We start from the raw sequence: 122,739 nt of genomic DNA, 5'->3' as shown, positions 1-122,739 counted from the left end.
ACCCGCACCTCAACCATCCCAAAACTTTCTTCTATGGAACATAATTTTTTTCCTCCATAAAATGGAGGCCAATGGTAACCAAAACTGTTTGGTCTTCAAAATGATGATACAATTATAGAAATGTGTTAAACCAAGGGTGACTCTTTATATATAACCTTATTTTCAGGGTTTTTTTTAGTCTAGTAACCCTTCTATACCTGTCTTTTTACAGCAGTCATCTTTATATTTTTTATATGTTTGATCTTATCATTCTTCTATATAACAAATACATTTGCAGACTAGATATAAGAATCGTGACATTACTAGGCTTATGAAACAATAAAATGTATTTATAAATTTAGATTTATAAATGTATTTTTTTTGTTGTTGTTGTTGTTATTGTTAGTATTATTGCTATTTTTAATATCAATAGCATGTCTGCTACCATCAGCACATGCTAATACTGTAAGTTCCTCTGTCAACACAATAAATGAATACCCAGAATTAGATGACAATATCCAGACACAACTTCTTCTGCAATTTGTAAATAGCTCATTAATGGGACACAGCTCAAAGGCTTGTGTGTAACTGGTCAGGAGGTCCTGAACTGTCACCATTCAAGCTCACTAAACATACTGGAGGGTCTACATTGTTTCCCATCATTGCTTTAACTTTCCTGTCATGGCATGCAGAAATAACCATCAAGTTTCCACTTGGACATTAACAGGACTATGGTGGATAGAAGAGTTTTTGTCAATGATCATAGTTAATAAACACAAGAATATACAAACCCGATTCCAAAAAAGTTGGGACACTGTACAAATTGTGAATAAAAACAGAATGCAATGATGTGGAAGTTTCAAATTTCAATATTTTATTCAGAATACAACATAGATGACATATCAAATGTTTAAACTGAGAAAATGTATTATTTTAAGGGAAAAATAAGTTTATTTTAAATTTCATGGCATCAACACATCTCAAAAAAGTTGGGACAAGGCCATGTTTACCACTGTGTGGCATCCCCTCTTCTTTTTATAACAGTCTGCAAAACTCTGGGGACCCAATTTTCCAAAAAGAACTTCAAATTTTGATTCGTCTGACCACAGAACAGTTTTCCACTTTGCCACAGTCCATTTTAAATAAGCCTTGGCCCAGAGAAAACGCCTGCGCTTCTGGATCATGTTTAGATATGGCTTCTTTTTTGACCTATAGAGTTTTAGCCGGCAACGGCGAATGGCACGGTGGATTGTGTTCACTGACAATGTTTTCTGGAAGTATTCCTGAGCCCATGTTGTGATTTCCATTACAGTAGCATTCCTGTATGTGATGCAGTGTCGTCTAAGGGCCCGAAGATCACGGGCATCCAGTATGGTTTTCCGGCCTTGACCCTTACGCACAGAGATTGTTCCAGATTCTGTGAATCTTTGGATGATACTATGCACTGTAGATGATGATAACTTCAAACTCTTTGCAATTTTTCTCTGAGAAACTCCTTTCTGATATTGCTCCACTATTTTTCGCCGCAGCATTGGGGGAATTGGTGATCCTCTTACCATCTTCACTTCTGAGAGACACTGCCACCCTGAGAGGGTCTTTTTATACCCAATCATGTTGCCAATTGACCTAATAAGTTGCAAATTTGTCCTCCAGCTGTTCCTTATATGTACATTTAACTTTTCCGGCCTCTTATTGCTACCTGTCCCAACTTTTTTGGAATGTGTAGCTCTCATGAAATCCAAAATGAGCCAATATTTGGCATGACATTTCAAAATGTCTCACTTTCAACATTTGATATGTTATCTATATTCTATTGTGATTAAAATATAAGTTTATGAGATTTGTAAATTATTGCATTCCTTTTTTATTCATAATTTGTACAGTGTCCCAACTTTTTTGGAATCGGGTTTGTATATATAAAATAAAAAAAACACCGGAATTTTCTTCAAAATATCATTTGATGCAGTATGTGGTATATTTCTTCAAAATATCATTTTATTTACAACAACTGTACGTTTGTACATGGCAAAATACATTGTTTTACAATGGCAACTGACAATTACCAACTTCACATCTTAAATATATAGAGAATAAAGCTAAACACTTCCTAAGCCCCCCACCCCAAACCCCAAAAAAAGAAGCAAATACTGTACATCTGCACAGTCTCAAGCCGCAGAGCAGATGAGCCTGTGTGGTCGTTAGTTTCCAGTCAGCTTCCCATGGACGTGGATCTGTTTGACACATGTAAACTATGGGCCTTTGAGCTGCTGGTCTTCAATGGGAAGTTAAATTTATGAATCGCTCCCACACCCAATGTCTAAACAGCAAGCCCTGGACTGATCATTGCTAAATATATCTTGTTAAGGAGTTATGGAGTGTCTGGGTGCAAGGGACAAGAGGATCAACAAATTATTTAGAGATATATACAAATCCTAACAAGACGTCAGTGCTTGAAAAGCTGTTGATTAAAGCGCATACAACATCACTGAGTATTTTAACACATGCTACATGAGAAAATGATAAATTATTACAATTAATAATTTGATTTTAAATTAAATTATATACTTGTATACCCATATTCTTTGCACAACATTATATAGTATCATGTACTCTGAATAGTGTATGTAGTCATATGTACAGCATTACTATACAAAATCACCTAAATAATAATAAAAACAAATAAATTAATCAATAAATAAGCTTTATAATTATTCAAAGCAGCAGAACACAATTTGCACTTCAACAACAGTAAAGTTAATATCAAAGTCAGTAATGCAAAGGATGCATCAGGCATGGGAATAATCCTGGAAGATATTATCAGGTTGAAAAGTCTTGTGAAGGATATCTGTGGGTGGCATGACCTTGCAAGACCGTTTACATTTATCCTCATGCCCTAACGGTGATAAGGGTCCAAAAGGAGAAGAAGAATGACGGAAGACTACAGGAGGAGAGCGATGGGGAGTAAATGATGTGTCTTCGCTTTAGGGTAGACTGGGGTCAAAAAGTAGATATGATATACAACTGCCAACTGGCTTCTCATTCCCAGGAATCAGCTTGGAATTTTCTTTGGTCCTCACACACATGTTTTTCAGTTCTGACACCTTCTTATCACAGCCGTGCTTCGGGGTGGGAGCGCAGCTCGCACGGCATGTGGAGCAGGAGGGGTGAGAGCCCCCAGTATCCCCCTTGTTGATGCCGTCTGTCGCCAATGGAACGAGGCGGACAGACTAACATTTACAACATGCATCCTTTGTCAACTGTCCCATTCTCACACCTCAGCAGTGACATGCTGATTTGTGAATGAATTCCATGGTGAAATGCAGACAAGGTTTCAGTAGGAAGAAATGTTACTGAAGAAAAGATAAAGTCAGGATTAAGTGGCCCAAAGAAACATAACACTTCAAAACAGATTAATCGACAAGTTCATATTGTCCTTTTCTGGGTGTCTCGCTTTAATGATCATCTGTTTGTTGCTTGTTGTTTGTTTTGCACTGAAATAATGGGTCTCATTCATTAATAATTGCATGGATTATTTTGTATTTATATCCACACGATAACTTCTCACAAAACGCTTTTGCATGACGTACATATGCACATGAATTTCTTCTTGTTCTCCATCTAGTTTTAATGCTTATTTGCATAAAACATGGCCAAACCATCAACTGCTTTCTGCAAAACCTTTCCATTACAGCCTTTCTTCACACTCAGCAGCAAACATATGACTAAGTTTGCATCCTCAAAACCAGTTCAAATACAATAGACACCTTTTATACAGACCCAGATTACAAACCTCTCATTAGCCAGCTGCACATAAGTACAGATGTGCTGTTTTTCTATAGAAAACCTTGAAACTCAAGCTATAATGTACTTGTCTTACTTTTTACTCTATATGATGAAATCTATTCATATATTTCATCTTCTACCCTGACTCTGTGATTTTTGCTGGCGTGTTGTTTTAGCAGTTCCCAGTGTTTTCATTAATTTAGAATGAATTTTAGCTCAAAATGTAATACTGAATAATGATTTGTCCTTAAAAGACACTGCATGCAGATTTCACACACAAATTTGTGTATGACAGGTTAATGAATGAAACTCATTTTCGTAGGACTGTGGATATCCAGAGTAGGAGCTGTTCTCAGACACATTCGAAAGTCCAGACTGATCCGTTCTGGTCTGTTTTACTCCTCGTTAACAAAACTTTTCTGATAAGCGTTTCACTTCAACTTGGACAGTTCATATCAAACGCATTCTGTTAGGCAGGAAGCTGCATATTGACTTGGCAGTGTCACGACAGATACGATACTGAGCTTTGTGGAGACTGGAAACAGGCCGTTTCACAGGCTTCTTGTCTCTGGTAATGTCACTGGACTGACCCTGTGGTGCTTGAGTTCGCTGCCATCTTTACGAAACACCCACTTAGCGAGGACTCTGCTGACGCAAACGATATGGATATAGTTGATATAATCTCTGACTTAAACTTCAGTCTTTACTGATAAGAACAGCTCATTTATCCCGGCTGATTTTGAGGCGTGTCAGTGGTTCAATTATTGTCTTATGTTCCACCCAATCCTTGTTTAGCAGGGATGAAATGGACACCGTTCCCACTAAATGCTGCATTGTGGCCCCTTGTCACATGACTCCTGAATTGGCTGATTCCACAACTGATTTCATGACTCCTGCTAACGCTGTTAAGGTTGGGAGTAAGAGCTCATCCACTGCCATTTGGAAGAAACTTGGAATGTTAGTCGTAGACAATGACTGGCTTTTAGTCTCTTTCCAATACAAACTCTAAGCTTGTGGCCCAGATTCACCCCACTTCTCCATGTCCATTAAATACTATCTGCATCCACACTTCGCTACCACCATACCTTCATATTTATACTGATATGTCACCACACCTGCATCATCTAGGTAGAGCAGGGAGATGGGATCTAGTTCAGTGGGAACGCAACAAGCCCTGGACACTCTTTGTGGACTTTTCAGACTGACCAAAGTTTGCACAATGGCATGTTTTGTAGGTGTAACGTGTTTGGTCAAAGGGTACGTGCACGTCCCCGTACACTCGAAGGCTTCATAACCAGAGGGCGCTAGGATCCAACTGTCCCAGCCGATGTCTTTGAAGTCCACATAGAGGGAGGTCTTTTTACACTGGTTGCCTTTGGCATTGCGTCGGATTCTAGATGCGGTGTCATAGATGAGGTTGGAGCGCATCTGTAGGAGAGTTTCCTCGCTCTGCTCCTCTTCCTTATTCCCATCTTTTTGTCCCATACCTTCCAGGTCGTCCCAGAGACCAGTCAGTTCTAGCTCAAGGTTGTCTTGAACACCAGGCCCAGTGGTCTCATGCTGGATCAGCTCATTGAGCTCTCGTTTGTCTCCACGGTGGTCTCCACTCTGGTCATCAGAGAAGACGATCATTAAGGGTTTGTGTTTGTCCTCAGGGCTGGTGTCAATGTCCATATCCCCTCCTCTGCCGTTGCCTTCCTCCTTACCTTCGGTTGACGTCAAACTCTGAGAGTTCAAACTGGCTATGTGGACCTCCAGCCTGTGGGTGGTGCCATAGTCTGATTTCCGCCAAAGATGCAACGCAGCAGTCATGTCAAAGGATTCCCACCGGTTATCTGTACCGTAAACCTGTCGAGATGCCAACTCCACTATTTTTTTTTCTCCCTCTTGCTTGGTTTGATTTCCTCCATCAATATTGTCCCCTCTTATTTGCTTACTGCTGTTCGTTTCAATCTGTTTGACCTCATATATGGTCACTTTTCTGTCAACACCAGCGTATTTGTTGCGGTCAGTCTGGACCAAAGTGTACAGTCGGAGCTCAGCTGTGGTGACTCTCTCGTGATGTGGGATAGACACGTTGAAGATAAGTGGGTGTCGTCTCACCCCACCAGGTCCCACACTGTATGGGGAGGAGTCTGGAAAAAAAAAAAAAAAAAATTCTCGTGTTGTCATTAAATCTACCAGTGACTCAAAGATATGCCTAATAATATTACAATAAAATATAAAAAAAATATTATATATGTGTATGTATGTGTGTGTGTGTGAGTGTGTGTATAAATGAAAGTAACTGTCAAATTGTCACTTTTTAAATGCATTTCTAGACAATATGAAGATTTTTAACTTTCACAACACAACAAAAATGCATTTTAAAATCTCTTTTAATTATTAATATAGTTCTGCATAGATATTAAATTTGCATCAATGTGCTCTCATGTATAATGGTACACAACTGAAAAAAGCCAACTATTATTACCTATTATTTGAGATAAAATTACTTGTCATTACTTGAGACTTGTCACAGCACATATTAGTGTTCTTTTGTTGGTTTTGATTGCTTGTATTTTCCTCATTTGTAAGTCTGCTAAATTATTAAATGTAAATGTATTATATTGTCTTGATTAATTGCATATAATTTAGCAAGCACAAGTATTATATTTTAATCAACAAGCAAACAAGCACCCTAGTGCACAACCATAAAATGCATTTTAGAAACCTTTTCTAGAATTTTCTAACATCCTTACTTGATTATTCAATTACTTTAAATACTTAGTCAACATTATTGTTACTTTGTACTACATCCACAGTAGAAAATAAATTTATTTTATTTTATTTAAATTTCTTCAAAAAAAATTTTTTATATAATTCCCACAATACAAACATAGTTCTCACTGGAAAAGTAAATATACAATTACCTTCATTTTTAAAGCTGCGTACAATGTTTGCAGAAGGCATTGCTGTTCGATCATTGGCAAAGCGGTTGTAGAGCTCCAGCATGTACTCAGGGGGCTCTACTCGAGTGGCCCCTGGCTGCACATGGGGGACGGGACGTGTCAGGTTAAAAGTTCGCAGAAACTGTCCCTTCAGGGTCTCCAGCAAGCTCTGCATATCTACCTCACTGTCCTGCTCCAGAAGTGAAGGATCCAGAAACCCTCCATGTCCGTCATCCAGTCCTGGAGCAGTGCGCAGCCTCTCGGGGGAGCCGATAGGGCTACTCTGTGCACAGAAGAGCCCCCAGAAGAGCAGGAAAAAGGCCAATAAAACAGAGGTGCTGGATGAACACGTAATCCAAAAGTAATTCCTGCTGACACCCATGATGTGAGGCAAAAGGTGTGTATCAGCTATAGGTGCAGAGTTTCACAGGAGTGAAATCTAGATCTATAGATCCAGTGACAAATGACTTTAATTTGAAGAACTCAACCCTTTCTTCTGGATAGAAGGTCAGTGGTCACTCCAGTGCAGAATGTAGGAAAGTAAAGCTGTCCTATGCTGATTTGCTTCTTATATGTAGCCACTGACTAGTTACTGCATTAAAGTGCCTCTATTCCTGACCTCTGAGCTTTTATTCTTCTTCTCACCTTTTGATGTCTGAAAAGTTTGGGCTAGAGGGTGGTTTCACTACGTGAAAGCGATGTCCCTCTGTGGCATCTCTTTTCAAATGTTTTTTCCTCTCTCTCTCTCACTCTCCCTACTTTCTCTCTCTGTCCCTTATCTACAAACTAGGAAGCTCTGCATTTTTAGCGTTCATGGTGTCCCTGTGTGTGTGTGTGTGTGTGCACGCACTGTTATCTGCTTTCTTTTCCTTAATGAGGATTTTGTAAACATCGCTCTGATACGTGCAGAAGCCCCTTCCTTTGTTTGGGTGGGTGAGCCAGGGCAGATTTTGGGCCTAGTGTTTATTTGTTTTTCCTATGATTTCCTATGAGTGTTGGGACTTAAGTTCATTGACCATTTCTTTTTGACAAACGTCTGAAGAGTGCCTCTGTATCTTTGAAAAATAGAGAGAGGATAAATATCTGCGGTGACGGAAATTGAAATGAAATGAGGTGTGAGAGGTTGCAGGATAGACTGAAAGCAGCCACTTTTTGCCATTACAAAGCTGCTATCTGTGAATCTCTGTGTATCTCAGAGAGGTTTGTAAGCATCAATTGCTATGAAATGAGTACTTATAAAGTCAAATATTCCCTAATGGGAAACAAATAAGAAGTTAAACTGTGGACAGATGACTGTGACTTTTTTCCTAACAGTATTTTCCTGTGAGTATTTTGTTTGTATTTCCACTGACTTCTGGAGCATCTTATCATCTGTAGGGTGTGCAGCAGTGTGCCTGCTGAAGAGCTTCTGCGCTTAAGGGCAAAAACAAACCGCTCATTCGGAAGTGGAGGGAAGCCCTTATCATCCATTCTGAGGAGCTGACACAGCTCTGCGGCCAATGGAAAACGTCTCCAGAGGCTCAAGATGTCAAGTACCCAATACACGGACTTCATACACTGGTACATCCCCACTTTGCAAAACTGTGTTGAGGTAATTACGAGAGGAATGCTTCAGTCAAGAAGAGTGTCTACTTCCAATACTCACCCAAGATCAGTTTCATCCTATCTGATCCAAATCTGTCTTCCCTCTAAACTGGCAGAGGATCTAGAGCAGTGGTTCTCAAACAGTTTGACTCCAAAGCTATTCAATATCTATGGTATACAGTATATATTTAAACGAACAATAAAACATTTATATAAAAATGCACATACATTTTAAAGATTTGTTAATTTACATGACTTCTGCAGGTCTAGAAATCACACTTTTAAAATTAGGTCTCATCCCTGGTTAAGAAGCACTGATCTATAGATGTCCAGCCAAAGGGATAAAGCATTAGTTCATAAAAAAGAAAATAAATAAATAGATAAATATATAATAATGATAATCAGAATTAAAATTGTTTACTCACCCACATTTTGCTCCATATCTCTCTGCCGCCATTTTTCCGTGAAATGCAAAAGGAGAAATTTTGAAACATGTACACACTAGGGGTGTGCGATATTGATAAAAATGTTATCTCGATATTTTCTGGAATTTTGTAGACAACGATAATTAGATGATATTTTGCAGAGTGTGTTATTGTGCTGGTACCTTGGAAGGTTTAGGACTGCCGTGAGCAGCTTTGAAACTCTTCATATTCTGTGTGGTGGCTAGTTTGCAAGAGTAACAGAAATGAACTTTTAAGTTAAAATTAATTGTTACCTTTCATGGGCCTTTTTACCTTAAAAAGGCCATTTTCTAACCTAATTAAATGTATGTATCATCTTTTGTGTCAAATACTTAAATTTAATCAAATTCAAATACTAAGACACTATTTACATTTACATTTATTCATTTAGCTGACGCTTTTATCCAAAGCGACTTACAATTGCTATACATGTCAGAGGTCGCACTATTAGGCTGTTCCCAATCAAATGAAATAAGTATCAACAAAATTTGTGTTTGCAATGCAGAGGTGGCACAGAATCTGCATCTGAAGTGGCATTTTCATATGCATTTACACACGCTGTTTAATACAAGACAATCATGCTTTTAACAGGCCGTTACAATTGCATAAATGTTTCGTTTTTTTGTTTTTTAAGTTGAATACTGATATTTGAAATTGTTTATTGAACGGTTCTTCAAATCAATATCACTTTGCAATCATGCTGATATTTGGAGAAAATTGTCACTCTTCCTGTGATATTAGCTTCAAATTAAACACTGGGAGCCATATGATGTTTTTTGTGATTAATTCATTGCCAACAACATCAAAAAATATCTCACCTTCCACTGAAGTTCTCAAATATCATTCTTAATTTTATGTATTTTGCACTGTTCTGTTAGGACACCAGAAACTCAACGTCGTCGTTCACTTTTTACTGATGAACATTTGTTTAACGATAGCGTTTACCATTGACGGAAATGTCATACATTAACGATAGTTTATGTTTAAAATCAGACAACACTGACAATTAATTTGAGTCGGTCGTTTTCAATTAAATGGTCGAACTGATTAGAAAAAGGTTTGCGATTCAGGCTCCTACGATTCACTCGTGCACAGAATCGTTCACGGCTAAGAAATTGAATTAGTAAATCACCTGTAGAAGGCTATTGTAGATTTAATCATACACATGAATAGCACAAGAAAAAGCTTCCAAATTGAAGCTGCTTCCAAATTGAATGCTTTGGAGATATTTTTCCAAGAGTTAAAAGAAAAAAAATCACATACATTTTGAAACTCTATACCATTAGATTATAAAGAGCAGCATTCTTCAAAATTTATTTAGTACTCCACAGGTAATTATTATTTAAGTTTATAAATGGACGTGTGTGAAATGTTGACCCAGTAACCAGTGGTGTCACGTGCCATGCTCACGCTCACTCTCTTTCTCAAGATAATCTTTCCTACATAGGAGGAACACTTGACGACAGTGTTGTTTATCTTTGAAACTGTGGTGCTGCCATGAGCTCCATATAAGTGTACAAGAGAAACATCCGGAAAGGTCCACTGAAGAGCATCACAGAACAAACTGGAATCCACCAGATGAATGACTCACCTGACCATATATTCACATTATCAGCTTTGTGTTGATTTTAAGCAGCACATTGTCTGTATAATTCAGCCTGATCGGAAATAGGAAATTCCTTCCTTATCATTTAATCAGCATTATGACAGCTGACGGACACAAAGCTATCTGGTCTTCTTTTTTCTTACGAAATTCCCAGTGTTTTTACCCCTTCCCCTGGTCTCTTGTGTGAATTCTGATCTGAAAGCATTCTTCCCATTTCTCTCTCACACTCACATTTTATCTCTTCTGACACACTATCTCCTTCTGACTGCAACCAGACAACAGACGTGAAGGTGCAGGAAAGAAAAGCCAGATAAAAACAGTTTATTTACTGACAGTAATCCACATTTTGTGTTTTTTGCCCTTTTCACCAAATTGTTCACAGACTCTAATGGAGTCTAACACAGTCTAGTGATCACATGAAGAAATACTAATTTAAAACCTCTGCCACATTATATTTTGTTTTAATTTATCATGAATAATTAAAGGTGAGCAGGCCTTCTCCTTGTTGAAAAAAGGCTCTTTAAAACCAAATCTGACCAGCATTTTAGTTTTTGTTGGGGAGTTACTTTTTGAAATCCTTTATAAAATACTATAACATTTCAACAAAAAGGTAATTAAATACTCTTTATAAATCTCTAAACTGTTTAGTCCAATACTGCATCACTTCAAAATTCACATCTTGTCTTGTAAGTAGAGAAGTCTTCTGTACATAAGGTGTCATATACTGTATCGGACAAATCCTGAGACATTACCAACTAGTCTTACTTTGAAGACATGTTTCAGAGCAGTTCATGATGTAAAACCCGATGGAGTTGTCCAGCTTGTTGTGTAGCCCTCTGAGGAGCTAGACAGGACTTACAGTATTTTGAACTTCATTCGCTTGACTGTGTCACTATGACGGCCCAGCAGTCGGTCTGTTGAGGAGCTCCTGAATCTCTCGGTTCAGCTGCTCATTGCGCACGAGTGCTTCATCCCTGCTGCGCTCTGCATTGCGTAGTAAGATCTCCCTTGCAGCTTTGCAGCGTCGCTCTGCCTCTAGTGCTGCCTGCAACTCTGCCACTGTAGCACTCAGCTCTTTGTTCTTCAGCTGGAGACTGAAGGGAAAAACACACACACATTTATATATATTTGAGGTCAGTAAGATTGAGCAAAACTAAAGGCATTTCTGAAGGATCATGTGACAGTGAAGACTGGAGTAATGCCTGCTGAAAATTCAACTTTGCATCACAGGAATTAATTACATCTTAAATTATATTAAAATATAAAACATTTTAAACTGTAACAATATTTCACAAAATTACTGTTTTTACTGTATTTTCATCAAAAAAAAAATGCAGCTCAAAGATCCCAGAGTGTTCTGAGTTTTTGCTAGATAGTTTCTAGAGTGTTCTATGCAACTGCTAATTGTTGGTTACTTAATAGGCCAAATATAAAGAGCTCACCCCCAAGACTCATTCTGGTCCCTAAATATGGCCCGGATCCCTCCTTCAATGTAACTATGAGCCCATTTTATTGTCTGGCATGCAAAGTTTATGTCTAAAGGATGTTTGTTCAAATCCCTGACCCTTCACAAATTCCACTATGGCAAATAATGAACACAGGTACACTTTTATTTAACTGTACCTGTTGATGATATTTGTTGTGCCTGTGTTTTGTGGTTGAGCTGCATTGCTTTTCTGTAGAGCAGGTGCTGTAGGTTCCGCTGTCTTCTCTCTGCTCACAGCTGGCGCAGTCACATCTTTGCTCGGCTGAGGTTTGGGAGCGGGTGTTGTGTTCTGTGACTGTGTTTTTACAGCATCTATCGGTTTGTCCACGACATTGCTACCTGTCTTATGCAAGCCAGTGTCCTCTGTGTCCTTCTGTCCTTCAACTTTTTCCTGTTCACTTTTCTGCCCTTCAGAAAATAGTGTCACTTTCTGCAGGTCAAGTAAATTAAAGATGTCCTCTGAGAATGTTTTCTCTTCGTTTTCGTTAAAGCTCTCCTGGAACCTGCTCCAGCGTTCCCAAGAAGGCTCACGGCCTCTTCCCGCTGGCAGACAGCCTAAGCTGGGTAGAGTTTGCGTCCTTTTTCTGGGGCTGTCGGGCCACGTGTCGGTTGCAGATGAAAATGGAGAGGAAGGAGAAAGAGGTGTGCCTTCTGATCCTGTCTCAGATGACCACAGGTCCTTCCTTTCTTCCTCAGGTGTGTCCATTTCCTCTTCCTCAGGAGATTCAGACAGGGAGGACACCTCACACTTAGAGAGAAGAGTGATGCGATCAGTTAAGAGAGAAAGGTGTGAAAGTAGCGCAGTTACAACTTCAAAAAAACCTTGACAAACAGCAGGTGTGTTCATCAAATATGACTATTCTTAATCTGAAGCCTATAAACAAAAACCTTTTCAGCTATTTGATTGTTTTTTAAATGAATAATTTTTTTATATATATATATTTTCTTAACTGTTTGTAATAGCACTATGGAGTTACTCTGTAGCCTGAAAAGTGCTTTATAAATAAATAAATACTAATACAAAAAATATCAATAATATGCCATCTAAATGCTTAAATTCTCTGAAGAAAATTTAAAAATAAATTTCTAGCTGAATATTTCAAAACTGATAAAACATTAAGAATTTTGAAATTCACTGATATTGCCAAGAATAAGGCCACATTTATATTTAAAAAAAAATTTATACACTATAACTTAGAACTTTGGGGTAAGAGCATTTTGTAAGAAATCAATACTTTTATTCAGCAAAGACGCATCAAATTAATCAAACGTGAAAGTAAAGACATTTAGAATGTTTCAAAAAGTTTCTATTTTAAATAAATACCTGGAAAAAAAAAAAGAGAATTTCTACAAAAATAAGACTTTAACCTGTTAACCCGCATCGGCCCGCGGGCGGGCCGGAAGGGCGTGGTCGGGCGTGGTCGGACTTTTTATTACCTTTGTTTTAGAACAATATTCAATCAATTATCATTAACTATATATCATTTGAAAGCTAAAACACTCAAGATTAACGATGTGAGCTTGTTTTTGAAATCAATACACCAGAGAGGAAAGGGTTAACAGAAATGCTGAAAGACCGGCCATTTAAAATGAACAAAGCGAACCGCAGTACTCACGTTTGATCGCCAATAGCGCTGGTCAGCTCAGACTTTTCCAAGACACACCAGCATACATTTCAAGAGAAGGGTCCACTCTTCAAAATGCATCCACTTTTTAATCAAAAACAACGAAAAAATAGGGGAAAACACGATAGATCCTCCTTTGTTTACATAAGCGATTCGAGTTATAGTTATCGATAGCGTCCATTTTCCAATAAATATCGATTATAATTCGTATTCCAGCTTTGAAACGCCATCTATTTCCAGCAGAATCGTCTCTTCCGAGTAAGAATAGCCCTCCCTCGTCTCTCTCCTTCAATCGCAGGAGCTGTTATAACCCGGGACAGTAAGCGCGTCCGTGAATGGGTCAGCGAGGTGTCAATCCGGACACATCACAATAGGGGTGTTTGAACCCAGCCAATGCCTCGCCAGCACAGTTTTGATGGATGGAAGTGTTAGCCAACCACAAGGACGTTTAAAGTGATTGACAGTTTGAATAGTTTACGTAAGATTGTTTAGAGAATAGCTCGGCGTATTGTCCGTGTGTTTTCGTGCGCTCTCGGGTTACGCATGAAGCGTACACATAATGGCGTCGCAGCGCTACACAGACTGGCTATCAGCGAACAGATGTTGTCCAAAGCTCACATCTGAATCTCTCCATCATGGATCTTCGACTTGAGAAGTGTTTCTGTGGCGTTTGGTGGTGTTTTGGAGGACGTGGGGAGAAAAATGGCTAATTTAGTAGCCGAATACGCGCTGAGATCGCTGGGAAGCGTGGATAGCATTAGCACGTAAGTGTCTCCACCCTCCTCTTGAATGTTTATGTGTCTTTATCATGTATTTGCAGCTTTTGTTTCATGTTAGCTGTTTTAGATTCTAAAAATGACAACGGAGAGGGATAATATGAGGGGATTACATGAGTTTTGTTCGTGTGGGTGGGTGGGTGTGTTTGTTTGTGGGTATGTCCCGGTTATTGTGTGTGTGTGCGTGCGCGCGTGTGTGTGTGTGTGTACAAAATGTAAACAGTGTTGCAAGTTTGATTTGTTTTGCTTACACACTTTCTCACTCTTTTTCTCTCACTCTTCCCTGTCTTTTCAGAGGTCTGGTGAATCCAGATGGTCAGAAAAAAACCATTTTAGTGGCTGCTAGAGCGTCTTCCTCCACTGTAAATACTGTAAATAGTTTTTTTTTTTTATTATTTAGTAATATTAGTAATAGTAATCTATTACTATATTAGTAAAATAGTAATATTCATAATATTCACCATATAAAATAAATAAAAAATACAAATGTTGTAAAAACAATGTATTTTGCATGTTTTGTGTTTTCACTAGTTCAAAAATGATCAAATCTGTTTTGGTTCACTGTTTTCATTATTGGAATTGTTCAGAATAAAGACTGTTTAGTTATGTTCAAATTCTGAAATAGTTTTGTGTTTTTTTGTGGTTTCATTGGTAGAGCAGTTCTGAATTGATATACATATGTAGTATGCAGTGTCTTATGGAGTCTCTAAATAGCATTTTTGAAAGGATTCCTAGACTTTTCTTGAAATAAAATATCCAAATGACTTTTCCAAAGCTTTTCTTGAAATGAAATACCATAAAGATGTACTTTCTGTAAGTCTTTACCTATAAAAAATTTATTATTTCATATTTTATTTCAGGAAATATTTAGGCGTTTTTTTTTCAAAAATGCCATTTGTAGACTAACCAAATGACTAAATGAGTCAGCACTACAAATGCTGTTCAGAAATAGTTTTTTATTGTGTGTTTTGGTGGGCAGAGCAGTTCTGAATTGATATACATATATGTATTATGTAGTTTTGACTCATTTGGACATTTGTTTACAAAGTGTCTATTTGGGGTCTCCAAATGGCTTTTTTGAAAGGACGCCTAGATTTTTTTTAAATAAAAGCTTACAGAAACTACATTTTTGGGAGTATCATCCTCAAATTTGAATCAAAACATGGTCAGATGTTCAGCTTTATCTTTATGGTGTTTTCAGGCCTTTGGCATGAAAGTCTCATCCATTTTTCCCTTAGTGAGCTTCATTAAAACATATCGCGAGTCAATTTCATGTATATTTTACCTTGTTTTACTCTATTGCTATACTAATTTTGAGTTATTATGACTCTAGAGTAACAAAGGATCAAGTGTCTAGTTTCAAACAACACCAGATTTTTAAATATAGACCTTAGGGTTCAAGAGCTACAGACATTTTTATTTGGTTATATCGTTTTTTACAAAATGCTCAAAAATAGGGGCGCAGGGTAACAGGTTAAGAACACTAATCAGCGTATTAAACTGATTTCCGAAGGATCATGTGACACTGACTGGCTGGTGAAAAATCAGTTTCACCATCAAATAAATTTATTCATTTGAAATATTAAATGATTTAACATAATTATATTAAAATAGAAAACAGTTAATATTATACTATTTTACAGTATCACAGCTTTACTGTATTTGTAAAACAAATAAATGCAACCTTGGTGAAAGAGAGACTTCTTTCAAAAACATTAAAAAATCTTACAGACCCCAAATTGTTGAACGTATATTTACAATGTTGCATGACTTTGTAGGATGTTATTATTTAAGAATTCTCCAGGCCTATGAATCACCATTTTTAAAACAGTGTGATATTTGCAAGTTCTCCATGAATGTGCTTCTGAAAACAGCTGTTATTTTACGTGATCAGTACCTCTGCAGACTCCCAGCCCACAAAACTGCGAGGGTTACTGTTCTTCTTGCTTTTGTTTTTCTTGCTCGGAAGAGGAGATGGCAGCTTGTCTTTAGAGGGTGGGAAAAGCAGCTCATGGTGTCTGATCATCACCGTCATTACCTTCTGTATCATGGGTGTTCCTGTGTGTATGAGGTGAGAACAAAGATGATCACTACAAGGTGTTAACCATAAATACCATACTTGAAATCTCATTCTTACTCATTGCAGTTCAGGTTAAATGTCCCATAAACAACCAATTTTTTTCTGTTTAACATTCTGTTTGCTTTTAAAACAGGAAGTTGTGAGTGTGATATGTCAAAGGAGTTTTTAAAATATTGCCAATAGCCTTTCGTTTAAACATATTACCCAACTTTTCAACAACTGAAATGGAATAGCATATAGCATGAAATGTAGTGCAGAAAAAGTAGTATGCTAGCCTGCCATTATATGCTTCTTGCTTTTGCAGGTGGTTTTAGGAACAGGGGCATTCTCATTCAGGGCATTTTATTAAAGGAACAAATTCTAAAAATTGGAGCAAGAAATTATGTCATTAATATTTTAGGTTAATTTTCTCCATAAAAGAAAGGCTGTAAATTTTTATATTGTCTGCTAAAAAGTTTTTTTTTTTTTTTTTGCATTTATGCAATACTGGAGCCAAACCTGAGAAAGTAGACCAGAATATTCCAGTGCATTCCTGGACACGCAATTTGCGTAGCTTTAATTCATAGGGGGGATTATGCTAATTGTGTATGAGCGTGCACGAGCGCCCCATTTACGAATGATTGGAATTCATTAACATACGGATGTTTAACTATCAAATCGGACGTTTACGAAGCATTAGTGAATCTGGAGGAGAGTTTTCGGGAAGGTCCAATGTACGCGCAAATTACTCTCTGTACAATGTGTATTCTTCACTGACTAAATTTACAAAAGTGCTTTAGTCTGCTTTAGTTGAGCAGTGAGAGATTTTCTCTTTTGTTGTTTGATTAACAGACAACAGGAATATTAGACTGCTGTCACTTTAAGAGCTGCCCAGATCCAACATGTGTTTTCTTTCTCAGCTGTTTGCTTTCACTTAAGGCCTACTGCATTTTGACACAAAAAGTGTGTCAAAAATAACTCCATTCAGTAATCCTGCACTCTATGAGCACCATCTTCACATGCGCGTGCCTCTCTGACAGCACCTGAAGGAGTGCTAGATCAATGACAGGGGGAGCTGGGCAATTAATAGTAAATATGACCAAAACAGGTTGTTATTATTATTAGCTTATTATTATTTTTATATGAATATTAAAAATCGCTATATAAGCGCATTTCAAATGTTTATGAGGAGTGTGCGAGTATTATCGTGCTTACTGTGTGACATGCCTGCGCAATCTTTTTTTTTTTTTTTTTTTTCTGCGGAAAGAACTTAAAATAGCCTACTCCCGTCATTTTTGGATGTGCTTTCTGTCGTCTCATGCAGTCTCCGTGAATGGGATGCATCACAACAATGAACCAGCTCACAGACATAAGAAATAAATCTGCAGAAAGCTTGAAAACCAATTAAAATAAAAAAAACGAATCTTCTCTGATCATGTAGTCCGTATAGGTGCATTTCTCTATAAAGGCACGTCCATTCCTGTGGAGATGGCAAGTCAGCGCCGGCATTCGGCAACTTCATCTTTGCAGCCGACACTGACTGAGAAAGCACTAGTTTATTAATACATAATTAAAATGTCTTCTTTTTCCCCGATGCCTTCGTAAATCATCACTTTAGCCGGTGCTTTGCGGTAAGCTTTAAGCGTGCGCTTGAGCGCGGAATAGGCTATAATACGCTTAAATGACAATATTAAAGGATGGTTTAGTAGGTTATTATACTAATCAATTTAATATAAGCATGCGACTAGTTGACTAGAAAAATCTTTAGTCAGGGGCAGGCCTACTTGGCACAAGGAACTGATCCATTTTTAAAATAAATTGCTGACATTACGTGCGACAGCATATCAAGTTGTATTGCAGTAATTATGCATGTGTAAAGAGACAAATGTTTTTATTTTATCAATTTTTTTATGGGGGTGCTTTGATTTTTCTTGGGGGTGCTGGAGCACCTGCTAGCCCCTCCCTAGCACCGCCCATGGACAGCACCGGGTGTGTCTCACTCATACTGGAAACTGAAGCTGCGGGCTCTTTGATCGCCCACTGGTGGCTGGCTGCAGTACAGGTCATAAACCCCGCCCTCTCCATGTAAACGAATGGGACTTGAGTCGTCATAAAAAAAAATAATTACACTTCCAATACAATTTTCCAAAATATGATTTTGGTCATTTAAGGTAGTTGTTATCACGCTGATATATGTTCAATTGTTCGTTTTTGTGGTAAGTTTGATTTTAGCTAGTAATTTGATGCTATAAAAATGGGGCGTGTCGTTATGGTTGATTGGGTCTGCGGGAGTTTGGGCGGGAGTTTGATTCTGCAGCTCCACCTCACGACTCTACTGCACAGACTCGAGCTCCAAACGAATCTCTACAGCGCAGACTCGGGCTCCAAATGACGTCATTTACTCACAATGGCAGCGGCCATACTGAGATGTATTCGCTTCACTTTTCTATAATGGAAGGAAGCGGAGACGCGTCGTCCATCTTTTTTTACAGTCTATGGACAGCACTCAGAAACAGTCTCTCAGACAGCGTGCACACATATAGTGAAATGAGTCCTCTTTCGCTGCTGATTGCATTTCAACGGCTTAAAATCACTTTTTAAACCACAATGCTTAAAAACACGTGCAAACAATAGGTTTTCATGACCACATAGCACAGCAAGGTCATGTGAACGTGTAACCGCGATAGAGACGATAGTCCAAAATCTCTACCAGTTGACAAATTTCTACTGCTTTATCGTGTTTAACAGTATATCGCCCACTCATAACCAGTGTTGGGGGTAACGCATTACAAGTAACGCGAGTTACGTAATAATATTACTTTTTTCAAGTAACTAGTAAAGTAACGCATTACTTTTTAATTTACAAGAAAATATCTGAGTTACTTTTTCAAAAAAGTAACGCCAGTTACTTTTTGTCAGCGGCTATTTACACCAAGTGCAAATAGCATATTTTTTTAGTAACAGATGCTATTTACACTAAGTGCAAATAGCGATGGATTCTATTTACACCAAGTGAAAATAGAAATATTTTTTAACGATATGCTATTTACACTAAGTGCAAATAGCTATAGATTCTATTTACACTGTTAAAATAGCAAGATTTTCTGCTATTTATACTACTTATTGCAAATAGTGGCAATTATCTGCACCTCAGTAGTACATTATAAAACCGTACGCAATAATAACGTACTGAGTGTAAATTATAATTTTAATTCAAATTTATTAAATGGATGCCACCTTATTGGGACAAGAAAGCCCTCCCTACACCTACCCTAACCCTACCCGATACTTTATTTTCAACTTTTTGATTATTTCCTTCATTTTTATTGAAAATAAATGCCTTTCTGATGCGATATGAGATTTGAAAAGGGAGAAAAAAATGTTTGGCAAAAGGTGGGCTCGAACTTGCGTCAAAAAGTATACGCCTTACCATCTACGCCACTGAAACTGATGTTGAACTAACTTGTTGACTAATCCAATCACACGTTAGTGGGCGGAGTTAGTGTAAATAGCCTTTGCCAACAAGATGGGCTATTTGCACTTAGTGTAAATAGACACGCCGTTACTTTTTCCCCATTTATTGACTGACAGTGCGCTGTGTGAGCATGCTGTTACTATAGATCTAAATGTGAATGTGCATGAATTCATCCCACTCGCAAAAAACTGATTTAGTATTCATCAAAATGAATTAAAACAGTGAAATGCAAACTCAGAATATGGCGCAAACTGCAATAATTAAATATCTTAAACAACACAAATGTATCTAATCCCATTTTATTAACCAATGTCTTTGCTGCTGACCTTTGTTGATCCAGTTCAACCATACTAATAAGCAAAAATGACTTTAGATAAACTAACAATTGTACTTCATTGTTTTTTTATTGCCGAAGAGTGTTAAACCTTCTTATCCTGAGTTTTACTTTACAGATGTGAATTTACTTTTCCTTCACAAGATACAGGGCTTTTACATTTGTATTAATGTAATTTCTTGTATTAAAAACAATCAAGCCCTGCTCATATTTAAAAAGTAACGCAAAAGTAACGCAAAAGTAACGCAAAAGTAACGTAACGCATTACTTTCCATAAAAAGTCGCTAAGTAACGTAATTAGTTACTTTTTTAGGGAGTAACGCAATATTGTAATGCCTTACTTTTAAAAGTAACTTTCCCCAACACTGCTCATAACATGGACTAAAAGGCACACCAATATAATATTAATCAGCAAGATTTCTGGCTCCCAGGTGTCTTTTATTCGGGTAAGGAGCTGAGATTAGTAGCACTCTCTTAAAGACACCTGTCCACAGAAACAATCAATCAATCAGATTCCAAACTCTCCACCATGGCCAAGACCAAAGAGCTGTCTAAGGACGTCAGAGACAAGATTGTAGACCTACACAAGGCTGGAATGGGCTACAAGACCATCGCCAAGCAGCTTGGTGAGAAGGTGACAACATTTGATGCGATTATTCGCAAATGGAAGAAACACAAAATAAATGTCAATCTCCCTCGGACTGGGGCTCCATGCAAAATCTCACCTTGTGGAGTTTCAATAATCATGAGAACGGTGAGGAATCAGCCCAGAACTACACGGGAGGATCTTGTCAATTATCTCAAGGCAGCCGGGACCATAGTCACCAAGAAAACAATTGGTAACACATTATGCCGTGAAGGACTGAAATCCTGCAGCGCCCGCAAGGTCCCCCTGCTCAAGAACTGGGTGAAAGTGTTGTGGTCAGAACTCAACTCGCCATGTTTGGAGGAGGAGGAATGCCGCCTATGACCCCAAGAACACCATCCCCACCGTCAAACATGGAGGTGGAAACATTATGCTTTGGGGGTGTTTTCTGCTAAGGGGACAGGACAACTGCACCCCATCAAAGGGACGATGGACAGGGCCATGTACCATCAGGGCCAGGGCATCGAAGCTAGCCAGGGCATTGAAAATGGGTCGTGGATGGGTATTCCAGCATGACAATGACCCAAAACACATGGCCAAGGCAACAAAGGAGTGGCTCAAGAAAAAGCACATTAAGGTCCTGGAGTGGCCTAGCCAGTCTCCAGACCTTAATCCCATAGAAAATCTGTGGAGGGAACTGAAGGTTCAAGTTGCCAAACGTCAGCCTCGAAACCTTAATGACTTGGAGAGGATCTTAATGACTTGTGGGAAGTCGTGGCCTAATGGTTAGAGTCGGACTCGTAATCGAAAGGTTGCGGGTTCGAGTCTCCGGCAGGCAGGGATTGTAGGTGGGGGGAGTGAATGTCCAGCGCTCTCTCCACCCTCAATACCACGACTGAGGAGCCCTTGAGCAAGGCACCGAACCCCCAACTGCTCCCCGGGCGCCGCAGCATAAATGGCTGCCCACTGCTCCGGGTGTGTGTTCACGGTGTGTGTGTGTGTGTGGATTTGTTCACTACTCACTGCTGTGTGTGTGCACTTGGATGGGTTAAACGCAGAGCACCAATTTCGAGTATGGGTCACCATACTTGACAATACGTCACGACTTTACGACAAAATCCTCCTGAGATGTGTGCAAACCTTGTGGCCAACTACAAGAAATGTCTGACCTCTGTGATTGCTAACAAGGGTTTTGCCACCAAGTACTAAGTCAAGTTTTGCGAAGGGGTCAAATACTTATTTGACTCATTAAAATGTAAATCAATTTATAACTTTTTTGAAATGTGTTTTTCTGGATTGTTTGTTGTTATTCTGTCTCTCACTGTTCAAATAAACCTACCGTTAAAATTATAGACTGATCACTTCTTTGTCAGTGGGCAAATTGTACAAAATCAGCAGGGGATCAAATTATTTTTTTTCCCACTGTAAATGGCATAGAACACAATGTTTTATCCATCTTAGGATGATTACTGACCCTTCATCATACTGATGGCGTCCTCCACTTGTGGCTTGAACAGGTTCACTCCCATCACCGTGGCCAGATTCTCAACGCTCATTTTATTCACCTTTGAGTTTTGTTGGACCTCAAAAAGGAATCTGAAATAACAAATATGTATATACAAATGCCACGGCTTGTTTTTGCTTCTATCAGTGTCTGATCCGTTTTGATTCTTATAGGGACTTATACCTGCAGATGTAACTCAGGAGGTTGTAGTTCACTTTTGGCAGAAGGCTGATTTGTTCCTCCAGCTTTTCTTTGCCCTAGGATTGATCAGATTGCAGTTATTTAAAGAATCAGGGCTCATCTGACATACTGTCTTTGTGAATGTGTTTCTCACAGTTGCAGTGGCGGCATCCAGCATCAGCGTGCTGTCAAGGAAATCCTGATATTGAGTCCAGGGCACAACAGGTTCAGGAAGCTCTCTGAGATACAACTTAAGTAAAGACCCCACCGTGTGGACATCAGTGTCACTGCAGGCAGAAGGTATGAACAAATTAAGTATAAATTTGACATGCGGTCATTACAGTCGACTAATCGTCTTTGCAGTCAGAAAGTGTAAAGATGAAAAGCAAAAACAGTAGCTTGTCAAATGGATATGAGCGTGTGTTCAATGGCAAGATCTCTGTTAGTCAGGACAGGATGTGGCTCAGCCACATTCTGGGTCAAACTCTTTACCTATTCTACTTCCTCAAAATAGCAGTGAAGACTTTAGCGTCACCATAAATGGTCATGCAGAGTGTGGTTATCCACATAAAAGCCCCATTCGCATGCAAGCTTTAAAGAACATTGAAGTCTGAAAACCAATGGTCACAAAATCAGTCAGTTAGTTAGTTTATTTTCTTATATAGCACATTTCTACTACTTCAAGAGCAGCCCAAAGTGCTGTACAATGCATTCAAGAAAACCAAACAAAGAAAATAACAAACACAACATCTTAAAATCAATAAAAATCAGGTAAAAAAAAAAAAAAAAAAAAAATCTTTTAGTGGATTAGTTATTTCTTGACTTTTGGAAATGTATTTCATTATTTCATTTCACATAATGCTTCTCTTCACCAAACACAGTAGTAAGGAGTAACCTGAAGTTGTTAAAAACAAATAAAATAAATAAAATAAGCCATTGTATTACCTTTTCTCACTCTAATTTAGAAGTCTGGTGTCAGTTTTTGTTTTATATTGTTTTTTGTAAGGAATAAATGCGTTTCTTCAACAGGGATGTTGATGATATTAAATTGTTCAAAAGTAAAGGTAAAGATATTTGTACAATTATTAATTTGTTTCTAATAAATGCTGCTCTTTTGAACCTTCTATTCATCTACAAAAATATTAAGTATCAATTGTTTTCAACACTGATAATAATAATCAAATTGATCTTCAACAATCATAGGAATAGTTATTATTTTAAAATATTTTAAAAAACAAAGCAGTTGTTTTAAATTGTAATAATATTTTACAATATTTGTTTTTACTATATTTTGTACCGTACTTTAATATTATGGTATTCCTTGAAGTACCTTGTAAATGCCATGGTATACGAATGAAGTAAATATTCAGTACCATTGCATGCCATTACCGGACTAAACAATAAACAATATGCTTTATTCAGGTTAGTTCTCTACAGCATTCACGAGTCGTTTCACTCAGATTTAGACATGTGAAACTTTACCTGGGGAATGAGGGTCTCTCTCCGGCATCAAAGGCCTCTCTGAACTGTTTGACCTGGTTGTCCTGTCCTGGCAGGCGAAAGATGCCCTCTTCATTCAGACCGTGCTCTCTGATGAATTCAGCACACTTCTCCACCAGGATGGGCACCAGACGTGACCCAAATTTCTTCTCATACACCATGATATCTGAAAGGCTCTTTCCAAACACTTTGAGGGGAGAAACATAATTTTATTGAATAGCAGTGGCAGTCTATGGATTCATACCATTATTAATAGGACACCCTTTGTACATTAGAGTGTCGTTCAACACAGCAGTTATAGTAAACAAAGAGGCTGTTTAAATTGATAATAAATGATGACAGTCTCTCTGAAGCAACCTAAATGCCATCAAGGTAATAGGGTTTCACCCGAGTTACCAATTTTAACCACTAGTCTAGACTACCATACACTGTAAGAAAAGTCCGAAAACAACAAAAAAAGGAATTTTCCGTATTGATTTTCCACAGGTTTTTAGAAACCTGTTTTAGTCATTTTAAATTATGCATTACACTGTGTTGTGTTTTAGGGTTAAAGGAAACGTAAACGTCCCTAAACGTAATAGACAATGTCCAGTCCTGGCAGAAAATTACCAGTACCTTATCCATTTTTCTATCATTTTCCTCCTCAGTCTATAACAAATTTTATACTGATAGATACCTCCATTAGACCGTGATCCGATGGCTTTGCGAATGGAGCGCACCCACTCTTCCATCTCGCTCTGACTGGTCGCCTTGAGAACATAGGCTTCCCGCTCCCGATCTGTACTGCTACCTAATGCATCAGGGACACAACGACTGTATGATCTTGCCCTCCAACATATACAGTAGTAGCCAATGAGATACACTGTAAACAACTTGCATAGATAGCAGGCCTGCATTACGCCTAGTGCAAGAGAAGTATTAATAAAAAAGACTCACCTGGGATAATCTCAAACAGGAATTTATCATCCGCATTTGAGGGCATCTCATTAACTTGGCATGAGAATAAAGGGATGGTTCCCTGAGATCAGAATGAGACAAGAGGGTATAGTTACAGTCTGAGTGATGGTAAATAATTTAGTAAATAGTAAAATAAAATTAGTAATTTAGTAAATAAAATATCAGAAATAAATACAATAATAATAAATATCAGAAATAAAAAATTTATAAATATAAATAAAAGCACATTTCACTTGCATTACGTTATCAGTTTGGAAACATTTATATGACATACAGACAGATTCAGACAAAAAAAAAAGTCTAAGACAACACTGAAAATCTAGAATTTTAGTTATTTGACTAATAGGACTGGCATTGTGTAAAATTAAAACAGGAAATAAGAATGACAAAAAACACAAAACAAATAAAATAAAAAATTGATGCATTAAAAATAATAAAAATGGTAATGTTTGTATTACTCATGCTTGCTTGTCTCCTACCTGTACAGTGCTCTCTCTGTCATCTTTATGGTATGTTAAGATGTTTCCTCTCAGCACAAAGAAGCGCAGCTGCCAGTTCTTTACGATGGATCTCTGCTTCTTCAGCCAGCCTGTTTTCAGAGGTTTCTCCATGGATCTCTTAAAACCAGTGTGAGTGGATCCAGGGCTCCCTTCCCCTGGCATAACACTCTTGGAGCGAGCTGAGGCGGAAACCGATAAAAATCAGGCAGAGAATAAGACAAACAAGCAGATGAGCCCGAGACTTGCTGAAAATGAAATCACCTGAACTACTTCTATTTTTATATCATGAGACCATCATGCACATGTGTGGTGATGACAGTGGCTAACAATCTGAACCCGGCAGCTTCCTGCTTGACAAATATTTGCAGACTTGCTGTAATTGTCCCGATGCTGAAGAAAAAGTCCTGCTGTGACTTTAGGCCAGTTCTGCCAGAAACAATGCCACGCACTTAAGCAAAAACGGCTTTCGATGTTACTGTGCAATGGATTGTTCGCTAGGTCAAAAGGGTATTATTGGATCTTAACTCTTTCCCACATGCGTTTGAGAACTGAAACATTAAAGAGGAACATTTTATTGTTCAGAGATTGCCCTTTTATACCTTGAGAGATCTAATGAAGTTCACAGTTATGTTTCATTCAAGAATCACCCTGGTTTTAGATTAAAAAAATTTCACCTGTTAATATGAATCATCTCATTTACTCCTTTGTTTCCTGTTCTTTATAAGCATTCAGTTTCGTTGCAATCTTAGTTATATTGAAGTGTGTATATCGCGTTTGGTCTCGTACTGTATCGCGTATCTTGTCAGTGTGTGCACTTGCTTGGCCATTTGTAGTTGATAAACAGGAAAGTGGGTTCAAGCGCCAGCAGAAGGCAGTGTAATGAAATAGTCTTTAAGAGAAGCAGTCTATCAGCGGAAGTTTAAAATCAGCTCGTAAGTGTATTTTTACTTGTCTCAGTGTTTAGCGCATTTGCCGTTGCTAGGAAACGCTTTTTTTTTTTTTTTACTGTGTTGAGAGGTGCTGAAATCGCGTTTGGTCTCGTACTGTATCGCGTATCTTGTCAGTGTGTGCACTTGCTTGGCCATTTTTAGTTGATAAACAGGAAAGTGGGTCCAGCTGAATTGAAATGGTAATTTGTTGGACTGGTATAAAAAAGGTTATTATACCGCGGCAGTCGTCGTGTGAAGCCCTCTTAGTGTGAAGACCGAAGAGTGTAAAGACCATCAACTCTACCGTGCGACTCACACACCGGCAAGGGATAGAAGTATCGCTTTTTATTTTAGTTTATTCATTTATATATTTATTATTGAAATGTTGTTATATGCATGTGTCAATTTTATTTAATTTATTTATTTTCTTAAATATGTGGGTATATAGTATTTATAGAGTTGTAACTTTTAGTTTTAATTACTTTTTCTTATTTGTAAGTCGCTTTGGACAAAAGCGTCTGCTAAATGACAAAAGTAAAGTAAGTAAAGTAAAGTAAATAAAAATTACACAATTTGACACACAACAGATGCACAGAGCTTTAAGATTTATGTGGATATAACTTGAAAAATTCAAGATATAATTTAAACCTGGAAATAAACAACAGCAAAAAAAAACTTATGATTCTGCATAACATGATCATTAGGTTTTATACAAACTTGAGCTTTTATACAAAGCTCAAGTCACATGCTATCAAAGCAAAAAATTGACAAACCAAATACTTTTTTTAATAAAAAAAATTATGATTTGTTTTATTTGTCATTCAGGTGGACTAATACTAGTTTTAGTTTAGTAATTTGACTGACAGAATACTGTATAAATGAAAAAACCTCAAGAAAGTAGAAATAAAAATATGTAGACAGAAAAAGATAAAAGAACACATAATGCATTAAATAATAAATATTAATATATGTGAATTATCTTTTGTACCTTGACAGACTTAATGAAGTACTCAGTCTACCATTTTTTTAAGGAAAAATACAAATTTCTTAGGTTGACATGCCATAAGTGTACGGATCTTTAATATTTATGTGGATATTTAGCTTAGACCAACCTAAGGTGGTTTGCTGGTTTTAGCAGGTCTCTTAGCCTGGTCAAACTGGTCTGTTGGCTGGTTTTGGAGTGGTTTTGGGCACTGGTCAGGGTCAGAGACCAGACCAGTTAAAACCATCTTACGCAGCTAAGACCAGTAAAACATGACCTGCATTTATTTTTCAGTAGGAGAATATTACAATATAATATTGATATTAATATTGAAATATATGACTTTGATTGCAAATGTCTTGGTAAATTTGAAAATAGCATTTAAAAAAATTCTCACTTTCTCTCAAAAGTTTGTGCTCCATTTGAGCCTATTGATGTCTGGGAGAGAGAACTAAGAAGCAAAAGAGATCCCATTTGTGATTTAGCTTTCTGGCGGGATAGCCCATAGCAAAGGGAGGGTGGGGTAGAGACCCCTGTGATTGAGAGATCACAAAACTGAGACGTTCAGAGTGGCAGAAAATAAGAAAATGATAAAAATCACCCCAGTTGGCCACAAAACACTTGATTCATGGCATCTCTTTGATAAGAAAGCATCTACAATAAATAAATCTCTAGACAGCAACCAGCCATTATCTAATTGACAAGAGATGATGTCACAGTGATTTGAGCAGTTGGAGCTTTTGTAGTCAAATTCGCTATAACGCATTGAGATCAGAGGAAAGGGCAGAAGAGAGAGAACTAAGATAAACAGGAAGTTACAAGCTCATCAGCCACAGGAAGTAGCATTTTTGAAAGATCCCCACCTAATGTCAGCCTCTTTGGTCTATTTTGAGAAGATCTTCCCTGATGGAGAGCACAGACCACTGTTCTCTCTCCTGGACAACAGGCCCACACATATTGCCCGGCTTCAGGCCTCACCCATTTCAAATAAAATAAAATACAAATAAAAGTTATAACGTAAATAATTTGAAATGCTACAAGTGAATCACAACATTACAAAATGCATTATAAAATAGATATTTTGAGACTATTATAATTTGTATTTGTATTATTAAATTATTAATATTTTTTTAAATTTAAAGTGAGTGTTAGATAATTAACTTCAAATGTAAAAATAGGGGAAATGAAACATGCACAATGAATAAGCAGCACTTACTGATATAGATCAACAAATTAAAAAAAAAATCTATAATACCAATATATTCTGCACCCCTAGCTACGAACACTGTTTTCGTCAACTTTAAAAAATTAGGCTGTACTATAAGATGCTTTGAATAAAGAATGTTTGCTACATATCAAATTTTAATTATTAATATAAAAAAATTACTTTAAGCAAGCATTAAACGATGGCAAAAGTAATCAAGATGTGAATGCTTATTTCCCCTGTTTTTACAATTAAAAATCCAACACTGGCTGATATAGATCAAATATTGATCGATATGAGGGGGGCAAAAAATACATAACTGATATGGTACCAATTCTATGCATCCCTAGTTGTGGACACTTTAAAAAAATGAAGCTGTACTATAAGATGCTTTGAATAAATAGTGTCAGCTAAACATCAAGTAACAATACACTTTATATAATATAATGCCATCAGAAAATTATCACACTGTGAGAAACACTTGCTGTCTTAATCTAGGATACTGCTGAGAGAACCTTAACCAAAGACCTTGTAATACGCCGCATAGTAGATAACTATCTAGCATTTAACAGTATGCTGACATTTTGAGCAGAGAATGTTTCTCAGAGTGTTGCAGCGTCTTCCTGCCTGCAGCATGTGAAGATTACACACAGAGGAAATCACTAATGCTTTGCATCTCCAGCAGACAGTGCACACCGAGACCAGAAACGCCACGAGTCACCGCATACAACAATAAACCTGTCTCTCGTTATACCCGATTGCTCCATAAATCTGCTGGAACTCTTAACAAGAGTTTTTAAACAGCCTGGAGATTAATGAGAACGTTTAGTCAAAATAGAAAGGAAGTACTACAAATAATCTTGCCACAATGACTACACAAAACATCAAAAGGTGTTTCAGGGAATAAACAGAATTACAAGGAAAGCGCGTAGCAGATGAGAAGTGCTCAAGTGCATTATATAGCCTCAGGGTGAATTCTACACCATCACCATGCCACTTTTGTCTGTCATTTACAGATACTGTAAAATCCCTCCTCTAAATTAGACTAAACACATATGCACCATCACTGCCCAGTTAATTACATTTCCCATAACATATGCACCATCACTGCCCAGTTAATTACATTTCCCATAACATAAAAGTCACACATTACATGTGTCAGTATAGACCAAACCTCTAGTTCCTAGTGACAGGAGGCCTGTTGTGTCAATGAATATAAAGAATCCCACATAAATCTACCCACCTGGCCAAGTGAGATTCCTAAAGCACGGAAAAGACTTTGACCTTTGACCACACACAGTGTCACTCACCTATCTTGGCAGTTTCAGCTCTGAAGGTGCTGAAGTCCCAGTTGCGAGGTAGTCTCAGAGACATATCTTCAAAATCGGACCAAAAGGTTACACACACACACAGACACACTTACACACATTCTCTCACTCACACGCACATACACACACACACACACACACACACACAACAATCACAAAACACAAGAGTCAACTCTAAGAGTACATTCGTTTCAGTCAGCCCCTCTTGTTCTCTTTACTTCCTCCTTCCTCTGCTGGTCTGATTCTTCTTCTTTTTTTTTACACTTCCAAACACGTTCTATCTTGCCCTTCGGATCGTCTGCAGTGTTTGTGTGAACAAACCAACAGTTATTTTGAAGTTTCTACATCCAGCATGTTTGTCTGTAGAGATGCAGCAGAGCAGCACTGTGACTCCTCGTACCCACAATCTTCATGAGCTGTGGAAGTGAGTGGAACACTCAAGACAGCAACAGAAAGAAAATAACAGAGGTGATGAATTTCTACACAGGCGAAAATGCAAACTACAGTTGTGCAGGATGTACCTCAACCAATGGGGCCACTTTCTTCTCAGACATTTAGCATCATTTTCTTGCAGAGATGTACCATGGTTTCTTTGTATTTGTACATCTAAAACCATGGTGTGTTTTTCCATCTAAAACGGACACAAAACTGTTTCTGTCATCATAAAATTCTGCATCTGACATGAAAAGGAAGTTCAAACAGCAAGGAGGAAGAGATCAAATTTGGATGTACTTATATATGTACTGAGCTTTCCTCTTTATTAACCATTTACAAATAAGCAAATCACTGTACACAAAGCTGCAGGGAAAGCACATTTATCTGCTTTATCGAAAATTACAAAACATAATGCAACAGAAATACAAATAATAGGCTACTTGAAGACAAATAACAACAACAACACATTGAGCTGTTGTTGTTCATTTGTTCAACAGAGTTTGTTTTTGTTTTTCTCAGTGGCAAACCAAAAGAGCTCAACACGTTTGAGTGGGTTTCACGTCTCTGTTTTCACTTAAATGGTCATGAATAAATCGCCAGAAATATGAAAAGCAAAACTGCACTGCAGTCAGTTTCTCTCTGACACCTCAGGAGACCTTTGTTAACATTAGGATACTTTCTAAGAAGGTTAACGTGTCATGCCAGTGTTTACGAATAACATAAGGCATCACATTAAAAATCGTCCAAACATTGTAATGAACAATATGTTAGTCTCGGTGCACTAGCACTTGTTAACCACTAACACACCGCACGGATGGTTATAGACCCAGATGGTTTGGCGCCCTCTAGTGGCTATGAGTGGCACGCGCAAGAGTCTGAAGGTCTGGCAAGTATTTATAAATGTTTATGGTCACCGCACTCAAACGCATGTCTCTAACCGCTCTCCTGACATCAGTGGTTGGCCAGCAACATGAAGGGTTTGTAACTCTCTCTGTTGATAATACAACATTGCAATTGCGCTGTTCACATCTGGAGTTTGTACAGTACGCTAATGTTTCAGCACAGGGGCCTATACATGCACAGAGCATAGACTGGCCAAGAGGACCGTTCAGATACAGTAAAGAATAAGAATAGAATCATCTCTACGTCAAACATACAGTATACTCTTATATTCTACTATAATGTATGTAATTATCTATATAAAATCAGGACATTGAACTGAACTAATAAGGTACAATAACATGAACTCATAATAAATTAAATATCTTAGAAAATTTTCTGCACCACTTAACACAGATGATGATATTTTGTTTACTGAATTGAAAAAATAATAAATTAAAAATATTGATGGTGAAAATACGGAGGGGCAAATATTACACGTGGATTTATGGTCAAAATTCTTATCTCTGTGACACTGTTTATTGTTACATCACTACGCTTAGTATGGCTTGAGCTGTCCAATAAAAATAATGTAAATAGACAAAAACAAGAAAAGAAAAAATATGAACATAACTCAGGTAATAAGCTGCCTATTTATCTTTCGAGACCTGCGGGCATAGAAGAAAACATGCTAAATCAGACTTAAAAACAAATGTTACATTTTTACATTAAAAAGCCCAACATATGACTTGCCCATCAATGCAGTTCATCAGTCTTGTCAATACACACAGGTCTGAAAGCATGTGCTCATGGATCTTTATTGTTGAATGGCAGTGGACTGTACTCGCAGACTGTGAACCTGAGCCTGTTACATCTTCATACTGTATAACACGATTCCTTTAAAGCTGCTCGATGACACCCATTAAGGTTTTATTTTCTTAAAATAAATATTGTTTATGGCACAGGTGTTCATGACACTTAACACATATTATAGGGGAACAAAATACCTTAAACAAAATATACTGTAGTTCTTCTGACCCTCTTTTGGTTGAGTTTACACCGCAGATGATAAAAACAAAAGAAATGAAATAGAATTATAAAACGAGACCTCGTGGTCTCATGCAACAAAACACCTGGCCCAGCCTGATCCTTACCATTTAGCATGTAACCGTTCACAAACACACACACACACACAAAGCTTGACTAAGATAAGCTTATAACTGCTCAGTGACAATAAAACATTAAAATAAAACTAGAAATTATAAAATTATGATTTAGACCACAAACAGTAATTCTTAAACATTCAGTGCGAAATGTTTGTCAACATCTCAATCATCTCATTTTTTTCAGTGCTGCTGAGTAACAACAAATTATTATTAACTATCGACAATGTAAATATAAAGTTATTTCCTATTTGTTTGGCTTACAGGGACCGTTTCTTTGTAACAAGCATGAAAGCCATATAATTCTAGTCTAATGTGGCCTAAACTTCCTCTCAGACACTGAATATTGCCATCTGAATCTTCCTCACCTTCAGGAAGTACAGTATACATACAGTCTCACAGCTGAACCGTAACAGTCACCACTGACTGGGCTGAAGCGCACATTTGATATCAATGACCACAATTCTCTTAAATATAATGTTACAAAAATGCCAAAATCCAAGACCGTGGAAACATATGAATTACATCACTCTGCAGTGAAAATACAATCTTTTTTGAGACTATGGTGGCGTATGGAAATCTGTCAGCAAAAAAATAAACAGAGACTAGCCTTAGGTTGAAATGACAGTGTGATGAGCAGTGCATTAAAACAAAATAAAACATAATAAACACTATAAAATATTCAGACGATCTATAGGTACAGAACATTTGGAGCAAGTGGAATTGTACAGCTCAACTCACAAAGAACTGTAACAACAACTTCATCTTAATATATATAATATTCTTTTGTGGTGTAAGAGATAAACATAAAACATTCACAAAAAATAAAATAAGCAAAAACACTGATTTGTACACACACACACTTTCTCGCAAAAATGGAATGACCCAAAGTTGTGGTGCAGTTTTCCGTTGTTTCTCTTCTTGTGTTCCTCTTCTCATCTCCCACTTCCATACATGCCTGGATCTGCTTCCGCTGCACTCGCTCTCCTCCCTCTACCCACTGCCCACTCCGGTGGGGTGGTCCGAAAAACTAGGCTGCTTCTTCCAGGGCAGGGAGCAGGCCTTTCTCTGTCAGATGAACCTTGAGCGAGTTAAAGATGTTGAGCTGTTGGTCTAGTCTCAAAGCAAGAAGCTGCTGGATGACTTTAGAGGGGTTTGGCCCTCTAAACGAGAGGAAATATCAAAGCACAATGTTTTTATGCTGTAGACACACTTGCACGATTCATATTACATTGATTATAATTGTACAGTGATTATATTAGTCTTTGACAATAACAAAAAACACCTAACAAGGCACTAGGTTGATAGAACAGTAACAATTCAAACAATAAAATACGTATGGGACAATGCTCAGTCATTCTCACAAAATAAACCACAACATGGACGATCACACTATACCAAATAAATCAATTAAAAACAAACATTATATAAAGATATAACATAAAATACACAAATAATGTGGAATGCTGATAAAATAAGCTGATATAATGATATCTATAGGCCAGGTTGCCTTTGACATTAATCAATTATATAATGTTATATAAGCTATATAAGATAAGTCCAGAATGTTTGGACTAGGTTTCATTTCAGTGCATAATGAGTAATAATATTAGTTACAAATTAAAAAAAAATCACATGCATTCAATCCATACAAAGACACAATTCGTTTATTGTATATACACTACCACTCAAAGGTTTAGGGTCAGCAAGGAGGCATTAAATTGATAAAAAGTTACAATAAACATTGTAACAAAAAAACAACAACTAAATATTTAAAATAAATGCTATTCTTTTTAACTTTCTAATCATCAAAGAATAAAATGAAAATTTTATCAGTTTCCACAAAGCATATGTTGCACAGCACAACTGTTTTCAACGTTTCTTGAGCACGATTTCTGAAGGATCATGATGTGACACTAAAGACTGGAGTGATGATGCTGAAAATTCAGTTTTGTCATCACAGGAATAAAATACAGATTAATTATATATATATATATATATATATATATATATATATATATATATATATATATATATATATATATATATATATATATATATATATATATATATATATATATAACCAACCTCAAACTGATGAATGGCAATGTATGTTACAACTCAGAAGTCAATAACTACTCACACATATCTGTACCAGAAATTTATTAATAACAGTCTTACCTGATAAAGCTGGCGATGTAAACATTTACAAATGTGGCCATGAGGTACTGACAGTCGAAACGATCCATGATTCCTCCATGACCTGGAATGGTGTCTGCAAAGTCCTGCAGTGATGGACATCAGAGAGACAGTATGAGCAAAGTGCAAAGCACAGGACAGGAAATGCTCTTCATGTACACTGAGGCTCTGTGCCACATCTAAATCGGTCTTTTACTGCATAGACGGACAACTTAAACTGCCATGTGATAAAGAATGCTGTAGGTAATAGTGAAACCAAGACTGAAGCATTTTTCTTTTCAGATCTGTATGATCTGTGGGTGCTCAAATTACACCCACCTTGATTTTGAAGGCCCTTTTGAAGCCGCTGGCGAAAAAGCCTCCGAAAGGTCCCATGATGGAGGCAAATGCTGACAGGGCAATGCTGTGGATCTGGAATGGGTACAACTTTACTGTGGTCTAAGAGGAAAATGGGAGAGAGATGGAAATATGTAAGAAACTCTTTATTTGTATGCAATTTCAAAATACATAAAATGTATTTTTCAATTTTATTCAGGATTCTGCTTTTGCTTAAAAATTGTGGTCCAAAAATGTCATCATCAACAAAACAGCATCAAGCAGAGCAGTGACAGATTCACAGCGAGTGGGAAGTCAGCAGATGGCTGTGTCTGAGCAACTGGTAAACACAAACACAAAGATCAGAAAAATAACAAAAAGAGAAAGAGAGAAGGAGTAGACACACCGAGTGAGAGACATGAGGAGCAAGTGTCTAACAGACGGTGTACGTGTGAGTGTGTGTTTTACCCAGCCTGTGATGGACTGCAGTACAGCCGGCAGACCGTAGTCCTGAAGCTGGAAGAGCTCAGACGGCTGACAATCTACCGTGAAACTGTTGGAGTCATTGTTAAACTCCACAGGACACACAAAGAAGCGGTAACCTGACATCAAGTAGGACAGCTGGAGAAGAGCCAAAACGAGACTTATTATCATTCAGACACATCAAATTAACTTTGAAAAGAACTAATCAGACCCTTCCAAGGTGTCAATCAAGGCAATTCTTATTCTTACGCCACCAAGGTTCCCAAATCTACATAAAAACATTCAGCAAACACCAGACGAAGAACAGGAAGTGGGTTATTATTACTCACTAGGATTCCAAAAACAACAGTAGAGAAGAAGCCACCGATAAACCCCTCCCACGTCTTCTTAGGAGACAACTGCAAAGAAAATTCAGCATTAAGAGAACTGTGCTAAAAATACACATTACACAAAAACCACAGAAAGTAGTTAGACAGTTAAGCCACACTCAAAAACGTATGAATGTCACTGCATTACACAAAAACATTAAAAAGCAACTGCTTTTATTTAAAATAGATAGCAAAAGCACACTTTCAAGCAAACTATTTTACAAAAATCATTAATTCATTTTTACATCATAAAACAGCAGATATACAGATTAAACGTAAGTATTTGGACAATCTCTGACTGTCAAACATTAGCGGATAGTTTAAAGTTTGATATAAATTACACCTTCTAGGACATTTCACAGAACATCCAATAAAACACCAGTTGATTAAAAACAATAGCTAAAATTATAAGCAACTTTACCACACTACTTAAAAAATTACTTCTATTTAGACAACGATGCATTGAACTGATCAAAAGTGAGAAATCTATTTCAAATAAATCCTGTTATTTTACTTGCATAAAAGAAGCTTGTAAAAAAAAAGTATCGGTTTCCACAAAAACACAGTATTAAGGATTCAGAAATACTTTCTGAGCACCAAATTAGCAAACTGAATTAATTTCTGAAAGCTTGTGAGACACTGAAGCCGAGAGTAATGGCTGAAAATAAAGCTTTGACATCAGAAATTGATTACATTTCAAAATATTTTAAAACCAAAAACAGTTATTTTAAATGATAATATCTTACAATATTACTGTTTTACTGTATTTCTGATCAAATAAATGAAGCCTTGGTGAGCAATAAGCATAAAATACTTTTCAAAAAGCATCCTTCGTCAAACTTCTGAATAGCAGTGTAAATATTATACCATCATTTTATAATATTTCACATGTAATAATATGTGATTTTTAAAATATTAATTCAACTGGGGTGTTAAAAACACAAACCTTGATGAGAGGGGTGCGACCGAAAAAGAAGCCAAACATGTAAGCCATGATGTCATTACAGATAACACAGGAGATGGGCACAATAAACCTGCGCACACAGAAACAGATTATTTTATACAAACAGATCAGCTACACCAGAAAACCAACTGTACTGTATATAATATTGTGAAATGACACTGGATTGAAAAATTGAAACGTGTAAATGTCATATGGGTTTTGATAGTGGTACACAGGAGGCATCATCTTACCAGATCATCCCCTCAAACAGGTTATGAATGATTAAGTGGGACTGAGTCACCACAATCAGCAAGGTCACATGAGTCCAGCCGAACTGGGGAAAGAGAAAGACAGGATGAATAGCTCTATTCACTTCAAATCTGGGACAAAAGGCAGTGCTATGATAAGGAAAAGACAGGAAACGTGAAGGGTCTGAGTCCAAATGCCAGAAAACATGACAAATGCATGTGTGTTTGCAGAACGTCAAAGAGTACACAAAGTATGTGAGAGTGTGTGTACAAAAACACTCTCAAATCACACTAATCTTGTTCTATGGACTAAACGCAACATTAACACACACACTCACCATGTAGAACTGCAGGCGATAGTGTTTCTTCACCAGGCTCAGAACAAACATGCAGAACCCTGGAAAAAACACACACACACACACACATCTGGTAAAACAGACAGTTCCACCAATGCCATCTCCACATGTCTACAGGACTATTTTAGGCCAGTCACACTGTCACTAATTATGTCCTGTTTGTCAGGAACCAGCCACTGGTGTGGAGCTTATAATATGACAAAACTATTTGAATTTGAATTGTGTAAATTTGAATTATTGACAGGTGTCATTTAACAAAACTGAATATAATGTGGCATTTAGCATAGTTCTGAATTTGAATTTTTAAAAACTTTAATAATTAACATTTGAAATTAAACAACTGAATTTATGGCAGTTTTTTTAATAGACATGTATTTTCAAACAGCGGATTTTTTGTTCTGAATTCCTTAAATGCAAATATCCCGTTTTAAAAAATACAGCTTCAAGTTTTCAAGATGAAGAAGAAATTCGGAATATCAAATTCAATATTTAAAATTCAAAGCGCAGAAATTCAGATTGTAAAGAAAGTAGGTCAGAGGTCATCCACAGGGAAGAGTAGATGATGCTCGAATGAAGCATTTACTGCGACCGGGAGGGGATATGTTCGGTTCACTTAGGCTAGTTTTGTCCAGGCCACAACATATTAACTCGTGGGAGTGTGATAATATGTCTGGCCACGAGATTATTTTGTCGATGTAATCCTGGAATCGTCGCGCAGAACGCGAACGCACTCGGGCCGATTCTGGCTGAAATGCGGCACTGTCGGCTCAGTCTCGGCGTCGGTGAGAAGATAATGGGCCAGAGCCGCGCCGACTCTACAAAACACTTCTGGCTGACGACGGCTTTTTCTATCTGGGCCGATCTCGGCTGAAAGCTGTTGTTCGTGCAGCAGGTCTACACTCGGTGTAGTTGTGTGTATCTGCTTCTGGCCCGAGTTAGTTTAGTCTCTGATGGGCCGCTGCTAGAATGAAGGAGATCCGCGCCTGAGAGAAAGATCTGGGGGTTAATCCTAACCACATTCATTCATTTGGCCAGAGGAGAACTGGTTTCCTGACTGAGCCTGGTCTTGTTTGGGTTCCTTGTCACTGTTGCCTTTTGTCTTGCTTAGTTAAACACCCTTATAATCAGCAATATTATTCACTTGACTGCACTGACGCCATTATTTCATAAGAACTGAACTGAATTATGACAATGTTTTTTTTATTTTTATATATATATATATATATATATATATATATATATATATATATATATATATATATATATATATATATATATATATATATATATATATATATATATATATATATAGTAAATATAATTTACTTGTTACTTTGTGGATTAAAAAGTGTTAATGTTTATACTGTAGTGCATTTGTTCATTGTTAATATAAATATATATATATATATATATATATATATATATATTAAAGTATTTGGTAATTTTATAATAAAAGCCTTTTTAATGTTTTTAAATGGTTGTTTTTGTGTTTCACTGCTGAATTACATTTAGCAGGTTCCGGGCCACATTTGGCCCGGGGACCAAGCCGAGTCTCAGCCGGATCTGGCTTAAAGTGTCTGGGCCACATAAAATAATAGAAGTCATTTTACAGGGTGTGGGCCACATCTGGGCCAGAGGAGATTGTTTGAGTCGGTTTTTAGTGTGTGGGCCAGAATTGGGCCAGAAGTGACGCAAGGATGTGGGCCAGACAAATTTTGCTATCTGGGTGCCGTTTTCTCTCGTAGTGGAAGTGTTTTGTGCGGTCTCAGGGTAGACATTGCCATAGTTACATAACGTAACAATGGAAATTTATTATAGGAGTTATTTGCTATTTCTTATTTCATGGGACTAGCTTATAGCGTAGATTTCATGTGAGACATAGTTAACGATGACATTTTACATGTAATTGCATTTTTACCTGGCAATCCAACTCGTACACGCATGCTCTGGATTTTTTAAATATCTCTGTAAAACATTTTTGATGGATCAACCAATGTGAATTCAATTACATTTTAAATTATCTTCATGTTTTCAACACTACCTACATGAGCTCAGTGAAATGTTCTATTAGTCGTTAATAATCTGCCTGGTTAAAGCCAACAAAAATAATTTTATTTTAAATTATTTTTTTAAATCTCTGGCAGCGCCTGCTGTGAAAGCGGCAGGATTTTGGGTGCACGAGCACCGCTTGCGCACCTCCAGCGAAACCGCCTACTTTCTTGCTATTCACAATTTGAATAAAAGTTTTAATAAATGAGTTTTGTCTACCTCATGTAAGAGATTTAATGTGGTTCAGGTCGGATAATGGGTTGGGTGTTCTGTCAATTACTGCGGGTGCAGGTCTTAAACCGGTCCCGTGCAGGACTCTGCCTCCAGGTGCTATGTTGAGGGAACCACATATTTTTCTCATGGTCACAAGTTTAATGCATAAACAAACCTGCGTGACCATAGCAACCAGGGATTATCAGAGATGGATTTATTAACATTTAATTTTGAATGAAGAGATTATATAAATTATTATAAATTGTAACATTATTAAATTATTTTAACCATAGGCCTAGGCTGCCGGACTGCATTGCGTGCAATGTAGACAGCATTCGAATGAAGTTTATCATGAATAAATTACATAAAGTACATAAAATAAAATAGGCCTACAAGAAAACATTTTTATCCATCCAAAGTCCATTAACTGATCATCTTTTTCCATTACATTTGTTTATTATTATTGGTTATATAGCCTACTGTAAATGCCGACATGGATTTCTTTATATGAATTTTCAAAATGTTTTGTCCAAATGTTTCCATCTTGTATTGGCAAGTCTTGAGGTTTTGTTGTGCTCAGATTATTCCACATATCCCAGAATTGATTATGGTTCAGTAATGATAACATATTAACTCGTGGGAGTGTGATAATATGTTGGGGCCACCATATATATGTATGTGTATATGTATGTCTATGGAGGGAACAACCATAGATATACTAAATGCCTCATTAGGGACCGTTTCTGAAAATGATAAGATTCTGTCATTTCGATCATTTTGTTACAGCAGAAAGAAATTAATACTGTAACTTCTGACCACATTATACACATTAAACTCGTGGCCACGAGAAACGGATGTTGTTCCCATAGACATAGATAGGCGCCCTATAAGACTGCTCCAGGCACGTAGATGTTGCTGACATCTTGGAACGGTATTTTTGACATCATTCACCGTACTGTAGGTTCGCACAGAGCCGTTGAGCCGTTCTGTATATGATTAGGGGTGTGCTCAAAATATTGATTCTTAGATACATACCGATATAATAAAAAAAGATACAGTATCGATATTCTAGCCCTTAGTATCGATACTCCGCCCAGCCATTAGGGGGCGCAGCGGCGCCCGCGAGTTTCAAAAAACTCATGGAAAATGTTAAAGCAAGATGTAGCATTTAAGTGATTTCATAGTGAAATATGTTATGGCAGTACATGGTGTCACAAAAAAGAATTATAAGAAGATTTAATAAGAAGTTAAGAATAATAAGAAGAAGATTTTGTGCTTGTGTGAGCTCAGACTGTACCCTTGGAAAGTTAAATGTTGACTTGTGGTAATTTCCAGATTAATACAATTTGTGTACAATTAATCAGAGCACTTAAAGTTGCAAATATTTAAGCAAAATGCACTTTGTTATAATGCACTTTTGTCTTCAATAAATTGAAGAAAAATGCAGAGTTCTGTTTGTTGAGTAAATGTGTTCAGCATTAACTAATTGGCTCTGGCCCATGTATTTTTATTGAATCGTATCGAATCGTGTCACATTGTATCAAATCGTATCGAGACAGCTCTGTATCGAGGTACGTATCGAATCGTGACCTGTGTATCGAGGTATGTATCGTATCGCCAGGTTCTCCAAGGTATCCAGCCCTATATATGATTGTGGCATCTTTCGAATATTCAGTGATTACTATGGTGAATGACGTTAAGTATACCGCTACAATATGGTGGACAGCTTACGTATAGCGGCCCATAGAAACCGTCGCTAATGAGGCATTTAGTATATCTATGGTTGTTCCCTCCATAGACATACATATACACATACATAATACATATAATACACATATATATATATATATATCATATATGGTGGCCCCAACATATTATCACACTCCCATGAGTTAATATGTTGTGGCCAGGACAAAACTAGCCTAAGTGAACCGAACATATCCCCTCCCGGTCGCAGTAAATGCTTCATTCGACTTTTCGGAGATCATCTACTCTTCCCTGTGGATGACCTCTGACCTACTTTCTTTACGATCTGAATTTCTGCGCTTTGAATTTTAAATATTGAATTTGATATTCCGAATTTCTTCTTCATCTTGAAAACTTGAAGCTGTATTTTTTAAAACTGGATATTTGCATTCAAAGAATTCAGAACAAAAAAATTGCTGTTTGAAAATACATGTCTATTAAAAAAACTGCCATAACAAATTCAGTTATTTAACTTCAAATGTTCATTATTCAAGTTGAAAAAAATTCAAATTCAGAACTATGCTAAATGCCACATTATATTCAGTTTTGTTAAATGACACCTGTCAATAATGCAAATTTACACAATTCAAATTCAAATAGTTTTGTCATATTATAAGCTCCATACCAGTGGCCAAGAAAACCTGTCCAAGCCAAACCAAGCACACTGAAAAGACCATCTGAAACTATCTGCAGGACAGGCAAGGTGTATACATGTTTTATCAGTCTGCCTAACAAACTGACAACACATGATGTACTGATAATATTATTGTTATATCTGATGATCTTGTTTAACTTTACACCAATAAACATTGTTGCTGAACTTAATAAAATCAGAACACTGATATACATTATATTGCCAAAAGTATTGGGTCACCCCCTTCTAATGAACAGGTTTGACTGCTTTAGTAATTTCCATGAGTACAAATCTTAATGTTTAAGCATATAATGATACTCTAGGGAATTGTGTGCTACTAATTTTATAGCAATAGTTTGGACAGAACCTTTTTCTATTCCAACATGACAGTGCCTCTGTGTATAAGGCAAGGTTCAAAAAGAGATGATTGATTCAGTCAGTGTGGAAGAACTTGACTGGTCTGCATAAAGCAGCAAAGTCCTAATCTCAGCTGAACACCTCTGGTGTGACTTTATATGCAGACCTTGAGCCGAAAACTCATTACCAAACATCAATGATTTGTATATACACTATATGGACAAAAGTATTGGGACAACCCCTTCTTTAGAACAGAAGGCGGCACTTTCAAAACTGTGGCAACAAAGATGGAAGCATAATTCACGTATTTAAAAACTGTATTTCCATCTCTGTTGCAACAGTTTTGAAAGTGTCTAAAATGACTGTACCCATATACAAGTCATTGGTGTTTGGTGATGAATTGTTGTTGCGATAAAAATTATTATTATTTTTTTTAAATAAGAAGAAAATACAGTAAGACTTGTTGCTTCTCATTTAGCTTCTGATGAAATCTGCTGTTTGCATCTTTTGGAAAGAGAAAATGAACGAGGGGTGCACAGACAGGCAGTGAGCCTAACCACATCCTGGATGACATTAACTTCACGCTTATGAAAAACCAACACCCCAAAAAACTAAAATCATTACGTCTGCATTTCAACTGGTAACAGAAGTCACATTTTAAAGACTGCATCTATATTGCCTTCAGCATTCTGTGTGGAATAGTAGGAGTTGTTGGACTGAGCAGTAACTGTGAGAATTATTAGTTCCCAAAGACCTTAAAGCCAGAAGCATCAATGGTACCACTGATACGATGCATGTAGGAAAAACAAGGTCCTAACCTGTGAGGTACAGGGCAAAGGAAATGAAGCGGTGGTATTTGCTGAGGATGCGTAGAGGCTCCTCCCTCTGCACCAGTGTGAAGAAATAATCTGTCACCGTTTCACCATAGAAGAAGTAGTTCACACACAACAGGAAGTACCTGTCAAAAAACGTTAAAGCTGGCAGTCAGACATTATTGTGACAAAGTCCTTTCACATCCATTCATTACTCAAAGTATTTCGAACGGTTGTCAAAGTAATTATAATGGGCCAATTTGTTAGCAATAGAAAATATAGGAAATGGTCAGACTGTAGCCGAGCAGCAGCTCACTAGGATTATGATCACATGGAAGAACGGCATGTTGGGATACAAAAAAAAAAAAAAAAGGACTAATGTAGAGAAATGGTTCTATTTATACCTGATTTGCCAGATATCTTATTTACAAAAACCTAAAAACCAGTTCAAAGAAAAGTTCACCAGTTGAAACATGGTTAATCAAGAAATGCACAGAGAAATGTCATAGTTTCCGCACAAGGAAAATAACGAAGATATTTTGCATTAAGAAATTGAAACCTATGTTCAGATTTTTTTTTTTTTAGGATTTTTTATATATGTAACCCTTATAACCAGTCATAAGGGTCAATTTTTTGAAATTGAGATTTATATATCATCTGAAAGCTGAATAAATATTGCTTTCTATTGATGTATGGTTTGTTATGATAGAACAATATTTGGGCCCAGATACAACTATTTGAAAATCTGAGGGTGCAAAAAATCTAAATATTGAGAAAATTGCCTTTAAAGTTGTCAAAATTAAGTTCTTAGCAATGCATATTACTAATAAAAAATTACGTTTTGATATATTTACAGTAGGAAATTTACTAAATATCTTCATGGAACATGGTCTTTACTTAATATCCTAATGATTTTTGGCATAAAAGAAAAATCGATAATTTTGACCCATACAATGTATTTTTGGTTATTGCTACAAATATACTCCAGCGACTTAAGACTAGTTTTGTGGTCCAGGGTCACATAACTAAATATGAGGTGTGCCCAATCCAGTTACTGAAGATCCACCCTCATGCAAAGTTATGCTCCAACTTAAAATAATTCTTTCTTTTTTTATTTTGGAAATGAAAATATGACATTTCTTCATAAGGATCACTCAAAAACCTTCCCAAAGGCCTTAAGATCGCAGATTACTACTCCAGTTTCTACATAGTGAAATTTGGCATCAAGAGACCAGATTTTTGCCAGATTTTCCAAATGTAGATCCCCCAAAAATGAAAATTGTGTCATTAATTACTCACCCTCATGTTGTTCCAAACCCGTATGAACACAAATTCAAGACCCAGGAAGGTAGCAAGGACATCGTTAAAACAGTCCATGTGACATCAGTGGTTCAACCTTAATTTTATGAAGCTACGGGAATACATTTTGTGCACAAAGAAAACTAAAATAACTTTATTAAACAATTTCTTCTCTTGTATTTCACAAAAATATCTTCATTTGTGTTCTGAAGATGAACGAAGGTCTTTACGCGTTTGGAACAACATGAGAGTAATTTATGACAAAATTTTCATTTTTGGGTGAACTATCCTTTTAACTCAACACTGAATTCTAAAAGTTTAAATAGTATTCAGTGGGATTTTCACATTACTAAAACCTGGTGAATCTTTTCTTTCACATTTGAAACAATCTACACTACAGTTTGACTGGTCTAAACCAGAGTGAACTGCCATACCTCTACACAGCTGGTGATAGCATGTATAGCTGGATGAATAAACAAGTGCAGTATTTACTCATTTTTACACTGAAAATGAAAGAACATGCAAGACATCAAGACAGCCATATTATGATAAGATGAAAGTGATGAAAGATGATGATGCCCTCTAATTACAGGCAGTGCACATTGGGAGAGAGCGAGACAGAGATAGATCTGGGGTGACAGATAATGAGAAAAGGGAGAGAGGGAGAGATAAAGAAGCATGAAAATGAAGGTGGCAGGTGCGTGTCGCAGGTCTCACCAGCTTAGTGTTCTGAACCAGGGCAGGTGGTAAGAGTGATACACACTGTAACCAATTGTGATGATCTCTTGGAAGCACTTGATCTGAACACACAGCACCTGTGGATGATACACAGAACAACAATAAATAAAAAAACTAACAGGCAGCCAACTAGTTCCACTCTGAAGTGCTATTTCTAGCTGTTTTTTAAAGCAAGACTCCATCCTGTGTTTTTGCTGCTCTAACTGGCAGTCAATAAATCTAATTCAATCTTTAAATGTCTTAGATGGCATGATATAGCAGGACCACATCAGTTATCAGACAATATTAAAAATTAATCACCATTATGGAAATTTATTGTCTTTTCAATTTGAATAATTAATTTTGGACACTCTTCCACCTATTTTGGGATTTTAGATTACGTAACGCCAACTAGTGCAAAAATAGTTGTAAAATTAGTGCACAGTAGCATTATTTTAGTATTTATATATTATTATTGTATTAAATAATAGTTTCATTTTAATTAAAGTTTAAATAATTTTGTAAAGTGTATTTGAGAATTTATATTTAGCTTTAAAATATTTTTATTTCAGTTTAAGTTTGAGTAAATTTAGGACTTAAGGTCATTGCACACGGAGTCTGAAATTTTTGTCCAAAATTTTTGCACGTTGAAAAATAAATATGACCTCACGTTATGTCAATCACGTTTACACACTGCCTCTGAAACTATCGTGCGTTTTTCTGCGTTTTTAGCATCTGTAGCAAGCATTTTGAGAGGCGTTTTGGCAAGCAAACGCCAAAATCCAGAATGGCAATTGTCAAATTTATGCACTTCGTCTCGCAGCACAAAGCACCTTAAAGATCCTTGCACACCGAGTTAACAAAAATTGGTGGTCTTCTTTTTAATATGTGACTCTAGTATCACTAGCAAAGCATCAAACTGAGCCACTGACATCCTGAAGTAAACTTTGAATCGTCCGTGATAATCCCACTGCTCCTTAAGGAGGGGGAATCTCAGGATTGGATGGACCCAGTATTTCCTTTCTTTTTCTCTTTTTAAGAAGCAAGAGGACAACAAAATCATCCTCACTGCTTAAAGACTCCATTTAGTACTGACTCCATTTAATACGCATCGGACTCCGTGTGCAAGGTTTCTGTCCGTGACAAATATTTAGGATAACGAATATGAAAAAACGCATACGAAAATCTCTGACTCAGTTTGCAATGACCTTTAAATTTATTCCAGTTAGTTGGCATGACAACATTTCTATACAATTCTATATATTTCCATATTTTATGCTATTGATTAAAATGTTGTGAATCCTGAATTCACTTCAGCATCACATCAACACTGAAAAACTATTGAGTGAGTAGTGCATATTTTTATACATAGTATAGATTTTTTATATCGTTAGCAGTTGTAACATGAAAATAATAGGGAAAAGGGGAAGTCATGGCCTAATGCTTAAGAGTCAAGACTCGTAAAGGTCGCGGGTTCAAGTCTCAGGTCCGGCAGGGATTGTAGGTGCGGGGAGTGAATAACCAGTGCTCTCTCCACCTTCAATACACGACTGAGGTGCCCTTGAGCAAGGCACTGAACCCCCGACTGCTCCCCGGGCGCCGCAGCAGCAAAAATGGCTGCCCACTGCTCCGGGTGTGTGTTCACTGCTGTGTGTGTGTGCACTTTGGATGAGATAAATGCAGAGCACTAATTCCGAGTATGGGTTACCATACTTGGCCACATGTCATGTCACTTTTTCACTTTCATAATTGTAGGCCATAATATTTGAAACAGCCAGATTATGGAACAAAGTGGACACTGATTATTCAAAGACTACAGTGAGGTCTCAAATATATCTGCAGGACTGCTTGAACATAACCAATTCGGCAGCTCAGCTGAGTACTAATGTTTAGTAATGTCAACAGAATAAAAATAACATCAGTACTCATCTATCATGTGTAAAAGCGCCAAAGAGACAATATCTAGTAGTTTTTAAGTCTTAAGTGAAAATGTCTGTTGGTGTTTACAACAAGAGAAAATACTCACAATCATCATCAGCACCATTGGACCGAGATAAATAATGATAAAGAAGAAGGAGATCATAGCCAGCGTGAGGATGCCCCTCACCCACCAGTTCTTCCATCTGCAGGAGAGACAAACACATTAACGCAAAGCATATTGGGTGGAAATATAATCTTCCTAATGCGAGGACTAAAAGCTCCGGTGGCCTTTTTATTGATTGAATCATCTGGTGTTCACAGCAACATGCCAATAATCTGTTCTGGACGCTTTATACACACTTTTTATATCACGTCACATGCAATCGTGTTCTACTTTACTGAAGAGTCATTTTAATCGTAGATTTAGAGATGCTTACCGTGAGGAAAGTCCAGAGAGGGCTTTGTTGAGAACCTCTGGTGTGTCATCGGCAGAAACGGGAACCTCAGGAACCCCAGAGTCTGACTTGGTCTCATTGTCCGAGGCTCCATCTCTCTCCTTGCCCTCTGTTTCAGAGCCCTGGAGACCGTTGAAGATACAAAAAATAAATACAAAAGGGATTAATTAATCTATCAAAATAGACATTTGTTCATTTGCAAAGAATTCTGAATACTACTGAATACTGTTTTACAGTTTGGAATCAGTAGGTTTAGAAATCGAAAATTAATTCCAATTCCAGAATCGAACACTTAAGTTTTAAGAATTGGATACTTGTTGTAAAATTTCAATTTCAATGTGTGCGCATCTTTTTTTGTGTGTGTGGCAAAATGGGGCTGTTAAAAATGTATTTGTCTTTGAATCGTTCATTTAAGAGATTAATTCAAAAACTGATTCATCCAGTAATGAAATACTCACTGAACCATTCATTCATAAATTCCATGAGATTTTGTTTAGTTGGCTAATATTTTTTCTTCAGAATTGTGAGAGAACCACAACCACAACCACAAAAAAAAAAGTCTCAATTTATCCAGAATCATGCATTTTGCACACAAACAGCTCTTACTAGAGTCCAGTTCAAAATATGTTTGATATCTAAATGTTTGACTTCAAAAAAATTTTACCACATTGAAACCGAAACCGGCAATCGATAAGCAGTATCGGAATCAGAATTGATCAAATTCAAACGATACCCAACCCTAGGAAACAGTAAGAGTTTTTTTAAATAAGAAATTAATACTTATTTTCAGCAAGGATGCAAAAAAGATTGTCAAGAAAAAAAAAGTTAGTTCTTCAAAAATAAATAAATAAAATGTCTAAAAAAAAAAAAAAAATGTATCAGGATTTCAACAGAAAATATGAAGCAGCAGAACCGTTTTCACCGTCGATAATAATAAGAAATGTTTTTTAGCACCAAATCAACATATTAGAATGATTTCCGAAGGATCATGTGACACTAAAAACTAAAAGCCTTCACAGGAATTAATTACATTTTAAAACATTTAAATAGAAAGCATTTCTTTGAAATTGCATTCATATTTCACAATATTTCTGTTTGTACTGTATTTCCGAGCAAATAAATGCAGCCATCTGTATCTAACAGGCCTGTGTGTCTAAGTAGCCTGTTGCACAATTACAAATGACCTGTCTTCATCCCCATAGCAACAGGCTGTCATCATCAGATGGTGCTGCACCAGTTGGTCGAGCTGTTATGATTGTTCCAGAAACCTCTTTCTATCCATCTGACATAGATAATTTGGATCTGATTACGAAGAGCACCCTCAAGCTAACGTACATTTACGGCTGACACTCATCTGCCTGCAAGGACTATGGAAAGATCCAGAGTTTCCATGGAGATGGACTACATCCTGATATTCAAGATGCCAGAGTTAAAAATACCCTCCCTCGCAACTCCCACCTCCTCCCCAGTCTCTCAAATGCTCCGCCGACCGCAAATAGCTCATCAGGAACTGAGGACATCCTCATACTCTTCCTAAGAGAGACATTTTCAGTCTTCCTGCCAAGTTTGACCCACACTCGTCTCAAAGTATGAGCAACACTTCGACGAAATTGGCAGATAGCAGCGTTAGCCATCTGGAAACGTGGAATTCCCCGACAAACAAAACATCAATGACAGTCTACAAAGGAGATGAGTGATGCAAGCGTGTATTAAATTTGTCACATTCATTAAAAACGTAACGTCTGACTGTATTTGGTGTTCAGGCAGGGAAAACATCAAATTTGCACCAAATCTCCAACATTCATATACGATTGTCACATTTCGCCCCTAGTGGCAAGTTGCAGTAAACTTTTAAAATGGGCATGTAAATGAATGATGAATGCATGAATATATAGACAGTTCTGGGGAGTAACTAGTAACATGTAACGGAATTACATAATTTAATTACAAAATAAATGTAACTGAAATCTGATTCAGTCAAAAAAAAAATTGCACTTAAATTACAATTACTTTTGAAAATGTAAACATTTGATTGATTTCTTTCCCAAATTGCATTGACGTCTGTAAAATATGAGATAGTCAATGTTTCAGGAGTTTAGGAGGACACAGAATAAGATACTTGCTTATTTGATAACCGTTCTATTTCTTATTTAGGTTTATGTATATGCTTTATTTTTTAACTAACTTTTTTTTTTTAATCATTGGTATCATAGCTTTTAAACAATATATTTTTATGATTTTAAATCTGTATTTAACCTCAGAATCAGAATCAGAATGAGCTTTATTGGCCAAGTATGTTTACACATACAAGGAATTTGTTGTAGTGACAGAAGGTCTGAGTGACCTCAGAACAATCACAAAAATTTTTTGGTGGATGTGCTTCAAAATTTAATTTTTATAAACTTAATTTAAGTGATGAAGGATTTTGAAAGTAATAAGTGTTTAGTACTACTGTTGAAAACATTACATTTCTAAATTTCTATTGAATCAAAAAGTAATCGAATGTAATCAGTTACATTACTTTAATAAAGTAATTGAAATAGTTAAACTACTGGTTACATTTAAAATAAGGTAACTTGTAAATGTCCACAGTAACCTTCCCAACACCGTATATCCATAGCACAACTGACTGCCAAAAGAAAAGCATAACAGGTTTTCTAGTGATAGTCAACATAAATAATTATTATATATTATAACTATTTCAAAAATAATTATTCATAACCACCCAATTTACAGAAAGTGTGTTTAAAGAATTACATTTTAGTGGAAAAATATTCCTAATTCTCGTTTTGTTCTTTATGAATTTCATAGGTTTTATTAGAATACACCACATTTCTTCTGGTTGTCACATATTGTCTCAATTTACTTTTTTTTATGAAATCTGAAAATGCTTAACTCAAAAAGAATTGAAAATTTGAAAATTAACAACTTCTGGTGTGCCATTTGTCAGTAAAAAGGCAGTTTAACTTCCATACACATTAAACACCTGTACATCCCCTTCTAATTTCAGCTACATTGTAGTCTAACAGGTGCGTGAAATCAGGTATACAGTCATACAACCTCCCTAGACAAACATTTACAGTAGAATGGGCTGTACTAAGGAGCTCAGTGACGTTCAACATGGCAGTCTCTTAGTATGCCACCAGTAAAATTATTTGGTCAGCTGTAATTTACCTAACCTTATCCGGTACAAGAATTTACCTAACCCAGGGTTGTCCAATCCTGCGCCTAGAGGGCTATTGTCCTGCAAAGTTTAGCTTATTATTGGGAGACATGAGGGTCTATATTACTTACCATTGTAGAAAGCGTAACAATCAACTTGGACATGTGTGCCTTGATAACCAATCACATTATAGCCTTGATGTCATTGAATTTCAAAAAGAGTTGTGTGACAGTCAATTGTTGTCATTCATTCCTATAGGATCCATAAACAAGTGCCATCAACTAAATCCTACATGTCACAAAGTCCATGATTTCTCTTTTTTTGGTGTAAACTCTACAAATAGTTCAATTCAAAACTATTGTTTAATGACAAGATTAGCCAACAGGCTGTCGAGTCATTAAATGATAAACCTTTTCCTCAATAAAACTGTTTATTCAGCATAGTGAAGCCTCTCCTCCACTGTGAGTGATCCATTAAAAACGGCCTCTGGTCTCCTTCCCTGCGTAGCACCAACAGAGTGGACTTTCTGCGAGAGGTAGGATTTAGTTTATGGCACTTCTCATTCATTTCTATAGTATCTGTAAACAGCAACTGACTGTTGCACAACTCTGTTTGAAATTCAATGACGTCAAGCCTGGAATGTTAGCATAAGCCATTATGCTTTTTTTGGCTAACAGTTGCAGGCTTGCCTTACAGTGGCTTTGATATTGCTCCAACTCAATTAAACACACCTGAACCAGCTAATCAAGGTCTTACTAGAAACTTCCAGGCAGGCGTGTTGAGGCAAGTTGGAGCTAAACTCTGCAGGACAGTGGCCCTCCAGGAGCGTGCTTAGACACCCCTGACCTAACCCTAACCGGACAGACGAGACCCTGACAACATTCAAAACTCATCTCTTCCATGAGCACTTAACTGCATCCTGCTATATCCCTCCTTCTTGTAGCTTGTACAATTCTGGACAATGTTTGAATCTTTGTATTACTGCCTCCCTCTGATGAATCACTTGTTGTATTTCTCATTTAAAAGTCACTTTAGATAAAAGTATGTGCTAAATACACAAACGTAAGAATTTGACTAGCCTGCATGAAGAACAGACCTGAATGCCTTTGAGATGGACTGAAACAACAACTAACAAGAGGGAAGCTGTTATAGCAGTAAATGAACTATTAACGCCCATGGTTTTCAAAACAAGCACATATGGGTGAGGTGTCCACATACTTTTGGCCATGCAGTGTACTTCATCCAAAACTCAACAGGGACACTGTGTCTTTTTCTATTTCATTACAATGGCATAGTTTAGTCTAATGTAATAAACTCAGCAGGCCTCTCTCGCCTCTCGAATTAATTCTTAAAATTCCTGAACTCTAGCAGCAACATAAATACAAATCTGTGCAATAGCTTGGGAGATGTGTTAAAACTCCACTCTTTGATGACTATACAAGTTTGGAATAACATGAAGTGAGTAAATGATGACAATTTTCATTTTTGAGAAAATATCCCTTTAACGTGAATCAAATATGACTATTTCATTAAAGAAAAAAAAATCTGACGTGACTATTGTTGTTGTTTTTCAGAAGAAAAATCTGAGAAAAAGGAAATTTTTAAAAAATCTGACATGTAATGCCTTGTTTCAATAATTCATAATGCACAAAAATGACAAAACCTATACTCAAAATTATATTTTGCTCTTAAATGTGTCGGATTATAGATGCAAAATGAGTCGTAAACTTTCATTCTGACTTTAAATACCAAATAAACAGACACTAGACTGAAAATATATATATAGGCTGTGGTTTGAATCAGAAGTTCAGAACATGACCACATTCAGTGCATTTGCCTGACCGCTGATAAGGTTTCATTTGCATGATCAAGTATTAGGTCTTTGTGTTTCATATGAAAAATGAATCTATTTAGCATAATGTGGACACTGTCATTACACTAAGCAAGCATAGCTAAACTTACACACGCTTGGGTTATTTTTTCATCACTCCCGCATGTTGGCTGACCTAAAGATAGAAGAGACTGTGGTGCTTATTTCTTCTTTTGAAATAAATTTATATGCAGAAGGAAGTCATATGGTGAACCTTCAAAACCGAATGACCAAAGAAAATTCTCCGAAACTATTGACCATGGATATTTACAGATGGCTGCACGTAAGACAATTTACCCAAGAATTCATTACTGTAGTCCTTTCAATAACATTATCACATCCTACTGATAAAAGCTGCCTCTCTATATCCAAAAAACGTGGATAAATACAAAAGAGCACAAATTTGTGTTAACTTAGAATAAGTCATTCAGATTAGTCTTGTTTATCTTGCTGGAAGGTTTGAGCCCATGCCTACAGGTCAAGACACTTGACATATGAATGTTGACTCACCCATCCACCCACCCACGTTTCTCTCAGTCTCCATGTTTCCTATCTTTATATCTACACAGCATGAAGATCAGTCCAACTCTGCTGAAAGCACAGCTCGTCCTTAAGAGTTTAACCTCACTGTCCTAAACTGAACAGAGCAGGGATTGTTCATGTCACTTAACTTTATTTCAGCAACATGGCAACTGCTAGAAATACAATGAGGCCTTATAGTGTTGGGTTTTGTTTTGTTTTGTTGGGACACAGTGAGGAAACCTTCAGCACATCAGAAGGACAGGAAGAATATCAGAGCCCTGATGATGCTCAGACTCTCCTCTAGCTGGAATCTGCTATATTACACTTTCATGAACGCTAGAAAATACAATCATTTATCAAGCCAAAGCATTAAAAGCTGCTTTCGTGCTGTGACAGGACACTTGCTGGCCAGCTCCAGAAAAACAACGACTATAATCGATTTTTTCTCTCTCTCTTCGTGTATGACAGCATGTAACTTAGCTCAAATGATAGCCGTAACAACATGCATCTCGAAACAACATCTCTTTCTTCATTCGTTACCTTATCCTCTGAGTTTTGATGCTGCAGTTCTTTATCCGTCGCTCCTCGCTGGCGTAATTCTGTCATGGTCGGCTCGATTTGTTGGAAATAGAGGCCTGATGAAGTAACAATCTTCGGGGGTTGCTGTTCGTTTTCAATGATTGTTATTAGGACGGGAAAGGGAGAGACTGCGCATGCGTGCGCTAAGAGTGGGCGGAGCGCCATCTAGTGGCCAGTACTGAGAAGACAGTCAGACAGATTGATAGCTGGATGATGGACATTTATGGAATTTACTAGCCTATAATAAAAGCCGATTGTCAACAGCAATTTATTAGTTTAGATTTGTAGGGCAAAATCATAGTTCGAAATTGTTATTTTTTTTAGAAATTAAAAACTGTTAAGTGATGTAATATATAATTAATCTGAATTGATTAATTTTTCCTTGATTATAAATTTCACACACCTTCATTATTCATCATAACCTACAGGCTAACTGAGCAGAATTTATAGTCTACAGCTATTATGACAATTACCAAGAATATGACTTTACATATAATTCATGTAGAGCTAAATAGTTCTATTAGCCTACATGAATTATATGTAAAGTCATATTCTTGGTAATTGTCATAATAGCTGTAGTCTATATATATAGTCTGACGTTATTAAGTTAGGTTAAAAAAAACTGTAAAATACAGACATTTACATATACTATCTGATTTAGAATTTTACATTGATGTTACCTTCTGCAAAAATAGAATTTATCTAAAATAATGTATTGTATTTAGTACCTTGGAGAAATCAGATAATACTTTTTAATCTTGTAGCCTACATTAGTCGGTGTCTCGATGTCTTCTCTTCATTATGTTCAATATTTTCAGCAACTGTTTTCATTTACTTCTCTAAATAATATATTATGTATATAATAAATAATATATACTGAACACGCTAAACACACATCTTTATCATTTAGGTTGCAATTTGTCATTAAATGCTTCTTTCACTAATGCATGGCCTCTTTAAGGTTTCCGGCTGGTCATGTGATGGCCACGATGAGGGGTGATCTAGAGTAAAATGTATTTCTTTAGGCGTTTAATAGTTTTAAACAGTCAAACTATTCATTTCTGTAGATGTGAAACTGTTTTAAGCAGAAAAATCACTTGGTTTACTTGTAATTAACGTTGTGTGACGCATTATATCACAAGATGTTGTATTTAAGTTAAAAGTAAAAACACCTGACTGCTGCTTTTCACGCCTCAGTTATAAATATCAGAGGAAACACTGCCATCTAAATGACACCCGCAAGATCCTTACCTGCTTGTTCACATAAGGAGAGATTCAATTAGCAAAATTCCCTTTTACGACGTACTAATGTAAGTTGCATGCCACGAGCAACTCCCCCGAGTTACGTCGTCTGCTATTTAGAGAGTATCACAATGCATGCACACGCTTTCGCTTAAACAACGCTTCTGCAGCTTTCGTTCATGTGCGTGCTTTCCCCCCAGAACGTAAACAACGCTGATTGCGTCAAATACGTTCTTGGGTACTCTCCAAAATGGCGGACGACATAACTCGGGGGAGAAGAATGGTTGAGTAAATTGTTATTTTTGTTTTCTTTACGCAAAAATAAAAAGTATTCTCATAGCGTTGCAAAACTGAAGTTGAGCCACTGATGCCACATGGACTGTTTTGCCGATGTATTTACTATGTTTCTGGACCTGGGAACATTTCAGTTGCTTTGCTGTCTATGGAGGGTCAGATGGCTCTCCGATTTCATCAAAAATATCTTAATTTGAGTTCTGAACATGAATGAAGGTTTTACGGGTTTGGAACGACATGAGGGTGAGAAATTAATGACAGAATTTTCATTTTTGGGTGAACTATCCCTTTAAAGAAGTGAATACATTTTAAAAAATCTGTATGTTTAAATTAGATGTGGACTATAGATATACCAGTAGCCTAACAACATTAGCCAGAGAAAGATAAACAAAAAGTACTTATTGTCAAAAGGCCTCCTGAAATATTAGAAACATTTAAAGAAGACAGCATAAAGTAATACAGACATTAGCGGAATTAGGCACAGGTATGACAATTTGTTATTGATCGATGTGTTGAAAATGTCAAATATTGTCAGTGTCTTAGATAAATAGATGTGAGATGTTTTATGTACATATATTTATTGAATAGAAAACTGAATTTTGTAGTGCATTAACTTATGACATTATGACATATCTCATTAATTTAAAGAACCAATTAATTAAAAAAATAGACATTTCTATTCAAAAACGAAAATAAAATATTCAAGTACAAATTAGTATATTAAACATGAATTAAATGAGTAGACTACAATAATTACAGCTGACAAAGCAGTATTTTTGTTAAATGCTTCAAGTACCACTGGAAGTAACATTTTAGTTTTTATTGTTCTTATTATATGCAATTCTTGGAGTTTTCACATTCCGTTTTCAGTACCTTGGACATTTCCAATATTTCAATCTCATTCCCTCCATATCTGTTTGAACTGAGCCTTTCAGAGTTAAAAGTGGTCCAGAGAGTTTTTTTTTTTTTAAAGCACATGAAGTCCTGCAGATCTATTCTATTTTCCACAGAAGACAACTGTAGGTGTATCAGTGTTCAGAACAATTTTTGGCGCTAGTCTCTTTGCTTAGCCCTCTTGCAAACTGGTTGCTTCCTTTGACAATATTAGAACATTTTCACAAAATAGGTTTCCAACAGTAGTTTAAATCCCATTCTCAGTCTCTATAAGAGCTGTCAATCATTTTTCGTCTGTCTTTAGCACCAGTCAAACCTCTGTCCCACCATTCTGAAAAAGATTTGATTGGGAACTCGCAGGTAGCGGCAAAGCTTCTGGAAAGCCTCGTTGCTTAGCGGAGCATGGGGTCTTCCTTTAGACTCATCCAGGCACTTGTCGTGTCCCGCAGACAGCATACAATAAAAGCCCTTAGTGATGTTAAAGTAGAAATTGTCTGGCTTTATCCGAGGTGGAAGTTCCAAAAACATCTCCGCCTTCTGCAGCTCAGGGAACGGATTCCTAATAAGTGCCTCTCCATCCACAATGTGCATCTGCTCCCTGGGAAAAAGCTCCAACCATCTGGCAAGGTGCTGGTAGTAAAAGCTCCTCTGAAGGGCCTTGTATTTGGGGTTGATGTGTCCTTGAGACAGCAGCAGCTCTTCGAGTGGTTGGTATGGCTTGTTTTGCTGAATTCGGTTATGGAGGACTTGTGTGTAGTCTGATACAAGTCTCTCTGCAGGGTCACGAATGATCAGCAGCAGTTTCACAGCTGGATTCGTGGCCCATATCCTCTTTGGGGCCAGTGGTGCTGTGAAGTAGCCAGGGGTCTTTTCCACCGTCAGCTGCTCAGGGAGAGTGACGGGCATCTGGGCACGATACCAGTCCAGACCCTTCCAAAAATTTTCATCCAAGTTGAAGTAGTGGATCTCGTTCTTGGCTACTTCCACATCTGGATGGAGGTTGAGCATCTCCAGCAGGGCCCTGGTGCCTCCTTTGCGCACCCCGATGATTATGGCTCCTGGCAGGCGTTGTAAAGCCGAGGCATTGGAGGTTCCAGGAGGGGTTCCTGAAGTCACTGAGGTCAGAGAGGCTCGGAGTTCATGTAGACAAACAAGCAGCTGTGCCTGGAGGAACAGCAGTAGGATCAAAGCCAGGAGGAGCGTCCAAAACATGGCGTCAGTCCGGTCAGGTCAAGGGCGGCACACAAACGAACACGTACAGCTGGAGATCTGGCCGATTTCGTGAAGTAAAGTTCTAAAATAAAACAAGAAAAGAAAGTGCAAGGAAATTAATTATCTTTGAGAGAAAATAAATAGTAACATCCACAGGAAAATATTCATTATTCATAGCATTATCAAGCATTGAAAATCCTGAAATATATCCAATGTTCATTGTGAGGCAACTAATATGACAAATAGATGTAAAACATATGTTAAAACAACAGCAGCAGCAGGGAACGAGTGTACTTCCACAGTGTGATTTAATTAACAGAATTATTAAAACACAGAGAAGAAACACATTACACATTCATGAATAGTGCCTTAAATTTACTCATCCCAATCCCATTCCCGTCTCACTGCTGTCCTCTAGTGCTCACTATTGGAGCAATCCTTAATAATGAGTCACACACTGGAGTTAATAGATATATTATAGCTAAAATATCATTGTTAGCTCAAATCCATTAAATGATATTAACAGATACAACTTTTGATTTTAGTAAATCTTGAAATTAACATTAATATTAATAAACACTTTAGAAGTATATTGTAGCTGTAGAAGTATCATTACTTGTTCATGTCAAAATTAACTAATAGAAACATATTGTAAAGTGATACTGATTTATCGAGTACCTCCCTTGTGAAAAATAAATATGCTAAAATGTATTTGAAATACATTTATTTCGTGCTAAGTATACTACAAATACATTTACAAATGTATGCACTTAATAAAAATACCCTGCAATTGTACTTTTGGTATACTAAACTGGAACAACTAATTTTGTACTTAATGCACTTTAATTGTGTGGAAGTAGTGCTGAAGTCCAACTAAAGATATACAAAGTATATTTGATTGTGTTAAAGTGGAACTATTCCAAGTATACCTCAGGTACACTTTTGAATATTTTGCATTTAAAGACTGAAATCATACAATCATACAAGATCACAATCCTCATCAGTAGTGACATTAAAAAACATTTTAGGCTTAATATTAAGAAATATGCATTGTGCACAAGTAGTACTCCAAATAAAGTTTAATTATAATTGTTATATCAGTAAGCCTGTCAGTAAATATGTTAATAGATTGGAACGAAACTTAGTATGGAATGAATGTATTTGGAATATATTTCTTTTATACTAGGGCTAATTACTTCACAAGTGGGTGAAAAATACTGATAATGAAAACTGTAAAAATGTAAAAGTAAGATAGAAAGGTGAAATTATCCTCAGGATCTAATAAGGAATGGTTGTGAGTTCTGACATTTAAAAGTATTTTGCAGAATTTGCTATTTCATTGATTGCAACTCTCACATTAGTTGACAGTTTATTAGGCTTTTTACAGAGTTTTATTCTTCAGATTGAAAACAAAGATATGCAGTTGTCATCACAGCTACAAAAACTGATGCAGTGGTTAAATATATGTCTTTTTAGTGCAGGTTCCACAGAAAAATTGAATAGTTATAATCTTCAGAACTCTTTAAAATTTTTCTTAGAATAACAAATAGAAAATAACTCACAATTGAGTCTAAACATCATTTAAAAAGTGGTTGTTGATAGCAGAACATCCGGGTCTGTTTTTTTCCATACTATGAAAGCGAATAGTGACCACGGCTGTCATGCATGATTTTTCAACCTAAATTTCACTGTCTTCCTCACACAAACTTATCAAATGGCTTCAAAATACTTGGAATGAAGTGTGCAAATTATATAGACTGTTTTTATGATCCTTTCATGTTGCTTCTTTGTCCTTTTGGAGTTTGACAACCTCTGGTCCACTTTCATTGTATGGAAGTTATGAACTTCGGGCAAACTCCTTTCGCGTTCAGTGGGAAATAAGAAAGCCATGCTTCTCATATACAGGTCCTTTTCAAAAAATTAGCATATTGTGATAAAGTTCATTATTTTCTGTAATGTACTGATAAACATTAGACTTTCATATATTTTAGATTCATTACAACACAACTGAAGTAGTTCAAGCCTTTTATTGTTTTAATATTGATGATTTTGGCATACAGCTCATGAAAACCCAAAATTCCTATCTCAAAAAATTAGCATATTTCATCCGACCAATAAAAGAAAAGTGTTTTTAATACAAAAAAAGTCAACCTTCAAATAATTATGCTCAGTTATGCACTCAATACTTGGTCGGGAATCCTTTTGCAGAAATGACTGCTTCAATGCGGCGTGGCATGGAGGCAATCAGCCTGTGGCACTGCTGAGGTGTTATGGAGGCCCAGGATGCTTCGATAGCGGCCTTAAGCTCATCCAGAGTGTTGGGTCTTGCGTCTCTCAACTTTCTCTTCTCAATATCCCACAGATTCTCTATGGGGTTCAGGTCAGGAGAGTTGGCAGGCCAATTGAGCACAGTAATACCATGGTCAGTAAACCATTTACCAGTGGTTTTGGCACTGTGAGCAGGTGCCAGGTCGTGCTGAAAAATGAAATCTTCATCTCCATAAAGCTTTTCAGCAGATGGAAGCATGAAGTGCTCCAAAATCTCCTGATAGCTAGCTGCATTGACCCTGCCCTTGATAAAACACAGTGGACCAACACCAGCAGCTGACATGGCACCCCAGACCATCACTGACTGTGGGTACTTGACACTGGACTTCAGGCATTTTGGCATTTCCCTCTCCCCAGTCTTCCTCCAGACTCTGGCACCTTGATTTCCGAATGACATGCAAAATTTGCTTTCATCCAAAAAAAGTACTTTGGACCACTGAGCAACAGTCCAGTGCTGCTTCTCTGTAGCCCAGGTCAGGCGCTTCTGCCGCTGTTTCTGGTTCAAAAGTGGCTTGACCTGGGGAATGCGGCACCTGTAGCCCATTTCCTGCACACGCCTGTACACGGTGGCTCTGGATGTTTCTACTCCAGACTCAGTCCACTGCTTCCGCAGGTCCCCCAAGGTCTGGAATCGGTCCTTCTCCACAATCTTCCTCAGGGTCCGGTCACCTCTTCTCGTTGTGCTGCGTTTTCTGCCACACTTTTTCCTTCCCACAGACTTCCCACTGAGGTGCCTTGATACAGCACTCTGGGAACAGCCTATTCGTTCAGAAATTTCTTTCTGTGTCTTACCCTCTTGCTTGAGGGTGTCCATGATGGCCTTCTGGACAGCAGTCAGGTCGGCAGTCTTACCCATGATTGCGGTTTTGAGTAATGAACCAGGCTGGGAGTTTTTAAAAGCCTCAGGAATCTTTTGCAGGTGTTTACAGTTAATTAGTTGATTCAGATGATTAGGTTAATAGCTCGTTTAGAGAACCTTTTCATGATATGCTAATTTTTTGAGATAGGAATTTTGGGTTTTCATGAGCTGTATGCCAAAATCATCAATATTAAAACAATAAAAGGCTTGAACTACTTCAGTTGTGTTGTAATGAATCTAAAATATATGAAAGTCTAATGTTTATCAGTACATTACAGAAAATAATGAACTTTATCACAATATGCAAATTTTTTGAAAAGGACCTGTACATGGATCTAACGTGAAAACTGTAAATTCAGCTTTTAATGTTGTGTCTTCTTTTCTAAAATCTTTGTAAAAATTATTTTATTGTTATTTATCTATTAATATTAATTAATGTGTTTATTATTATTATTTATTTTATTTATTTATTGAGTCTACCAAGTGGTGGGATGGGTTGGGGTGGGTTTTAAATTTGTACAGCTGCTTTTTGTTTTATGCTACTGTTCCACAAAATAAAACTTAATAAACAGTTGTTAACAAAAAGAAAATAAGAAAGCCATGCATGTTTGGAACAGCGTAGAATTTTCAGAATTTTCATCCTTGAAAGAAAGTGAAAATAGCTAAAGGATCTGATAACGGATGCAAGTGGCTGATCAGGACAGATGGCCACATCATTTCTGACCTCTATCTCCTTTAAAATGATTTATATTATTATTATGTTTAGTCACCTCACAGTTGTGATGTTATTGTACCCTGCTGCTGCCGGAGTCACGGGCTATTAATTTGCTCCTCATCTAGTTTTGAGCAGTCAGCCTTTGCAAACGAACTGTGGTGTTGCTCTGTAAGTTGTATAATTACACAGTTGGGAGTAAGTGTCGGGCCCTGTGGTCTTGCCACTCCTGCTTCGGCGTCAGCGTCATCATTACTGCTAAGCATCATCAACTCTGCCATTACAGACCCGAGTGTCTGTCTAATGTCTCCCACTTTATTCCCTCATCTCACAGCTTTAATCCTCAGAATGTGCTGCTCCTGTTCCTTGGGTTATGTTGTCTGTCGGTGGTGACAAATGTAGTCACATAACATAAGAAAAGAATACATTTACCAGGAGATTTTCAGTATTGCTGTCTTTATAGTGCTATTTTCCGGACTGTGCTGCATGCATGAACCATGAGCCATGGGGTATTAGTGTTTTTCAAAAACAGAGCAAAAAGCTGTGTGTCTGTTTTGAGTTTTTGCGATATGTGATATTAGTTTTTGTTCCAGGTGACCGGCAAAATGGTCACATTCTTTTTCAAAGAAACCTCTTATGCTCACCAAGGCTGCGTTTATTTTGATCAACAGTATGGCAAGAATAGTAATATTGTGAAATATTAGCACAAATTAAAATAACTGTTTTGTATTTTAATATATATATATATATATATATATGTAATTTATTCCTGTGCTAGCAAAGCTGAACTTTTCTGCAGTCATTACTACAGTCTTCAGTGTCACATGATCCTTCAGAAATCATTCTAATATGGTAATCTGATGCTCAAGACAAAACTATTTTTTCAGTATTATTCTGAAAAAATAATACTGAAAAAAAATAATACCCCGGGGGGGGGTTAGATGTGACAGAAGGTTGATGGGTAATAATGATGTGAAAGTGATGGGTGAGTTGTTTGTTCTGTTTTCACTAGTTTGACCCATTTAGGATATGTGGACTGTTTGTGACCATGATGGGGGCTTTATCAGATTAACATGATAACCATGGTGACTTGGAGACACTGCTTCCTCTGGTGTTTTATGATCGCTGCCCCCCTTGCCTCAAAGGAGAAAACAAGGAGTGATCTTCATTCTCCATCTTATGAGAATACATAAGTATTCTATGAGTTGGCAATTTCTTATCAGTTCTAGTGCTGTCAAATGATTAATCACGATTCATCGCATTCAAAATAAAAGTTTTTGTTTACATAAAATGCAAAATGTGTGTGTACTGTGTATATTTATTATGTATATATAAATACACACACATGCATGTATATATTTAAGAAAAATATGTTATATATTTAAAAAAATATTTATAAACAATATATATAAATATGAATATACATATATGTAAATACATGTAAATATTTTCCAAATATATACAGTACATGCATGTGTGTGTGTTTATATATGCATATATATGTTTATATATGTATTTATATATGCATATAATAAATAAACACAGTACGCTCACATATATTATGTAGACAAAAACTTTTATTTTGGATGCGATTAATCGTGATTAATCGTTTGATAACTTGTACGAAAATTTATGATTTTTATTCTAAACTTCATTGTGAAGGGCCATCCCTAAACTTAACCATCAGGGGGCTTGAGCAGTACAAAAATGTACAAATGAGATTATACAAATTCATATGAATTTGCAACCAGCTCATCAAATCGTAAAATACTTGCAAATTGTTGTGAGACCAGGTTGGCAAACCTCTCCTGATAGACACAAATCGTCTTATAGGGATCTATAGTGTGTGCTTCATCTTTATCAGAGACTCACAGACCTACTGATTGAGACAGACTTTCAGTTTGTTTACTCTCAAGCAAACAACTCTCCTTATTTCTCTCTATCTCTCTCTCTCACACACACACACACGCACACAAATTCTGTAGCTGAGAACAAAAAAACACATCTCTAATATACACACCCTCCACTGTCACCTCACACTGTGCAGTATAATCCTCTTTCCTGAATGCCATTGCACACCAAAAGAAAGCCCAGTGACGCACACACACACAAACAGACACAAACCTCTGTAGATTTTCTTACACATTTTTGCATTTAGGCTCCTCAGCTTAGTGCAAACTTAGTCTCGCTTCTGTTTCCAGCGTGCAATAATCCTGCACGCGGCCGTATGCCCCAGCAGAATCACTTGTAAATACACAAGACAAGCGCACACACTCATGCAGATGCGAATATAAATACATGCACGCAGTACAAAAGTGTTGGCCTCTAGTAAAAGACAAAAAGAGGACCTGTGGGGAATGAGATCAAAGGACTTTCTATCACGTATTAGCATTTTATTTCAGTTCCCGATCTGACTGGATTTTTCAGAGCTCAGTGGCATCAATGCATTTAGTCACCTTTCTTTGGTGTATCTAAGAAAATAATCTACTTTTTTTTTTTGTTGTAAGCAAGAAAACTAAAGGTGTGTTGTGTTCAGAAGTGATCGTTTTTGTGCTCTCCAAAGGCTTTTTTTTCAGTAGGATTGAAGTGTTTAAGGGATGAAAATAACTCTGACCACACTTTTTTTGTTATCTTACCATACTCCTATGGCTCTATGTATTAGTTAATAATAAAACTGAAATAGATCTGATTGCCAGTTTGACAGTTTAAAACATTTTAGAGTGTATGATCAGTTATTAAATTAAACATTTTACTTCAGCTCCTTTCTGTAAAAAAAATCCTGTTAAACTTGGCTGCCAAAAATTTGCCATTATATAAAAATACTTATACAATGTTTCAGGTATTATGAGATGGCATATTGGTCCCTGTTTATTTTATAAATTCGAATTTCATTATAGTGTTAATATAATACCAAAAATCAGCTTTTTACCTCATAATAAAGCTGAAAATAAAGGTGGTGCAATAGAAGGCCAGTAGTTGTACAGTACAGTATATACAGTAGTCAACATTTGAAGTGGATCAAAAAAGTTCATCAAAGTTGTCCTAAGACAAGAACACATTTTGGTTTTTGATGCACTTCAGATGTTGACTAGATGGCGCAAAGTGTCACACACAAAGACATAACACCATCAAGGTAATACACATGGCATTAGAACAGAAGAGAATATGAAAAAATAGATACAAATATCTATTTTTAAAGATAGGATATCCATTTTTATAGATCTAAAATATAATGTATTTATATTGATCTAAACATAATGTGATATAAAACACTAAATGTACATTACTGATATTGGAATGTCTTTTTACTGTTCTTCACCATCAATTATATGGCAATTAATAGTTTTTACTTGCAAAGAAGGATCACAGTATTTTACAGTAAAATGTTATACAGTGTTATGTTAAACCGTTTACAGTTTTTCAGAGTTTTCATATATGGTAAAGTAACTTACAGATCTTCACAGCTTTGTGTTTACAGAAACAGAGCATGTTTGCAGGTGCTATTGGTTTAATATTTTTGTCACGTTACAGCTGTCTTCAAATGAACACTTTTGAATTTCTGAGTTCTTTTTCTCAGGGGTAAAAAAAAAAAAAAAACCTGGGAAACATCACTTTTTTTAATTAGTTTAGTGAAAAAGCTCCTAAATCAGATGTCTGAGATTTAGCAATATTTTTTTTTAGCCATTTGTTAAAAATGCAAACATTTCAGAAGATGTATGTTAAGCATGTGGCTGTGTATTGTAAACATGAGAAGATTTGTGTGTTTTAGGTGATTCAGCAGCTAATTTGTCTCTCGCTGACAAATGTGCGTAAAGATTCACCAGTCAGGGAAAAGCCAAACGACTTTCAAGATTTTGCCAAGATTTCCTCCTCTTCCTCTTAAGTGAATGCAAATGGAGAATGAATGAGAGGATTAAACAGTGTCTGAGAGGATGCGATTGTCTCTGTCGCTGGACTGAAAGAAAAATGTGCAGAAAGTGTCCCTTTGGATGCTTCTGAAAGATCTCATTCAATCTGTCCAATAGACACTGACCTTCAGTAAATCTGCTCAGTTTTTAGCACATGGACGCCCCGCTAAGCCTCAAATTAGTCTCTTCATGAACCTCCCCGCACCCCACCAGTCTCTCACTCTTCCTCACTTCCATCTCTCTCCATCCCTGATCCCTCCCTCCTCTCCCTCGTTCTCGCTCTCATTTGCACTTTAAGATCTGGGTCAATCGAATCACACACTCTACAGCCCTCTCTAGTCTGCATGTTCCTCGCATAGATAATGAGGAGTGTGTGTAAGTGGGGGGGGGGGGGGGGGCATCATAGTGTTTGGGTGGAATATGGGTTGGAGTTGGGGGGTGTCTGGTACCAGCAGAGGGGAGGGGAATATATGATGGGGCTTCACTCTAATTAAAGAGGTTGTTGGCTTGGAGAACATGGCAACATTATTGGCATGAAAATGTGTCTGCGTCTTGTCAGGTTTAGCAGCTACTTCGTGACTAGCACTCTTCTCGTACAGCATGTGATATGAAAATTCAGCATGTGGAGGAAAGTAAAGAGAGCAAAAGTTAAAAAGAGGATGATGGAGAAATAATAGACTGATATATGTGTTCATTTACAGTCATGTCTGGCTTTGATTGTTGTCAAGAAATCATATAGATTGTGTCTAGTGTTGTTCATTTTGTATAGTCATAATGCCCTGTGGGTTGCCATTCTTATGGGTTCTCTCAGGAATTTCTAAAAGTTTCAGAATAACTGTTTTAAAATGTAGTTTTTGTTTACTTTTTTTCAAATAAATGCTGTTATTTTGAACTTTCTGTTCATCAGCACAATTCTATGACTAATGTACCACAGCAGCACATCTTTTAATAATAATAATAATAAGAAAGGTTTTATGAACTCGAAATCAGAATATTAGAATGATTTCTCAAGAATCATGTGACAGAATACTAACGGCTGCTGAACAGCTTTGCAATCACATGACAAAATAACATTTTTAAATTTATGAAAATGCAAAGCAGTTGTATTAAATCGTAGCAACATTACACGCTTACTGTATTTTTGATCAAATTGGTGAGCACGAGATGATTTGCATGAACATAAAAAAACCATGCCAGCCCCAAAATTTCACACAGCAGTGTATGTACTTGACAAATCATTGTAGTCCTAACGTTAGCAATTTGCATCTTAAAAGCACACAAAAATGCTCTTCTTAATATCCAACAGAATGATTTCTAACAATATTATCTCACGAAAAGAGCAGGCGGTTTTCTAGTCATTTCTGTGGTAAACATTATTGAAGAAACAAAAGGTTAATATACATTTTGATGCTGTTGTGTGCTTTTAAATCTTTCTATAAGAGTTGCAACATAAGTACAAACAGCAATAGGATTGTGCTTGATGGATCTTAGCTTTAGCAGCAACCTGTTAGCAACTTTCATTCTAAAACCACACTCCAAAAATTCCAGAGGTGAATAAGCTTTCTTGGTTAGCAATGATCGCTTATGATTATGATAATTCATGTAGCCAGTAAATGTTTGTTCTTTCTCCCTCCTTTTCTCTCTCTGCCGTGTGATTTTGATAGTTCAAAGGCTGTTGACTGAATTATGTATTATCATTAGGCATTTCAAATATATTAAGCAAAATCATTGCTATGAGCCAACAGCCTTTGAGCTATCAAACTGTAATTTTCCAATTCGGTATGACAAGCAAATCATTCAGTGATAAGCAGTTTGGACTGTGCCACAGGGGGCAAGAGATTGGGTTAGTAGTTCATGTCAAGTGACTTGTGTTTGCCTTTCATTACAGGGGAAAGAATCAATTTATTTCCTGTCTCTGTGTGTGTGTGGGGGGGGGGGGGGGGGTGATATCAATATGGCAGATTTGGAGGGAAGGGGTAAACATTGAGAGGCAGTGGTCACGTCAGCGGTAATCTGTCTCTCTGTAGGGGTGGGTGGGCAGATGGAGGTTAGACGGTTCTGCTCAATACAACTAACTAATTGAGCATGCAGACCTGACAGCTACTGCAGGGGCACGGCAGGCATGAGGGCTGAAATGACACATTTAGTATGATTTCGTGTTGTATAGTGAAAGAAAATCAATGAAAGAAAAGGGAAAGAGGAAATGAGATGAAATCAACAACATAACACCATGTTCTGTGCTGTATGCACTAATGCTGATCAAAAGTTTGAGGTTTTTACAATTTTTGAAAGGAGTCTCGGTAACACTTTAGAATAGGGAACACTTATTCACTATTAACTAAAACTTTCCCCTCAATAAATTCCTCATTTGTTGCCTCAAGGTAGTTGTTAAGTTTAGGCATTGGGTAGGATTAGGGATGTAGAATAAGGTCATGTAGAATAAGGCATTAATATGTGCTTAATTAGTACTAATAAATGGCTAATAATAGTAATATGCATGCTACCAAGGCTCCACTTATTTGATCAAAATACAGTAAAGACAGTAATTGTAAGGGAACTGTTGTGTGTGTGTCATGTGTTCCTGCCTCTTGTGCCCATATTTGGTTTGTTTCCTGTTCTCGTTTCATGTAATCAGTAGTTTATTTGGTTCCAGGTGTGTTTGAGTTAATTTACCTGTGTATTTATAGTCCTGTCTGTGTTGTGCCATTTTGTCTGGTCTACTCGTTACTCCCCGGTGTTCCTGTCAGTGTCTGCCTTGCCTTGTCCTGCCCTGATGTCCTAGTAAAGTATGTTTTTGAGTTACATCCTCGTTTCCGTGTTTCCTGTGTCCTCCCTGCTGTGTGCACCGTGACAGTAATATTGTAAAATGTTATTACAATTTAAATAACTTTAAATTGTACATAACGTTTTTAGTATATTTAACATTTAATTAGCATACATTTAAACATTAAACATTTTCAGCAGCCATTACTTCAGTGTAGCATGATGTTACAGAAACCTTTTTTTCTTACTAATGTTGAAAACAAATTTGCTGCTTAATACTTTTGTGGACATTGTGGCACCTTCTTATTTATTTGTTCATATAAAAAAAAATACAAAAATATTTGAAATATAAATAATTTGTAAAAATGCGAAAGTTTTCACGGTCACTTTTAATGAATTGAATGCATTCTTGCTGAAGAGAAAGATTTATTTCTTTCAAAAACAAAACAAAATAAATTACTGACCCCAAACTTCTGAATAGTAGTGTGCACATGCTACTAGAATATGCAGTAATACAACATTTTCTTGTCATTTAATTTCAGTTTAAGCATGTCATCAACTATACCGTTTTACTTCAAGTTTTATTAGAGTGTGCTCATAGTTAAAGGGCTTGACCTAGAAAGTTTAAACTAGAGCTGAACGAGAGAAAGATGTGGAACTTTTTCCTGACATCCTTGCAGATAATGCAATATGCTAATACTTATAAAAGTGAAAAAAGACAATTCTGTCATCATTTACACACCCTAAATGTCATTCCAAAAGTAAACTAACTTTAATGACTTTCTTTCTTCTGCAGAACACAAAAGAAGAAAGTTCAAAGAGTTTTGGTAACCAATGATTTCTACTGTAATGACTTTTCTCAAATTCTTTTTCTTTTTTGCTCCACAGATTAAACAAAGTGATACAGGTTTGGAATGACATGATGGTGAGTAAATGATGACAGAATGTAAAATTTTGGGTGAATTATCCCTTTAAATGTAAAATGTAGTCGTATAGACTATTTTTTTTTTGTGATTCTTTTTCTTTTTTTTCATCACCATTTCCTTGTATAGAGCAGATCACATGAGACAATGTTTTTTTTTCAGGTCCATGTAAAAACAATCTTTTAGGGTAAGTAAATGACAGAATGTTTGGTGGAACTAATAATTTCAGAAATAACAGTGAATTCTTTCATTTTACAGTGGGTATGAAATGCATTAGCCAGCAACATCGTGTTGGCTGTGAGGCGTATCTACAGTCTACAGCTAGGGGTGATTCTCACACTCTCTAGTTTTAATCCACTTGTCTGGCGAATCCCATAATGGACAGATAGATAGGGAGTGTTTCTACAAAACAAACAGCGAGAGGGTGAGAATGAACTTGAGCCAAAAAAGTGTTTTTCCAGATTTGTCTTTGCAATTGGCAATTAATCCCTGGAAAGGAAAATGTTGTTTAGAGGCCAGATGAATGGAACTGTCAGTCTCAGAGCAGGTGGTTGTGCGTCTGCGTGCGAGCTTGCTGTCTTTCAGCCGCGCTGAAATCTCAGAAGTAACGTCTTTGGTTCTGCTCTTTGTCTCGCCTTGTGCTCGCGGTTCCACGCCAGGTTGTTGCTTTTGATTCGTCCTCAAATCCCCTCACATTCAAAGAACAGTAGAAAAACATCTTTGTAATTCTTTAAATGCTCACATACTGAAAGGGCCTTGAGCTCACAGCTATATCCTTCGCTTATGGATACGCATGCAGTGAATGGATGTGTTGTGCACGGAGGGTTTTTTTGCATCGCTGCCTGCGTTTTTATTTTTCTATATTGTGAGGGAACAGTTGTGTGTGTTTGTGTGTGTGTGTGTTTGTGTGTTTGTGTGTGTGTGTGTGTGTGTGTGTGTGTGTGTGTGTGTGTGTGTGTGTGTGTGTGTGTGTGTGTGTGTGTGTGTGTGTGTGTGTGTGTGTGTGTGTGTGTGTGTGTGTGTGTGTGTGTGTGTGTGTGTGTGTGTGTGTGTGTGTGTGTGTGTGTGTGTGTGTGTGTGTGTGTGTGTGTGTGTGTGTGTGTGTGTGTGTGTGTGTGTGTGTGTGTGTACACGTACACACAAGAAAGGGGTCCCGTCAGGCCCTGCTGTGTAATGCCAGGCAGTTCTGTACTTTGTGGAACATTTGGGATGCAGAAGAAGATGTTATTTTTCTTGTTTTGCAGTGTGTTGGTTGTTCATGCATATGTAGGGGAGTAGAGACCTCCACTATACTGTGGTGAGTAGGGATGATCTAATGCATAATTCTGTATAAGCATATACCAAGGCGCGCTCAAAGATATAGTTGAATTAGCTTTGCTTTTCCAGATACATGTATGTTTTGCCATGCTTTTGTCCCATAGGAAAGAAACGAGATCTATTTGATGTCTTAGTTACAGTATTTCTTCTAGACAGTGATGAGATTAATTGGAATGCGAATGAAGATTTTACCCCAGACAAAAGACTTATAACACCACATGTGTCTCCTCTAGAGTTTTAAAAGTTTAAAGTTTTCCAAGACTGTATTATACGAGCTATACCATATTATTCTGTTTGTGGAGGGACTACTTGAATCAATTTTGCTACAATAACTGAAAATGAGCAGGGGATTTATAGTTCCAAGCATGCTTTGCATGGGACTGGATCAGGAGAGTAAATTAGGTCTGGGAATTGCCATAGACCTTCTAAGTTCTAACCAAAAGTTACTCATCTCTCTAAAAAAGCTGTTTTTGATTGGTCAGTCGCAACATTCAGAATTAAAAAGTTTCTTAATAAAGACTGTTGTCCACAGCAATGCTGTACTGTATAACTGACTGCTCATCTGGGAAATATAATTTTCTGCTGTGGTTGTGTTCTGTCTCTATAAGTAAATTGCATTACAGTTTAACACAATTCAAACTCAAAGTATCAAAGCTGATACTCAAATGAGGCATAACTCTACGTCTCCTGAGCTATGAAAGAGCAACCTCTGAGCAATAACGTTTTCCTCGGGGATGTTCTCGGGCCTGCCGTAATGCGTTGTGTGGTTACGTGTTTTGCTGTGTTGTATGGTTTCGTTTTTTCATAATTCTTTTGTTGTAGTTCATTTGTGAGGCTATAGGGGAGAGCATTGCGTGAAGGGTGGTCAGCAGAAGAGCAGTAGCCTGTCATCTTTATGGACTAAAGCTGTCAACACTAATGAGCCAAGAAACAAACCGAAAAGACTCCCCTGTACACAAGCACACACACGCACATGCATATAAACACACAGACACACACACACACAAATCCCTGTCTGCTTATCCAAGGATAAGCCAATCTAATATTACTAGGATCAACTAGTTTGTTTTTATGACTTTATAGGGATTTTTCCTTGAAAACAGAGTGGTTTTGTCTAGAGTACAGTCCCTGTGACGTACATAATGACCTATGTGCTAGAGTGTAACCTTCACACTCATCTGCTCACATTACTGTAAGATGAGTGAAGCAGGGACATTAATTGCATATCAGCAGGTCACAACTGCAAACAAATGCTTAAAAGTTGGATAAAAATTGCAAAAGTTGGATAACAAATATGAAAGGCAAAAATGCTAGGCAGACTTGCAACAGGTTCCCACAGTCAAGTTAGGTGATATGATATATACATGTCTCTTTCTGGTCATGTTCCATGCTAAATAATCTAGTGTTCAATGTATTTTGACGTTTTAAAATGAGTCGACTGATATAAACATGTACATGGTGTACATCTTTCTGTATGAAAAGGGAACCGCACAGCAGATTTGACCATCTGTCAATCAATGGGGTTTCCAAGCTGTCCAGTTTAGACTTGGCCCTGTCAGTTATATATTGTAGTCCTAGTCCTAGTGTGTGGGTATGTGTTTGTTTTGGTGTACTACATGGTTTCTGTGTGAGTTACGATAGTCTAATGTCTGGGTAGGTGAGTCATTGACAGATAAATGACCCACCACAGTCATTTAGTTATCCATGAACAAAGTCTGATAAACACTATGTGTCAGCTTACTGTATAGAGTATCTTTTTTTATCTTTTAACGTATACAGAGAAGTTATTACAATTACAAAGACCTGTATGTATAGTATACTTTATGTAGAGAGAGAGAGGTAGATTTATAGAGAGAGAGAGAGAGAGTGTGTGTGTTTGTATACGTGTTTATGTATGTGTGTGTGTATATAACAAAATATGTATAAAAGTATATTAAATCTAGACTAAAGTGCAAAACTGTAGGGTGCAATAATAGAATAGGTGTTTGCTAAAATTAGACACATCACAGGACATTAAGGCAGTTCAAGTTATTCAGTGGCCTGTATTTTTATGTCTCACAGGCTTATTTAAAATAAAATATGGTGTTGACTGGGTCCATTTGGCTTATTCTGCTTTTTATTTCTTTTCTGCATTTTACAGATGTTCAGATTATGTTGTCCTCTATTGCCCGTGCAATGTGCTTATAATTTATTAATCTCTATTTTGAATGCATTTAAAATTGAAATGCTGTAAGCAAGACTAGTTATTAACACTAATCTCATTCAGCCATATTTAATATATTTTTTGTCTAACAATACAGTGTTCAATTTCGGTTCCATATTCTAGATGTGCATGTTGGGATGAAAGCAGACCACCCACATCTGAGTCTTTTGTTTCAGGTAATCGTACTGATGTAATGCTTTGGAGTGAACTTGTTTGATCTTGTTCTTAACTAAACTTTTTAAACAGATATACAGCATATAGGCAACCTTTTTCGTCTCGTCTCTCTCTGCTTTTTTATGTATGGTTGATGGCACTTAGTAGAGCAGTTCTGCACTCATAAAATATGATATGTATTATTCACGTCTTCCTCTATCACTAATGCTCCAACATTTTATGCCCCCATGAAGTCATGCTAGCTCAGAGGTGACAGAGCTTCATCTAATCCAGATCCATCTGTTTTTAGGGCCCAAGCCAGTAAGGCGCAGGGCCCTATTGTTCTTCTAAGGATTATTAGGGCCCAAGCCAGTAAGGCGCAGGGCCCTATTGTTCTTCTAAGGATTATTATTATTTTTTTTTTTTTTTTTTTTTTTTTTTTTTTTTTTTTATTTCAATCATCCGGGCACTTTTGGGGGCCTTAACGTGCCCGAAAACTCTCGAAAATTGGCACGCACGTTGGAACCTGCGGCCATTAGGACGCCGCTGAGGCTGGGACCCGGGCGTGGCACAGGGGCTCTACGGCGCCCCCTGGAAAATTGTCAGAAAGCTTGATGTATAGCTCACACATACTTGCACGTATTCATATGAAACTCGGTACACATATAGAACTCATTGAGCCGAACAACTTCCGCGCAGCATGTCATAGGCTCCGCCCAACAGGAAGTCGGCTATTCAGGGCTGTTTAAAAAGCGCATGCTCTGGAATTTGATATACTCCTCTGAGGATTTCCATACGATTGCCACCAAACTAGGTGAACATGATCTCAAGACATTGGGGACGCTAAATTGCGAAGATATTTTTGATATGTCGAACGGTTTGCCCGTGGCGAGGCGATGAAGTTATGGCGAAAAATGAGACCCAGGAAATGCCTAATAACGTCCACATACATTGTATGATGTATATCAAACTTCAGTGATTTGTTCGTTGTATGATGCCGATCGGATAGATGTGACTATTATGACTGAAAGTTATAGCGCCACCAACTGGCTGCAGGAAGTGTGTCGTTTTCAAAATGCTTTGAATTCAGCATCTTCTTTTACCTCGATTTGCTTCAAACTTCACCAGAATAATGTCAAAACACGGCCGATGTAAAACTGTGAAGGGAATATTGATATCTAAAATTATGTTGCCATGGCAACGTGTCAAAGTTGAAAATTCGTTTCTGGTGATTTTGAGGCAGATAACATGTTTAGAATGTCATGAAACTCAACACACATATCAGTATTAATGATAGTTAGACACTGGAAAAAGCTCATAAACGGGCGTGGAAGAGACACTCTATAGCGCCACCTTTTGTCAAAAATGAGGGGGTTAGTTTTAGCTACAGACACCAAACTCGGTACATAAATTGTTCTTATTAATCCGGACAATTTTCTAATTTACAGTCATTAGCTACGACCAACAGGAAGTCGGCTATATTTATTTTAATGTGGGTTTTTTTTAAAAACGGGCTGTAAACAAATTAATACTCCTCCAAGCAGAAACACGGAAATCACACCAAACATTTTTTATCATGATGCCAAAATACTGAAGATGCTAAATTGCGGACGGATTTAGGATATCTTGAACGATGATTTAATGGCAATTTATTAAAGTTACAGTAAAAAAGATAATTTTTTTTTTTTTTTATCTTTTAAGAGCAGCTTCCAAACACTTCATAAAAAATTACATACACAGAACAATACAGTCTGAGGATATGTGATTAATTTCATGAATTTACAATACACTATGCTTAGGAGAAAATTTAAAAACTATCAGAGAGCTCTTAGACTGCTTCTGAGTGAGAGATCCCTGTCAGCCTGCAGCTGAGTGAGGGGTGGGGTGGGGTGTGAGTGACTGTGTGAGTGACTGTGTGGATTGAGGAGCTGGGTGAGAGAGAGAAAGAGAGAGAGGGTCTGTTTTTTAAAATCTTTAAAAAATGCTTATAAATCATTAAATAAGGTCTCAATTCTTAACATTAGGAAATGCATTAATTAACGTGAACTAACAATGAAAAATATATTTTTACATCATGTTAATTCTTCCATGATAGTATGAACTAACAAAGAACAATTTTTTTAAAGCATTTATTAATCTTTTTAATGTTAGAAAAATAGTCATGTTCAAAAGATAAACTTTCAAATGTAATAATATATTAACACATTTTGGAATTAATATTGATCAACATTAAATGGTATATAATTATTAATGTTTATATATATATAATGATAGCTACAGACACCAAACTCGGTACATAAATTGTTCTTATTAATCCGGACAACTTTCTAATTTACAGTCATTAGCTACGACCAACAGGAAGTCGGCTATATTTATTTTAATGTGGGTTTTTTTTTTAAACGGGCTGTAAACAAATTCATACTCCTCCAAACAGAAACACGGAAATCACACCAAACATTTTTTCTCATGATGCCAAAATACTGATGATGCTAAATTGCGGACGGATTTAGGATATCTTGAACGATGATTTAATGGAAATTTATTAAAGTTACAGTAAACAAGAAAAAACATTTTTTTTTTATCTTTTAAGAGCAGCTTCCAAACACTTCATAAAAAATTACATACACAGAACAATACAGTCTGAGGTTATGGGATTAATTTCATGAATTTACAATACACTATGCGGAGGAGAAAATTTAAAAACTATCAGAGCTGCTTTTGAGTGAGAGCTCCCTGCCAGCCTGCCTCTGAGTGAGAGCTCCCTGTCACTGCTGCTGAGTGAGGGGTGGGGGTGGGCTGTGAGTGACTGTGTGAGTGACTGTGTGGATTGAGTGTGGATTGAGGCAGTGGGTGAGAGAGAGAAAGAGAGAGAGGGTCTGTTTTTTAAAATCTTAAAAAAATGCTTATAAATCATTAAAGATTTTGATAACACTTTATAATAAGGTCTCATTTCTTAACATTAGGAAATGCATTAATTAACGTGAACTAACAATGAAAAATATATTTTTACAGCATGTTAATTCTTCCATGATAGTATGAAATAACAAAGAGCAATTTTTTTTAAAGCATTTATTAATCTTTTTAATGTTAGAAAAATAGTCATGTTCAAAAGATAAACTTTAAAATTTAATAATATATTAACACATTTTGGAATTAATATTGATCAACATTAAATGGTATATAATTATTAATTTGTATATATATATATATATATATGATAGCTACAGACACCAAACTCGGTATATAAATTGTTCTTATTAATCCGGACAACTTTCTAATTTACAGTCATTAGCTACGACCAACAGGAAGTCGGCTATATTTATTTTAATGTGTGTTTTTTTTTTTTAAACGGGCTGTAAACAAATTCATACTCCTCCAATCAGAAACACGGAAATCACACCAAACATTTTTTGTCATGATGCCAAAATACTGATGATGCTAAATTGCGGACGGATTTAGGATATCTTGAACGATGATTTAATGGCAATTTATTAAAGTTACAGTAAAAAAGAACACTTTTTTTTTTTATCTTTTAAGAGCAGCTTCCAAACACTTCATAAAAAATTACATACACAGAACAAGACAGTCTGAGGATATGTGATTATTTCATGAATTTACAATACACTATGGCGAAAAGAAAATTTTCAAACTTATCAGAGTTCTCCTGTCTCTGTGCTTCTAATGTGTGCGGTGGGTGACTGGGTGGGTGACTGACTGTGTGAGTTTAGTGAGTGTGGAGGGGGAGGGGGAGAGAAAGAGAGAGAGAGAGAGGGTCTGTTTAAACTTCTCAATAAAATCCTTAAAAAATGCTTATAAAGCATTAAAGGTTTTGATAACACTTTATAATAAGGTCTCATTTCTTAACATTAGGAAATGCATTAATTAACGTGAACTAACAATGAAAAATATATTTTTACAGCATGTTAATTCTTCCAGGATAGTATGAACTAACAAAGAACAATTTTTTTTTAAAGCATTTATTAATCTTTTTAATGTTAGAAAAATAGTCATGTTCAAAAGATAAACTTTAAAATTTAATAATATATTAACACATTTTGGAATTAATATTGAACAACATTAAATGGTATATAATTATTAATGTTTATATATATATATATATATAATGATAGCTACAGACACCAAACTCGGTACATAAATTGTTCTTATTAATCCGGACAACTTTCTAATTTACAGTCATTAGCTACGACCAACAGGAAGTCGGCTATATTTATTTTAATGTGGGTTTTTTTTAAACAGGCTGTAAACAAATTCATACTCCTTCAAGCAGAAACACAGAAATCACACCAAACATTTTTTCTCATGATGCCAAAATACTGAAGATGCTAAATTGTGGACGGATTTAGGATATCTTGAACGATGATTTAATGGCAATTTATTAAAGTTACAGAAAAAAGAGAACTTTTTTTTTTTTATCTTTTAAGAGCAGCTTCCAAACACTTCATAAAAAATTACATACACAGAACAATACAGTCTGAGGATATGTGATTAATTTCATGAATTTACAATACACTATGGAGAGGAGAAAATTTAAAACTTATCAGAGATCTCCTGTCTCTGTGCTTCTAATGTGTGCGGTGGGTGACTGGGTGAGTGACTGACTGTGTGAGTTCAGTGAGTGTGGAGGGGGAGAGAGAGAGAGAGAGAGGGTCTGTTTAAACTTCTCAATAAAATCCTTAAAAAATGCTTATAAAGCATTAAAGGTTTTGATAACACTTTATAATTAAGTCTCATTTGTTAACAGTAGGGAATGCATTAATTAACATGAACTAACAATGAAAAATATATATTTTACAGCATGTTAATTCTTCATTGATAGTATGAACTTACAACGAACTAACAATGAACAAAATATTTTTAATATTAGAAAAATAGTCATGTTCAAAAGATAAAACTTTAAAATGTAATAATATATTAACACATTTTGGAATTGATTTTGATCAACATTAAATGGTATATATTTATTAATGATGTAAATTAACAACAGTTAAATAATGTTGTTTTTTAACATTGGTTAATTCACAAATAACATTAAATATTAACAATATATTTTTTACTTTATTCATTTGTGTTAGAAAAAAATATTCATGTTAGTTAATGGAAAAATAAATCATTAAAACCTTTGGTAACTATAATAATTTCTCATTTGTTAGCATTAGTAAATGCATTAACTAACATCAACTACCAATGAAAAATATATTTTCACAGAATTTAAAGTTTTATATGTTGTTCTGTGTGTGTGTGTGTTTCACAGAGTTGATGGTTTGGATTAACCCTTTAATTGCCGTATCCCTTAAAACCAAACTGCCAGAGGGTTACTGTAATGCTTGTGCTCGCTGGGCACCGTTTTATCGATGCCACCGGGGTGGCGTATGCTGACGGCTTGGGCCCGTCATCGCTGCTCGCAGCTATATTTAGGGCCCAAGCCAGTAAGGCGCAGGGCCCTATTGTTCTTCTAAGGATTATTATTTTTTTTTTTTTTTTTTTTTTTTTTTTTTATTTCAATCATCCGGGCACTTTTGGGGGCCTTAACGTGCCCGAAAACTCTCGAAAATTGGCACGCACATTGGAACCTGCGGCCATTAGGACGCCGCTGAGGCTGGGACCCGGGCGTGGCACAGGGGCTCTACGGCGCCCCCTGGAAAATTGTCAGAAAACTTGATGTATAGCTCACACATACTTGCACGTATTCATATGAAACTCGGTACACATATAGAACTCATTGAGCTGAACAACTTCCGCGCAGCATGTCATAGGCTCCGCCCAACAGGAAGTCGGCTATTCAGGGCTGTTTAAAAAGCGCATGCTCTGGAATTTGATATACTCCTCTGAGGATTTCCATACGATTGCCACCAAACTCGGTGAACATGATCTCAAGACATTGGGGACGCTAAATTGCGAAGATATTTTTGATATGTCGAACGGTTTGCCCGTGGCGAGGCGATGAAGTTATGGCGAAAAATGAGACCCAGGAAATGCCTAATAACGTCCACATACATTGTATGATGTTGATCAAACTTCAGTGATTTGTTCGTTGTATGATGCCGATCGGATAGATGTGACTATAATGACTGAAAGTTATAGCGCCACCAACTGGCTGCAGGAAGTGTGTCGTTTTCAAAATGCTTTGAATTCAGCATCTTATTTTTACTCGATTTGCTTCAAACTTCACCAGAATAATGTCAAAACACGGCCGATGTAAAACTGTGAAGGCAATATTGATATCTAAACTTATGTTGCCATGGCAACGTGTCAAAGTTGAAAATTCGTTTCTGGTGATTTTGAGGCAGATAACATGTTTAGAATGTCATGAAACTCAACACACATATGAGTATTAATGATAGTTAGACACTGGAAAAAGCTCATAAACGGGCGTGGAAGAGGCACTCTTTAGCGCCACCTTTTGTCAAAAATGGGGGGGTTAGTTTTAGCTACAGACACCAAACTTGGTACATAAATTGTTCTTATTAATCCGGACAACTTTCTAATTTACAGTCATTAGCTACGACCAACAGGAAGTCGGCTATATTTATTTTAATGTGGGTTTTTTTTTAAAACGGGCTGTAAACAAATTAATACTCCTCCAAGCAGAAACACGGAAATCACACGAAACATTTTTTATCATGATGCCAAAATACTGAAGATGCTAAATTGCGGACGGATTTAGGATATCTTGAACGATGATTTAATGGCAATTTATTAAAGTTACAGTAAAAAAGATAATTTTTATTTTTTTTTATCTTTTAAGAGCAGCTTCCAAACACTTCATAAAAAATTACATACACAGAACAATACAGTCTGAGAATATGTGATTAATTTCATGAATTTACAATACACTATGCTTAGGAGAAAATTTAAAAACTATCAGAGAGTTGATATAATGCTTCTGAGTGAGAGGTCCTGTCAGCCTGCAGCTGAGTGAGGGGTGGGGGTGGGGTGGGCTGTGAGTGACTGTGTGAGTGACTGTGTGGATTGAGGCAGTGGGTGAGAGAGAGAAAGAGAGAGAGAGGGTCTGTTTTTTTAAAATCTTTAAAAAATGCTTATAAATCATTAAAGATTTTGATAACACTTTATAATAAGGTCTCAATTCTTAACATTAGGAAATGCATTAATTAACGTGAACTAACAATGAAAAATATATTTTTACAGCATGTTAATTCTTCCATGATAGTATGAACTAACAAAGAACTTTTTTTTTAAAGCATTTATTAATCTTTTTAATGTTAGAAAAATAATCATGTTCAAAAGATTAACTTTAAAATGTAATAATATATAAACACATTTTGGAATTAATATTCATCAACATTAAATGGTATATAATTATTAATGATTATATATATATAATGATAGCTACAGACACCAAACTCGGTACATAAATTGTTCTTATTAATCCGGACAACTTTCTAATTTACAGTCATTAGCTACGACCAACAGGAAATCGGCTATTTTTTTTTTTATGTGTTTTTTTTTTTTTTTAAACGGGCTGTAAACAAATTCATACTCCTCCCAAGCAGAAACCAACAATTCACACCAAACATTTTTTCACATGCTTCCAAGATACTGAAGATACTACATTGCGGACGGATTTAGGATATCTTGAACGGTGATTTAATGGCAATTTATTAAAGTCACAGTAAAAAATAACACTTTTCTTTTTTTTTATCTTTTAAGAGCAGCTTCAAAACACTTCATAAAAAATTACATACACAGAACAATACAGTCTGAGGATATGTTATTAATTCCATGAATTTACAATACACTATACAGAGGAGAACATTTTCAAACTTATCAGAGTTCTCCTGTCTCTGTGCTTCTAATGTGTGCGGTAGGTGACTGGGTGGGTGACTGACTGTGTGAGTTCAGTGAGTGTGGAGGGAGAGAGAGAGAGAGAGAGAGAGAGAGAGAGAGAGAGAGAGAGAGAGAGGGTCTGTTTAAACTTCTCAATAAAATCCTTAAAAAATGCTTATAAAGCATTAAAGGTTTTGATAACACTTTATAATTAAGTCTCATTTGTTAACAGTAGGGAATGCATTAATTAACATGAACTAACAATGAAAAATGTATTTTTTACAGCATGTTAATTCTTCATTGATAGTATGAACTTACAATGAACTAACAATGAACAAAATATTTTTAATATTAGAAAAATAGTCATGTTCAAAAAATAAAACTTTAAAATGTAATAATATATTAACACATTTTGGAATTGATTTTGATAAACATTAAATGGTATATATTTATTAATGATGTAAATTAACAACAGTTAAATAATGTTGTTTTTTAACATTGGTTAATTCACAAATAACATTAAATATTAACAATATATTTTTTACTTTATTAATTTGTGTTAGAAAAAATTATTCATGTTAGTTAATGGAAAAATAAATCATTAAAAAAAGCTTATAAATCATTAAAACCTTTGGTAACTATAATAATTTCTCATTTGTTAGCATTAGTAAATGCATTAACTAACATCAACTACCAATGAAAAATATATTTTCACAGAATTTAAAGTTTTATATGTTGTTCTGTGTGTGTGTGTTTCACTGAGTTGATGGTTTGGATTAACCCTTTAATTGCCGTATCCCTTAAAACCAAACTGCCAGAGGGTTACTGTGATGCTTGTGCTCGCTGGGCACCGTTTTATCGATGCCACCGGGGTGGCGTATGCTGACGGCTTGGGCCCGTCATCGCTGCTCGCAGCTATATTTAGGGCCCAAGCCAGTAAGGCGCAGGGCCCTATTGTTCTTCTAAGGATTATTATTTTTTTTTTTTTTTTTTTTTTTTTTTTTTTTTTATTTCAATCATCCGGGCACTTTTGGGGGCCTTAACGTGCCCGAAAACTCTCGAAAATTGGCACGCACATTGGAACCTGCGGCCATTAGGACGCCGCTGAGGCTGGGACCCGGGCGTGGCACAGGGGCTCTACGGCGCCCCCTGGAAAATTGTCAGAAAGCTTGATGTATAGCTCACACATACTTGCACGTATTCATATGAAACTCGGTACACATATAGAACTCATTGAGCTGAACAACTTTCACGCTGCATGTCTTAGGCTCCGCCCAACAGGAAGTCGGCTATTCAGGGCTGTTTAAAAAGCGCATGCTCTGGAATTTGATATACTCCTCTGAGGATTTCCATACGATTGCCACCAAACTCGGTGAACATGATCTCAAGACATTGGGGACGCTAAATTGCGAAGATATTTTTGATATGTCGAACGGTTTGCCCGTGGCGAGGCGATGAAGTTATGGCGAAAAATGAGACCCAGGAAATGCCTAATAACGTCCACATACATTGTATGATGTAGATCAAACTCCAGTGGTTTGTTCGTTGTGTGATGCCGATCGGATAGATGTGACTATTATGACTGAAAGTTATAGCGCCACCAACTGGCTGCAGGAAGTGTGTCGTTTTCAAAATGATTTGAATTCAGCATCTTATTTTTACTCGATTTGCTTCAAACTTCACCAGAATAATGTCAAAACACGGCCGATGTAAAACTGTGAAGGGAATATTGATATCTAAAATTATGTTGCCATGGCAACGTGTCAAAATTGAAAATTCGTTTCTGGTGATTTTGAGGCAGATAACATGTTTAGAATGTCATGAAACTCAACACACATATCCATTTTAATGATAGTTAGACACTGGAAAAAGCTCATAAACGGGCGTGGAAGAGACACTCTATAGCGCCACCTTTTGTCAAAAATGGGGGGGTTAGTTTTAGCTACAGACACCAAACTCGGTACATAAATTGTTCTTATTAATCCGGACAACTTTCTAATTTACAGTCATTAGCTACGACCAACAGGACGTCGGCTATATTTATTTTAATGTGGGTTTTTTTTTAAAACGGGCTGTAAACAAATTAATACTCCTCCAAGCAGAAACACGGAAATCACACCAAACATTTTTTCTCATGATGCCAAAATACTGAAGATGCTAAATTGCGGACGGATTTAGGATATCTTGAACGATGATTTAATGGCAATTTATTAAAGTTACAGTAAAAAAGAGATTTATTTATTTTTTTTTATCTTTTAAGAGCAGCTTCCAAACACTTCATAAAAAATTACATACACAGAACAATACAGTCTGACGATATGTGATTAATTTCATGAATTTACAATACACTATGCTTAGGAGAAAATTTAAAAACTATCAGACAGTTGTTACAATGCTTCTATGAGTGAGAGTTCCCTGTCAGCCTGCAGCTGAGTGAGGGGGTGGGGGTGGGGTGGGGTGTGAGTGACTGTGTGGATTGAGGAGCTGGGTGAGAGAGAGAAAGAGAGAGAGGGTCTGTTTTTTTTAAATCTTTAAAAAATGCTTATAAAGCATTAAAGGTTTTGATAACACTTTATAATTAAGTCTCATTTGTTAACAGTAGGGAATGCATTAATTAACATGAACTAACAATGAAAAATATAATTTTTTACAGCATGTTAATTCTTCATTGATAGTATGAACTTACAATGAACTAACAATGAACAAAATATTTTTAATGTTAGAAAAATAGTCATGTTCAAAAGAGAAACTTTAAAATTTAATAATATATTAACACATTTTGGAATTAATATTGATCAACATTAAATGGAATATAATTATTAATGATTATATATATATATATATATAATGATAGCTACAGACACCAAACTTGGTACATAAATTGTTCACATTAAGCCGGACAACTTTCTAATTTACAGACATTAGCTACGACCAACAGGAAGTCGGCTTTTTTTTTTTTATGTTTTTTTTTTTCAAAACGGGCTGTAAACAAATTCATACTCCTCCAAGCAGAAACCACAAATTCACACCAAACACAGAACAAGACAGTCTGAGGATATGTGATTAATTCCATGAATTTACAGTACACTATGGCGAGAAGAAAATTTTAAAACTTATCAGAGATATCCTGTCACTGTGCTTTTAATGTGTGCGGTAGGTGACTGGGTGAGTGACTGACTGTGTGAGTTCAGTGAGTGTGGAGGGGGAGAGAGAGAGAGAGAGAGAAAGAGAGAGAGAGAGAGAGAGAGAGAGAGTCTGTTTAAACTTCTCAATAAAATCCTTAAAAAATGCTTAAAGCATTAAAGGTTTTGATAACACTTTATAATTGAGTCTCATTTGTTAACAGTAGGGAATGCATTAATTAACATGAACTAACAATGAAAAATATATTTTTTAAAGCATGTTAATTCTTCATTGATAGTATGAACTTACAATGAACTAACAATGAACAAAATATTTTTAATATTAGAAAAATAGTCATGTTCAAAAGATAAAACTTTAAAATTTAATATATTAACACATTTTGGAATTGATTTTAAACATTAAAACATTGATTTCAACATTAAATGGTATATATTTATTAATGATGTAAATTAACAACAGTTAAATAATGTTGTTTTTTAACATTGGTTAATTCACAAATAACATTAAATATTAACAATATATTTTTTACTTTATTCATTTGTGTTAGAAAAAATTATTCATTTTAGTTAATGGAAAAATAAATCATTAAAAAATGCTTATAAATCATTAAAACCTTTGGTAACTATAATAATTTCTCATTTGTTAGCATTAGTAAATGCATTAACTAACATCAACTACCAATGAAAAATATATTTTCACAGAATTTAAAGTTTTATATGTTGTTCTGTGTGTGTGTGTGTTTCACTGAGTTGATGGTTTGGATTAACCCTTTAATTGCCGTATCCCTTAAAACCAAACTGCCAGAGGGTTACTGTGATGCTTGTGCTCGCTGGGCACCGTTTTATCGATGCTACCGGGGTGGCGTATGCTGACGGCTTGGGCCCGTCATCGCTGCTCGCAGCTATATTTAGGGCCCAAGCCAGTAAGGCGCAGGGCCCTATTGTTCTTCTAAGGATTATTATTTTTTTTTTATTTTTTTTTTTATTTTTTTTTTTTTTTTTATTTCAATCATCCGGGCACTTTTGGGGGCCTTAACGTGCCCGAAAACTCTCGAAAATTGGCACGCACGTTGGAACCTGCGGCCATTAGGACGCCGCTGAGGCTGGGACCCGGGCGTGGCACAGGGGCTCTACGTCGCCCCCTGGAAAATTGTCAGAAAGCTTGATGTATAGCTCACACATACTTGCACGTATTCATATGAAACTCGGTACACATATAGAACTCATTGAGCCGAACAACTTCCGCGCAGCATGTCATAGGCTCCGCCCAACAGGAAGTCGGCTATTCAGGGCTGTTTAAAAAGCGCATGCTCTGGAATTTGATATACTCCTCTGAGGATTTCCATACGATTGCCACCAAACTAGGTGAACATGATCTCAAGACATTGGGGACGCTAAATTGCGAAGATATTTTTGATATGTCGAACGGTTTGCCCGTGGCGAGGCGATGAAGTTATGGCGAAAAATGAGACCCAGGAAATGCCTAATAACGTCCACATACATTGTATGATGTATATCAAACTTCAGTGATTTGTTCGTTGTATGATGCCGATCGGATAGATGTGACTATTATGACTGAAAGTTATAGCGCCACCAACTGGCTGCAGGAAGTGTGTCGTTTTCAAAATGCTTTGAATTCAGCATCTTCTTTTACCTCGATTTGCTTCAAACTTCACCAGAATAATGTCAAAACACGGCCGATGTAAAACTGTGAAGGGAATATTGATATCTAAAATTATGTTGCCATGGCAACGTGTCAAAGTTGAAAATTCGTTTCTGGTGATTTTGAGGCAGATAACATGTTTAGAATGTCATGAAACTCAACACACATATGAGTATTAATGATAGTTAGACACTGGAAAAAAGCTCATAAACGGGCGTGGAAGAGGCACTCTATAGCGCCACCTTTTGTCAAAAATGGGGGGGTTAGTTTTAGCTACAGACACCAAACTCGGTACATAAATTGTTCTTATTAATCCGGACAACTTTCTAATTTACAGTCATTAGCTACGACCAACAGGACGTCGGCTATATTTATTTTAATGTGGGTTTTTTTTTAAAACGGGCTGTAAACAAATTCATACTCCTCAAAGCAGAAACACGTAAATCACACCAAACATTTTTTCTCATGATGCCAAAATACTGAAGATGCTAAATTGCGGACGGATTTAGGATATCTTGAACGATGATTTAATGGCAATTTATTAAAGTTACAGTAAAAAAGAGATTTTTTTTTTTTTTTTATCTTTTAAGAGCAGCTTCCAAACACTTCATAAAAAATTACATACACAGAACAATACAGTCTGACGATATGTGATTAATTTCATGAATTTACAATACACTATGCAGAGGAGAAAATTTTAAAACTATCAGACAGTTGTTACAATGCTTCAATGAGTGAGAGTTCCCTGTCAGCCTGCAGCTGAGTGAGGGGGTGGGGGTGGGGTGGGGTGTGAGTGACTGTGTGGATTGAGGAGCTGGGTGAGAGAGAGAAAGAGAGAGAGGGTCTGTTTTTTTTAAATCTTTAAAAAATGCTTATAAAGCATTAAAGGTTTTCATAACACTTTATAATTAAGTCTCATTTGTTAACAGTAGGGAATGCATTAATTAACATGAACTAACAATGAAAAATATAATTTTTTACAGCATGTTAATTCTTCATTGATAGTATGAACTTACAATGAACTAACAATGAACAAAATATTTTTAATGTTAGAAAAATAGTCATGTTCAAAAGAGAAACTTTAAAATTTAATAATATATTAACACATTTTGGAATTAATATTGATCAACATTAAATGGAATATAATTATTAATGATTATATATATATATATAATGATAGCTACAGACACCAAACTTGGTACATAAATTGTTCACATTAAGCCGGACAACTTTCTAATTTACAGACATTAGCTACGACCAACAGGAAGTCGGCTTTTTTTTTTATGTGTTTTTTTTTTTCAAAACGGGCTGTAAACAAATTCATACACCTCCAAGCAGAAACCACAAATTCACACCAAACACAGAACAAGACAGTCTGAGGATATGTGATTAATTCCATGAATTTACAGTACACTATGGCGAGAAGAAAATTTTAAAACTTATCAGAGATATCCTGTCACTGTGCTTCTAATGTGTGCGGTAGGTGACTGGGTGAGTGACTGACTGTGTGAGTTCAGTGAGTGTGGAGGGGGAGAGAGAGAGAGAGGGAGACAGAGAGAGAGAGAGAGGGAGACAGAGAGAGAGAGAGAGAGAGAGAGAGAGAGAGAGAGAAGAGAGAGAGAGAGACTGTTTAAACTTCTCAATAAAATCCTTAAAAAATGCTTATAAAGCATTAAAGGTTTTGATAACACTTTATAATTGAGTCTCATTTGTTAACAGTAGGGAATGCATTAATTAACATGAACTAACAATGAACAAAATATTTTTAATATTAGAAAAATAGTCATGTTCAAAAGATAAAACTTTAAAATTTAATATTTAATATATTAACACATTTTGGAATTGATTTTAAACATTAAAACATTTATTTCAACATTAAATGGTATATATTTATTAATGATGTAAATTAACAACAGTTAAATAATGTTGTTTTTTAACATTGGTTAATTCACAAATAACATTAAATATTAACAATATATTTTTTACTTTATTAATTTGTGTTAGAAAAAATTATTCATGTTAGTTAATGGAAAAATAAATCATTAAAAAATGCTTATAAATCATTAAAAGCTTTGGTAACTATAATAATTTCTCATTTGTTAGCATCAGTAAATGCATTAACTAACATCAACTACCAATGAAAAATATATTTTCACAGAATTTAAAGTTTTATATGTTGTTCTGTGTGTGTGTGTGTTTCACAGAGTTGATGGTTTGGATTAACCCTTTAATTGCCGTATCCCTTAAAACCAAACTGCCAGAGGGTTACTGTGATGCTTGTGCTCGCTGGGCACCGTTTTATCGATGCCACCGGGGTGGTGTATGCTGACGGCTTGGGCCCGTCATCGCTGCTCGCAGCTATATTTAGGGCCCAAGCCAGTAAGGCGCAGGGCCCTATTGTTCTTCTAAGGATTATTATTTTTTTTTTTTTTTTTTTTTTTTTTTTTTTTTTTTTTTTTTTTTTATTTCAATCATCCGGGCACTTTTGGGGGCCTTAACGTGCCCGAAAACTCTCGAAAATTGGCACGCACGTTGGAACCTGCGGCCATTAGGACGCCGCTGAGGCTGGGACCCGGGCGTGGCACAGGGGCTCTACGGCGCCCCCTGGAAAATTGTCAGAAAGCTTGATGTATAGCTCACACATACTTGCACGTATTCATATGAAACTCGGTACACATATAGAACTCATTGAGCCGAACAACTTCCGCGCAGCATGTCATAGGCTCCGCCCAACAGGAAGTCGGCTATTCAGGGCTGTTTAAAAAGCGCATGCTCTGGAATTTGATATACTCCTCTGAGGATTTCCATACGATTGCCACCAAACTCGGTGAACATGATCTCAGGACATTGGGGACGCTAAATTGCGAAGATATTTTTGATATGTCGAACGGTTTGCCCGTGGCGAGGCGATGAAGTTATGGCGAAAAATGAGACCCAGGAAATGCCTAATAACGTCCACATACATTGTATGATGTAGATCAAACTTCAGTGATTTGTTCGTTGTATGATGCCGATCGGATAGATGTGACTATTATGACTGAAAGTTATAGCGCCACCAACTGGCTGCAGGAAGTGTGTCGTTTTCAAAATGCTTTGAATTCAGCATCTTATTTTTACTCGATTTGCTTCAAACTTCACCAGAATAATGTCAAAACACGGCCGATGTAAAACTGTGAAGGGAAGATTGATATCTAAAATTATGTTGCCATGGCAACGTGTCAAAGTTGAAAATTCGTTTCTGGTGATTTTGAGGCAGATAACATGTTTAGAATGTCATGAAACTCAACACACATATGAGTATTAATGATAGTTAGACACTGGAAAAAGCTCATATACGGGCGTGGAAGAGGCACTCTATAGCGCCACCTTTTGTCAAAAATGAGGGGGTTAGTTTTAGCTACAGACCCCAAACTCGGTACATAAATTGTTCTAATTAATCCGGACAACTTTCTAATTTACAGTCATTAGCTACGACCAACAGGAAGTCGGCTATATTTATTTTAATGTGGGTTTTTTTTAAAAACGGGCTGTAAACAAATTAATACTCCTCCAAGCAGAAACACGGAAATCACACCAAACATTTTTTATCATGATGCCAAAATACTGAAGATGCTAAATTGCGGACGGATTTAGGATATCTTGAACGATGATTTAATGGCAATTTATTAAAGTTACAGTAAAAAAGATCATTTCTTTTTTTTTTTTATCTTTTAAGAGCAGCTTCCAAACACTTCATAAAAAATTACATACACAGAACAATACAGTCTGAGGATATGTGATTAATTTTATGAATTTACAATACACTATGCAGAGGAGAAAATTTGAAAACTATCAGAGAGTTAGACTTAGACTGCTTCTGAGTGAGAGATCCCTGTCAGCCTGCAGCTGAGTGAGGGGTGGGGGTGGGGTGGGGTGTGAGTGACTGTGTGAGTGACTGTGTGGATTGAGCCAGTGGGTGAGAGAGAGAAAGAGAGAGAGAGGGTCTGTTTTTTTAAATCTTTAAAAAATGCTTATAAATCATTAAAGATTTTGATAACACTTTATAATAAGGTCTCAATTCTTAACATTAGGAAATGCATTAATTAACGTGAACTAACAATGAAAAATATATTTTTACAGCATGTTAATTCTTCCATGATAGTATGAACTAACAAAGAACAATTTTTTTAAAGCATTTATTAATCTTTTTAATGTTAGAAAATTAGTCATGCTCAAAAGATAAACTTTAAAATGTAATAATATATAAACACATTTTGGAATTAATATTGATCAACATTAAATGGTATATAATTATTAATGATTATATATATATAATGATAGCTACAGACACCAAACTCGGTACATAAATTGTTCTTATTAATCCGGACAACTTTCTAATTTACAGTCATTAGCTACGACCAACAGGAAATCGGCTATTTTTTTTTTTTATGTGTTTTTTTTTTTTTTTAAACGGGCTGTAAACAAATTCATACTCCTCCCAAGCAGAAACCAACAATTCACACCAAACATTTTTTCACATGCTTCCAAGATACTGAAGATACTACATTGCGGACGGATTTAGGATATCTTGAACGGTGATTTAATGGCAATTTATTAAAGTCACAGTAAAAAATAACACTTTTCTTTTTTTTTATCTTTTAAGAGCAGCTTCAAAACACTTCATAAAAAATTACATACACAGAACAATACAGTCTGAGGATATGTTATTAATTCCATGAATTTACAATACACTATACAGAGGAGAACATTTTCAAACTTATCAGAGTTCTCCTGTCTCTGTGCTCCTAATGTGTGCGGTAGGTGACTGGGTGGGTGACTGACTGTGTGAGTTCAGTGAGTGTGGAGGGAGAGAGAGAGAGAGAGAGAGAGAGAGAGAGAGAGGGTCTGTTTAAACTTCTCAATAAAATCCTTAAAAAATGCTTATAAAGCATTAAAGGTTTTGATAACACTTTATAATTAAGTCTCATTTGTTAACAGTAGGGAATGCATTAATTAACATGAACTAACAATGAAAAATGTATTTTTTACAACATGTTAATTCTTCATTGATAGTATGAACTTACAATGAACTAACAATGAACAAAATATTTTTAATATTAGAAAAATAGTCATGTTCAAAAAATAAAACTTTAAAATGTAATAATATATTAACACATTTTGGAATTGATTTTGATAAACATTAAATGGTATATATTTATTAATGATGTAAATTAACAACAGTTAAATAATGTTGTTTTTTAACATTGGTTAATTCACAAATAACATTAAATATTAACAATATATTTTTTACTTTATTAATTTGTGTTAGAAAAAATTATTCATGTTAGTTAATGGAAAAATAAATCATTAAAAAAAGCTTATAAATCATTAAAACCTTTGGTAACTATAATAATTTCTCATTTGTTAGCATTAGTAAATGCATTAACTAACATCAACTACCAATGAAAAATATATTTTCACAGAATTTAAAGTTTTATATGTTGTTCTGTGTGTGTGTGTGTTTCACTGAGTTGATGGTTTGGATTAACCCTTTAATTGCCGTATCCCTTAAAACCAAACTGCCAGAGGGTTACTGTGATGCTTGTGCTCGCTGGGCACCGTTTTATCGATGCCACCGGGGTGGCGTATGCTGACGGCTTGGGCCCGTCATCGCTGCTCGCAGCTATATTTAGGGCCCAAGCCAGTAAGGCGCAGGGCCCTATTGTTCTTCTAAGGATTATTAGGGCCCAAGCCAGTAAGGCGCAGGGCCCTATTGTTCTTCTAAGGATTATTATTTTTTTTTTTTTTTTTTTTTTTTTTTTTTTTTTTTTTTTTTTTTTATTTCAATCATCCGGGCACTTTTGGGGGCCTTAACGTGCCCGAAAACTCTCGAAAATTGGCACGCACGTTGGAACCTGCGGCCATTAGGACGCCGCTGAGGCTGGGACCCGGGCGTGGCACAGGGGCTCTACGGCGCCCCCTGGAAAATTGTCAGAAAGCTTGATGTATAGCTCACACATACTTGCACGTATTCATATGAAACTCGGTACACATATAGAACTCATTGAGCCGAACAACTTCCGCGCAGCATGTCTTAGGCTCCGCCCAACAGGAAGTCGGCTATTCAGGGCTGTTTAAAAAGCGCATGCTCTGGAATTTGATATACTCCTCTGAGGATTTCCATACGATTGCCACCAAACTCGGTGAACATGATCTCAAGACATTGGGGACGCTAAATTGCGAAGATATTTTTGATATGTCGAACGGTTTGCCCGTGGCGAGGCGATGAAGTTATGGCGAAAAATGAGACCCAGGAAATGCCTAATAACGTCCACATACATTGTATGATGTTGATCAAACTCCAGTGGTTTGTTCGTTGTATGATGCCGATCGGATAGATGTGACTATTATGACTGAAAGTTATAGCGCCACCAACTGGCTGCAGGAAGTGTGTCGTTTTCAAAATTATTTGAATTCAGCATCTTATTTTTACTCGATTTGCTTCAAACTTCACCAGAATAATGTCAAAACACGGCCGATGTAAAACTGTGAAGGGAATATTGATATCTAAAATTATGTTGCCATGGCAACGTGTCAAAGTTGAAAATTCGTTTCTGGTGATTTTGAGGCAGATAACATGTTTAGAATGTCATGAAACTCAACACACATATCCATTTTAATGATAGTTAGACACTGGAAAAACCTCATAAACGGGCGTGGAAGAGGCACTCTATAGCGCCACCTTTTGTCAAAAATGGGGGGGTTAGTTTTAGCTACAGACACCAAACTCGGTACATAAATTGTTCTTATTAATCCGGACAACTTTCTAATTTACAGTCATTAGCTACGACCAACAGGACGTCGGCTATATTTATTTTAATGTAGGTTTTTTTTTAAAACGGGCTGTAAACAAATTCATACTCCTCAAAGCAGAAACACGTAAATCACACCAAACATTTTTTCTCATGATGCCAAAATACTGAAGATGCTAAATTGCGGACGGATTTAGGATATCTTGAACGATGATTTAATGGCAATTTATTAAAGTTACAGTAAAAAAGAGATTTTTTTTTTTTTTTTATCTTTTAAGAGCAGCTTCCAAACACTTCATAAAAAATTACATACACAGAACAATACAGTCTGAGGATATGTGATTAATTTCATGAATTTACAATACACTATGCAGAGGAGAAAATTTAAAAACTATCAGACAGTTGTTACAATGCTTCTATGAGTGAGAGTTCCCTGTCAGCCTGCAGCTGAGTGAGGGGGTGGGGGTGGGGTGTGAGTGACTGTGTGAGTGACTGTGTGGATTGAGGAGCTGGGTGAGAGAGAGAAAGAGAGAGAGGGTCTGTTTTTTTTAAATCTTTAAAAAATGCTTATAAAGCATTAAAGGTTTTCATAACACTTTATAATTAAGTCTCAATTGTTAACAGTAGGGAATGCATTAATTAACATGAACTAACAATGAAAAATATAATTTTTTACAGCATGTTAATTCTTCATTGATAGTATGAACTTACAATGAACTAACAATGAACAAAATATTTTTAATGTTAGAAAAATAGTCATGTTCAAAAGAGAAACTTTAAAATTTAATAATATATTAACACATTTTGGAATTAATATTGATCAACATTAAATGGAATATAATTATTAATGATTATATATATATAATGATAGCTACAGACACCAAACTTGGTACATAAATTGTCCACATTAAGCCGGACAACTTTCTAATTTACAGACATTAGCTACGACCAACAGGAAGTCGGCTTTTTTTTTTTTATGTGTTTTTTTTTTTCAAAACGGGCTGTAAACAAATTCATACACCTCCAAGCAGAAACCACAAATTCACACCAAACACAGAACAAGACAGTCTGAGGATATGTGATTAATTCCATGAATTTACAGTACACTATGGCGAGAAGAAAATTTTAAAACTTATCAGAGATATCCTGTCACTGTGCTTCTAATGTGTGCGGTAGGTGACTGGGTGAGTGACTGACTGTGTGAGTTCAGTGAGTGTGGAGGGGGAGAGAGAGAGAGAGAGAGAGAGAGAGAGAGAGAGTCTGTTTAAACTTCTCAATAAAATCCTTAAAAAATGCTTAAAGCATTAAAGGTTTTGATAACACTTTATAATTGAGTCTCATTTGTTAACAGTAGGGAATGCATTAATTAACATGAACTAACAATGAAAAATATATTTTTTAAAGCATGTTAATTCTTCATTGATAGTATGAACTTACAATGAGCTAACAATGAACATAATATTTTTAATATTAGAAAAATAGTCATGTTCAAAAGATAAAACTTTAAAATTTAATATATTAACACATTTTGGAATTGATTTTAAACATTAAAACATTGATTTCAACATTAAATGGTATATATTTATTAATGATGTAAATTAACAACAGTTAAATAATGTTGTTTTTTAACATTGGTTAATTCACAAATAACATTAAATATTAACAATATATTTTTTACTTTATTCATTTGTGTTAGAAAAAATTATTCATTTTAGTTAATGGAAAAATAAATCATTAAAAAATGCTTATAAATCATTAAAACCTTTGGTAACTATAATAATTTCTCATTTGTTAGCATTAGTAAATGCATTAACTAACATCAACTACCAATGAAAAATATATTTTCATAGAATTTAAAGTTTTATATGTTGTTCTGTGTGTGTGTGTTTCACAGAGTTGATGGTTTGGATTAACCCTTTAATTGCCGTATCCCTTAAAACCAAACTGCCAGAGGGTTACTGTGATGCTTGTGCTCGCTGGGCACCGTTTTATCGATGCCACCGGGGTGGCGTATGCTGACGGCTTGGGCCCGTCATCGCTGCTCGCAGCTATATTTATTTTTTTTTTTTTATTTTTTTTTTTTATTTTTTATTTCAATCATCCGGGCACTTTTGGGGGCCTTAACGTGCCCGAAAACTCTCGAAAATTGGCACGCACGTTGGAACCTGCGGCCATTAGGACGCCGCTGAGGCTGGGACCCGGGCGTGGCACAGGGGCTCTACGGCGCCCCCTGGAAAATTGTCAGAAAGCTTGATGTATAGCTCACACATACTTGCACGTATTCATATGAAACTCGGTACACATATAGAACTCATTGAGCCGAACAACTTCCGCGCAGCATGTCATAGGCTCCGCCCAACAGGAAGTCGGCTATTCAGGGCTGTTTAAAAAGCGCATGCTCTGGAATTTGATATACTCCTCTGAGGATTTCCATACGATTGCCACCAAACTCGGTGAACATGATCTCAAGACATTGGGGACGCTAAATTGCGAAGATATTTTTGATATGTCGAACGGTTTGCCCGTGGCGAGGCGATGAAGTTATGGCGAAAAATGAGACCCAGGAAATGCCTAATAACGTCCACATACATTGTATGATGTTGATCAAACTCCAGTGGTTTGTTCGTTGTATGATGCCGATCGGATAGATGTGACTATTATGACTGAAAGTTATAGCGCCACCAACTGGCTGCAGGAAGTGTGTCGTTTTCAAAATTATTTGAATTCAGCATCTTATTTTTACTCGATTTGCTTCAAACTTCACCAGAATAATGTCAAAACACGGCCGATGTAAAACTGTGAAGGGAATATTGATATCTAAAATTATGTTGCCATGGCAACGTGTCAAAGTTGAAAATTCGTTTCTGGTGATTTTGAGGCAGATAACATGTTTAGAATGTCATGAAACTCAACACACATATTCATTTTAATGATAGTTAGACACTGGAAAAACCTCATAAACGGGCGTGGAAGAGGCACTCTATAGCGCCACCTTTTGTCAAAAATGGGGGGGTTAGTTTTAGCTACAGACACCAAACTCGGTACATAAATTGTTCTAATTAATCCGGACAACTTTCTAATTTACAGTCATTAGCTACGACCAACAGGAAGTCGGCTATATTTATTTTAATGTGGGTTTTTTTTAAAAACGGGCTGTAAACAAATTAATACTCCTCCAAGCAGAAACACGGAAATCACACCAAACATTTTTTATCATGATGCCAAAATACTGAAGATGCTAAATTGCGGACGTATTTAGGATATCTTGAACGATGATTTAATGGCAATTTATTAAAGTTACAGTAAAAAAGATAATTTTTTTTTTTTTTTATCTTTTAAGAGAAGCTTCCAAACACTTCATAAAAAATTACATACACAGAACAATATAGTCTGAGGATATGTGATTAATTTCATGAATTTACAATACACTATGCTTAGGAGAAAATTTAAAAACTATCAGAAAGCTGTTAGACTGCTGAGTGAGAGATCCCTGTCACTGCAGCTGAGTGAGGGGTGGGGGTGGGGGTGGGGTGGGGTGTGAGTGACTGTGTGGATTGAGGAGCTGGGTGAGAGAGAGAAAGAGAGAGAGAGGGTCTGTTTTTTAAAATCTTTAAAAAATGCTTATAAATCATTAAATAAGGTCTCAATTCTTAACATTAGGAAATGCATTAATTAACGTGAACTAACAATGAAAAATATATTTTTACAGCATGTTAATTCTTCCATGATAGTATGAACTAACAAAGAACAATTTTTTTAAAGCATTTATTAATCTTTTTAATGTTAGAAAAATAGTCATGTTCAAAAGATAAACTTTAAAATGTAATAATATATTAACACATTTTGGAATTAATATTGATCAACATTAAATGGTATATAATTATTAATGTTTATATATATATAATGATAGCTACAGACACCAAACTCGGTACATAAATTGTTCTTATTAATCCGGACAACTTTCTAATTTACAGTCATTAGCTACGACCAACAGGAAGTCGGCTATATTTATTTTAATGTGGGTTTTGTTTTTAAACAGGCTGTAAACAAATTCATACTCCTCCAAACAGAAACACGTAAATCACACCAAACATTTTTTCTTATGATGCCAAAATACTGAAGATGCTAAATTGCGGACGGATTTAGGATATCTTGAACGATGATTTAATGGCAATTTATTAAAATTACAGTAAAAAAGAGAAAACTTTTCATTTTTTTTTTCTTTTAAGAGCAGCTTCCAAACACTTTATAAAAAATTACATACACAGAACAATACAGTCTGAGGATATGTGATTAATTTCATGAATTTACAATACACTATGCGGAGGAGAAAATTTAAAAACTATCAGAGTTCTCCTGTCTCTGTGCTTCTAATGTTTGCGGTAGGTGACTGGGTGGGTGACTGACTGTGTGAGTTCAGTGAGTGTGGAGGGGGAGAGAGAGAGAGAGAGGGTCTGTTTAAACATCTCAATAAAATCCTTAAAAAATGCTTATAAAGCATTAAAGGTTTTGATAACACTTTATAATTAAGTCTCATTTGTTAACAGTAGTGAATGCATTAATTAACATGAACTAACAATGAAAAATATATTTTTTACAGCATGTTAATTCTTCATTGATAGTATGAACTTACAATGAACTAACAATGAACAAAATATTTTTTATATTAGAAAAATAGTCATGTTCAAAAGATAAAACTTTAAAATGTAATAATATATTAACACATTTTGGAATTGATTTTGATCAACATTAAATGGTATATATTTATTAATGATGTAAATTAACAACAGTTAAATAATGTTGTTTTTTAACATTGGTTAATTCACAAATAACATTAAATATTAACAATATATTTTTTACTTTATTAATTTGTGTTAGAAAAAATTATTCATGTTAGTTAATGGAAAAATAAATCATTAAAAAATGCTTATAAATCATTAAAAGCTTTGGTAACTATAATAATTTCTCATTTGTTAGCATTAGTAAATGCATTAACTAGCATCAACTACCAATGAAAAATATATTTTCACAGAATTTAAAGTTTTATATGTTCTGTGTGTGTGTGTTTCACAGAGTTGATGGTTTGGATTAACCCTTTAATTGCCGTATCCCTTAAAACCAAACTGCCAGAGGGTTACTGTGATGCTTGTGCTCGCTGGGCACCGTTTTATCGATGCCACCGGGGTGGCGTATGCTGACGGCTTGGGCCCGTCATCGCTGCTCGCAGCTATATTTAGGGCCCAAGCCAGTAAGGCGCAGGGCCCTATTGTTCCCCTAAGGATTATTAGGGCCCAAGCCAGTAAGGCGCAGGGCCCTATTGTTCTTCTAAGGATTATTATTTTTTTTTTTATTATTTTTTATTTCGACTATCCGGGTACTTTTGGGGGCCTTAACGTGCCCGAAAACTCTTGAAAATTGGCACGCACGTTGGAACCTGCGGCCATTAGGACGCGGCTGAGGCTGGGACCCGGGCGGGGCACAGGGGCTCTACGGCGCCCCCTGGAAAATTGTCAGAAAGCTTGATGTATAGCTCACACATACTTGCACGTATTCATATGAAACTCGGTACACATATAGAACTCATTGAGCCGAACAACTTCCGTGCAGCATTTCATAGGCTCCGCCCAACAGGAAGTCGGCTATTCAGGGCTGTTTAAAAAGCGCATGTTCTGGAATTTGATATACTCCTCTGAGGATTTCCATACGATTGCCACCAAACTCGGTGAACATGATCTCAAGACATTGGGGATGCTAAATTGCGAAGATATTTTTGATATGTCGAACGGTTTGCCCGTGGCGAGGCGATGAAGTTATGGCGAAAAATGAGACCCAGGAAATGCCTAATAACGTCCACATACATTGTATGATGTAGATCAAACTCCAGTGATTTGTTCGTTGTATGATGCCGATCGGATAGATGTGACTATTATGACTGAAAGTTATAGCGCCACCAACTGGCTGCAGGAAGTGTGTCGTTTTCAAAATGCTTTGAATTCAGCATCTTATTTTTACTCGATTTGCTTCAAACTTCACCAGAATAATGTCAAAACACGGCCGATGTAAAACTGTGAAGGGAATATTGATATCTAAAATTATGTTGCCATGGCAACGTGTCAAAGTTGAAAATTCGTTTCTGGTGATTTTGAGGCAGATAACATGTTTAGAATGTCATGAAACTCAACACACATATGAGTATTAATGATAGTTAGACACTGGAAAAAGCTCATAAACGGGCGTGGAAGAGGCACTCTATAGCGCCACCTTTTGTCAAAAATGAGGGGGTTAGTTTTAGCTACAGACCCCAAACTCGGTACATAAATTGTTCTAATTAATCCGGACAACTTTCTAATTTACAGTCATTAGCTACGACCAACAGGAAGTCGGCTATATTTATTTTAATGTGGGTTTTTTTTAAAAACGGGCTGTAAACAAATTAATACTCCTCCAAGCAGAAACACGGAAATCACACCAAACATTTTTTATCATGATGCCAAAATACTGAAGATGCTAAATTGCGGACGGATTTAGGATATCTTGAACGATGATTTAATGGCAATTTATTAAAGTTACAGTAAAAAAGATAATTTTTTTTTTTTTTATCTTTTAAGAGCAGCTTCCAAACACTTCATAAAAAATTACATACACAGAACAATACAGTCTGAGGATATGTGATTAATTTCATGAATTTACAATACACTATGCAGAGGAGAAAATTAAAAAACTATCAGAGCTGCTTTTGAGTTAGAGCTCCCTGCCAGCCTGCCTCTGAGTGAGAGGTCCTGTCAGCCTGCAGCTGAGTGAGGGGTGGGGGTGGGGTGTGAGTGACTGTGTGAGTGACTGTGTGGATTGAGGCAGTGGGTGAGAGAGAGAAAGAGAGAGAGGGTCTGTTTTTTAAAATCTTTAAAAAATGCTTATAAATCATTAAAGATTTTGATAACACTTTATAATAAGGTCTCAATTCTTAACATTAGGAAATGCATTAATTAACGTGAACTAACAATGAAAAATATATTTTTACAGCATGTTAATTCTTCCATGATAGTATGAACTAACAAAGAACAATTTTTTTAAAGCATTTATTAATCTTTTTAATGTTAGAAAAATAGTCATGTTCAAAAGATAAACTTTAAAATTTAATAATATATAAACACATTTTGGATTAATATTGATCAACATTAAATGGTATATAATTATTAATGATTATATATATATATAATGATAGCTACAGACACCAAACTCGGTACATAAATTGTTCTTATTAATCCGGACAACTTTCTAATTTACAGTCATTAGCTACGACCAACAGGAAATCGGCTATTTTTTTTTAATGCGTTTTTTTTTTTTTTAAACGGGCTGTAAACAAATTCATACTCCTTCAAGCAGAAACCAAAAATTCACACCAAACATTTTTTCACATGCTTCCAAGATACTGAAGATGCTTCATTGCGGACCGATTTAGGAAATCTTGAACGGTGATTTAATGGCAATTTATTAAAGTTACAGTAAAAAAAGAACACTTTTTTTTTTTTTATCTTTAAAGAGCAGCTTCCAAACACTTCATAAAAAATTACATACACAGAACAAGACCGTCTGAGGATATGTGATTAATTTCATGAATTTACAATACACTATGGAGAGCAGAAAATTAAAACTATCAGAGATCTGCTGTCACTGCGCTCCTAATGTGTGCGGTGGGTGACTGACTGTGTGAGTCCAGTGAGTGTGGAGGGGGAGAGAGAGAGAGAGAGAGAGAGAGAGAGAGAAAGAGAGAGAGAGAGAGAGAGAGGGTCTGTTTAAACTTCTCAATAAAATCCTTAAAAAATGCTTATAAAGCATTAAAGGTTTTGATAACACTTTATAATTAAGTCTCATTTGTTAATAGTAGGGAATGCATTAATTAACATGAACTAACAATGAAAAATATATTTTTTACAGCATGTTAATTCTTCATTGATAGTATGAACTTACAATGAACTAACAATGAACAAAATATTTTTAATATTAGAAAAATAGTCATGTTCAAAAGATAAAACTTTAAAATGTAATAATATATTAACACATTTTGGAATTGATTTTGATCAACATTAAATGGTATATATTTATTAATGATGTTAACTAACAACAGTTAAATAATGTTGTTTTTTAACATTGGTGAATGCACAAATAACATTAAATATTAACAATATATTTTTTACTTTATTCATTTGTGTTAGAAAAAATGATTCATGTTAGTTAATGGAAAAATAAATCATTAAAACCTTTGGTAACTATAATAATTTCTCATTTGTTAGCATTAGTAAATGCATTAACTAACATCAACTACCAATGAAAAATATATTTTCACAGAATTTAAAGTTTTATATGTTGTTCTGTGTGTGTGTGTTTCACAGAGTTGATGGTTTGGATTAACCCTTTAATTGCCGTATCCCTTAAAACCAAACTGCCAGAGGGTTACTGTGATGCTTGTGCTCGCTGGGCACCGTTTTATCGATGCCACCGGGGTGGCGTATGCTGACGGCTTGGGCCCGTCATCGCTGCTCGCAGCTATATTTAGGGCCCAAGCCAGTAAGGCGCAGGGCCCTATTGTTCTTCTAAGGATTATTATTTTTTTTTTTTTTTTTTTTTATTTTTTATTTCAATCATCCGGGCACTTTTGGGGGCCTTAACGTGCCCGAAAACTCTCGAAAATTGGCACGCACATTGGAACCTGCGGCCATTAGGACGCCGCTGAGGCTGGGACCCGGGCGTGGCACAGGGGCTCTACGGCGCCCCCTGGAAAATTGTCAGAAAACTTGATGTATAGCTCACACATACTTGCACGTATTCATATGAAACTCGGTACACATATAGAACTCATTGAGCTGAACAACTTTAACGCTGCATGTCTTAGGCTCCGCCCAACAGGAAGTCGGCTATTCAGGGCTGTTTAAAAAGCGCATGCTCTGGAATTTGATATACTCCTCTGAGGATTTCCATACGATTGCCACCAAACTAGGTGAACATGATCTCAAGACATTGGGGACGCTAAATTGCGAAGATATTTTTGATATGTCGAACGGTTTGCCCGTGGCGAGGCGATGAAGTTATGGCGAAAAATGAGACCCAGGAAATGCCTAATAACGTCCACATACATTGTATGATGTAGATCAAACTCCAGTGGTTTGTTCGTTGTATGATGCCGATCGGATAGATGTGACTATTATGACTGAAAGTTATAGCGCCACCAACTGGCTGCAGGAAGTGTGTCGTTTTCAAAATGCTTTGAATTCAGCATCTTCTTTTTACTTGATTTGCTTCAAACTTCACCAGAATAATGTCAAAACACGGCCGATGTAAAACTGTGAAGGGAAGATTGATATCTAAAAGTATGTTGCCATGGCAACGTGTCAAAGTTGAAAATTCGTTTCTGGTGATTTTGAGGCAGATAACATGTTTAGAATGTCATGAAACTCAACACACATATCAGTATTAATGATAGTTAGACACTGGAAAAAGCTCATAAACGGGCGTGGAAGAGGCACTCTATAGCGCCACCTTTTGTCAAAAATGGGGGGGTTAGTTTTAGCTACAGACACCAAACTCGGTACATAAATTGTTCTTATTAATCCGGACAACTTTCTAATTTACAGTCATTAGCTACGACCAACAGGAAGTCGGCTATATTTATTTTAATGTGGGTTTTTTTTTAAAACGGGCTGTAAACAAATTAATACTCCTCCAAGCAGAAACACGGAAATCACACCAAACATTTTTTCTCGTGATGCCAAAATACTGAAGATGCTAAATTGCGGACGGATTTAGGATATCTTGAACGATGATTTAATGGAAATTTATTAAATTTACAGTAAAAAAGAGAATTTTTTATTTTTTTTTATCTTTTAAGAGCAGCTTCCAAACACTTCATAAAAAAATTACATACACAGAACAATACAGTCTGAGGATATGTGATTAATTTCATGAATTTACAATACACTATGCAGAGGAGAAAATTAAAAAACTATCAGCCTGCTTCTGAGTGAGAGCTCCTGCCACTGCTTCTGAGTGAGGGGTGGGGGTGGGGTGTTGTGGGGTGTGAGTGACTGTGTGGATTGAGCCAGTGGGTGAGAGAGAGAAAGAGAGAGAGAGAGGGTCTGTTTTTTAAAATCTTTTAAAAATGCTTATAAATCATTAAAGATTTTGATAACACTTTATAATAAGGTCTCAATTCTTAACATTAGGAAATGCATTAATTAACGTGAACTAACAATGAAAAATATATTTTTACAGCATGTTAATTCTTCCATGATAGTATGAACTAACAAAGAACAATTTTTTTTAAAGCATTTATTAATCTTTTTAATGTTAGAAAAATAATCATGTTCAAAAGATAAACTTTAAAATTTAATAATATATTAACACATTTTGGAATTAATATTGATCAACATTAAATGGTATATAATTATTAATGATTATATATATATATATAATGATAGCTACAGACACCAAACTCGGTACATAAATTGTTCTAATTAATCCGGACAACTTTCTAATTTACAGTCATTAGCTACGACCAACAGGAAGTCGGCTATATTTATTTTAATGTGTTTTTTTTTTTTTTTAAACGGGCTGTAAACAAATTCATACTCCTCCAAGCAGAAACCAAAAATTCACACCAAACATTTTTTCACATGCCTCCAAGATACTGAAGATGCTACATTGCGGACCGATTTAGGATATCTTGAATGGTGATTTAATGGCAATTTATTAAAGTTACAGTAAAAAAGAACACTTTTTTTTTTTTTTTTATCTTTTAAGAGCAGCTTCCAAACACTTCATAAAAAATTACATACACAGAACAATACAGTCTGAGGATATGTGATTAATTCATGAATTTACAAGACACTATGCAGAGGAGAACATTTAAAAACTATCAGAGTTCTCCTGTCTCTGTGCTTCTAATGTTTGCGGTGGGTGACTGACTGTGTGAGTTCAGTGAGTGTGGAGGGAGAGAGAGAGAGAGAGAGAGAGAGAGAGAGGGTCTGTTTAAACTTCTCAATAAAATCCTTAAAAAATGCTTATAAAGCATTAAAGGTTTTGATAACACTTTATAATGAAGTCTCATTTGTTAACAGTAGGGAATGCATTAATTAACATGAACTAACAATGAAAGATATATTTTTTACAGCATGTTAATTCTTCATTGATAGTATGAACTTACAACGAACTAACAATGAACAAAATATTTTTAATATTAGAAAAATAGTCATGCTCAAAAGATAAAACTTTCAAATTTAATAATATATTAACACATTTTGGAATTAATATTGATCAACATTAAATGGTATATAATTATTGTTGATGTTAACTAACAACAGTTAAATAATGTTGTTTTTTAACATTGGTTAATTCACAAATAACATTAAATATTAACAATATATTTTTTACTTTATTCATTTGTGTTAGTAAATTATTCATGTTAGTTAATGGAAAAATAAATAATAAAAAAATGCTTATAAATCATTAAAAGCTTTGGTAACTATAATAATTTCTCATTTGTTAACATTAGTAAATGCATTAACTAACATCAACTACCAATGAAAAATATATTTTCACAGAATTCCAAGTTTTATATGTTGTTCTGTGTGTGTGTGTGTTTCACAGAGTTGATGGTTTGGATTAACCCTTTAATTGCCGTATCCCTTAAAACCAAACTGCCAGAGGGTTACTGTGATGCGCGTGCTCGCTGGGCACCGTTTTATCGATGCCACCGGGGTGGCGTATGCTGACGGCTTGGGCCCGTCATCGCTGCTTGCAGCTATATTTAGGGCCCAAGCCAGTAAGGCGCAGGGCCCTATTGTTCCCCTAAGGATTATTTTTTTTTTTTTTTTTTTTTTTTTTTTTTTTTTTTTTTATTATTTTTTATTTCGACTATCCGGGTACTTTTGGGGGCCTTAACGTGCCCGAAAACTCTTGAAAATTGGCACACACATTGGAACCTGCGGCCATTAGGACGCCGCTGAGGCTGGGACCCGGGCGTGGCACAGGGGCTCTACGGCGCCCCCTGCAAAATTGTCAGAAAGCTTGATGTATAGCTCACACATACTTGCACGTATTCATATGAAACTCGGTACACATATAGAACTCATTGAGCTGAACAACTTTCACGCTGCATGTTTTAGGCTCCGCCCAACAGGAAGTCGGCTATTCAGGGCTGTTTAAAAAGCGCATGCTCTGGAATTTGATATACTCCTCTGAGGATTTCCATACGATTGCCACCAAACTCGGTGAACATGATCTCAAGACATTGGGGACGCTAAATTGCGAAGATATTTTTGATATGTCGAACGGTTTGCCCGTGGCGAGGCGATGAAGTTATGGCGAAAAATGAGACCCAGGAAATGCCTAATAACGTCCACATACATTGTATGATGCAGATCAAACTTCAGTGATTTGTTCGTTGTATGATGCCGATCGGATAGATGTGACTATTATGACTGAAAGTTATAGCGCCACCAACTGGCTGCAGGAAGTGTGTCGTTTTCAAAATGCTGTGAATTCAGCATCTTCTTTTTACTCGATTTGCTTCAAACTTCACCAGAATAATGTCAAAACACGGCCGATGTAAAACTGTGAAGGGAATATTGATATCTAAAATTATGTTACCATGGCAACGTGTCAAAGTTGAAAATTCGTTTCTGGTGATTTTGAGGCAGATAACATGTTTAGAATGTCATGAAACTCAACACACATATGAGTATTAATGATAGTTAGACACTGGAAAAAGCTCATAAACGGGCGTGGAAGAGGCACTCTATAGCGCCACCTTTTGTCAAAAATGGGGGGGTTAGTTTTAGCTACAGATACCAAACTCGGTACATAAATTGTTCTAATTAATCCGGACAACTTTCTAATTTACAATCATTAGCTACGACCAACAGGACGTCGGCTATATTTATTTTAATGTGGGTTTTTTAAAAAAACGGGCTGTAAACAAATTCATACTCCTCCAAACAGAAACACGTAAATCACACAAAACATTTTTTCTCATGACGCCAAAATACTGAAGATGTTAAATTGCGGACGGATTTAGGATATCTTGAACGATGATTTAATGGCAATTTATTAAAGTTACAGTAAAAAAGAGAAAACTTTTTTTTTTTTTATCTTTTAAGAGCAGCTTCCAAACACTTCATAAAAAATTACATACACAGAACAATACAGTCTGAGGATATGTGATTAATTTCATGAATTTACAATAGACTATGGTGAGAAGAAAATTTAAAAACTATCAGAGAGCTGTTAGACTGCCTCTGAGTGAGATCTCCCTGTCACTGCTACTGAGTGAGGGGTGGGGGTGGGGTGGGCTGTCAGTGACTGTGTGAGTTGAGGAGCTGGGTGAGAGAGAGAAAGAGAGAGAGAGGGTCTGTTTTTTTAAAAATCTTTAAAAAATGCTTATAAATCATTAAAGATTTTGATAACACTTTATAATAAGGTCTCATTTCTTAACATTAGGAAATGCATTAATTAACGTGAACTAACAATGAAAAATATATTTTTACAGCATGTTAATTCTTCCATGATAGTATGAACTAACAAAGAACATTTTTTTTAAAGCATTTATTAATCTTTTTAATGTTAGAAAAATAGTCATGTTCAAAAGATAAACTTTAAAATGTAATAATATATAAACACATTTTGGAATTAATATTGATCAACATTAAATGGTATATAATTATTAATGATTATATATATATAATGATAGCTACAGACACCAAACTCGGTACATAAATTGTTCTTATTAATCCGGACAACTTTCTAATTTACAGTCATTAGTTACGACCAACAGGAAATCGGCTATTTTTTTTTTATGTGTTTTTTTTTTTTTTAAACGGGCTATAAATAAATTCATACTCCTCCCAAGCAGAAACCAAAAATTCACACCAAACATTTTTTCACATGCTTCCAAGATACTGAAGATGCTTCATTGCGGACGGATTTAGGATATCTTGAACGGTGATTTAATGGCAATTTATTAAAGTTACAGTAAAAAAGAACACTTTTTTTTTTTTTTATCTTTTAAGAGCATCTTCCAAACACTTCATAAAAAATTACATACACAGAACAAGACAGTCTGAGGATATGTGATTAATTTAATGAATTTACAATACACTATGGAGAGCAGAAAATTTTCAAACTTATCAGAGTTCTCCTGTCACTGTGCTTCTAATGTGTGCGGTGGGTGACTGGGTGGGTGACTGACTGTGTGAGTTCAGTGAGTGTGGAGGGGGAGAGAGAGAGAGAGAGAGAGGGTCTGTTTAAACTTCTCAATAAAATGCTTATAAAGCATTAAAGGTTTTGATAACACTTTATAATTAAGTCTCATTTGTTAACAGTAGGGAATGCATTAATTAACATGAACTAACAATGAAAAATATATATTTTACAGCATGTTAATTCTTCATTGATTAGTATGAACTTACAATGAGCTAACAATGAACAAAATATTTTTAATATTAGAAAAATAGTCATGTTCAAAAAATAAACCTTTAAAATGTAATAATATATTAACACATTTTGGAATTGATTTTGATCAACATTAAATGGTATATATTTATTAATGATGTTAACTAACAACAGTTAAATAATATAGGTTTTTAAGATTGGTTAATTCACAAATAACATTAAATATTAACAATATATTTTTTACTTTATTAATTTGTGTTAGAAAAAATTATTCATGTTAGTTAATGGAAAAATAAATAATTAAAAAATGCGTATAAATCATTAAAAGCTTTGGTAACTATAATAATTTCTCAGTTGTTAGCATTAGTAAATGCATTAACTAACATCAAATACCAATGAAAAATATATTTTCACAGAATTGAAAGTTTTATATGTTGTTCTGTGTGTGTGTGTGTTTCACAGAGTTGATGGTTTGGATTAACCCTTTAATTGCCGTATCCCTTAAAACCAAACTGCCAGAGGGTTACTGTGATGCTTGTGCTCGCTGGGCACCGTTTTATCGATGCCACCGGGGTGGCGTATGCTGACGGCTTGGGCCCGTCATCGCTGCTTGCAGCTATATTTAGGGCCCAAGCCAGTAAGGCGCAGGGCCCTATTGTTCTTCTAAGGATTATTATTTTTTTTATTATTTTTTATTTCGACTATCCGGGTACTTTTGGGGGCCTTAACGTGCCCGAAAACTCTTGAAAATTGGCACACACATTGGAACCTGCGGCCATTAGGACGCCGCTGAGGCTGGGACCCGGGCGTGGCACAGGGGCTCTACGGCGCCCCCTGCAAAATTGTCAGAAAGCTTGATGTATAGCTCACACATACTTGCACGTATTCATATGAAACTCGGTACACATATAGAACTCATTGAGCTGAACAACTTCCGCACAGCATGTTTTAGGCTCCGCCCAACAGGAAGTCGGCTATTCAGGGCTGTTTAAAAAGCGCATGCTCTGGAATTTGATATACTCCTCTGAGGATTTCCATACAATTGCCACCAAACTCGGTGAACATGATCTCAAGACATTGGGGACGCTAAATTGCGAAGATATTTTTGATATGTCGAACGGTTTGCCCGTGGCGAGGCGATGAAATTATGGCGAAAAATGAGACACAGGAAATGCCTAATAACGTCAACATACATTGTATGATGTAGATCAAACTTCAGTGATTTGTTCGTTGTGTGATGCCGATCGGATAGATGTGACTATTATGACTGAAAGTTATAGGGCCACCAACTGGCTGCAGGAAGTGTGTCGTTTTCAAAATGCTTTGAATTCAGCATCTTATTTTTACTCGATTTGCTTCAAACTTCACCAGAATAATGTCAAAACACGGCCGATGTAAAACTGTGAAGGGAATATTGATATCTAAAATTATGTTACCATGGCAACGTGTCAAAGTTGAAAATTCGTTTCTGGTGATTTTGAGGCAGATAACATGTTTAGAATGTCATGAAACTCAACACACATATGAGTATTAATGATAGTTAGACACTGGAAAAAGCTCATAAACGGGCGTGGAAGAGACACTCTATAGCGCCACCTTTTGTCAAAAATGGGGGGGTTAGTTTTAGCTACAGACACCAAACTCGGTACATAAATTGTTCTTATTAATCCGGACAACTTTCTAATTTACAGTCATTAGCTACGACCAACAGGAAGTCGGCATTATTTATTTTAATGTGGGTTTTTTTTAAAAACGGGCTGTAAACAAATTAATACTCCTCCAAGCAAAAACAAGGAAATCACACCAAACATTTTTTATCATGATGCCAAAATACTGAAGATGCTAAATTGCGGACGGATTTAGGATATCTTGAACGATGATTTAATGGCAATTTATTAAAGTTACAGTAAAAAAGAGATTTTTTTTTTTTTTTATCTTTTAAGAGCAGCTTTCAAACACTTCATAAAAAATTACATACACAGAACAATACAGTCTGAGGATATGTGATTAATTTCATGAATTTACAATACACTATGCTTAGGAGAAAATTTAAAAACTATCAGAGAGTTGATATACTGCTTCTGAGTGAGAGATCCCTGTCAGCCTGCAGCTGAGTGAGAGGTCCTGTCAGCCTGCAGCTGAGTGAGGGGTGGGGGTGGGGTGGGCTGTCAGTGACTGTGTGAGTGACTGTGTGGATTGAGCCAGTGGGTGAGAGAGAGAAAGAGAGAGAGAGGGTCTGTTTTTTAAAATCTTTAAAAAATGCTTATAAATCATTAAAGATTTTGATAACACTTTATAATAAGGTCTCAATTCTTAACATTAGGAAATGCATTAATTAACGTGAACTAACAATGAAAAATATATTTTTACAGCATGTTAATTCTTCCATGATAGTATGAACTAACAAAGAACAGTTTTTTTAAAAGCATTTATTAATCTTTTTAATGTTAGAAAAATAGTCATGTTCAAAAGATAAACTTTAAAATTTAATAATATATTAACACATTTTGGAATTAATATTGATCAACATTAAATGGTATATAATTATTAATGATTATATATATATATATATATAATGATAGCTACAGACACCAAACTCGGTACATAAATTGTTCTTATTAATCCGGACAACTTTCTAATTTACAGACATTAGCTACGACCAACAGGAAGTCGGCTATATTTATTTTAATGTGGGTTTTTTTTAAAAACAGGCTGTAAACAAATTAATACTCCTTCAAGCAGAAACACAGAAATCACACCAAACATTTTTTCTCATGATGCCAAAATACTGAAGATGCTAAATTGCGGACGGATTTAGGATATCTTGAACGGTGTTTTAATGGCAACTTATTAAAGTTACAGAAAAAAGAGAAAACTTTTTTTTTTTATCTTTTAAGAGCAGCTTCCAAACACTTCATAAAAAATTACATACACAGAACAATACAGTCTGACGATATGTGATTAATTTCATGAATTTACAATACACTATGGAGAGGAGAAAATTTAAAAACTATCAGAGATCTCCTGTCACTGCGCTCCTAATGTGTGCGGTGGGTGACTGGGTGGGTGACTGACTGTGTGAGTTCAGTGAGTGTGGAGGGGGAGAGAGAGAGAGAGAGAGAGTGAGAGAGAGAGAGAGAGGGTCTGTTTAAACTTCTCAATAAAATCCTTAAAAAATGCTTATAAAGCATTAAAGGTTTTGATAACACTTTATAATTAAGTCTCATTTGTTAACAGTAGGGAATGCATTAATTAACATGAACTAACAATGAAAAATATATTTTTTACAGCATGTTAATTCTTCATTGATAGTATGAACTTACAACCAACTAACAATGAACAAAATATTTTTAATATTAGAAAAATAGTCATGTTCAAAAGATAAAACGTTAAAATTTAATAATATATTAACACCTTTTGGAATTGATTTTGATAAACATTAAATGGTATATATTTATTAATGATGTAAATTAACAACAGTTAAATAATGTTGTTTTTTTAACATTGGTTAATTCACAAATAACATTAAATATTAACAATATATTTTTTACTTTATTCATTTGTGTTAGTAAATTATTCATGTTAGTTAATGGAAAAATAAATCATTAAAAAATGCTTATAAATCATTAAAACCTTTGGTAACTATAACAATTTCTCATTTGTTAGCATTAGTAAATGCATTAACTAACATCAACTACCAATGAAAAATATATTTTCACAGAATTTAAAGTTTTATATGTTGTTTTGTGTGTGTGTGTGTTTCACAGAGTTGATGGTTTGGACTAACCCTTTAATTGCCGTATCCCTTAAAACCAAACTGCCAGAGGGTTACTGTGATGCGTGTGCTCGCTGGGCACCGTTTTATCGATGCCACCGGGGTGGCGTATGCTGACGGCTTGGGCCCGTCATCGCTGCTTGCAGCTATATTGAATCATTGTTCCCCTAAGAATTTTTTTTTAATTTCAACTATCCGGGCACTTTTGGGGGCCTTAACGTGCCCGAAAACTCTCGAAAATTGGCACGCACGTTGGAACCTGCGGCCATTAGGACGCCGCTGAGGCTGGGACCCGGGCGTGGCACAGGGGCTCTACGGCGCCCCCTGGAAAATTGTCAGAAAGCTTGATGTATAGCTCACACATACTTGCACGTATTCATATGAAACTCGGTACACATATAGAACTCATTGAGCCGAACAACTTCCCTGCAGCATGTCTTAGGCTCCGCCCAACAGGAAGTCGGCTATTCAGGGCTGTTTAAAAAGCACATGCTCTGGAATTTGATATACTCCTCTGAGGATTTCCATACGATTGCCACCAAACTCGGTGAACATGATCTCAAGACATTGGGGACGCTAAATTGCGAAGATATTTTTGATATGTCGAACGGTTTGCCCGTGGCGAGGCGATGAAGTTATGGCGAAAAATGAGACCCAGGAAATGCCTAATAACGTCCACATACATTGTATGATGTAGATCAAACTTCAGTGGTTTGTTCGTTGTATGATGCCGATTGGATAGATGTGACTATTATGACTGAAAGTTATAGCGCCACCAACTGGCAGCAGGAAGTGTGTCGTTTTCAAAATGCTTTGAATTCAGCATCTTCTTTTACCTCGATTTGCTTCAAACTTCACCAGAATAATGTCAAAACACGGCCGATGTAAAACTGTGAAGGGAATATTGATATCTAAAATTGTGTTGCCATGGCAACGTGTCAAAGTTGAAAATTCGTTTCTGGTGATTTTGAGGCAGATAACATGTTTAGAATGTCATGAAACTCAACACACATATGAGTATTAATGATAGTTAGACACTGGAAAAAGCTCATAAACGGGCGTGGAAGAGGCACTCTATAGCGCCACCTTTTGTCAAAAATGGGGGGGTTAGTTTTAGCTACAGACACCAAACTCGGTACATAAATTGTTCTTATTAATCCGGACAACTTTCTAATTTACAGTCATTAGCTACGACCAACAGGACGTCGGCTATATTTATTTTAATGTGGGTTTTTTTTTAAACGGGCTGTAAACAAATTCATACTCCTCCAAACAGAAACACGGAAATCACACCAAACATTTTTTCTCATGATGCCAAAATACTGATGATGCTAAATTGCGGACGGATTTAGGATATCTTGAACGATGATTTAATGGAAATTTATTAAAGTTACAGTAAACAAGAAAAAACTTTTTTTTTTTTATCTTTTAAGAGCAGCTTCCAAACACTTCATAAAAAATTACATACACAGAACAATACAGTCTGAGGATATGGGATTAATTTCATGAATTTACAATACACTATGGAGAGCAGAAAATTTAAAAACTATCAGAGCTGCCTCTGAGTGAGAGCTCCCTGTCACTGCTGCTGAGTGAGGGGTGGGGTGGGCTGTGAGTGACTGTGTGGATTGAGCCAGTGGGTGAGAGAGAGAAAGAGAGAGAGGGTCTGTTTTTTAAAATCTTAAAAAAATGCTTATAAATCATTAAAGATTTTGATAACACTTTATAATAAGGTCTCATTTCTTAACATTAGGAAATGCATTAATTAACGTGAACTAACAATGAAAAATATATTTTTACAGCATGTTAATTCTTCCATGATAGTATGAACTAACAAAGAACATTTTTTTTAAAGCATTTATTAATCTTTTTAATGTTAGAAAAATAGTCATGTTCAAAAGATAAACTTTAAAATTTAATAATATATTAACACATTTTGGAATTAATATTGATCAACATTAAATGGTATATAATTATTAATTTGTATATATATATATATATATATATATATATATGATAGCTACAGACACCAAACTCGGTATATAAATTGTTCTTATTAATCCGGACAACTTTCTAATTTACAGTCATTAGCTACGACCAACAGGAAGTCGGCTATATTTATTTTAATGTGTGTTTTTTTTTTTTTTTAAACGGGCTGTAAACAAATTCATACTCCTCCAAACAGAAACACGGAAATCACACCAAACATTTTTTGTCATGATGCCAAAATACTGATGATGCTAAATTGCGGACGGATTTAGGATATCTTGAACGATGATTTAATGGAAATTTATTAAAGTTACAGTAAAAAAGAACACTTTTTTTTTTTTTTATCTTTTAAGAGCAGCTTCCAAACACTTCATAAAAAATTACATACACAGAACAAGACAGTCTGAGGATATGTGATTATTTCATGAATTTACAATACACTATGGCGAAAAGAAAATTTTCAAACTTATCAGAGTTCTCCTGTCTCTGTGCTTCTAATGTGTGCGGTGGGTGACTGGGTGGGTGACTGACTGTGTGAGTTCAGTGAGTGTGGAGGGGGAGAGAGAGAGAGAGAGAGAGAGAGAGAGAGAGAGAGAGGGTCTGTTTAAACTTCTCAATAAAATCCTTAAAAAATGCTTATAAAGCATTAAAGGTTTTGATAACACTTTATAATAAGGTCTCATTTCTTAACATTAGGAAATGCATTAATTAACGTGAACTAACAATGAAAAATATATTTTTACAGCATGTTAATTCTTTCAGGATAGTATGAACTAACAAAGAACAATTTTTTTTTAAAGCATTTATTAATCTTTTTAATGTTAGAAAAATAGTCATGTTCAAAAGATAAACTTTAAAATTTAATAATATATTAACACATTTTGGAATTAATATTGATCAACATTAAATGGTATATAATTATTAATGTTTATATATATATATATATATATATATATATATATAATGATAGCTACAGACACCAAACTCGGTACATAAATTGTTCTTATTAATCCGGACAACTTTCTAATTTACAGTCATTAGCTACGACCAACAGGACGTCGGCTATATTTATTTTAATGTAGGTTTTTTTTTAAAACGGGCTGTAAACAAATTCATACTCCTCAAAGCAGAAACACGTAAATCACACCAAACATTTTTTCTCATGATGCCAAAATACTGAAGATGCTAAATTGCGGACGGATTTAGGATATCTTGAACGATGATTTAATGGCAATTTATTAAAGTTACAGTAAAAAAGAGATTTTTTTTTTTTTTTTATCTTTTAAGAGCAGCTTCCAAACACTTCATAAAAAATTACATACACAGAACAATACAGTCTGAGGATATGTGATTAATTTCATGAATTTACAATACACTATGCAGAGGAGAAAATTTAAAAACTATCAGACAGTTGTTACAATGCTTCTATGAGTGAGAGTTCCCTGTCAGCCTGCAGCTGAGTGAGGGGGTGGGGGTGGGGTGTGAGTGACTGTGTGAGTGACTGTGTGGATTGAGGAGCTGGGTGAGAGAGAGAAAGAGAGAGAGGGTCTGTTTTTTTTAAATCTTTAAAAAATGCTTATAAAGCATTAAAGGTTTTCATAACACTTTATAATTAAGTCTCAATTGTTAACAGTAGGGAATGCATTAATTAACATGAACTAACAATGAAAAATATAATTTTTTACAGCATGTTAATTCTTCATTGATAGTATGAACTTACAATGAACTAACAATGAACAAAATATTTTTAATGTTAGAAAAATAGTCATGTTCAAAAGAGAAACTTTAAAATTTAATAATATATTAACACATTTTGGAATTAATATTGATCAACATTAAATGGAATATAATTATTAATGATTATATATATATAATGATAGCTACAGACACCAAACTTGGTACATAAATTGTCCACATTAAGCCGGACAACTTTCTAATTTACAGACATTAGCTACGACCAACAGGAAGTCGGCTTTTTTTTTTTTATGTGTTTTTTTTTTTCAAAACGGGCTGTAAACAAATTCATACACCTCCAAGCAGAAACCACAAATTCACACCAAACACAGAACAAGACAGTCTGAGGATATGTGATTAATTCCATGAATTTACAGTACACTATGGCGAGAAGAAAATTTTAAAACTTATCAGAGATATCCTGTCACTGTGCTTCTAATGTGTGCGGTGGGTGACTGGGTGGGTGACTGACTGTGTGAGTTCAGTGAGTGTGGAGGGGGAGAGAGAGAGAGAGGGAGACAGAGAGAGAGAGAGAGAGAGAGAGAGAGAGAGAGAGAGAGAGAGAGTCTGTTTAAACTTCTCAATAAAATCCTTAAAAAATGCTTAAAGCATTAAAGGTTTTGATAACACTTTATAATTGAGTCTCATTTGTTAACAGTAGGGAATGCATTAATTAACATGAACTAACAATGAAAAATATATTTTTTAAAGCATGTTAATTCTTCATTGATAGTATGAACTTACAATGAGCTAACAATGAACATAATATTTTTAATATTAGAAAAATAGTCATGTTCAAAAGATAAAACTTTAAAATTTAATATATTAACACATTTTGGAATTGATTTTAAACATTAAAACATTGATTTCAACATTAAATGGTATATATTTATTAATGATGTAAATTAACAACAGTTAAATAATGTTGTTTTTTAACATTGGTTAATTCACAAATAACATTAAATATTAACAATATATTTTTTACTTTATTCATTTGTGTTAGAAAAAATTATTCATTTTAGTTAATGGAAAAATAAATCATTAAAAAATGCTTATAAATCATTAAAACCTTTGGTAACTATAATAATTTCTCATTTGTTAGCATTAGTAAATGCATTAACTAACATCAACTACCAATGAAAAATATATTTTCATAGAATTTAAAGTTTTATATGTTGTTCTGTGTGTGTGTGTTTCACAGAGTTGATGGTTTGGATTAACCCTTTAATTGCCGTATCCCTTAAAACCAAACTGCCAGAGGGTTACTGTGATGCTTGTGCTCGCTGGGCACCGTTTTATCGATGCCACCGGGGTGGCGTATGCTGACGGCTTGGGCCCGTCATCGCTGCTCGCAGCTATATTTTTTTTTGTTTTCTTTCTTTCCTTTGTCAACATCTTGCACTGAACATCTTAATCAAATATGTTTATGTAAAGGAAAGCAGCTTACTGTGATTTCGCCAAGTAGGACATGTTTTTTGATCCACATCCTTGGTCTGGGCACAACATTATTTTCAACCAATCAGATTTTACATTTTGGGGTAGACCTAAGGCTTGAACAACATGCATATCAACATTCATATTATCCATCTGCGTTTAGTGGTAGGCTATGGTTAGGGATGGGATTTAATGAAGTAACTTTCACCATAGCGTCGTGTAATATAAAAACAGGGATAGTTTTATCATAAAATTTTTTATGTCTACCAGATTTTCCCTTTTCATTACACAGCAGATCTGAATTTTGTGGAGTACCAAGTCGCATGCTGCACTTCTGATTTGATACAATAAATTTTGCATCATGTGTGAAGTACATAACATATTAGCCCTATTAGCTCACTCATCCATTCATCCTTCTGTGACATCCTTCTCCCATGGCCCCACTGCCTTCTAGAAACCACTGACTCGCATACACAAACATACACATGACAGAGAATGTCAACACTGGACTTGTTTTTTCATAGAACTAAACTTGAAATTTAATCCAAATGTTTAATACTTAATTAAACAGTGTCATTGCATTTAATGGATTGATGAATCTTCTGCCTCTTAAGGGCAGAAACAGCTTTGAATTCATATTTACAGTTCACTCTTAAAATAAAGGTTCTTTATTTTTAATCTTTGGTTTTACTGAAGAATCTTTAACATCAATGAAACCTTTCATTTGCCATATTGGTTCCTTATAGTGGGGAAAAAAGTAATCAGATTATTACAATATTCTTGACTCTAGGAGAGAAAATCTTTCTTTATAAGAACTTTTCACTGAAAGTTTCTTTGGAGAACCAAAATGTTGTGTATATAACATCTGATTTCACTTTACCAGGTGATTTGCAGCCGTAGACATTTGTTAAAATAATTTTACAAGCATTTACTTGCTACATTGGTGAAAGACAAAATAAACACACTTGTGGGTATGTACAGTAGGCTTATAACAATAAACAATAAATCATAAATCCTCTGGAAAGTGTATAAAATCATTAAAAATTGCGAAATTACCAGCTAATATCATTTGCAAAAATTTGTTTTATAAAAATCCAAAAGAATAAAGGTCAGATCTTAGTGATACCTGGTTTTCAGGAAATCCTACATCGGTCTCTAAAGTTATAGTACCTCTTCTAAGAACAATAGTAAACATCTCTTTATCATGTCAGGTCTGTAGGAAGTTTCTATGCCTCTGTGAAGGTTCTTTTTTGGCATATATGGTTCCATGAAGAACCTTTAATATCCATGGAACCTTTCCATTCCAAGGTTTTTTGTTGTCAAAAAAGGGTTCTTTAGAAAAGAAAATCAATTATTTTAAGAACTGTTCATTGAAAGGTTCTTTGAAAAACCAAAATGGTTATTTTATGGCATTGCTGCAAAAGCCCACTTTCAGAACCTTTATTTTTAAGAGTGCACAGTCCTATGATTGACTAAAGAAGTGGATTCACTTTTTAAAGCACATTTTAAATCTGACATGCTGTAGGCGACCATACTCATGAGACACGTTAAGTACAGTTGAAAGTTCTGGTTAAAATTCAAGAGTTTCTCTGACCAAATACTCCGGTCAACCAGGGGAAATTAAACTGAGAATGAAAACAGCGATAGAACAAGACATGAGCTTACCTGAGCTGTCTCCTTCAGTCAGTTCCTCTCATAAAGTCTGTTTCCTCCTGATGTTTTTGGGACTTTCATGCTTCTCTATTCCATCGTTCTGAGCACTTCAGTGATTTTTTTGTTTGTTTTATTCTGTTCTGTTCTGTCTCTTCTCTCTCCTGTATTCTGTGACGGCGGTTTTAAAGTTGAGGTGGCGTAGCTGCTTCTCTAGACTCTCAAGGCAGGAAAGGAGTGAAAATACGACTCAAGGTTGTAAAAAGAAACTGTGAGTGTGTGAGCGAGGGAGGTGAATGAATTAGAAAGTGTCTATATGCTGTGTGTGTCTGTCAAAGACGTGTGGATGGAGTGTGTGTATGAGTGAATGAACAACAGAGAGAGGGAGAGAGAGAGAGCACAAACACATCGCCCCTGAGGGAAATTCCTCCCTCCCTCCCTCCCTCGCTCTTTCCATCTCTCTCTCTTGCTCTGTATCTAGCCCCCCTCCTATCATCTATACTATCGCTCTGCCGCTTCCCCCAGCCTTTCTCTCTCTTTCTTTTCTCCATATTGTTTGATTTGCGTTTCATCGCCTTTTCTCATCCAAATACATGAGCTCATTCTTCACTTTGTCTCCAAATGTCATTTCTTTCCTCCTAATATCCAACGTTCAGAGCATCCTGTTTCTTTTCCAGCTCTCTGTTTTTCTGTTCAAGGGCTTTGGAATGTATTTGCCCCAGAAAATCCCCAAAATCATGAATAACTTACAGGGTGCTGGGTCACAAACACACAGGGCACAAATAGATGGGCAGCACGTATAGCTCGAGTGTCTGTTAATCTCCAAATGCGCAGCACACATTCACTGTATGACGGTACATTACCCACGCTGGAATAATAATTGTTGCCTTTTTCTCTGCATGTGTTGTGAATAAAACATAAAAGGATTTTTGACTGTTCTCCTATAAGCTTGTGCAGCAGAAAATATTTTAGTGATACTTTCACCATGCTTTTGATTGACATAGAGATTTTAAATTTATAGTCATATGAACGTATAAATAAACTATTTATTCATTATTTATTAAGTTCTGTGACTGGTCATCATGTCTTGTATTCTTGTATTCTTATATATAATATATATTTTTGACTTGCCTAGTTTAAAGTTTTAATGGTTTTAAAAGTTTATATACACATACACATATTTTTTTCTTAGCATTTATATCACTTCATGTAATAAATGAAATAATATAATAATAATATATTAAATCAATTATTAATAACTGATCAATATAATTTACCAAATGTGTATCAGGTGTTATTGTTGTTGTTTTTAAATGTACATTTATGAAATTTGAAGAGAATATGTATAATACACATTTCAGTCTGATGGATAGCTTTTCTAGCAGGAAACTTGTTGGTTTGGGTGTTTTGAACTTTTTATCAAGGGGGAGCAGGAGCTGTAATGTTGCATTTACAGTTTCAATCATGTATTTTCATTTACATATTACATAATATTCTAACCTTGTTGAGATTGATTGAAATCTGTTATTTCATTTATTTTGTATATAATTTTTCCTTTAAGAATGTCCAACTTAATTAGTAACAGTAAAGAGTTAATTGACCTAGTATGTGATTCCAAAAGTTCGCAAAGGACATGAATATGAATGTAAATTAAAATTCTTTCTCTGAAATGACTGCAGTACCTCTCTGCCCTATACCTGACTACACCTTCCTCCACTTTCGCTGAGGTCTCAGTCGGATTATGGATTACTACGGAGTCTTATTATCTCTCTCACCCATATGAGCAGTAATGTAGTGTGAAAGGAAGCGGTTGAGAGTTTAAATGAAGACCTCCTGCTGGTTAAGATCTCAGAACGCACACCCCCTCCTCCCTCAATCCCCACATTTGGGTTCCTGCATCTCTGCTTCCAGACCTGGAGTTGGCGGGGTAGTTAGGGGGAAAAAAACGGTACCGTGTGATGTCGCACCATGAGGGGGGCGAGTTTGTCTCCCGTTCTCCTCTTCATCCTTTGAGACATCCAGAGCTCCTCAAACCCCCAGCCTTGTTAGTGAGCATGTCTGATTTGGCTCTTTCACTGTCTCACACTTTTTTCTTGCACTTTTGGTGTCAGCTGTGATCGTAGTCGTCTTTCATATTTTTTTTTCACGATTCCTACAACTTTTTTTATCTGTCTTTCTTGCTATACAGAGAACACTGTTTTGAATTCTGTCTCCCTCTCTGGCATCATGATCTTCATCCTTGCCATTTCTCCCTTTCAGCGAGATGCTTATCTCCCATGAATTCCTGAATTCCTCTTCCTTCATTAAATTTTCTTTTTGTTTCTCCTCCGTAGGCTGGATTTAGAGGAATCAGAGGGGGATGAGACCACAGACTCGCAGAGGGTGGCCGTTCTTCAGTTTCAGCCTTCAAACAGAGCGATTGTTTGTGGAGTTCCAAAATGTTCCTCTTATGAATCTTTTGTATGTTCATCTTGGCCTGGTTGGCTGAATATTAAAAGGCAGGCCTGAGTTATGAAAATAGCTTTACATGGCTGTCAGCTCAGTTTTCACTCTATTTAGTCTGTTTTATTCTTTTCATTCAGTTCTCTTGATTCATACAGTATATTATAATTTTTAAAATCAGAATATCTTTTATTTGGCCAATACAAAGATGATAGCGGAAGCACAAGTTTTTGATGCTATTGAGGTCACATTCTGGCAGAAAATAATGAAAATGAGGGATCTTATTTTGCAAATATAAGCTCTTGCTTTCCATGAAATGAGGGACTGTTCGCCCAAAAATGAAAATTCTGAAATTCCTTTATTCACCCTCATTATGTTCCAAAACTGTATTTTCTTTTCCTTCCATCGAGCACAATAGGAGATATTAAGTAGGATGTTATTTTGCTCTTTCAGTGTAAGTGAAAGGTGACCAAAGGCTGCCAAGCTCCAAACAAAGCACCAGAGCAGTAGCCCATATGACACATGCCACTATATTTCAAGTCTTTGTGTAAGGAATAGACTGAAGACTGTTGCAGCAAATTAGTACCACATGAGAACATGAGAATCACTTTTTTGTATAAAAATGACGTCAAACCTGGTATGATAGCTCTTGGCGTTTCATATTTAAATAGGCGTTAATGTAATTTCAGGGTCCCAGACGGTGTAGGAGTGTCAACATCAGGTTGACTGTGAAAATAGAGGATTAATAATGCAAGTCAGGATACAACCTCCAGACAACATGTCTTCTTTATCGCCCACATAACCAAGAAACGTACTACAAGTTCACCATTCAGGCACATATAAAACCTCACAAATCCATGTGTTCCCATTAAATGCTTTAAGACATGGACTATCAAATAATTAGATCCTGAAAAACATTTTTTTTTTAATTCTTTTTTTTTTTTTTTTTTTTTGAATAAGAACACCTCATAATGATCATTCTTTAAATACATAATGGAAATGAAATGGAAATGTGTTTGCATCCAGCTTGTAGCTTTGAAGTTTTTAAGAGCAGATATAGAAGCACATATGTAAGGAGGAGTTATATAGGTGCTGTTCATTTTTTTTAAAGGCATTAGCGGTGTTTATGGTATAAATGAGTTAGATATTAAGGTGGCATGCAAGAAAAAAGGTTCTAAAAGAAAATCGCATTTTACACATTAAACACATTTTTAAATTACACATTTTTTTGTGTGTATAATAAAAACCAACTGTTTTGAAGTTCTCTGTCATTGTGATTGTATGATTAATAGTTAATGTGTTGTTGAGCAGCTCTTTGAGATGTATGGTTCCATTCAGTGTCAACATCAATTTATGGCATGAAAATAAAAGCAGGAGAACTGCAAAAGGGAACAGTAAAAATGTATCTCTTCACTCTTGCATTGTAATGATTACCATACATACATTATACATAGCAAATCACTTTGAGATTTCTAGTATCTGCTTGATTTAAAAAGGATGTGCTGCTCTTTTACAGCCTGCTGTATGTGCATTAGCAGGACTGTCGTAAAATCTCTGCTTACATTGCACTGCCGACCAAATGTGCAGGGCAACAATAAAAAAAAATACTCAATGCGGTACAGTTTGCTTTCCTCTGAGATAGTGGGCCTCATAAATAATATGTCTGAACAAACTTGCAAACGTGCTTAAATTTCTTTTTCAAAGGAAGTATCAGAAATGGGACAATAATGTCTGGATCGCTGACTCAGTAAGGATCATTTCTGCTCACGCTAGTGCACTGATTGCTCCGAAGGGACCAGTGGATGCCAGTAATGTAATATTAGCATAACATAGGCACACACTAACACAAAAATGTGGTATTATAAGACTTTCTAAAAGGATTTGCTAAAAATGTTCTATATATAAAAGCTAGCCAGTGCTACATTGTACCTCAAATAATCCCCCAGCATTTGGCTAATTCATTCAGAGGGTTTAAACAGCAAACATTTACACATGTAGTTATTTGTTGTGATTATATGCCAAATAAAATACCGTTCTTTTGATATAAGCTGGATTCAGCACTTTAAATGTAGTTTAATTAGGTTATGCAGTTTACGTTCGGTTCCGTTAAAGGAGTAGTTCACCCAAAAATGAAAATTTGCTGAAATTTTACTCACCCTTACACTGTAAAAAAAACACACACAAAAACAATAAAATCCATAGTTTTTACAAAATATTTTTGGCAGCTATGGTTGCCAGAATAGTTTTATAAAAATATACAGAAAAACTGAACAACAACCTGTACATTTTACAGTTATAAAATTGTAATTTACAAACAGGAAAATTTAAACCAGCAAATTCAACAATGCACACTGCTACTAAAATCTGTTTTGTACCTTTAACATATACTGACAACCACCATAATAATTCAGGTGGGAAAAGAGAAGGCCACATGAAAAATCTGAGTTCATAACAAGTAGCTTTTCCACAAGCTGAGATATAATATACAGAAGGTGCACACAGTTATTCATGCAAAAACACAAAACACTTAAATAATACAGTAAACATTCATTAAACAACAGAAGATGTAACATAAAACACTGATGTACATAAGTGAAAACAAAAACATGATTTTTTAAAACAAAATACTTTCACATGTGGAGTGTCACGCAGGGAATTATGGGAATATGTTTACAGTTTTTGACGAAATTACTTGTTGATTTGTTCTTTTTTTAAACTGTACAATTAACAGCATTTTACTGTAAAATGACATGAACATGACATGTCTGGTTAGATCTTTTACAGTTTTTCCATGTCCATAGTAAGGGAACTTACAGTTAACTTATTAACAGCTTTTTCCATACCATTTTTATAATATTTTACAGTTAAAATTGCATATATTTTTATAATAGGCCATCCAAGATGTAGGTGAGTTTGCTTCTTCATCGGAACAGATTTTAGCTTTACATCACTTGCTTACCAGTGGATCCTCTGCAGTGAATGGGTGCCGTCAGAATGAGAGTCCAAACAGTTAATAAAAACATCACAATAATCTACACCACTGTCTGTCAGTTAATGTCTTGTGAAGCAAAAAGCTGTGTGTTTGTAAACAATCTTCGATTTTAAATATATGTATTCTTTCTACATAAAAAGTCAGCACTACTGCACTATTTACCTGACGCAATTAACAATCCAATAATACTGGCTATGGAAAGCAGGCGGTAAACCTAATTTCATTTCAAAGAGGTGTCTGTGTATGCTTTCTATTGATCGCAGCAGCAGTAATTCATCAAAAGATGAAGAGTTTCATAACCAGGCACACCGTGTAGACAAGTAGACGTTTGGTGTATCAAAGAGTTGATTCAGGTGTCCGAACTGCAGAGGTGTATTGATGGTGTACAGTACAGACCAGGACAGTCTGATGCATCCTGAACAAACAAGCACTTACAAATGACCTGTGTGACAGGGAACTGACCGCAAATTGAGTTCAACACTGATTTTTCAACTGCTGTAATGTGTTCTTTCTTGCACAATGTATTTTTGCACAATTTCCCCTAAGGGATTGACTAATTAAATCTCAATGTCTA

The 122,739-nt window shown here is 35.9% G+C and overlaps 4 protein-coding genes across 4 annotated transcripts; all 4 read right to left on the bottom strand.

The window, feature by feature from the left end:
• Window positions 1–1,956: 1,956 nt before the first annotated feature.
• LOC306869888 (bone morphogenetic protein 10-like) lies at window positions 1,957–7,400 on the bottom strand. The gene is made up of 2 exons (XM_079416816.1): window positions 6,675–7,400; window positions 1,957–5,897 (listed from the first exon to the last, which is right to left on the bottom strand). The coding sequence occupies exons 1-2, from the start codon at window positions 7,072–7,074 to the stop codon at window positions 4,816–4,818; spliced, it is 1,482 nt and encodes a 493-aa protein (XP_079272942.1). The 5' UTR covers window positions 7,075–7,400; the 3' UTR covers window positions 1,957–4,815.
• Window positions 7,401–10,652: 3,252 nt separating this feature from the next.
• On the bottom strand, window positions 10,653–30,460 carry LOC306870168 (rho GTPase-activating protein 25-like). Its single transcript, XM_079417276.1, has 11 exons — window positions 29,754–30,460; window positions 25,308–25,507; window positions 24,808–24,889; window positions 24,548–24,661; window positions 23,854–24,058; window positions 22,526–22,658; window positions 22,375–22,448; window positions 22,162–22,283; window positions 16,131–16,291; window positions 11,970–12,580; window positions 10,653–11,440 (listed from the first exon to the last, which is right to left on the bottom strand). Exons 1-11 carry the CDS (start codon window positions 29,815–29,817, stop codon window positions 11,239–11,241), a joined length of 1,968 nt encoding a protein of 655 aa, XP_079273402.1. The 5' UTR covers window positions 29,818–30,460; the 3' UTR covers window positions 10,653–11,238.
• Window positions 30,461–30,495: 35 nt separating this feature from the next.
• On the bottom strand, window positions 30,496–54,921 carry LOC306869638 (phosphatidate cytidylyltransferase 2-like). Its single transcript, XM_079416476.1, has 14 exons — window positions 54,748–54,921; window positions 53,458–53,674; window positions 47,345–47,484; window positions 47,014–47,110; window positions 44,988–45,085; window positions 42,978–43,117; window positions 37,143–37,201; window positions 36,808–36,890; window positions 36,560–36,647; window positions 35,575–35,643; window positions 35,231–35,383; window positions 34,766–34,885; window positions 34,430–34,533; window positions 30,496–33,411 (listed from the first exon to the last, which is right to left on the bottom strand). The coding sequence occupies exons 2-14, from the start codon at window positions 53,659–53,661 to the stop codon at window positions 33,279–33,281; spliced, it is 1,488 nt and encodes a 495-aa protein (XP_079272602.1). The 5' UTR covers window positions 53,662–53,674; window positions 54,748–54,921; the 3' UTR covers window positions 30,496–33,278.
• Window positions 54,922–55,599: 678 nt separating this feature from the next.
• Window positions 55,600–117,084, bottom strand: LOC306870166 (heparan sulfate glucosamine 3-O-sulfotransferase 1-like). Its single transcript, XM_079417274.1, has 2 exons — window positions 116,747–117,084; window positions 55,600–57,220 (listed from the first exon to the last, which is right to left on the bottom strand). Exon 2 carries the CDS (start codon window positions 57,136–57,138, stop codon window positions 56,227–56,229), a length of 912 nt encoding a protein of 303 aa, XP_079273400.1. The 5' UTR covers window positions 57,139–57,220; window positions 116,747–117,084; the 3' UTR covers window positions 55,600–56,226.
• Window positions 117,085–122,739: the final 5,655 nt, after the last annotated feature.

This window comes from Barbus barbus (assembly GCF_936440315.1).
Source record: "Barbus barbus genome assembly, chromosome: 5".
Classification (NCBI taxonomy): domain Eukaryota; kingdom Metazoa; phylum Chordata; class Actinopteri; order Cypriniformes; family Cyprinidae; genus Barbus; species Barbus barbus.
This window is presented reverse-complemented; position numbering and strand designations above follow the sequence as displayed.

What these genes read in the sequence shown, in the direction of transcription:
- LOC306869888 (XM_079416816.1), bottom strand. Translation starts at nt 7,074, where the DNA reads ATGGGTGTCAGCAGGAATTACTTTTGGATTACGTGTTCATCCAGCACC. An exon ending in ACGCAGCTTTAAAAATGAAG is followed by an intron (nt 5,898 to 6,674) that starts GTAATTGTATAT and finishes TTTTTTTTCCAG; the next exon opens with ACTCCTCCCCATACAGTGTG.
- LOC306870168 (XM_079417276.1), bottom strand. Translation starts at nt 29,817, where the DNA reads ATGTCTCTGAGACTACCTCGCAACTGGGACTTCAGCACCTTCAGAGCT. An exon ending in CGCCATCAGTATGATGAAGG is followed by an intron (nt 16,292 to 22,161) that starts GTCAGTAATCAT and finishes TCATACACACAG; the next exon opens with GAACACCCATGATACAGAAG. An exon ending in ACAACAAATATCATCAACAG is followed by an intron (nt 11,441 to 11,969) that starts GTACAGTTAAAT and finishes TTTTCCCTTCAG; the next exon opens with TCTCCAGCTGAAGAACAAAG.
- LOC306869638 (XM_079416476.1), bottom strand. Translation starts at nt 53,661, where the DNA reads ATGGCGCTCCGCCCACTCTTAGCGCACGCATGCGCAGTCTCTCCCTTT. An exon ending in CTCTCTGGACTTTCCTCACG is followed by an intron (nt 47,111 to 47,344) that starts GTAAGCATCTCT and finishes TCTCTCCTGCAG; the next exon opens with ATGGAAGAACTGGTGGGTGA. An exon ending in CAATGGTGCTGATGATGATT is followed by an intron (nt 45,086 to 47,013) that starts GTGAGTATTTTC and finishes TATCATCCACAG; the next exon opens with GTGCTGTGTGTTCAGATCAA.
- LOC306870166 (XM_079417274.1), bottom strand. Translation starts at nt 57,138, where the DNA reads ATGTTTTGGACGCTCCTCCTGGCTTTGATCCTACTGCTGTTCCTCCAG.